We start from the raw sequence: 124,624 nt of genomic DNA on the forward strand, positions 1-124,624 counted from the left end.
TAGGCCACTAGACTGGGAGTCAGGCTGCCTCCTCCGACTAAAGCTCCTTTTAGAGAGCTTGGTTGATTTCAAAAACTTCCCATTAGGACTACTTGTTTATTTCCTCTTTCTGAGCATTAGAGTCCCTGCTCTTATGTTTTAAGCTCACTAGTAAAGAGTGAGCCCATGAAACCTTTAGATCCCCACGGTTGATCCCAACAAAAACAGAACCCCTTTGGCCTCTCTACCCACCACCTTGCTGTGTGGCCCCCCGGTATGCTGTGTAGTTTCCAGGTCTTGCAAATAATAAACCTCTATCTTTTCAAGGTTTTTGATGGTTATTGCTGAAAGGTGTCTTAAAGTCATAATAAAAACCACAAGGTATTGATAGACTGAGACCAGTACAAAATACCTAATATCTAAAAAAACAGGATTTAAAGTAAAAAAAATATCATAAGAGATAAAAGATATTATGGGACATAGAACAAAGAGTAGAGGAAGGAAATTATAAATGCCTTGTGACTTGTGTCAGAAACTATTGCCTTGTGACAGTATCAGAAACAAAAACTATAGTAGCTATACACATTTTCTTTCTTGATTACAGAATGTCATATTATGACTGGATAAGCATGAACAGTTCTCAGAGATTGATGTAATTTGTAATGAGACCTTGGATTTTTCCTTTCACAGAGAGGGTAAGAATTTTTTTCTAAAATGATAGTTGAATTATATGAGGTGGGAACATTTTGTTGCTATTGTTGTTTTTTGAAATTTAAGTATGGGAAGATTGTATGGATAACTGGTATACAAAATAATGGACTGTGGCATATCCCGTGCATTGACTCACTCAGCACACATTCCAATCTCTTTCTAGTATGCCTTCTTATACTGCATAGGCTGGAAAGCTAGAAACTACATTTTCTAGACTCCCTTGAAGCTATAGTTCAAGTAGATGGATCCACATGGGACTGGAAAGAAGGAAATGAGAAATATGTGGCAGAAGCCATGTTCATAGGTAGATCAGCTCTTTTTTGCAAGCATAGTCTGAAGGCACTGGTTCTTCTGAGGCAAATCTGGCAGAGATTTTAGTGTCTATTCCTAATGTCATAGTATCAGGAGGTGGCAACTTTGGGGGTTCTACAATAATAGCTACATGAAGAAGTAGGAGTTTCTCATGGCTGCTATGTCCTGAACTTTCAGCATCTAAACATGATTCTCTGGCCCACCTAATATTGTCTAATAAAGCCCTTTCTGTAGAATCTATTCTTTGCAAGTAACAATATTGACTATAGAAGACTGTTAGTTGTTCCTCAATATCTTCTCTCTTCCTTTGTAATAAAATGTTTAGCAGTACACATTACTAGCCTATATATAGATTATATTTCTTAGACTCCTTAGCAGCTAGATATGACCATGTGACTAAGTTCTGACCAATTGGATGTAAATAAGTGTGATGTGGCAGATTCCAGCAATCTTCCTTAAGAGACAAATACATGCCTTTTACCTTGTCTTCCTCTTTCCTCTATCCTTCTGCTTGGAATGTGGGGTTGGAGGTCCACTTTAAAATCAGAGTATGAGGGCTAGGAATGTTGCAATAGAAAGTTGGTAACAGCCTGGTTCCCTGAAGGCTTCATAAAATGGAGATACTATACTAGCCTTGAAGCATCTACCTCCAGATTTTTACATGAGAGAAAAATAAACTTCCATATTGTTTAAGCCATTTTTAGTTTGAGTCACTCTCAGCCAAATCTAATTCAAATGAATCAGTGACTTATACACCGTTACCCTGATTCAGAAAATATACACTCTTCTCTGTCCATTAACTTCCGGTTCATATTTCAGGGATAGGTTTAAGATTTCATATCATTTGTTCTCTGGCCACTTTAATTCATACCTTACAATAACTCCCAAGGGTGTAGTTCCTTAAGTATAGCTCCTTGAATACAGGTCCTCATGATCTGAAGACCCACGAAATAAAGAGCTGAGTTATATGCCTCATATATACCCAACAGGGTATATATTTGTGGCATAACAAATCTATTGTGGTACATATAGAACCACTACTATAGACATTTGTTCAAAAAGGGCAGAAATGCAGGCATGAATGAATCACTAGTCCATAACATTCTGAAATCCGCTAAGCAAATGTTGGAAATGATTAGGATTCAAGACCTGAGGATAATCATCCATGGCTCTTGGCCCTCTGAGTCATCCTTCCTTTTGCATGAAAGACATCCCATATTTGCAATTGCATAGTTTTCACAGATTGCATCCTACTAGTAGAATTTTGGGGGTCAGAGATACCTTTTCATCTTGTATTGCCTCTGACTCTTTAGTCCAAGCAGGCAGTATTCCTCTGAACATTCTCTTAAAAACAATATATATAGGTCTCTTGTGAACTTCTTGGGGTTCACTCCATTGGACAGAAGGTACCCTTACAAAGTTCTTCAAGCTGAGCCTTTCTCTATCTTGGGCTTCTGCTAGGGAACAATGCCCTTAAGAGTCTTAGAACTCATTGTTTGATTGAGAGGATCCATGAGTCACTTCCTTAACTCTTTAGAGGACTTTCAATCTAACAGTACGCTGAGGTATACCACCTTAGATCTTTCTTAGATCTGAACAGGGGATTTACAACTACTTCCTTGACTTCATCTTTAGACTATTTTTCTGGCATTGCCTTGGATTTAATCATTGCTTGGAAGCCATTTCTTAATTTTAGCATCATCTGCTACCTGGAACGGCTAGGAATTTTCAAAACTAGCAAATTCTGGCTTCCTTTGTTTAACAATCCATCCTTAAGCTTCTCTCTCTCCTTTCACATTTTACTACAAGTGGCAAGGAGACCAGGCTATCCCTTCCACACTCTACTTAGAAATCTCCCTAGCTATATCACCCAATTCATCAGGCACATTTTCTACTTTTCATCTTACTGCAGGCAATAGTGTTGCCAAATTTCTGCCAATACATAACAAGGTCCACTTTCTTCCAGTGTCCAAGAGGATTTTTCTGATTTTCCTTTAAGCCCTCTCTTGAGGCTTCCTCAAAGGCCATTGGGACTTTACTCTTTTCTGAAAGACTCAAGTTTTTACTAACACTTACCTCAAAGTCCTTTGTCCTTCCAGCTTCTGCCCATTGTCCAGTTCCAAAGTCACATGTTTAAGTTTTTGTTATGGCAGCATTTTTAGGTACCACAATCTGTATGTTATCTATTGTGGCATAACAAATTACCCACACAACACAATGGCTTAAAAACAACAAACAATGATTACTTCATAAGGTTTCTGAGGGTGAGGAATCTAGGAGCAGCTTAGCTGTTTGGTTCTGGCTTGGGGTCTCTCATGAGGTTTCAGTCAAGCTGTTAGCTGGGGCTGCAGTCAGCTGAAGGCTTGTCTGGGGATGGAAGATACGATCCAAGATGGCTTACTCATATGGCTGTTGGCAGAAAGCCTCAGTTCATCTCCACATGGCTGTCTGAGTATCTTTAGGCAGCTGGGTTTTCCTAGAACAACTGATTCAAGACATAGAAAGAACGAGCAGGAAACTGCTGTGTCTTTTATCAACAAGACTCTGAAATCACACACTATTATTTCTGCTTTATTCTATTCTCTAGAAGCTAGTCACTAAGTCCAATTCACATTCATTAGGATCAAATGCTTGAAGGAAGCAGGGTCAAAGAATATGTAGGCATTTAAAAAACCCCACAACTATCCATGGCCTTCCCTTTGTCCTCCAGTTTCAGCCGGGAGAGTGATCACTTTTCCTATCCAGGGGCTGTTCCTCTATTTGAGATTTTGATTTCTTCTTCCCTGAATTTATAGAAATTCAGCTGCTATTAATTATTCTTCCTATATTTTCAATATCTCCTTCTCACCTTTATGCTTTTCCTCAGCATTTAAACATTTTTAAGTCTTTTATACATATCCCTTTGTAGCTAAGAACCTCTCTCTTTGCCAATAGCAGTTTGAAAACACAACCCAAAATTCTCTGACATTCTTCCCATTAAGAGACGGCAGCTATGTTCCCTTCTACTTGAATCTTGATAGGCATGTGATTATCTTAAACAATGGAATACGGCAAGTGAGGCAATGCAACTTCTGTAGATGGGTATAAAAAATCATGCAGCTCCTTCCTAATTCTCTTGGAATACCCTCTCTTGGTATGTTTTCCCTTGGGGACACTCCCTCTCACAACCCAAAAACCATGCTGCAAGAAGGCCATGCCACATGGAGAAGCCATGTGTAAGTGTTCCAGGTGCCAGTCACAGCTTTTAAGTGATCCTAGCCTTGGTGTCAGACCTGTGAGTGAAGAAACCTCCAGATGATTTTAGTTACCAGCAGTCAAGTCCCCTCTAGTCACTGAGTCTTTCCAGCTGAGACTCTAGACTCTGTGGAACAGAGATAAGCCATCCCTGCTATGACTTGTCAAATTCTTGACCCATGGAATCCATAAGCATAATAAAAGTTGTTTTACGCCACTAAGTTTGGGTTGATTTGTTGCACAGCAATAGTAACTGAAACATCCCCTTTACAACCAAATCTCTGAAAAGAGTTGTCTATTTTCATGAAATCTCTATTTCTTCATCCCCCAATTATTCCTCTAACCTCAATTTTGCTCCCTTCTTTCAAGCTTAATAATGTTCTCTGAAGTCAATGATCTCCAAGTTGCCGAATCTCATGACATTTTCTTAGACTGTTAAGAGAAGTATTCAACACTATCGTCTGAATCTTCCTTCTTGAATTATTTTCTCTCTTCTCGTTGTTATAATATCGCACTATCCCAGGTCTCTTACTTCGTCTCTAGTTACTTCTCAGTCTCACTTGCAATTTCACCTTCCTCTACCCAGCCACTAGACGATGAAGTTGCTTAAGCTTGGTTATAAGCCTTCTTCTCCTCTCACTTTATGTTCTCTCTCTCCCCCCATATCCATGGCTTTAATTCCCATCTATACTGACATTGATGACAACCTTTTGTCTCAATTTTATTAAGTTCTAGGCCTTATGTCCAGATGCCTTTTTAACATTTTGTACTCGTCAGGGTTCTTTGCTGCACAGAGACAGGCCCTGGCCAATTTAAGCAGAAATGAATGTATTAAAAGTTCACAGAATCAAAGGAGGAGCAGAGCACAGGGGTCAGAGCCTACGCTGAACAGGCAGAAACAATAGCCAAATCATACACCACAGAAGTGGCATGATCAGGACACCAACACTGCTCTCAGTAAACAGGGACATGGCAACTGGTACCACCGATAGCACCAGCACTGGACAGTACATGCTGCCACTAGCAGCACTGCCACTATGGCACCTGGAGATAATATCTTGCTTGCTGCAACTGTCACCACTGCCAGAAAAGATTGAGGTTCCTGCTTTTTGGTGTCATAGCTTCCTCTTCAAAGACTCTGGTGGGTGCATCTGATTATCGTAGTGAAGGCCATGACCATGGTTCTAACTGCAGGAGATTCTAGGAAAGCAAGTCACTGGCATTTCCAGATTCTAGAGCAGTAAACAGACTCTACTTCCCAGCGATTGATCATAATGCTAGGAATTCTCTAAATGTATAAGTGAGTTTCAGAAGCTGGGACAGGAAGGCAAGGGGAAAAACTTGCATTACTTCCTCCTTGTAAGGAAGAGTTTATCACTGATCTGATGTGCTTTCTCGAGGAACAAATTTGTAGAACTCTTCCATGTTTTAATTAACAAAGGCTAAAACAAAATAATTTCCTAAAACAACGCCCAGGTCTTTTTGGGAGAATTCTCAATGGGGATACTAGCAGAGTAGCTTGAGGACATCCAACATTCCTAATACCTAGTGATTTTCAAACATGTTTCCATTTACCTGTTCAGAATGTTAGGAAATGCAAACAGCAAAACACCCCTAAAGTAATACAGAAGTGACATTAAGAGACAATTGTGAATATTTTGTATCCTTGCAGTATGATCTTCAAAAAGCATAACTAACTGCTGATGAAATCAAAGGAATAAACTTTGTCCAGTATGACCAAGTATGACACAGGAGAGGAATCTATCAAAAAACTAAATGTAAATTTTGAGTTTCCCCCCCAGTTTTACTACCTCACAGCACTTCTTGGTACCTGATCCCACCATAAGGAACTGAAAACTAAGTTAGTTTATAGCATTAATGTTTATGTAGTAACAGTAAATATCCATTGATTTAAGATTTTAGCAAATATGTAATGTTTGTACTCCAAATATTAGGGACATAAATATGTCAGAAAAAAAGCTTGCTGTATAATCAATTTTTGTATTCGAAAACACAAACACTGACTCTTTTTTTGCTAGTTCTCTATTTTCTCTGAACTTAACTAAGAATTATTTTCTCTTCTTAGTTTCTCTTGTTTTCCTCTTCGAATAAAATGCTTGTGACCTGTAGAGGTTTAGAAAAGGTTATCCCCGACTAAAACTAGTGCTTCAATAAAGGAACAAATTCTGTGGAAATCTTTTAACATTTGATGTTGCTAAACTTAAGTACAATAATGTCACATGTACTTATACAGTAATTGTGGGCACGCCTAAGTCCCTCCCTCTTTCCTAAACCAAATTCCCTAGATCCTAGAAATCCAGCCCTTCTGCCCTCCGGAGGCGCCTTTCCCAACGTAAAGTACAATTTTAAATTTCGGCTCCTGACTAAATAATGATTCCGTAGCCAACTGCTAGGGAATCGGGGCACCCCAGTACCTCTGGAGGGTGCAGCGGGGTGTAGGCAAGGGCAGGGGGAGTGGGCGAAGCTGCTGGTTGGTGCCTGAAATCTGTGCATTGCCCCTTTAATTGTGTCCCCAGCCCTCGGGCGTTTCTGTCCAACGCCCACGTCAGCAAATACCTTTTGTTTCTCTCACGTTGGGGCTACTTGTTTTAGGGCGCAAAGGAACGGCTTCGAGAGGGGGCATTTCCCCTGCGGAGGACCAGGAATCTTCCCCAAGCCCGTGCGCACGACCCGCCGGTGCGCCGCGGCCCGCGGTAAGAGGCTGCGGGCGGCGCGGGCGGAGGGCGGGCGGGGCGTCGGGGCTGCCGGGACCGGCCCGCGAGCCTCGCCACGGGCGGAGGCGCGGGCGGCGGTGCCGCCGGATCTGACCCCCGGGCAACGGCGATGGAGGGATGCAGCCCGGGGTGCGGTGCCTCAGACGTCCCCGGGCCGGGCGAGCGGTGAGAGGCGCAGAGGCGAGCGGGCGCCATTTGCAGCCCGGGGCGCAGCGGCGGCGGCGCGCCGGCTCTGAGGGGCTGGAGACCGTCACAAAGGCGGCGCGGGCAGCCGGCGGCGGAGGACGCGGCCTCGGGGCGGCGGCCCGCGGCGAGAGGCGGGCGGCGCCGGGGCGCACTGGCTCCCGGACTCCGCGCCCGCCCGGCCTTGCCGCCCCGCCCGGCCAGCCCATCCCGCGCGCCCGGGAGGGGCTGCGGGACAATGGCCGCGCCGTCGCCGTCCTCGCCCGCCTCGCCGCCCCCGCGGAGCGCCGCGCCCGCTTCGCCTCCCGGCCCTTCCCGGCCGCGGCGCGGGGAAAGGCGGGAAGGCGCGCAGAGCCTCCTGTCGGCGGCGGGAAGGCGGCGCGGGGACGGTGCCGGGCGTGTCTGGAGCCGTCGGGCGCCGCGGACTCCCGAAGGGTCGGCGACCAGCCGGGCTGTGGCTGCGCGGCGAGTGACGGGCGGCCCGCCCAATGGGGCGGTGGCGGGCCCGGGCTTCTTCCCCGCGGCCCTGGGCGCTTGCCTCCTTGGGAAGGTGGCAGGCATCCTGGGCTGTAGTCCGAGTTTCTTAGTACATCCTCCATCCTCTGGTTTTCTATCATCATGAGACAGATCAGGCTTAGATCCGAAGGCACCTAACAAATATTGAGCTATGATTATTGTTTTATGAAGAACCACACAAACGCACCTTCTACCGATGCAGACTGCCACTTTTGTAAGAGGATTGCCTCCTTCCCTTTAAAATGCGATTATTTCTTGTTGACTTTGCCAGTGGCCAGACTCCATACTTTTCAAAAAGTGGAGTTTTTAATAATGCAATATAATTGACATATAACATGGTATTAGTTTTAGCCCAGGACGTGTTTGGAAGAGGTAGATTCCTGCCTAATGACCTTTAGCTGCGCACGCCAGGGTTACTTCTAGTTTCAATAAACGTTTATATTTGCAGGACTTTAGTAAATTGAGTGCTTTCACCTATATGAATTATGTCACTTAATTTCACATAGTCAGTCCCGTGGTTATTCCACTTTTGAGACGAGGAAACATGTTAAGCGCGGAGTTTCACCTCTAACCATGAGGTGAACGATTGCAGCCTCCCAGTACCATCGCCTCCTGTTCTTGCTCTCCACTTCCTCCAGAGTCTTCTGGAAAGAGAGTCAGTCGGTGACACCACTCATCTTAAAAACCTTAACAGATGGTTATGGAAAAAAATTTCAAAATCCTCAGAAGAACTGAGTTCCAGATTTCCTCTCCAGGCTCATCCTTCCTGAGCCTCGGGTATGGGTGGGTTTGTGGGACCCCAGAAACAAGAGCCCTTCAGTGATAACCAGGGATCTCGTCTTTTTTCCTGGGAACCTTCCTGGCCACACAAGTGATGTGGGAAGTGAGAATCTAACCCTGCGACCCATGGCCAAATGGGCACTGTGTGTTAGGTTATGTCAGTAGAAGGCATCATGAGTACCTGAGCTTCTTCCAGGTCATGCAAATTTTGGATGCCAAGAAAGAGGGCACCCCATCATCAGTTCTTAGCTCGTGACCTTGAAATCACCAGCCCTTCTGTTGATAATCATTTTGGCCCAGAAAAAATGTACAATTGATTCATTCTAATCATTTAAATCATATTTTCTAGGTACAGAATTTCACTGAAAGGGTTAACCCTTTCAGTGACATATTTATATGTGTGTAATAAAGAATTTGGTGTAAGTTTTTTGATTCCCCTTGAGGGAAGCTTTTGTCTTGTCACCTCTTTGCTCAAAAGTGGTCAGTGGCTCCCCATTCTACTCAGATTAAAAATCAAAGGCCCCCAATTAGTTTACGAGGCCCAACAAGGATCTGGTCCTATCATGTCCTCCCTGCCTCACCATTTGCCCTTCCTTTTTCTGACTCCATCTCTCATTGCTCTCTCCAGTCCTCCCTGTCTGCTCCACCTCAGTCTTTGCATGTGCTGTTTCAGTGCCTGGAACACTTTTCTCCCAGATACCCACGTGATTCTCTCACTTCTTTTGGACTTCACTTAAATGCCATTTTCTCAATGAGACTTTCCAAATTATGGTTTTGATTCTCTTGAGACTATTTTTATACTTCTAAATCTTTCCAGGGTTAAAAGACATTTTATCTACCAAAGAATACAATTACCACGTCAGTTAGCTGAAGTTCCTTATGACCCATAGATTTTTGCTAAGGAGACAAATGAGATTTGTTTTAGTGACTCTGGTGAGACACACTGAATTCTAGATTAATGGTTGTATATATCTTAAAAGAGATGATCTTCTAGTGTATAACCTTAATTCAAGTTATCTGAATCTTCAGTCTACTCATAGAAATACATGTTTCCCTTTATTCCAGAGACCTTTGAACTTTATACTTTTTAAAATATGTGATTGTCTTTTCTATCTATCTTTTTAAAGACCTTTGAACTTTATGGGAATCTTGATTTCTCTAATATTCTCAGGACTATTATAGATATTTAATTGTCATAGATATTTAAAAGCTTTCCAATTGAATTTTAGATGTCCCACATGAATTAGTATAACTTGTTGTTTCAACTTCTGTCAATCTACTGAAGGAAGAAAATTTAAAACATATTACCTATTTCTATAATTTAATCACATATTTTGAAAATAAACCTTTCTTGATGAGTCAAGAGTACTATTATGAATGCAAATTGTGTTAATGCCCGATAGTTATAAATGTTATCAAGTTGTAACTGATTCCAGTTTATAGGACATTACTATTTTCTTGGAACGCTTCCTGTTCTGCTCCTTTGTCGTGGCTGCCTGTCTTACTTAGTTCAGTTCCTCACCATTTCCAGCTTTGACAATGGCATTTAGCTTTTAAATTGGTCTTCCTAGCCCTGCCTCTCCCACATATTTCTCTTCCTCAATGTTGTCTAAGATTTTCTTCTGGATATACAAATAGATCATCATCATAATACCTAATTTTTATTGAGCCCTACCTAGCTACATGCCAGGCCTTGTGCTAGGCGTTTTGCTACACTATGGTCCAAAGAAGAATGCAAGATGGGAATGTCAGTTTAAGATCAGTCAGCCTTAATTCCGTTTGATTCACTTGTTTCCTTGTGCAGTATTGGACATTTTTTTTCCAATTTCTCTGTGCCTCAGTTTCTTTATATGATATAGACCACTGCGGTACTTACCTCATAAGGCTGTTGTGAGGACTGAAATAAGATAATGAATATAGAGCATTTAGCACAGCGCCCAATAAGCCTTCAAAATGTGGACTAAAAAGAGGTTATTTGGAAAGTAATCTCACAGAGTGATCTGATCATAAATTCCTAACTGGGCAGGTCATGGGGTAGTCACGCCCCAGGCATATAATTTAGTAAAAGGCTATTTTTACCTTAAGCAAGCCCTGCCCATTGTTTCTGTGCATCTAGGTTAATGCCTCTTTGAAATGCATTTTTCCAGACTCCTCCTACAGAATGACCACCCGCGAGAGAGCAAATAATCTTAACTATCCTGTTATCCCATCCCTGCCTTGCTTTCTGTTGCCTTCTTGTAATCTTCCTTATGTCCCCCCTCTCAATTCCAAACACATAAAAGAAGCTGCAAACTGTCATTTCTTGGAAGCATTTATGTCTCAGTCTGTTGAGATCTTGCTTCCAGGTGTAACCTCTGTTAAACTCATAAATTTTTATAAACATTCTTTACTGCTTTGGATGTTCTAACGTCAACAAAAATATTAGCTATTTTTATTGAGATATAACGCAGACATAAAATGCACTCTTTTAAAAATATACAACTCAGTGTTTTTACTGTATTCACAACGTTGTGCAACCATCACCACCCTCCATTTTCACCACTGCATTAAGAACCCTGTACCCATTTAATCACCCGTCATTCCTGCATCTCCCTAGCCCATGACAACTACTAATCTGCTCTGTCTTATCATTTGCTCATTCTGGACATTTCATATAATGAAATCATAAAATATATGGTCTTTTGTGTTTAACATTTTTCATTTAGTTTCAGCTTTCAGAGTTCATCCATTGTAGCATGTATCAGTACTTTATTTCCTTTTTTATGGCTGAATAATGTTCTATTATATGGATACACTGCATTTCACTTGTCCATTCACCAGTTGATGGACATTTGTGTTGTACTATTTTTTTGGTTTTTATGAATAATACCTCTATGCATTTATGTGCAAGTTTTTATATAGATGTATATATTTTCATTTATCTTGGGTGTATATCTTGGGATGGACTCACACGATCATATAATTTTTTAACAGCTTTATTGAAATATAATTTGCATACTATATAATTGATCTATTTAAAGTGTACAATTCAGTGGTTTTTAGTGTATTCATAAATACGTACAGCTGTCACCACGATCAATTTTAGAATATTTTCATTACCTCAGAAGGAAACCCTGTACCCTTTAGCCATCTGCCGGCATCCCATCACACTTCTCTTCCTTAGTCTTTGGCAATCACTTATCTACTCTGTCTCTCTGTGGTCTTTTGTGATTAGCTTCTTTCATTTAGCTTAGTGTTTTCAAGGTTCATCTACTTTGTAACTTGTACCAGTACTTCATTCCTTTTTAAAGCTGAGTAACATTCCTTTGTATGGCTATACCACATTTTGTTTATCCATTTTCCAATTTATGGACATTTGGGTTGTTTCTACCTTTTAGCTATTATGAAAAATGCTGCTATAAACATTTGTATTTAAGTTTCTGTGGGGACATATGTTTTCATTTCACTTAGATTATATACCTAGGAGTGGAATTGGGGGGTCAGATGGTGACTCTATGTTTTATCACTTGAGGAACTGCCAGACTGTTTCCCAATACAGCTGCACCATTTTACATTCACACCAGCAGTGTATGAAGATTCTCCACATCTTGGCCAATGCTTACTGTTTTTGTGCGTACGTGTGTGTGGGGTGGGGGTGGGGGGGGGGTATTCTAGCCATCCTTGTGGGTATGAGGTGGTATCTCATTGTGAGTTTGATTTGCATTTCCCTAATGATTAATGATATTGAACATCTTCTCATGTGCTTATTGATATTTATCTTAATTTATTTCTTACAGCTGTTAATCTTATTTATTTGAGCTATTATCTTATTTAATCCTCTTAACAGACTTCCTCAGGGCCTCTTAATAGTCAATATCCTCATTTTACAAAGGGAAACTGATGCTTAGAGTTAAGTAACTTGACTAAGTCACACAAATAGTCATTGCTAGACCTATAGTCATGTCACTCAAATCCTTCAGAAGTGCCCAAACTTACAAAGTAGAGGGGCTTCAGGATCTGGTGCCTATATATCTTTTTCTTTTCATCTTCCACTATTCCTCAACAGGCATTAAGTCTCTAGCCATAACAAACTTTTTAGCATCTCCAAAGAGGTCATGCTATTTAATACCTCTCTGTGCCTTTGCCCTTGGTGCTTTGTGACTAGGATGCCCTTTGTCCTCTTTTTCATGTATGAACTACTCATCCTTCAAGGCCCAATCAACTGTTATTGCTTTTTGGAAACTTTTCTAAGTACTCCCAGGCACAGTCATCTGCTTCCTTGGTTTTACAGTTCCCTTCTACTAGGAGTATTATCTTCATTGTATTGTAACTTTATTTATAAGCATCTTTCTCTCTTCCTGCCTCTCTTTCTCCGACTCACTCCTGGTAGACATTGCTGTGTGCCAGAACATTGACCTCTGACATGTCATCTATCATCTTTGTATTCCCAGGACCAGGGATAGTCTGGCACAGAGTAGGTACTCAATATACGTATTGAATTAATACAATCTGCCTTTAAGTTTGAATATCTGCCCTTCTCATAAAAATAGAAAAAAGATTTTTGCCTTAAATAGAATAAGAAAACAAGTATAGCTGTATGAAATTTAGAACAATATCAAAGCAATTAATTATTGAATCAAAGGATAAAGTCGCTTTATTTCAGTTGTTTTTCTGACCCTTCAGAAAATCTCCACTGCTTTGAGTCCTCGGCTCTCAAAGCAGCATCTGAAGCATCCAGGTTTTAACAAACACTTTTGTGTCGGCTTCCGTTCCTTTTATCTCACTGGCACTGGTGGATAAGGGGCAACATTAGGTTCTTACAATGTCAGAATATTTGGGGGAAGCTTTATTTCAAAATCTACAACGTATTTTTCATCATTAGAAGACACTTCAGCAAACCAAACCAGGCTATAATTTTATTTAAGACATTCTAATGTGTACATTAGAATATATACGTATATACATATGCATATATCTCACATCTGAAGATTACATCTTTATCCATTCATCTGTTAATAGACACTTCATTTTGTTATTTATATTATATATGTGTATATATATACATACACACATATTTTTGTTTGTTTTTTATTTGCAGTCCTGATAGTTCTTTGTTTTCTCTAACATACTTGCTGTGGGTTGCTAATTTGTAATAGGTATTATTGCGAACACACACACATACATGTGAATAATATTTAGCCATGAGAAAGAAAGAAGTCCTGTCATTTGAGACAACCTGAATGGACTTTGAGGGCATTGTGCCAAGTGAAATAAATCAGTCAGAGAAAGACAAATACTGTATGTTATTACTTATATGTGGAAACTTAAAAAAGTCAAACTCATAGGAACAAAGTAGAAAAGTGGTTTCCAGGGGCTAGGGGACTGGACGAAATAGGGAGAGGTTGGTAAAAGGGTACACACAATTTCAGCTGTAAGATGAATAAGGTATGAGGATCAAATGTATATAACATGTTGACTATAGTTAGTAACACTATTGTCCAATTGAAATTTGCTAAGATAGTAGAACTTAAATGTTCTCACCAAAAAAAAAAAAAGATAAATATGTAAGGTGATAGACATGTTAATTAGTGAGAGAAATCCTTTCACAATGCATTTTTATTGTATACCAAATCACCAGGATATACATTTTAAATATCTTACAATATTTGTCCATTATTTCTAATGAAGATGAAAAAAATCTGAATAACAGACACTGTAGTTCATAGAGCATAATTAATGAGGTAACATATGGAATGAGAAAATGGCAAAAATTGTTTCAAAAAAATAACTTTCCCTAGGGTTAGGGCTTCGATATCCTCAGGTATACTGTACTTTTGAAATGATTACTGGGTACGCAAATATGATGGACCAATCAGGTTTTTTCTGTGTCCACCTTTGTGTAAGTTAGCATTCTGTAGGCCACAAGAAAATGAGTGGTAATAAAATTCTAAAAGGTTAACATTTTCTACTCAGTTAAAACAATATTTTCAGGTTGTTTGCATAATTAATGATAATAGAGATGAGGATGAGGGGGATGAGAAGTATAGCTATCATCTATCAAAGGCTTGTTATAGGGCAGGCACTGTTGTAAGTACTTAGATTATCTTTTCATTTACTCTGTCCCATAACGCTAGAAGGTATAAATATTATTACTATTTCCATTTTACAGATGAAGAAACAGGCACAGGGAGGTTAACTTTCCATGTTATCCTATTAGTGACTGGCAGAGTCAGAATTTTTACGTTGGCAGTGTAATTCCAGATCCTGTACCCTTAGCACACTGCCCTGTACCCCTAAAACTACTGTTCACAGACTGCCTACTCATCTGCTTAAATTTTGAGGCCATTGATGTACTAGTATGTCATCTGGGCCCAGTTTCAGGAAAGAGAAAGCACTCTAGTGTTTTAATTTGTTTACTAAAGGGAATCAAGTGCTTACAAAAATCACTGGAGGGTTGGGAAGAGGAGTCTCCAGGCTGGGCCTTCAGAAATTATTCCCAGAAGCAGGCTGCCAGACAAGTCCTCCAGGGGAGGGAACCACTGGTACTGCTGATTCCAGATGGCAGTGCTAGCTGCAATTCAAGGGTCAAGAAATTGCTACCTCGAAACTGCCCCTCAACACCCATCAACTAGTGACAACTAGTGTCTCCACCAGACTTGTTTCTTGGCAGCCATGAAGCTCTGGACACTGGAGAACTGCTGCAGAAACAGTGTTTCCACAGATGTGCTTGCCAGCATTAACAGCCAAAACAACAGAAACATGGTTCCCACCTCATTTCTGCCTTCCAGATCTCACAGAACATCTGATGGATGGACCCCATTTCACATGAGGAAAGTTAACTGTAAAGGAGTCTGGGAAATGTATTTTTTTTATTTTTCCAGAAGGAAGTTAGAAAGGAGGCTGAGATTTAATGCAAAAATCTATTCTAATGTCTGCTAGGGAAGAACTTGGAGGTTATATCCCTCAAAATGACATTTCATTAGTGTGTAAAAACTGTTAAGGGCACAGACTAGGTTCAAAAATCAGTTCTCTTAAAAAGCCACAGAATTAACTTTTGCTCATCACTGTATAGACCTATTACATCGGGCTAGTTAGTGTGCTCTTAAATAGCATTGTTGAAATAGTGAAGCTAAAGCTGTCAAATACCCTTTGCTGAGTGCCCTCCTAGCTCACTGGGGCTAGGAGATAGATGAGCTTTTAGTGTAGCAAGGCGTTGTTCTCAAAAATTATTAATTTTGTTCTCCCAATTACAAAATCCTAGTTTATCCCTCCATTTGATCCTGCTGTTTTAAGGATGGGGGTTTCTTAAAATCCTTTTCATAGCCAATTCTATTCTTTACTGTACTTTCAATGTAGCACTTAAAAAGCTTTGATAACCCACTGTCAGATGTTTGCTGCTTCCCACCTCCATCGCCTTTGCGCTCAGCTTCCTTTTGTCCCTTTATTTAGATTTCTTCTTATTTCTCTCATTCTTCTCAGCTAGAGCCCTTGAGACTTTTTAAAATAACCTTTGCCAGTCATAAGAAGGAATCGCATTATACTTTATGGAATACTCAGATCACCTTGGCTTATTTCTCTGTTGGTTGGTGCTCAAAACTTTTTTAATAAACTTCTAGGTCAGCAGTGTTTTGCATGGTTTAAGTTGCCAAAATTCAGATCTCATGAGTGGGTAGCTGATACATTTATTTTCTTCTTTGTACTTGCTTATATTTTCTAAAATTTCTGTAAGTATCATAAGACTTTTATAATCAGAAAAATGCATATCGTTTTAAAAAGTGATTCCATTAATCTAGTCAGACTTCTAGGGAACTCTTAGCTCAATTTATTAGCTTATGAAAAACATCAAATTCATTTTTATACTCCCTGTGGACATAAAGCCTTAACACTATGTAAACAAAATTTCAGTCAATGAAAACACCGGTGGAACAAATTTTGTCATCGGTGGGTAATTAAAAAGGTTTTGAATATAGTAGAAACTGAAGTTTTTTTCTAGCAAGAGTTGTTGTAGCTGTTCTTATAAGTTGTGGTATATTCTGGTACAATCTGGCAGATCAGATAAGAGTTAGACAAGATATGGGCCACTGCAGCAGGGCTTTCTTATCATATGTAGTAAGATTTTTTTCCCCCCTACATCTCTCTTAACCATAAGGTTTTAAAGAAATGTTGAATTTCTCAAGTTGAATTTTTTACAGCTATTTTGTTTGGTTTTCTTATAAATCATGTGGATGCCACTTGCAGGAAAAGGGTAATGGGACATATGTTGCAGTCTTGGTATCTCATCTGCTGGTCTGCCTTTGACTAGCCGTTGTCTTAAGAAGTTTATTTTATCATCAAAATTAAAAAGTATGTTTGCTTGCCATTTGCCGTATTTTAATATTGGCAACTCTTCTTGCAAATTTTAATATTAAGATTCATGTAATAAATACATAAATGTCTACTGTGCCAGATTATCTTTTTTTACATGCTAAAAAAAGACACCTGATAAATGCCCCCATATAATTTAAGTAAATATTTATTATGTACCTTGGCAGATATTTGTCTCTTACTACAAAAGTAGTAATACAAATAACTATTATAAATGTATTAGAAATAACTATTTTCTCTCTCTGCAGGATAATCCTTCATACACAGATTGTGTTTGACTTGGAATCTTCCCTTTTTTACTCCATTCAGTTGACGTAGCAGGGTTTCAAGAGCAGCATTTATAAATTTCCAGGTATGAAAACTTTTAATTCTTGATATTATACCTAACTTAAAGTAGAATTTTGCAGTTGTAGATTTTAAAAATCAGAATGGATTCATTGCTTGGAAATTCACTATATAAAACATTCAACATTCTAATCTTCTTAGCCAGGTCTCCCTGATTGCCTATTGCTAAATTTTTAATTCATTGCCTCTCTCGTGTCTTCCGTTCTACCTAATCGAAGACTCATATTACACAGTGGCTGGAGATTATCTAGACCAATCCCTTCAGTTAGCAGAGAAGGAAATTAAGCCTCAAAAGGTAAATATACTTGTCTTTGGACATATAGCTACTTAGTGGTAGAACTACAGTAAGAAATGACCTCCCATGACAGTGGCAAAGGAGTGTAGCTCAGCAGTTACATCCCGCAGCTTTGGAGTCACTGTCTAGGTTAATACCCTCTTCTGTAAAATAGGGATAATAATATCACTCACCTGGTAGATTGTGTGGGGGATAAAAGGAGGCAGTGTATATCTCTACTATTATTATTGCCTGTGGCCCTTTCATTTCTCACTACGTTGACCCCTTCACTGCTTCATAGATTCCCCACCCTTGGCTAACATTTTACAGTGTTCTACTGATTCTCTTAGTAATTCTCAGTTTATAACACTGGCTTCTCTTCCCCGTCCTGCTCCACAGTCACGGCCAGTCCTCCAGGTTCTCATTCCAGCTCCTGTTTCTTCTGAGCCCTTTTATCTCCAAATATGTTTGCACATACCTTGCGCGGTTTTATCTGCAAGTCTGACTTCCCCTCTAAACTGATCAGCATTTCCAGTGGCCATCTGGTGATCTTTACCCGATTTCCCATTTAAATCAAATGGAAGGTACTTAAAACCAAAGTCATTGTTTTTCCTCTTAACCACTTCTTCCTGACTTCCTGATTTCCGTTAGTGATACTACTGAACACCTAAGCTTTAAAAATCACTGAGTTCTCTTTTTGTCTCTCGAGCCTTCTTCTACAGCCAATCAACTATCAAGACTCATGGATTTATTTCCCATTCAGGTCTTTTACCTCTTTTCCTTTTCTTTCCTGCCATTATCACTACCTTCAGGCCATTAACCACACTGGCAATTTCAATACAGTCACAGATTGGTCACTTGGAAGTAGCTTGATTCATTTTTTCTCTTTCAAGAAATACAACCTTTTGACTTTTCATAATGGCATGTCAGTTTGTCACCTGTTCACGTAGCATGTGAGTCTTGAGTTAACTAAAGGCACAGAATATCATTATTCAGAGAGGTCCCGAAATATCTCAATCTTGAATTACAGCCTAGATTTGTTTAAATGTGAGACTGATAGTTCATATTTCACTCACTTGTTTGAAAAACTTTAAAATTTTTTTATTTTTAAATATATTAATATGATTTGAAACAAAAAATACTCAAAAGTATACAGTGTAAATTCCGCCTCCTGTCCTTTATCTTCTGTTCCCCAAATGCCACCTCACCTCCAACTGGCAACCATTGTTCTAGGATTCTTGTTCACCCTTCCAGAGTTTCTGCTTATTTTTTCCTTTGTTAAAAAAAAATTTATATATATATATATACACACACATAAAAAAATATAAATTATATATATGATATATATATAAATTATATATATACACAACTGTCCCCTATACATGGACACTTTTCTAATCTTTTGCTATCATGAACAGTGTTATAGTGATTAACCATGTACGTGTGTCATGTAGGGTAAATTCCCAGAAGTGAAATTGCTTGGTCAGAGAATATATGCATTCGTACTTTTGAGAGCTATTTCCAAATTGCCCTCCGTGGGGTCATACCAGTTTACAGTCCCACCAGCAACGATTGAGAGCACCTGTCTTCCCACAGTCTTCTCAATATTATCAAATTTTTGGATTTTTGCTGACTTGAAAGGGGAAAAATGATACATCAGTATAGTTTTAATTTGCATTTATATTTTTATGACCCAGGTTGAACATCCTTTCATATAATAAGGATATTTATATTTTTTCTGTGAACTGTCCTTTGTCCTATTTTGCATTTATTTTTCTTTCTCTTGCCACTTTCTTAGAAGCTTGGTGTTTTCATGGAGATTACCCTTTTCTCTGATAGAAGTTTTTGCCATTTTATCATTTGTCTTTTGCTTATATATGTGTGTGTGTGTGTTTTGCCACCAGAATTTTGGTTTATCTTTATGTAATCAAATGTATCAATCTTTATTTTATGATTTTCATATTTTGAGTTATGGTTATTAAAGCCTTTTCTACTCTCGAGTTTATAAAGCCTTTCATATTTTCTATTAGAACTTATAAAGCTTGTTTTCACATTTAACTCTTTTTTGTTCCATATGAAATTTATCCTGGTATAAGGTGGGAGGTGTAAGTCCAGCTTAATTTTTTTCTCAGAAGGCTAAAAATTATCACAATGCCATTTGTTTTATTAAATTGGTAATCTTTTCACCACAGGTTCATCATACATTAAGTTCCCACATTTATTGGGGTATATTTCTAGATTTTCACATATTCTACTGGGTCTTCCTCTTTATCATCAGTAATACAGTTTCGATTATTGGGAAAGTAGCATATAATCAAATATCTGTTGGTTCCTTCTCTTCGTTCTTTTTCAGAATTTAACTGGCTATTCTTATTTATTTTTCTATAAAACCTTAGCCACTTTTATTGATCTTAAAATAACCTGCTGATATCTTTACTGATTATGTTGTCACCTACCCTTACAGATCAGGGACCTCAAAATAAGCTCTTTGCCTATTGTTGCTCACACCAATAGAACAAGACTATTCGGTAGAGCAAAGCAGAGACTATGCTTTGATCGAAGAATGGAGAAGGACTAGCTTATGCTCTAAAGACACCTTCTTTCTGATTCGAGGAAATTAGAAGTCTGAAAGGGTTGGTGGGAGGTTTCAAGGCTGGGGATTCCTGAGAAAAGGATGGAGAGTTCTCTGAATTGTTGGGAAGTGTGTGCAGTTTCTAAACATGCTTAGACCATGCCTGGCCATCCATATACCATGTCTCATTTTAATACTAAGTCTCCATTTCAGTTGTGATATTTAGCATACTCAGGAAGAGAAATTCCTCTAAAGGTTATTTAGGAAGGGGTTTGGGGTATCATCTTGGATCCTTCTGGTATACACTGATTTCTTAGTTATGGTCCAGGGGCATCTTATCTGGTCTTTGCTGGCAGGCTTAGCTTGCTCTGGAATTTCTGCCCTTTCCTGATGAGTTCAGCCTGTTTTGCCAGGGGATGCATTGGAGAATGAGAGGAAACAAGAAAGTTAATAGAAGTTTAAGGATTAACCAATAATGTGGTAGCACAACCCCATGACAATGTTATAAAATAACTTCGGAAGAACTAACATCTGGATATGTTGAATCTTCTATTCAAAGGGTTTGGCTTTTCATAGTCTTCTTTTGCGTCCCTTAGTTTTCTTCATGAGTCTTATACAGTTCTTGTTAAATTTATTTTGAGGTATTTTATATTTTCGATGCTATTCTCACTGGGAGTCATTTAGTTTATCTCTTAAGCTAGTGTGGGTTGTTCATGTTTTGAATATATGAAAGTTATGATTTCCAATATTACATTTATAGCCCCCTTCCCCCTGTGAATACTCGTTTGCGGTAATTTTGCAGTTGATTCTCTTGCATTGCCAGGTATGCAATCATATTATCTGCAAATAATTTTATGTTCTACTTTCCAGTGATTCTGTCTCAAGTCTAATTGCATTAGTCAATGTCTTCAGAACAGTATTAAATAATAGTAGTAATAGTGGGCATCCTTTCACTGACTTTACTGGAATGCTTCTATTAAAATGCTAAATTTGGGGCTTAAATAGATAGGAGAGATTATAGACAAGACTGTGCCATAAAATGGAGATTAAAAAAAGAAAATTAATATGACTCTACCTGCCTTTGAAAAGCTTACAGGACAAGACAGGTGCAAAAATTAGTGTTACAGGTGTCACAGCAAGTTATGTACAGGATACCATAGAGACAAAAAAAAAAAAAAAAAAAAGGCGATAGCTAATCAGCTTGAATCCCATGTGAAGATAAAATCCCAAAGAACAATGTACTCAAAGCTTATCAGCTTGGTTTATCATTGAAATGTTTTCATTAAATTAACTATAGGATGACCTTGACTTTAGAGGCAACACATAGGGAAAGTAATTTAAAGAACCTTTCTTAGTTCAGTAAGGACACTGGGGAAGATACTTAAATGCCTCCGATATACCAAGCATTAAACTAAGGCTGGGCATACATCTAGACATGGTCTCTACTCATACAGATATTACTGTGTAGCAAATAAAATGCAATCCAGCAATTACCATGGAGTACATGTATATGATACAACTGGGCATGGAAGAAACAGCAGTTAATGTCAGCCCAGGGAAGTCAAGGAAAGCTTCCTAAGGGAGGCCCCGTTCGAGCTGATTCTGAAGGAGAAATAAGAGTTTCTTTGAGAAGGGTGGTTTTATTGTAGCACAGGAATAATATGTACAAAAGCTTGGTGGCATGAAAGGTATGGTATGTCCAGGAACTGGCATATAGCTTAAGAATGGCAAGTGAGGTAGGTGGTAGGAGGTGAATATGCAGAAACCGGCAGAAGCTGCGTCTTGAAGGGTATTAAATCCGCTCATAGAAATGTGAACTTTATCTAGTAGGCAGGAAGGAGCTATTAAAGGAATTTTAAACAGCAGAACCCAGAAGGATAACATATTTCGGGGTAGGTTGAAGGGAGAAAGACAAAAGGCAAGGAGAGCAATTAGGAAGTTTATTGTATTAGTCCAGATATTCTCTATGATGACATTTAATGTCCTCATATGAGAATTCGCATGACAAATTCCCCCTAGAAGTTAGTGCCAGTAAAATGCTCATTTCTACTGGGGAAATGATGGGAGCACTGTGTAAATCACTTGTGTTTCTCTTTGTGTTTTGTTTCATGTGCCTTGAATTCTGGGACAAACAGTGCTAAATGTAAATGTACAGAAAACATCTCATCTCCAGTTAAAATTTATAATTTCTATTTTAAAATATGTTGCATACATATTTTATTTAAAACTACTTTAAATCACTTTTTTAAAGATATAATAATTTGGGAAAATGTAGATAAATATAAAGAAAAATATAAATTCCTGAAATCTCACCACCAGAGGTAATCACTGTTAACATTTTGGTGTACTTCTTTCCAGTAGTCAGTTAGTTTGTCTGTTTGTCTGTCTGTCTGTCTCTTCTCTCTATCTATTTCTGTGTTTATCTCTCTCTTTATCAAAATAAATAAATCGCTGTCTCTTTATTTAAGGTTGTTTTTTTGAGATTTATCTTGTTCTTTTGTTTGGAATATTTTCCCTTGTTTCTTCATTTTCCTTGACTTTTTACGTTGCTTCCTGCACATTAGGGAAAACAGCCACCTCTCCCGGTCTTGACAGACTGGCCTTCTGTAGATGAACCTCATCAGTCAGCACAGTCTGAGGTCTTGGTTGCTTCTCAAACCTCCATGTTTGTCCAAGCTGCCATCTTTGTTCTTAGTGGCTCCCAGGATGTTAGGGTGTGCCATGACCCGTCAGTGTCCCAAAGGTATGGGAAATGCCCGCATGCCTGTTCAGGCTCAGCTCCCCATGCAGGCTAAGGGGAAGCCTGATCTTCAGGCAGCAGCTGGGATAGTCAGGACATTGGCAGACTAGCCCCTGTCAGGGAGAAACTGAGGGCTGGGTATTTCTGCTTAATCACTTTGTGCTGAGCCAGAGGGAATACCTGCTGAGAGTGCTCGTGCATCCATAGAGAACCCCTTCTTTGTTTTGTGTGGTCCCGAGGGACTCTAGAGTGCCACCCTGTCAGCTGCCAGAGCTAGGTGATTTGGGAGCCAGTCCATCAGATGGACAAGCTCCTTCCAGGGAGAAGCTGGAAACCTGGCTTTACTGTTGGAAGGAGGGGTTCTGGGGAGAAGGTAGGGAGATGGGGGGGGCGGGCGGTGGTGGGAGGCAAGGTAAGTGGGTAGGGGACGTGGGGGTGGGTGGAAGGAAGTGCCCACCAGCTCTTTCAGCTCCTGGGATGATCCCAGGCAGCACCCACATACAAGCTGTTTAGAAGCTGGGCCCTTGGGCAACAGGTGGGAACGTATGTAGTCAAATCTCTTCCAGGGAGAAACTAGGAGACAGGGGCTTTTGCTGCTAGTCTGCACTGAGCTGGGGGCGGGAGTAGAGGGTGGGGAAGAGAGGGGGAGAGGAGAGGAGCGAGGTGGTGGTGGTAGGTAGATAGCCATGGAAAGTGCTTGTGCGTCCCTTGAAAATTGCTTGTTTGATTGCTGTGGTTTGGTGGGACTCATGAATGTCTCATGAATGCTGAGTCTCATTGGCTGTCAGAGCTAGGTGATTTGGGGGCCCATCCCTCGAGTGGCAGCCTTAAAAGCTGGGGTGCTAGATGTGTGGTCCAAGCCCTTGCCTCTACAGGGAGAAGCTGAGAAATAGGGGTTCCCTTCCGATTGTAAGGCCCTGTGCCAGGAGTGGGGCTTACGGCAAGAGTGTGTCTCAGCCTTGCCTACCCATTTGGATGTATTTTCTTAGTTGTCCATTAGGTAGGAGTCATTCGACTAGTTCTGGATTTTTCTCAAGGAGTATTGATCTGTATGTAGCTGTGTATTTGGTGTGTTTATGGGAGGAGGGAAAGTCAGGAGCCCCTGATCCTGTTATCTGGTGACCTACTCTGCAGTTTACTTAGCCTAGGGCTGTAAAGAATTTTATTGCTTTAAGTAGGTTTCCACTCCCTAGAAAAGTGTGCCACCAGAATGATTCGTCCTTAAGAATTCTAGATAAATGGGATTTTACCATACTTACTCCTCACTGTGCCAGGATCTTCATTACTTTTCTAGTATGATTGATACATTAGAATTTTTATTTTATAAGCTGTGATGTAAGCATAATACTCTTTGGTTACTTTAAGGATGAGGCTCTATTAGCTCAGTGGAAATGTAACACCAGTGTTTAAGTAAATGAGGTAAAGTGCCTGTTTTCAACAGAATTATTCAGAAGCAGAATGAAATTATTTTTCTCTTTGCTCTTTTATAGATATATGGTATATCTGACAAATCCCCTACCCCAACCAGGCCTTTGGCTTATACTTCTTTAGGAGAAAGGATTTGTTTCTCTGTCTGTAATCTCTCCGCAACTAGAAAAGGCTAAATATAAGTATACATGTTTAACACCAAAATATACCCAAAGCAATTAATACATGTAGTAGAACCAATAGTTTCCATCATTTTGAGAGCGACTATAAAACAAGTTAATTAAAAAACCCTTATAATGGCATCTTATAGAATAACTTGATTTATTTCAGGATCTTATTGTAAGATACATGAACATATGTAGTATAACATTTAACTACAACAAAATAGTTTAAAAGTGTGGAAGTAGGAACAATTCTGAGAGATCATCTAGTCCCACCTCTCTCCAAGTGTAATCACCCTAAATTAATGACATTCTTCCTCTGCTACAATAGCAACATAGAACTCATTACTTTGCAAGGGGGCAAATTCAAATTCTGTTGTTGAACAGTTTAACCTAGTAGTTTTTTTTTTTTTTAAGGCGAGGCAACCCTTGGTTGATCTCACAAATTGCAAGGACCTTGTGAGTTTACAATCCCTTTTTTAAAAATTTTTTTATTTTTTACACCTACAGCACCTGGTCTTCCTACATGGTCTCTATGCTAACCAGGCCCGACCCTGCTTAGCTTCTGAAATTAGATGGGATCGAGCTTGTTCAGGGTTGCATGGCCATAGACTTTAATTTTTTTTAAACCAGAGCTCACAGTAAGAAATATATTTTACATCATGACCCAGTATACACATAGTGTTTTCTGCATATTAATCTCTTTCTAGCTGAAACAAAAAATTCATGTAAAAATTCTTACAACTTGCAATAGTTCTAGTATTTAAAATTCTATATTATTATTTAAAATCCTAGTTTTGACCCACGAAATTGATTTCAAAACCCCCTAATGGATTGAGACAAGCAGTATGATAACCATTGGCTTGAAACTTTCCAAACCTTAGTATGCTTGCATATAGACAAGAAGGCACTAGATCAGGATACTTGAGCTCAAAAAATCTCATTAAGTTCTTATTTTTAAAAAGCTGTTATTTATATTGAACTAAAATCTGTTTCCCTTTAATCCTCTTCGTTGGTTTATTTTGCTTTTCAGAACCACACTGAACATTCATTCAACAAATACTAATTGAGGACCCATGTGCCAGACATTATGCTCTTTGTCGAGGATGCTGAGGTGGCCAGTCTTTGCCCTTTTGGAGCTTATGATGTACTGATCAGTGTAGGGGACTAGTGTGTTAGCACTGCTAAAAGAATATTTCTACTTTTTCCTATAACTGCCCTGGGAACGCAACTATCTTGTTTCTTTTCAGTTCTTTCTCTTGTTTCCTAAACTACGTCTCATATGACATAGCTCCTGTGACAATAGCTGTTGCACTATAGTGATCAGCTGAAACTCCCCATACTAGGATGGGGTTGTTAAGATAACATTTGATGAGGTGGCATTGAACCGAAGGCTTGTATAAAGTTGGGGAACAAGTTAGGTGAGGATTTAGGTGAAGAGTGTTCCTGACATAGGGACCATCAGGAGTGAGTTAGCAAATTGGGAAACATCAAAAACAGTGAGGTTACAGCTGAGGGTGGGGAAATGGGAGGAAAGGAGATCTTGAAGCCCTTTTAGATGAGGGTAAAAAATTTGGATTTCTGAGATAGAAACCATTGGAGGTTTTGCGTAGAGGAACAATATGATCTGACTTACATTTAAACAGATGTTTCTTGTAAATAGTAAAAAGTCATAAGGTTATAATAGAGCTAAAAAATTCCTATCATCTAATGATGTCTTAGCTCTTGTATGGTAGCACAACATCACTCATGTGTTTGTGGTAATGCTGGTGTAAACAAACCTACTACACTGTCGTATAAAAGTATAGCACATAAAAGTATGTACGGTACATAATACTTGGTAATGATAATAAACAACTATGCTACTGGTTTACGTATTTACTATACTATACTCTTTATCATTAAAGTGTACTCTTTCTACTTACATAAAAAAAAGTTTGCTGTAAAACAGTACGCCATGTTATGCCAACAGCAGCCTCATACATCTCGTGTTTGCCATGTCTCTTGATTGCATCATTTTCTCTTATGCTTGATGTAATTTCATGTTCTGTAAGTGTAGTATAAACTAAGTGTGCAGTGTTCATAAGTCTACATCAGTGCACAGTAATGTCCTCAGCCTTCACATTTACTCACGACTCACTCACTGACTCACCCAGAAGAACTAATTCTGCAAACCAGATTCATGGTAAGAGCCCTGTACCATTTTTTAATTTTTTATACCATATTTTTATTATACCTTATCTATGTTTAGATATGTGTAGATACACAAATGCTTACCATTGTGTTATAATTGCCTACAGAATTTGGTACAATAACATGCTGTAGCCTAGGAGCAATAGACTATACCATCTAGATTTGTGTTAAGTTCACTCTGTGATGTTCCCACAATGACAAAATCACCTAATGACACATTTCTCAGAATGTATCTCCATCATTAATCCATGCGTGACTGAATCCGTTTTTGTGTATTCATTTTATAACTAGCTACCTTATTAAGTTCTTTTGTTTCTAGTTTTATTTATTTGGCTTTATTAAGGTATAATTTACATACAATAAAATGTACCCATTTTACATATACAGTTGAATGAGTTTTGACATATATTTATGTGTAACAGTCACCATAAATAAGAACATTTCCATCACCCAAAATTTCCCTCATGTCTTTTTTTCCCCTTATGCCTTTTTGCAGTAAACCCCTTGTCTCATTCCTCACCTCAGACAACTACTAATCTCCTTAATATCACTATAGATTAGTTTTGCCTGTTTTAGAATTTCATGTAACTGGAATCACACAGAATACATTCTGTACTCTTTTATGTCTGATTTCTTGTGTTGGGGTGAATGCTTTTGAGATTCATTCATGTCACTGTGTATAAGAGGTTTGTTCCTTTCCATTCAGTACCATTGTAGGGTATGGATGCACCACAATTTATCTATTATTCACCAATTGATGGACATTTTCTTTCCAGCTTGAGGCTAGGATGAATGAAACTGCTATGAAAATTCTCATACAAGTCTTTTGGTGGACATATGTTTTCATTTCTCTTGGGTAAATACTTAGGAATGGAATTGCTGGGTCATAGAATAGGTTTAACTTTATTAGGACTACTAAACAGTTTTCCAAAGTAATTGATTGTACCATTTTACATTTCTACCAGCAATGTGTGAGATCCAGTTTCTCCACATAATTGCTAATTTTGGTACTATCATTCTTTTTAGTTTTAGCTATTTTAGTGGGTGTGTAATGACATTTCATTATGGTTTTTATTTGCATTTCCCCATGACTAATGATGTTGAACATTTTTTCATGTGCTAATTTGTATATCTTCTTTTGTGAAATGTCTGTTCAAATCATTTGCTAATGAGTTGTTTGTGCTGTTATTGAGTTGAGGTCTTTATATATTGTGGATACAAGTCTTTTGTCAGATATGTGTATTATAAGTATTTTATCCTAGTTCATGGCTTGGCTTTTCATTTCCTTACTGGTATCTTAAAAAGCAGAATTTGTCAAAATTTTCTCTGTGGGCCATGCTTTTTGTGTCCTAAGAAATCTTTGCCTACCCCAAAGTCCTAAAGATTTTCTCCTATGTTTTCTTCTAGAAATTTAACTCTTACATTTAGTTCTATGATCCACTTCGAATTAAAATTTCTATGTAGTATAAAGTATGGGTCAAGGTTCATTTTTTTTTTTTCCTGTAGTGAGTATCTGGTTGTTCTGGCACCATTCGTTTGAAAATATTAATACTTCCCCATTGAATTAGTGTTACTTTTGTAAAAAAAAAATTGATAAAATGAACCTGACTGAAAAATATCAATTGATAATATATTTGTGTGTTTATTTCTGGACTCTCTTTTATTCCATTGATCTACGTGCCTATCGAAATGCCAATACTACACTGTCTTACATTAGTAATTCTTAAAATCGGGTAGATTTGCCTTCTATTCTTTTTTTTAAAAAAAATTGGTTTGGCTATTCTAGGTCCATTACCTTTCCTAGAAATTTTAGAATCGGTTTGATAATTTTTACAAAAAGAATATCTTTTGGATTTTGATTGAGATTACATTGATTCCGTAGGTTAATTTGAATAGAATTGACATAACTATTTTAGTCTTCTAATTCATATACATAGGCTATCTCTTCATTTATTTAGGTCTTTTAGATTTCTCACAGTTTTGTAGTTTTCAATACAAAGTTTGCACATATTTTGTTAAATTGATTCCATGTTTTTGATGTTCTTATGAATGCATTGTTTTTAAATTTTATCTTTCAGTTGTTCATTACTTAAATAAATAGAATCGATTTTCCTATGATGACCTTGTATCCTGTGGCCTTATTAAATTCAGGTACTAGTTCTAGAAGAATCCTTGTAGAGCTCTTGGGATTTTCAGTGTACATGATCCTGTCATCTGTAAATCATTACAGTTTTTCGTCTTCCTTTCCACTCTCTATACTGTTTATTTCTTTTTTATCTCTTATTGCACTGATCAAGACTTCGAGGCCACTATTAAATAGAATTGGTGAGAGCACAAATTTTTGCCCTGTTCCCTATCTTAGAGGGGAAAGCATTAGATCTTTTGCTTTTTGTAGATGCCCTTTATAAAGCTGAGGGAGTCCCCCTCTATTTCTATTTTACTAGAATTTTTAATCAGATTTTTCTGCATCTGTCAAGATAATCATATTTTTTCTTATTCTGTTAATATGGTGAATTACACTGATTGATTTTCAGCTGATAAACATCTTGTATATCTAGGAGAAGCCTTACTTGTTATAATCCTTTTATATAACAATGTTTTATAACATTTACTAATAACAATGTTAGGGATTTTTGTGCCTGTTTACAAGGGATATTACTTTGTCATTTTCTTTTCTTATAATGTCTTTAGTGTAGGTACCAGAGTAATACTGGCCTCATAAAATGAGTTGGGAAGTTTCCTCATTTATTATCTGAATGTTTGTACAGGATGATAATATTAAATGTCTGATAGAATTTAACACTGAAGCTATTTGGGCCCGGAGTTTTCTCTGTAGGCAGATTTTAAAACTACATTTTCAATTTTTCTAATATTATATGTTTAGTTTCTTTAATTAATGTATGGCTATTTAGACTTTATTTTTTGATTATATCGCTTAAGGAATTTGTAATTTTTTCTACACTGCTGAATTTAATGACAGAGTTGTTGATATCTGTTTTGATTCTTTTAATATTTGTAGGATCTGTAGTGATGTTTCCCTCTTGATACTGGTGATTTGTGTCTTTTTTCTTTTTTTCTTGATTGATCTAGTTACAGGTTGATAACTTATTGATACTGATATCAATTTTATTGCTATTGATCAATTTATTGATATTAATATAGAGAACCAGCTTTTGGTTTCATTGATTTTTCTCTATCATTTTCTCAGTTTCTATTTCATTCATTCCTGATCTTATCTTTATTATTTCTTTCCTTCTACTTACATTAAGTTTAATTTGATATACTTTTTGCAGCTTCTTAGGTAGAAATAACTCATTCATTTTAGAACTTTTTCCTTCTTTAATATAAACATTAAAGCTATACATGTCCCTCTAAACATTGTTTTAGCTATAAACAAATTTTGATATGTTTTCATGCAGTTCAAAACATATTCTAATATCTCTTGTGATTTCTTTTATACATAGGTTATTTAGAAGTTTAATCTTTAATTTCCCAAATTTGGGAGATTTTTGTTTGCTGTTGACTTCTAATTTAATTCCGTGTGGTCAGAGAACATAATCCATATGATTTCAATGCTTTAAATATATTAAAAACATGTTCTATCTTGGTAAACATTTAATATGCACTTAAAAAGAATGCATATTTTGCTGTTGGTGTAGTGTTCTATAAATATCAGTTTGGTCAAGTTGGTTGGTAGTGTTGGTTAAGTGTTTTATGTACTTATTGATATTTCCAGGTATTCCTTCTATCAATTACTGAGAGAGTAGTGTTGAAATATAAAATAATAATTATGAATTTTTGTATTTCTCTCTTCACTTCGGCCAGTTTTTTCTTTATGTATTTGAAGCCCGGTTTTTAGGTTCATAGGTACTTATGGTTATATTTTCTTGATGAATTAATTCTTTCATCATTATAAAATAACTTTTTAGCTTTAGTATTGCCTTGAACTTAGTCTAATATTAATATAACCCATTCTAGTTCTTACAATTAGTGTTTTCATGTTATACTTTTTAACATCTATTTGCTTTTAACATATTCGTATCTTTATATTTAAAGTGCATTTCTTGTAGACAGAATACATTTGAGTCTTTTCATCCATTCTGATAATCTTTTTAGATGGAGTTAGGTTATTTGCATTTAATAGAATTACCAATTGGATTTAAGTGTACCATCCTGCTATTTGTTTTCTATTTATGCCATCTGTTTTTTTGTGTTTCTTTTCCCCTCATTTTCTGCCTTTTCCTTATCCTGCCTCAGTAAAAGAATATTGAGTGATTTTTAGTATTCTGTTTTATCTCCACTATTGGCTTATTAGTTTAATCTCTTTGTTTTATATTTAGTGGTTGTCCTAGGGGTTTTACAATATGCATTTTCCCTCATCACAATATGCATTTCACTTACTATTCATTGTATATTATACCACTTCATATACAGCAGGGCTTGTGTATGTATAGCTTTCAGGACAAATCTGGATCACCACCTGCTTTTGTAAATCAAGTTTTATTGGAACACAACCATGGTCATTCATTTACATATTGTTTATGGCATATTGTATGCTACAATGGCAGAGTTGAGTAGTTGCAACAGAGATCATTAGTCTACAAAGTCTAAAACATTAGTTATCTGGCCTTTTGCAGAAAAAGTTTGCCAACCTCTGACATAAAATGTAAGGACCTTAAAAGAGTATATTTCTGTTTCTCCTCTTTGCTTCAAAATATTTTTTCTGCCTCTGACTCCCCTTTTCTGGAACTTCAATTACAAACATATTAAGCCATGTGATATTATTATTCCACATGTCACTAAGGCTCTGTTCATTTTATTTTTTTATTTTTTGGCAGTCTTTTTTTCACATCAGATAGTTTTCATTGCTACATCTTCATATCCATGAATTATTCTTCTGCAGTTTATAATCTGTTATTAAGCTCGTCTAATGAAGTTTTTATTTCAGATAATGTATTTTTTGTTTCTAAAAATTTTATGTCTGCTATTTCAATATGTTCATGTTTTTCTTTAAATTTTTTGAGTATAATAACTGTTTTATATTCTTGTTTTTCAAGTTGAGCATCTCTTTCATTTCCAGGTCTGTTTCTATTGACTACTTTTTCTTCTGATTTTAGGGTGACTTTATTTTGGTTTAGGTTTTTTTTTTTTTTTCCATCACTTTTTCGCATGTCTAATAATTTTTGATTAAATTATAGACACAATATATGTTTTTGAGTGTATGAATTTTTTGTCTTTCTTTGAAGAATTTTGAATTTTGGTTTACTCGTTAGTTAAGTTGGCTAGTGGATCATCTTGATGACTTTGAGACTTTTTTCAAGCTTTGGAACAGTTCTAGAGTGATCTTTCCTGTTGAGTTAGATTAATCCTACTACTGAGGTGTTATTCTTTGGGGATCTCTACTAAATGTCCTGGGTGTTCAGCAAAGAATCTTTAATCTGGCTGGCCCAATCTGAAATGTCTCCCAGCCTTATGTGAGCTCTGGGAATTTTTCTGCTTGCAGTTCCCGAATGCCCTTTACCCATACTCTTGAAGTTTCATCCTGCATATGCAGACATTAGTGTTCAGCACAGACTCCAGAGTACTCCTGTTCAGATTTATTGTGCTCTTTGCTTGTGTAATTACTTCCTTGGGTACTTTGCCTCACAACTTCTGGGTACCTCAGCCTTCCTGAACACCAGCTTTGTCTTCTCAACCGTTTGATTTCCCCTCTCTGAATCCAGAAAGCCAAAATGTTAATAGGCTTATCTAATTTTATTCCCTTCTCACAGAGATCACAGTCCCACTTTTCCTGTTTTCATTGTCTGAAAACAATTTTTTCATGTATTTTGTCCAATTTTCTAATTGTTTATAGCAGAAGGCCAAGTCTAATACCAGTTATTCTAACATGGCAAAAGTCCAACAATTTTACTTTAATAGTTTTCTAAGTTTACTTTTGCATTTTAAAGATTTATAACATCATCTGCAATAACAATAACTATTTCACCCTTTCTAATATTCATACTACATATTTAATTATCTTGCCTAATTCATTGGCTAGTACTTGCAGGACAATATTAAATAATAGCATTGATATTTTCCTGGTAGTTTTCCCTAAGGGTAGATGGAAAGCATTTTAAAGAGATAATATCCAGAGCTAATGAAAGTGTTAGAGTAAAAGGGCACTATCCCATGGTGTTGATAAAGATATAAATTGATATAATGTTTTGGGAAGGTAATCTGCTTACCTACTTAGGAACCTTACTTCTAGGAATCAAATTATTTCACAAGGGTTAAGGACCTATATGCAAAGGTACTTGTTGCAGCATTATTTATAATAGCAAAAAATTGTAAAGTCATCACTTAATACCATGTTTCAAATGAGAATAGAGGAATTGTTAGATTTTAACTGAAAGGATATGATAGTAGTAAGGGATTAGGTATTGATTTAGTGTTTCTCTAGTTATATTCCCAGATGTTTTATTTTGGCAGTTGTATGATATAATCCTGAGTATTCTATGTTGCTTAACAATAGTATACCTGGTTTGTCTGTACTCTGGAGACATGATCACATAAGGACCACTCAGGGTCTTTGGCTGCATAATGAGAATGTGAAGGCCCTAATTTCTAGCCAACTGGTTCAGTCTTTTTTATATAATTTCTAGAAGGTTTGCGATTTTGAAGCCCAATATTAGCTAGAACCTGGATTACATTAAACATGAAAGAAATTTCATTATAGACATAGTTCCTTGAGTACTAATTTATTATAGGTCTCTATACATGTTCATATTTATAAACTTGATACAGTGCCGAATTATAGTTGATGCATTTTTAAAATAAGTGTTCAGCCAGCTCAACAAAGTTAGCACTAATGAGAGCTGATTTAGAAGACTCAATGTTCTTGAGTCTGAGAGGCCTCACTACTCTATTTGTTTTCTAGGCCATTGTCTCACTTTCTGTCATTACTTCATGTTCTGCTGAATGCTCCATTTTGATTTATCACAGTTGTGTGAGTGATAGGCTAAAGTTATGAGTACAAAACAAAAATATTACTTTTGATGTTAAAATGGTTATTTTTCAGTGGTCTGAGCTAGGGAAATACTTTCGAGAAAATGATCAGCTTTTAGAGATGGGTGGAAGACTTCTGACATCATGCAAGGTATTATAAAGTTAGTGTAGCCTGAGAAGAAATGACTCACAACTTTCTGAATGAGCAAAGTTGACAGAAACTTTGTGTGGAGGCATGCCAGGACTTCATGGAATATGAAGGAAAAAAACTGCAATATAGCAATGTTAGAAACTATATTTTTGTGATATGATGGCCTTAATTGCACCGATTCCGTTAATGTTCCTATATATAAAAATATTTTCCCTGCTAAATGGAGTATCCTTGAATGAGCTGTAGTTGCAGCCTTAGAGAGTATCACGAATTAGGAATAAATGTCTCTTGGTCACACATGATAGAAATCCAACTTAAATTTAAGCAGAAAAGGAAATCTGTTGGCTCGCATTACTAAAAATCCAGAGGGAGCATTGGCTTTAGGCACAGCTGGATCTGGGAATTAAAATAATCTCATTAGGACTGCCTCTTGAACAGTTTTGTCTGGCTTTCTTTTGTATTAGTATCATATCTGAACCTTTCCGTAGTTCTAGGCTTATAGGATTCTTAAGGCCCATGTTCTCATGTAGTAAGGCCTTCATACTTAGCTTCTGTGACACACCCCAAAGAAAGACTCATACTGACCAGTCTGGGTCATGTGCTCATGGGTGGCCAAGGGTTGAACAGCATCATGAAATTGTGGAAGGCAGTTCTCAAAAGGAAATGAGGAATCCTCTACTGAGAAAGGGATTTTGTGCAGGCAAAAGACAACAGAGGTCCAACTATAATAACAGAAATAGAAGGAGGCTCATGTAAAATATACACCTGAAAGATTATGGGTGAAATGATTTGATGCCTGTGATTTTATTTTTAAATATTCTGAGGGGAAACGTGGAAACAGATAGAAGACACAAAAATGGCAAAATTGATCAATGTTCAAGCTGACTAATAAGTACATGAGCATTCCTTATATTATTTACTCTGCTTTGATGTTTAAATTTTTGCTTAAAAAATTAATGACAAAAACAAAACACCATCAATAACAGCAACAAAATAAATGCAGTTTATTAAACTACAATTGTTTATAGGAAATAAAAGGTAAGATGGATGCTGAGAGAGGAGATTATATGTCATTTGTCCAGAAGGTCAAGTCTCAGGATAGATCCTTTTCTTAAACAGCTGATTTATCTCTTTTTAATGCTAGAAATGTTACCAGTAAGGGTCTCCTCAGGAAAACGGAAACCATTCTGGTATTTCAAAAAGAGGGAATTTAATAAATGAGATTGGTTCCAAAAGTCTAAGAGGGCTGGAACAGCAAAAGAGAAAAGGATTCTAATCACAGGTCAGAAGGTTCCATACCCCTGAGCTAGAGCCCACAAGTCTGTACCAGCTGCTGTGCAGTTAGAATTGCTGTCACAGTCAGTTCTGGATCTGCCAAGCAGGTGCCACTTCTATCAGAAATGGAAAGTCCAAAGGATAGAAAGGCTATTGGTGTCCACCCTTGCTGCCACTATACCAACAGCCAGCAATTACTGCATTTCCCCTGCTCAAAGCAGGAAACCTCTTTTCCTTTTTCTTATCTCCTATCAGTGCCTTCTATTGATAGAATCTAACAGGAAGCCAGCTGCAAGGAAGGAAGCCTGGGAAATATCACTTGCAGAATTCCAATTCCATTAGTAGAGAGGAGTGCAGAGCATGGAGGGTGTTGAGCTCAGAAACAACGGGTAAATAATCAGCATAATCTACCCTTTGGCTACTTGGCATATTCACCACTCTTTCCATATTTAAAATTCTAAGCAAGTTCATGTCTGCCTTACAATATGCAACTTTACTTCATACAAACAAAGACACCCTTACCTGCTCCCCAAAATGGGGGATGTTAATTCTTCTTTTAGGTCGATCACAATCTAATTTGATGGAACCATGCAATGTTTCCCTGGTGCAAGCATTCCTGTCTTGGGAGCTAAGACCTCTGCAGGGACAGAAAGCAAAAATTCTGTAAGTGGGTGATTAGAGGTAAATGTGAAAGGAGGCATTGCCACTTTTTTTTTTTTTTCCTAGAAATGAATATTCTATCTATGGGAAAAAATAGCATCATATTATGATAGTGGTTAAAAGCATAAACCACATCCATTTGGGTAGCATCCCAGTCTCTCAGAGTATCATCTGTCAGATGGGGCCATAATGGACTATTCAGTTGGTTATTCCACCATTTTATCAGGGAAGCTGCTTCTGGGTGATGAAATACATGGCAGGCTTCCTGGTGGTTAGGGAACCAGGCCAATCGACATCCACAGAACAGGTCATCTTGTCCGTCTGATTTCTGAGAGCCTCCTCAGCAATTAGTACCCTTCATTAAGCATTCACTTGAGAGACTAACACCTCACATATATCTGCCCCTTCCCCATCTGCCTTTTGGTTACAAGTGCTTCTATTTGGTCCTTTCTAAACCTTGAGCATTTGACCGACTTGTTAGCCATTGTCCAAGAATCAGGGTAAAACCATACCTATGCCTATCTATATGTCCATGGAAAGTGGACAACCAGATGCCCACCAGGGATATTTTCCTTCCCATTGCCTTTCAGGGACACTCCTGATTAGAGTTGTGAGGTTTCAGCCATCTACTTCCGGCTGTGCCAACATATCATGCAGCACCATCTCTAAATCAGGCCTTGACTTTTTCTTCCTTAGTCAGCTAGTTTTTCTTCCTTACTCATCACGGGGCCATATGTGTGAGTTGAGGAAAGGCAGCAATGTGCTGTGCTACCTGCTCGTTTAGGACGTGTTCAGTCTAATCTTGTACATAACACTTCCTCTTGACGATGGAGTGCTGCTGCACATGCCCGAATGTATAATTTTCTGCATTAGTAACACCCATGACAGGCATCTCAGGCATGGCCACTTGGTGTCCCATGGTCAGCATCAAGCTCTAAGAGAGCTTGGTAGCATTCCAAAAGCTCTTTTTCAAAAGGAGAATAGCTATCTGTTGGAGAGGTGTGATGCTTAATTTTATGTGACGACTCAACTGGTCTGCAGTGTACAGGTGAGCCAGAATTCCACACCAAGCTACCTGGCTCCAGCGTCTATGCTTATAACTGTATGCTGGTCTATATCAACTTTTATCTCTTTGACCATTTTAAACATACTTAGTTATTAGTCTATCAGGTTTTTGTTCTATTTTCTGAAATTCTTGAGGTTCTAATTCTCCTGTTTGTATGCCTGCTCATTCTTCTATAAGGAATGATTTCTTTGTATGTTTTTTCATTTTTATTTATTCATTTAACAACACTGACTGAGCATCTACGGTATGCTCAAGTACTGTTCAAGGAGCTAGGAGTATTTAAGTAAATAAAACAGGCAAAGTTTCTGTTCTTTGGGACCTTAAATTCTAGTAGGAGAAAACTAGTAAGCAATAAACAAACAAGGGGATAGAGAGTGGGAGATGGTGCTTATGTAGAATGGTAAAGGGAAGCACCTCTGATGAGATGATATTTGACAAGAGACCTGATAGATGTGAGAATGTGAGCTACGTGTATATCGGGAGGAAGAATTTCCAAGCAAAGGGAATACTAGTGCAAAGGCTGCAAGGCAGGAACATGCCTTGAATGTTCAGGAATAAGCAGAGGTCCTTGTAGCTGGAATGCAGTGCGTGAGGGTAGAGCAGAAGTAATGGGGGCAGAGAGGTACCAGGAGTGGGGAGATGCAGATCACATAGGACCTTTTAGGTCATGAGAAGAACTTTGGAGTTGGGTGGGGAACCACTGGAAGGTTTTGCACAGAGGAGTAATATGATTTCATGTATGTTTTAGAAGGGTCACTCTGGCTGCTGTATTCAGACTAGACTGAAGTTGCAAGGAGACTAAGAGGCTGTCGATAGGTGACGGTGACTTGGATTGAGGTGGTAAGAGCAGTAGTGGATAGCAGTGGTAAGGATTTTAGATTGGGTTTGAATGTAAAGCTGCAACCTTGAGTCAAAGATGACTCTTAATGTTTTTAGTCTAAACAACTGTTTCCTAGGATGGATTATACTGTAGGAAAGACAGGTTTAAGGTGAGGGTGATTGAAGAATATGGCTGGAATGTGCTGAGTTTAAGGTGTCTGTGAAGCATCTAAGCAGACATGCAGGCAAACATATCTGAGTCAAAGGTTCAGGGAAGAAATCAGGGGCTAGGCATATAAATTTGTGAGTCATAAACTCAAAGATGGTATTTAAAACTGTGAGACTGGGTGGTTTCACCTCAGGAATGACATAGGTAGAGAAGAGGTCTGAGCCCCACAGCCTGGGACATTCCAGCTGTCAGGGAAGAAAAAATTTCCTTGATCCTCTTCCTGGCTAGGTCTAAAAGTTAAACCGATAAAGACAGATTACCAGGAGAAGTAAACAAATTTACTTAACATAAGTTTTACGTGACATGGAAACCTTTATAAGGAAATGAAGAAATAGTTAGATCCGAATATTTTTATGCTAGATTTGATAAGGAGAAGACAGTTGTAAAGGAATATGGTAGGTTAAGGACTATGAGGTAAGTTTAGTAAACTGGGTGAAACTCAGCAAAGCCTTTTGGTTTAGATTCTTGTCAGTGTTGCTTTGTCTTCTGAGATACAGAGGCGCCTTTCCTCTGGGTAGAGAATGGGCACCTCTCACATGAGGGTTTTATGACCTGTTGCAGGGGAGAAGGGAGGAGGTATCAGTGACCTTCCTGCTTCTGCTGTTTTCTCAAACTCTTTCAGTTCAAAATATTCAATATGCCAAGGTGCCATATTTTGGGGTAGCATGTTCTAAATCCCACTTAGAGATTAGGAAAATGAAGACCCAGCAAAGGAAACTGAGAAGGAGTGGCCAATAGGTAAAGAACCATGAAGAGGTTGTGTCCTGACAGTCAAGTGAAGAAAGTGTTTTAGGAGGAAGGGAGTGATGCACTATGTCAGTAAAATGAGGACAAAGACATGACCATTGGATTTACCAACATATAAGTTAGTAGTGATTTTTTTTTTAGATGGTATTGATGAATGAGGATGAAAACCTGATTAGAATGGGTTCAAGAAAGAATGAGAGAAATGAAGACAGCAAGTGAAATAAAACAAAAAACTCAATGAATTTTATGTAAAGGGAGCAGAGAGATGGAGTAGTAGCCAGAGGTAGATGTGAAATCAAGGGGAGGTTTTGTTTGCTTGTTTGTTTTAATGATAGGCGACATTAGACATCATGGTGGTAAGATATTGGAAATGATCCACTTTGTACAAAGAGCGGGGCGGGCTGGGGTGGGGAGGGGATGATTTTGAGTTCAGCTTAAGCAGAGCTTATTTCCCACCTGGCTCGGGTTCTGAGTGCTTCCTTCCAGAGCAGTTTTGCATTTGCTTCTGCAAGATGCCCTATGGGTACCACCAGTGCAGGACTAATTTGCATGTCAGTATTTTAGTTGGAAGTTTCTCATACCAAGTAGGTAATAATAAATTTGGACTCTAGAACTTCATAAGGTACAACCTTGGGTTCAATAAGTCACCTAGGGGCAGTTTTTTCCCCTAACCAAGGCTCTGCAAAGACAACCTTTCTTTAGCTTTTCCCTGGATCCAGAGGCAGAGTTTGTTAGTCCCTTTTCATTGAGGTTGTGGTCCTTCAAGGGTACCAGCTTCTGTTACTGATAGAAACCTGAGCCCACATCGCAGTTTCGGCTCTGCTCCTTCTCCACTTCTGGCATCTAGAGATTTCTTATTCTTTCTTGCAAGCCCAGGCATTCACTTTAAAAGTTTTGGTTAAAGTTTAGCCAGCATCTCTGGAGATTTGTGACAGGGAAGTTTCAGCACTTCCCAGACTACTATTTTGCTAAAATAGGAAATATTTTTCTTTCTTTCTTCACCTGGCTAATTTCTGGTCATCTTTGAGGTTTCAGCTTAAATGTTACTTCTCAGGGAGTTACTCCCTAACCCTCTCCATCCCAATCTAAGCTAGTTTACTCTTTTATACTACTCATGGCACCCTTTGTCTTAGCACTTGTCATTTATAACTTCATATGAGTATTTGTTTAATGCCTGATACTCTCTCTAAATTGAAAACTACATGAAGGCAAGAATCAAACCTGTTTAATTCAGCCTATAGCAGAAGGTCTGCTGTATAGAAATGTTCGATAAAGTTTGGTGGCCGAACAAATAACGGTGTAAAAATCTAACAACAGTACAGCATTAAATAATACTGACATCTATTATCCTCTGTGTCTCAGAGACTATATTCTCTAAGAAGAAATGTTTTTGGTTATTGTAGTTGACTCATCTGAGAAAAACAATGTTATTTTGCATTTGGTAACCACATGTGTCTTTTCTTCTTTAGAATGGAGATCTCCTCTCATCAGTCCCAACTCCTGCAACAACTGAACGAGCAGCGCCGGCAGGATGTGTTTTGTGATTGCAGTATTCTAGTTGAAGGGAAGGTCTTCAAAGCACATCGAAATGTATTATTTGCTAGTAGTGGCTACTTTAAAATGCTTCTTTCTCAGAATTCAAAGGAGACAAGTCAGCCGACCACAGCTACATTTCAGGCTTTCTCCCCTGACACTTTTACAGTTATCCTGGACTTTGTCTATTCCGGCAAACTCTCTCTTACTGGTCAGAATGTCATAGAAGTGATGTCAGCTGCTAGCTTCCTTCAGATGACCGATGTCATCAGTGTATGTAAGACTTTTATTAAATCTTCATTAGACATTAGTGAGAAAGAAAAAGATCGCTATTTCAGTCTCTCTGATAAAGATGCCAATTCTAATGGTATAGAACGTTCCTCTTTGTATAGCAGTGGCTGGCAAGAAGAAAGCAGTTCTCCACATTCTCACCTCAGCCCAGATCAAGGAACAGGTATAGTAAGTGGAAAACTTTGGAATAAATATAATTACCATCCAGCCTCCCAACGGAATACTCAACAACCCTTGGCCAAGCATGAACAAAGGAAAGATTCCACTAAAAAGTCCAAACATTTGAGGTTGTCACAGCCTTCTGAAATTTCTCATTATAAGTCAAGCAAACGAGAAGCACGCACATCTGATTCTTCCAGCCACATTCCCCAATCTGAAGAACAAGCACAAATTGATGCTGAAATGGACTCTCCTCCTGTTGGCTATCAGTACAGTCAAGGATCTGATGTCTCAACAAGAAGTTTTCCAGGTACCCAGAAAGAGAATTAGTCCCCACTCAGGTTCCAGTACTCCTATATAAATTCATTCTGTCTCAACATGCCCTTACTTTTAGGGGTTATAGGCAGTTGAACCAAGTGATTTTTTTTTTAAGTCTTACTTCTTTCATGTAATTTATTTCTTAAAACAAATTAAGAAATTTTTTTTTAATTTATAGTAATCTTGGATAAACTTAACGACAGTCAAAAGAGTAGAGTTCTGAGAGTCAAAACCTATGATTTTTCCAAACCTGTATGTGTTGTTGATTACTGTTAAATGTTAAAAGCTCTTTTCTAAGTGGTTCAATCCCTGAGACATATTTTCACTTTAATTTTTTTCCTGAGTATTCATTTGGGAGAAGTATTTTTATACAGAAAAGTTAAACAGAACAACCATGCATATTTGCAAAGGTTCATATTTCCAATGTCCAAAAGAAATTGGACTAAATCTGAATTTATTAAGATACACCTAATTTTAAAAAACTTAACACACGATCCATAACATGGATACTGTAATTCATGTGTAGTGACTTGAAACATCTCATTTCTATGATAGCCGTAAAATGCAGAATGATTATGTAGGTTGATAGTTCCAAAGTAATCTTCCCCTCACCCATTAAGACTGAAGTAGAGAACCGAGTTTGGAAATGCATATCATCCAGTTTTTTCCCCCAATTAATCAGTTAGCAAATTTTCTTAATAGTTTACATGTGAACTTAAAGGAAAATTAGGATAAAGTGAAACTTGTAGGGTATAAGATTTAGATTATTTAAATTTTTTTTTAATTTTAGAAAACTTTCAAACAAACACAAATAGTATAATTGACCTCCATGTACCCATTACTCAGTCCCAACAACTTTCAGCTCATCGTCAACCATTTCATCTGTACCTCTGCTCCTAACCCTTCCCTTAAACATTTTTAAGCAAATCTCAGACATCATGTTTTTGTCTGTAAATATTCCAGAACGCATCCCTAAAATAAAGTCTTAAAAAAAACACTCCAGTACCATTATTGTCGTTATTGCACCTAAACAAAATTAACAAGTCCTTAATATCACTAATAGCTAGTCATTATTCATGTTGTTCCATATAAATCTCAAGGAATGATTTGCTTGTAGATAACATTTTTAAATAATAGCAACCTGATTTTTACTAATCACATTTTCCTGTAGAATACTAACATGAAAATATATGAAATTATAGTATAAAGCTTACTGAAAATTCTGCTGAGCTCTAACCATTGACCAAGGCAAACAGAAATAACAGAACAAAAATGGGAAATCTGTGTTGTATTTTAAAACGACAATGAAGTTATCATTTTTCATTTGGACTCTACCTTTTTATAATTCTAGGTCATTTAAACCTGACTGCAATGATGAACAGCTGAATTAACAGCTGTTAAATTGATGAGGTTTGCCTCCTATCACACGTTGAATTCATGTTTTAAAATAAAATATTAATGATCCATGAAATTTTTCGCCTTTAAAAGTATTACAAGTGTATGAAAAATAAAGGCAAGGGGAATAAAAACATGTAAATAAAAAAGTTACTTAAAAGCTTAAATATCAAGTACTTTTACTTTTGGATTGTATCTACAGTTTTAAAATCCAGAACTACCTTTTTACATTTAATATTTATTCACTTTCTGGCATTTAATAAAAAGGCAAGCATGACTAAACTTACCTAAACAAAGTCTAAACTTACCTAGACTTTGTAAATATAAATACTTAAGTTATGATTCTGTACTTTGGATTACATTGACAATCTAGTCCTAATACCATTTTTTCTCCTTTTCTCCTACCTTTTCAAAATTGGACTCACCAACTTCTTCTGGATTCTTTTCGCTATTGGAATTGCTGTTAAGAACGTGCCAGTGATTTAATCAAACTGTCTCCTGACAGGTGACATGCCCAGGATGAGATTCAAGTGCCCATACTGCACACATGTGGTAAAGCGGAAAGCGGACCTAAAGCGCCACCTTCGTTGTCACACAGGAGAAAGACCCTATCCATGTCAAGCCTGTGGAAAAAGATTTAGCAGACTAGACCACCTCAGTAGCCATTTTCGAACAGTACGTATTTGAGTTTCCGTTTTACTTCTTAAGACATATGTGCGTTTATTTATCTGCCTTAGGATAATCTAACTTATTAGGGAAAATCTTCATAACTCTACCATATTAAAAATTTTTCCAACTTAGTGTTTTTATTTTGCACACAATGCATAATTCAATATATATGTATATATATTGATTTTTATTCTCCTTTGAAACATTGAAGTAAGAAATATTCTTTTGAATATCCATTTTAATGTACTTAAAATCTTATATAAATTTTTATATACTGGTCTTTTCACAGCCAAAGACAATGTAAACTGTAAAAATGTTTTAAATGCCTAGGTCAGAATCACCACTTCGGACACTGAGCATCTGCTAGTGATTCTTGAATCCTTATCTGGTAGGGTCACAGTCTAGTTTCTGCTGTCCGGCCTCTCTCCACAGCATCCCCTTTCCAGTGTCTCTCTAGTTCCTCTATATTCTCCTCAAGGAAGGGAGTAAAGTGGTCCCTTGAGCCACTCCCAGTTGGACGGTGGACTGTCAGCAGCCAAAAATCTCAGGGAATTTGCTACTGTTCTGGTGGTTTAATAAGGCAGTGACATGGGAACATTGTGAGAAAATAGAAGTAAAAATAAGAAAATAAAAATACCATATTTTTATTACCCAGATATTACCATTCTTAATACTTTATCATGTGGTGTTTTTTTTTTTTTTTTTACCAAGATGAGATCATAACGTACCTGCTGTTTCGTAACTTACTTTCTTTAGTGAATAATCTCTACCTTAATATCTCAAAATTTTATCTAACACCTAGTTTAGTTTCAAATTTCCCCACAGTCCTTCAAATGCCTTTTACAGTTGGTTTGTCCAAGCCAGAATCTAATCTAGAACTATATATTCCATCTCATTATTAGGTTTTTGAACTAAAATATGTTTTTAAGCTAGCATAATTTCTCTCTTCCCTCTTCTTTTTCATAACACTGATTTACTGAAGATACCAAGCCAGTTGTTTTACAAAATATCTTACCTCTGGATTTCTCTTATTGCTTCTACATTTAGCTTATTGCTCTCTCCCGCTGTGTTTTCTATAAACTAGTTTTATCTAAAGCTTTAATGGATTCAAGTTAAATACTTCGGGCTAGAACACATCAAGAGTGAAATTGTAAATTTTATGTTGTATCACATTAGGAGACAAATAATATCTGGCGGACTCATCATTCCTGTTAAGATTGATCACTGGATTAGGGTGATAATACTGTGATTCCACCATTGTACAGTTAAAAGTGCTGCCTTGTGATTAGAAAGGAATCTGTGTGGAGATGTTTTGGTATTATGCGACTATCCATTTTACTATTAACCATTCATTTAATTGTATTAACACTAATTGATAATCCGTATCCAAATTATTTTTACTTGGAGTTGTGGAATGATTTACTAATTTTATCCTCCTCTCTACATTATTAGCTGGAATTCTATAAAGTAAGGTTTTCCCTTATCACCTAAGATTATTTAGTTACTTTGAAATAGGGTTCCTACAGGAGAAGCAGGATAAATGTTCAATTCTTTTCCTTTAATTAATAGTTTTTAAAGTAAAGAGTTGATTTAATAGTAGTCTCTAAAGATTTATGAGTTTTTATCCGGCTTTGTTTTTTTTAAATAGCATATGATGTCATGAATTTTTATTGGTTCCTTGTGTTTGGATCCGTAACAATTATTATTTTTTTTAATACTCATATTTTCAGTTTTTTCCAGTGGGGACACTGTGAAGCCAGCTCTTGTGTCCTTTTATTACAACTTCATTGGATTTTCAATGTCCTTGTTCTCCAGCTTCAAAAGAGTCTTAGGCTCACCTTGTACTTTCCCTGGCACAAAATTAGGAACAGCCACTTCTTAAAGGAGCTTTGGTTCCTTTTAGTGAGGAATAAAATTAGAAACCAATATTTGGGCACCTAGGGTGCTCATTGTTATTAGGGTTTCATTCTTTTTAGACTGTTTCAATGAACAGAGCTAGAAGATATATTTTTTTAAAATAATGAGTTTATGATATTTTCAATTTTAACATTATAGTGTTTCACTTAATTTCTTTGACTGCATAATTGAATCGGAATTGGGGGTGAAGCAATGAATCTGTGTCAGAACTTTGTAACAAAAAAAGTGCCATATATGATAATCATAAGGTTTCCATGCCAGGAGAAATAAGAATACACTCAAATTGTGTACTTTCAATATTTACTGATTAATATATCAGTGGTTAAGCAGAAGGGACTAACTGTACTGAGTGATAGTTCCATACATTTTCTTAGATATTTTACCAGACTGCATTAGTTTTCTTGGGTCTTTTGATTATTTGTGTTTGGTGGCCTACTTCTGTACTGTTCTGACTTTATCTAAATGAATATACCATAAACGTTAATTTAGCATTATACAACTAATTGTGATAGTTTCTGGATTCGACCCTATAATCTACTGCTCTGATAGCTATTGAACAGTTATTACTAACTTTAATATTATTATTCATCAATTACAACTTTTCCCTAAATCATTTCACATCTGTTAACTCATTTGGCCCTTACAACCTGAGTTGTATCCCCATTAGTAGTAAGGAAGCAGGCAGGGGTAATAATAGGCTGATAGGTAGCAGAACCACCATAGTGGTTGTTTATAACCAGTGTCCATTCTGATTAGTCAGGCTCCTATTCTTTTTGGGTGGTGCCTATACCTTACCAGTTCAGTATTTTGACTGTCACCCTGGAAGCAGGTTTATAATGTTTTAAATTACTTCGTTAGTTAATGACAGGTTAGTAAATGACAAAACCAGGACTTGAACTCAAGTGTCCTGTTTCCTAGTCCAGTCCTCTTTCTACTAGATCAATCTTTCATTAGTAAAAATGGGAAGTAATCCTTCTACCCAAAGATATTTGATGAATTTAAATTTGGGACAGCATTTTTTCTTTTTCTAGCAAAATAACAAAAAATTAAGACTGATGAAAGTCTTACCCCCCTGAATTAAGGTATGTAAAGTCATTAGAATAGTACATGGCATATATTAAGTATTTGCAATTATTATTCTCAAAAGGTATCCCTTTTTACCTCAAATACTCTTGGATTAAGGGATATGTGAAATTATTAAGTATTTAATATTAATCATAAAAACATTATAGCCATTATTTAGAGATAGCTAGTGTTTAATACTTCTGTGACATGAATTTATCACCAAAACCTTTTACCTTTTTCTAATAAATAGATGTTAATTTAATATTAATGTGTGACTTTGAACATCTTAAATTTATGAACTGGTATCTAGAATATCAACCTGTCCTGCCTTTGAAAAATCTCTTTTTGTCCCTATTTCAATCTCTACACAGATTCACCAAGCATGCAAACTAATCTGCAGGAAATGCAAACGCCATGTGACTGATCTAACAGGTCAAGTGGTACAAGAAGGAACCAGGCGCTACAGACTCTGTAATGAGTGCCTTGCTGAAGTTGGCATAGACAGCCTCCCTATTGATTTGGAAGCTGAACAGCACCTTATGTCCCCATCAGATGGAGATAAGGATTCCAGGTGGCACTTGAGTGAAGATGAAAATAGATCCTATGTGGAGATTGTAGAGGATGGGTCTGCTGATCTGGTCATACAACAGGTTGATGACAGTGAAGAAGAAGAAGAAAAGGAAATAAAGCCCAACATTAGGTAGCTGTCATGTGAACAAACAGGCTGGCATGTCTGCAACTTACATTGACTTCCTTCATCTCTTTCTTTCCATGGTCAGAGTCTGGTTAATAATTATCAGACTAACTTAAAAGTAATGACCTGATATAACTTGCATGCTTTCTGAACAGGCCATTGTATCCATCCTGAACTTTGTTGCCCTAAAATATGTTGCTGCACTGGGAAGAAAGCCTAGCTTGAGTTGGCATGATGAACGATTAATCCTCTTTTATGACAAAGATACCTTTTTCTTTTAATATTGGAAGATCTACTTAGCAAAGCTTTTTCAAAAAAAGTATTTTAAATAAATTTACCACAACCAGGATTTATATAGGATAATTTCAAGATGTTTCAAAAACACAAACTACTAATATTGAATTTTCACAGGGAATCAGAGCACATTGAAGAATCAGGCACCCAACCTGACTGAACTAAATCTTTCTGTTAACTTAAGATTCACAACAACTTATCGTTATTCCAGTATCCTAAATGTTTTAGAATTATGGCAGAAGACAAATCTAAAATGTTTGAAATCTTTCATATTTGGACTTTTTGTCATTAAGTTAAAAAATCACTCTTATCAGTATTGTTAAGAAAAACCAAAACAATACCTAAAGTAGAGGCTGACCAGAGATTATATACAGATATCATTTTCTTAAAGCAGGAAACTAATATTGCCTAAAAGTCAAAGTAGTTTGTGAAGATTTGTCAATATAGTTGTCTTCCTCTCTAAAGAAAACCTAAAATAAGAAAACTAGAGGATCTTAGCAGTTCTTAAGAGCAATTTCTAAGATTTATGTACTGCTCTCTCAGATATTTTCTCAGTCAGCAAGGTAAATATTATTGCCTCTCATTTACAAATGAGGAAATTAAGGTCAGAAAGTTTTAGTGGTGGGACTGGAGATTGGACAGGTAAACAGCCTTCTTTCAACTGTTTTTTCCCTGTAATGATGAAGAATTGAAGTCAGACCTCACTAATCTGAAGTAATTATAAAAAGACTATCAGAATTAGTATAAAAGAGGAATTTAATCATCTTCAACAACATATAGTATCTTGAACTAGAATTATTCAAATAGTGCTAAGTAATGTCCCTACAGTTATCTATTGATAAGTTGTATGTTATTTATATGTAAATTTTATATACAAAACTATTTGAACAAATTATTCTCTTAAATGCTTAAGCATTTTGCTTTATATAATTTTCAGAACAAACATTTCTTCTAGATGAAGTTAAATTTAAACTCTTCCCCATGTGAATTATGAAACATTCCGAAATTAGTTAAATTGGAGGTGTTATTTTAATTCAAAGATAAAATCTAAATATAAGAAGTAAAGAACTGACCTTCATAAAGGTGTCTGCAAGTTATCATGAACTTGTATAATTTAATTTTGATAGAAAGAGGTTCCATGTATTATATTTTTAAATGCCGTGACATACCTCAAGATAATACTTTTTGTTATTATTTTCTCTTATTCTTTAATTAATGATTGTCCTTGATACCAGTTTGTGGGCTAAAATGGTTATATAAAAAATTTTTATAAATAGATGAATAACCACTTTGTTTTATGGTACTTAATTCTGAGACTTTTTCTGGATTTCTCTGATGGTAAATTTCCAGTTGTTTTAAGACTGAATGGTGTGCAGTTGAGTTCATGGTTTTCCAACATGTTCTCCTGAATCAGTAGTCTTCACAATTAAGTTGTATCCCAATGAGGGAGGGAACACCTGTCATTCTCTAGTCTCACCAAATGATGGTATCATCCTTCAAAATTATAATCTGATTTTTAGGCATCAGAACCAATAGGAAAAATGACTGATTTGAGCTTTATTTATAGAAATGAAGTAGTGCTTGCACGTGTATGCTCTAATGCACTTTATGATCTAAATGTTCTTTTATGCTATTATCTTCTGCATGCAAACTTGACATACATCTGCATGAATATCAGCAAAGTCCACTGAACACAGTGCCACCAGCACTTGCAGAGCCTTATCAGAAATAAAGCTTTCTCATAATTGTTTATAACAAGCATAAACAGTGTCCACAAAGGAGCTATCAGGTTCACCAAACAAGACAACACATCTGTTCTATCTTCTTAATATCATAAAAGAACATTCATGACATGTTTGTAAGTTGTAAATAATAACTCATTATCATATGTATGTATCTAAGACATTAGAGACCAATTCTTTTCTAGAATGAAACTTTATTAATGGTCTCTGAGAAAACTGAACTCTGGCTTTTAAATACGGAAAAATGTTACACAGGGGTATAATCTGTTAATATAAGCTTTATTTATGCCAAGGATTTTTTTTAATATTTGGAAAATAATGGAAATTGGTTAGACCAATTTTGCTCTTGCAGAAATGCTGTTTATCAGCTTCTGAACACCTTTCTAACTCTATGATCCTCAAGAGTGTGTTGTTGACAGGATGAAGTTTTGTAAAAATAAAGCACCACTGATGTTGTGCCTAGTGTCTGGAGGAAGCAAAATAAACTAGATCAGTGGTTTAAAAGATTTTTTTTTTTACCCAAAAAACCCTTTCTTCAAATGAATTGTTTCATAGAGAAGCTCAACATTTAAGGGAGAAACTCCAAACAAAGCTGCTCTGGTTAAAGACCCCTAAGCACTTTTCCCCAGGCACCCTGGCAGAGCTCAGGAGTACAGCATTGAAAACCTCAGAACTAGATTATTTTTTGAATTCTCTTTGAGCATTACAGTCTCACTTCATTACTCCTATTATTCACTGTACTTAGAAGCTGGTGGTATCCATAGAGTCTCTTACAGCAGCAAACCACATCTTTATTTATGGTGTTCCTTCTGTAGTTATCTTAAGACTTTAAGAACACATTTTTCAATGTATATTTGAGTGATGAAGTAAAAAACATAGTTATTGTTTTTTTGTGGCCAAGTTACTACTTAATGGATGAAAAAAGTGTTTTACTTATGAACTCAGAGCTCAATTCATTAGTTATTTTGCCAAGGCATGCTAAGATATATTAAAATTTCTACTCATATTGTTTATATATTCATATTTTTTTGTGTCCTAAATTAATACCATGGAAAATCACTAAGAACAGGCCAGCATAAGAAGATGTGTTTAACTGGGAAGGATGATAGGTACTGGAAGACCAAACATTAGATTATAAATGGAAAGTTCTATGTTATTTTATATCAGAGTGGATCAGTATTCCTATTTATCATTTATATAGCATTTTATATTTACAAAGTATTTAATAATTTTTGTTATTCTTTACATATCTATGAAATAGGACAGTTATACCAAATCAAAGATAATTGAGGCATAGAATAGTAAAGCAGCTTACTTAAGACAACCCAGTGAAGTGCAGGCAAAAATAGCAATTAAAATGATCTAATTTTCTGAATCCTGGAATATCAGCTTAATTCACTGAGGTATGTTGTGTATTACTCTATTTTACAAGGTGGCTTTATACAAATTACAATCAGTTGTTTAAAGCTGATGTCATTGCATGTGGATAAATCCTATACAGAATAAATATTATGTAAAGGATGTGACTTTAGTTATAAGAGTTTCAATGATAAATTTGGGTTATCACAGAAATGGCACTGTTTAGCCAGCTGTTTTATACATTGTGAAGTATAATTAATATTTTATTTTGATACAGAAGTTTCTTAATTATTCATGCTAGTTGGAACCATGAATATACCAGAAAAATGGAATCTACAAAGGATCTATAAACTTCATTTTCTAATATGTCAGCCTTCTCTGTACAGAATTTGTATTAATGCCAACAGAAAGTCAAGTAATTTAATACATAATAAACCACACAAAAGAGAAGCCAAGGGACTCAACTTTTAAAGGCAATATATTTTGAAATGTACTTACTTTCCTCATCCCTTTACCTTTGGGCTTGATGAGATCATTTGCAAACATTATTACATTGAATATAGCTTATAAAGTAAATCTAGAATTTATTATACTTCATTTTGCAGATTTCTAAATACACAAATACATTATATCATTTCTTGATTTTCCCATTCGGAAAATTTTTAATTCATGTTGATATTATTTACAACTACTTAATTCCTATGTTAAAGAGTAATTTATTTTTATTCAGCCCATAAAGAGAAAAAATGGAACATTTTTGCATAGACCATAGTTCTCAACTTTGGCTGCACATTAGAATCACTTGTGGAATTTTAAACAATACAGATGCTTAGGGAAATTCAGACTCTCCAGCAGATGGATTCTGGGTGTGAGTATTTTCGACATTCAGCATTTTTTATGTCCAAAATAGGTGCCTTCTTTAAGATCTCCCTTTGTCTTCCCTGTTCAGATGCTGAGGATGGGTAGTTGGGCCATTTGACCTTCTAGGCCACTGGTTCTCAATCCTATTAGTAAGGACAATTTTAAAAAATAAAGATACCCAATCAAAGAAAATATTAATTTTGTGGAATTTCAAGATACTATGTATGTTCCTTTAACTACAGTTTTTGGTAGGGACAAATAATTTGAAAAATAAATTAGTAGGTACTCTTAAAATAGTTTTACTTTTAGATGGATCTGTATTTTATTTGATTATGGGTATTGCATTCTGGGAATTCACATAGTACTTCAAACTAATAAAAGAATTATATTAGGAATATGTGACTGAAATACTATATCCTGAAATTTTGCAAGCTTTAATGTTTTCTTTGCTTGGAACCAGAAATCTCTCCAAGCACCGTGAAGCTTAATTGCTACATACTAGAGTTCCATCAATGAATTAAATTATTTTTTATTCGAGTTAAACGTTGTACTACAGAAATAGTACTCAACTAAGATGTATTACCTAAGGGAGACTTCAGACAAATTTGGAAACAAAAATTTCTTAGTTTCACGTATTGCCATTAAAATTTTTAAAAAAACTTGAAACGACTTTTCAGTAGAGTACCATCCTCATGCCAACGTTTAAGGTTATGTTTGCAATTCCAACACAAGTATATCCCTTCAGCAGTATTGTATATACAGATATTCTCTTGCTTAGACTCTTACAAATAAACAAAAACCCATCCAATGATGAAGTGGCACTTTACGCATCATTCAAAATGGTTAAATGCTGAAATAAAATATAAACTGTGTAGTTTGTATTTGAGTTGACAAAATTTTCTCCTGCAGGAAAAAAATCTACAAGGAACACAGCAGTGGAAAATGGTGCCTATAAATTGGCACCAGACGGTCCAGTATTTGGGGGCCACAGCAAAACATGAAAGTCCTGTTGTTTTCTCCCCTAATCAACAACACATTTATTCTGCTCAGGCGGGTGATCGCGTATCTTTATGTCTTATTTTCAGGAAAGACTAGACCTGTAGCTAGGCCTATGTAGTGGCCCCGACCTGCTAGGCATCAATGCTAGGGTCTGGGTGGCAGGGGGTGGGGAGTAGGGATTTGAATAGAAATATTCTGTAGCGCAATAGTGGGCGCCCATATGGAGTCGACATTTGCCGAAGACCTACTAGATCCCAGGACTCCGAGGTAGGCACTGACACCATCCCTATTTAATACCAGAGGAAACACGAGAATACACCCAAAGCCGCCCGCGACTCCAAGGCCCACAGGGATTCGAGTTCATGCAGGGAATGCCTACGGGTGCCTAAAACCATCACCTTACTGCCGGAAGACCTAGTCTCGGTTATGATATTGTGGTCTTGTGCAAGAAACTGACCCACTGCCCTGGGTGTCCACCAAGTCGCCTGTGGACCCCCGCCCCCCACCCCAACACACCACGGAGTCTGTAGCTGAGCCAATAGGAGCCAGGGGAAGGCACGCGGGCGAAGCCTGGGCCAGCTGGCGGAGCCGACTCCCGCTCGCGAAACACATTCCGATTACGTTTGGGGCACCTCAGTGATGTTCTCGTTTACCCAGAATGCCTTTCCCCCTCTTCTTTCCTCTTTCTTTTTGAGGGAGTCATAACTTCCCCCCCCCCATAACTCTAAGAAAAACACCGAATAACAAATTTTAATCCTGACAGCCACGTGAGGTTGGTACTATTACAGCAGATGAAACTGAGGCAAGCTTCCACTGGTTAAAAAAAAAAAAAGGTCAAGATCAGAGAGGGCATTTCAAGAAGGAAACGGGGCGGAGGCTTTGGCTCCTATCTTTACCTTATACATGTATTTTAAGATGAGGCATTTAAATTGACTTGAGGAAATCCTATCACATGTGAGGCAGAGGAATGAAGTCTAGAGGAACTTTACATTCCAACTGTGGTGACATACATATCGCCAATAATGACGGGAGGTAGAAAGTACCAGTGCCAGCAGTATCTCCATTTCTCTCTTCAATAAATATCTTGGTATCTACCATTTGCACCCTCTTCTAACCATCTAGTTTTCTAGATGGAAATTAGACAGTTTGGATGGAAAGTACCATATTTTGTTTTTGCACAAAAATGAATATAGAAACAAAAGTGGTCATTAACCCTAACATGCAAATAAACTGCTATTTTTTAAAGGATGATTTTGAGCCACGCCTTTATAACGGAAAGGACATCCAATTAGGAGACACGATGTAAAGAATGGAGTTTTTCAATATAATTAAGAAAAACTGGCAAGTAGTTGAGTGCAGGGAATGGAGGTGTAAGAGGAGTTCAAGACGACTGCAGCCCAGGTGTGGGAGGATGGAGTGCTATTTATATAAATAAGGAACCTGAAATTTGGATATGAAAACATGACATTAAAGATTTCTCCCTAAGAAGCATGCCACCAGGGACCTTGGAATCAGGAAGACCTGTGTTAACTGTCACTAAACAGACCACTAAAAGACAGAAAGTTCAAAGAAAGTACATAAAATTACCAGAGAAGCCAGTTACTTTACTCCTTAAGGTGCTTGCAACTTAAAAGGGGTGTTTGTGACTACTACATATGTTGACTTAAGAAACTTTATGCAGCAATGTGTCTGTAAATAAAAAATGCTAAGTAGTTCACTGGAACAGAGGACCCAGTAAAGCAGGGATCAAGCAGCTGGAATAAGTCCAAACGGCTTCTAAGAGGTGAGTTTCCTGTTATATTGAAAAAGGACAAGATTGGCAGGTAAGAATCTGGGCAACAGAACAGACACTTCTACAGCATAGAAAGTTGATTAGTGGTTGGCTAGCACCTGGAAAGATGGGAGAGACGACGCTTAATAGTGGGTTTTAGGGGGAAAATGTCTAAAATTGATTGTGGTGATGATTACATAGCTGTGAAAATACTAAAACCACCCACTGAATTGTACATTTTAAATGGGAGAATTGTGTGGTATGTGAATAAAGTTGTTACAAAGAGTATTACAAAATAGTCACAGAGATGTAAAGTACAGCACAGGGAATATAGTCGATAATATTGTAATAACTATGTATAGTGCCAGGTGGGTACTAGGCTAGTCTAGGGGATCACTGTGTAAATTACATAAATGTCTAATCACTATTCTGTATGCCTGAAACTAATATAAAATATTGGATGTCAACTGTAATTCAAAAAATACGTTTTTTTTAAAAAAAAAAGAGGAAAAGAACCTGGGCAAAAATTCAAAGGCGGAAACTAGTGAGTTATATAGTGTGATCTTTGATGATGTGTGACAGTGGGTAGGCCGCATTTTTACTGAAAGAAGACTCTAGAGAGGTTATGGAGACAATGATAAAGGCAAAAAAAAAGTTGCTTAATAATTTGTTCATCTTTCTTCCCAATGTTATAATACAATGAGCTGCAAGGGAATCGGTTAGGGACAATAAATGGAAGGGAGCCTCACACAAGGGCAATTAGTTTGGCATAAGTGGATGGGCACAGCGTTTTAAAATAGATGCTCAACTCAGATATGTCAGAAAGAGAACTCAACACAAGAAGGACCTGGAGTAGAGAAGCACGAGAGGAAGAAGCAGAAAGGAGTGGCTTTGTTTACTCTTCTTAATGAACAGAGACTAGCAGAATGGCACCGGCTATCAAGGTTGTCTCTAGGCTGGGGCCACACTCCCTAACCAACCACTGAGGACTTTTTAAAAATTAAGGAGAGAAGTAAGGGGGCTGTTAGCATATATGCTTGCCCCAATAATACTAGCCCTCATTTACTGAGCATTTACTATGTGTCAGAACTGTCCTAACAGCTTTATGTGTATACATTTATTTAATCCTCTCAACAACCCTGCAAGTACAGCCATCATAACTTAAAATGAGGAAATTAAGGCACAATGAGGTTAAGCAAGGAGCCCAAAGTGGGCAGTTAGTAAGTGGTAGAACCAGGACTTGAACCCTAGTGATCTGGCTCGTTTGTGCTATTAATTACTGCCCCCCCAAAATAAAAATGTTAGCACAGTAGTGTTTAAATTCCACAGCTCCAAGTATAATTCCAAGATGACTCCCTTTCCTTTCATTTACAAATAAATTCTTAACTATCCTGGGAAAGCTGGGGAAACGTGTATGCCAACCATATTTTATAAAGGGTAACATACTCATTTTCCTTTTACTCGATATCTTCATTTTGGCTTATTTTAAAACAAACTGACTTTTTAAATTTACAAGAAACAATTTGTATTGCATAATTATATCTGACTTGTTTTTACTGAACCCCATTATACGGCACTGGTGCTAAGAGATGTGGTCATGCTTTTTCTCCAAGTTTATACCTACTGGGTTTAATGCACCCCAAGAGCTCTTCTTATTCTAGACTTGGCTCTTCCATTGCCTTCATGGTATCCCCTTGTTCATTTTTTCAACCACCCCACCGCCATGATGTGCAAAGGGGTCCATGAAGAAAAAAGAGTCCATCTCAGCCTAGAAATTCATCCTAATGAAAGGTAAATCAGTTTTTCTAGACATTTTTTTTTTTTGCTCAGAGGTCCACAATTCAAATTTAAAAATGTGCCTGAGATTAAAGAAGGGTAAAAAGCATTACCCCAGTGATCCTGCTATGTATTCATTCACTTGAAGAGCTACTATTCAAACCACATGCTCTTGGCCTAGTCTTCTTTACCTCTACTTTCTGTTAAATACCCAAAGAAAAATAATGTAGTGCTCAGAGAGAACACTGAGAAAGCTCACTATCTCCTTCTTTTAAGTCAAGTTTGGCCTATTATAATGATATTTGGCACCACCCAGTGGCAATCTAGTATTTGTAAATAAATAGCAACCTTGCACTCTTGCATCACAAGAATACCTCAATTAAAAGAATAAAATAATGATTCAAGTCAACTAAAGCAGTTTCATTTCTTAAAAGTTACCTACTTTAAAAAGTTCATATCATTTTAAAGTTGTTTTCCTGGCCTCTTCTATATCCTTAGTAATGAGGAGCTTAGGCAATTTTTAAAAACCAAAGAAATTTTAAGAATTCCCCTTTTCTTCTCTAACTGTATAAATATACTGGTTTTAATATAAAATTACATGTTAGAAGGAAGGGCCCATTAGTAAGGGCATCAAATTTTTCTTACAGGAAAACAGGAAAGTTGTCAATATATCAGTGCTTGAAAGAAAGTGAGATAGAAAATGAGAGCTCTTTGTAGAGACGTCTTCAAATTATTTAACTATAATTATTTCTTCTAAGAAAACCAACTGGAAAGCAGGATGGCTGTGTTCCACAGCAATCTAAAATACAATCTCTTTTAAGAGACATGTACAAACACAGGTCTTACTTTGGAGGAAAAACAAAATCCTGATTGTAGGATTTCTCAAATTATAATTATTTTTCCAAACTGTATTCGAGAGCACAGAGTCTTCAGAGTCTCAGACTGCTGCTAACACCAACGATCCCTTTTGGGACCAGGCTGGAGGGCTGGCATTCCATTGGCAGGCTGTGAGGTACCTGCTGTTACAGCAGGAATTAACAAATGAAGAACCGTACTTGTCACCTGAAGAATTCTTTAACGTTTGAATATTTGGTTAACACAGACCAAGGATGTGCCTTGATCTTCCATTTCTGAAAGTTGTACTTTAAAAATTTCTGTTCTGCATATCTCCATATGTCATCAGATATTGTAGAATTTATATCATGGTATCTTCTCAAAAGGAAGAGAAAAATGGGGGGAGTATCTTAAATGTCGATAATCACAAAAACTTCTGGCTTCTCCTCATTATAGACCTGCATTGCTGAGTATGTTATTGCCTTGACTTCAGTTCCCTAAAGTTGGGGTTAGAGAAAAAAACAAATAGGAGAAAAAGGACATTGAAATCAGAATCATTAACTCTAGCAATAACTGGTAGAAAGTCAAATTTTTAATATTATTATGAAAAACTAAAAGTTCACGTAAAAAAAATTACTTATCATATCAGTATAGTATTATACACTGATCTAGTAAAAATAACATGTGCACAATAGAAAGAGAACTTGAGCTGGAGTTAAGAGATGGAACTCGAATCCTGGCTTTGTTTCTACATGGATATGGAAGCTCTCTGACCTCTCCAGGCATCGGCTTTTTCATTTATTAAATGGGTCGAATCAAAGAACACAAAGTTTTCCTACTGTTTGCTGGAGGCTCCTTCCAGACTTCCTCCCTGCAGTCTAACCTGGGCCCTAGGAACTCAGCCTACTCTCTAGTCAGCTGCCAATATTCACTTTACCTCATGGGGTTCTTCTCTCTCCATATGTTTCTGATACATGACACTCTCCCCTACCCTGCCTCAGTTTAGAGTGGTAGAACCAGGACTTGATTTGATGTTCTCTTAGTTCCTTCTAGTTCTAGAAAAGAATCTAGTAGAAAAAAATAATCTAGAAAAGAATCCACAAAATGTGTCAGAGAATAGGTGACTGGCATTTGCCAGCTCTAGAAGCATGAAAGAAAGTTGAAGATCCCACAGACGGATTTGAGTGGCAGCTGCCTTTGTTTTTTTCCCTTCTGCTAAAAAGCATAAAACTAAGAAAAATCAGTTGGGGAGATGAGTGTTGGATTGAAAACAAGTTATTTTTATAGTATACATGACACAGTGAAACTCTTGTGAATATACTGTGTTTGAGATGCTTATGAGACATCCAAATGGAGATGTCAGATAATAGGCATTTGTCTATAGGATGACTTGTTCAGGCAACAGATGTGTCTAGAAATACAAATTTGGGAGTTATCACTGAATAGATATTTATAGCCATAGTACTAGATAAGATTACCAAGGAAGGAGGGTAGATAAAGGGTGGGAGAGAGGACTGAGCCCCAGGGCACTAAGTTTGAAAGAGAAGGAGCCGAAAAGGAAGAGAGAGAGGAGAGCCTAGTGAGAGGGAGCAAGAGAAGAGGGATGGATGCCCTAGAAGCCAGATAGCTAATGCTCTTAAGGCTGCTCAGAGGTTGAGTAAGGTAAGGATTGAGAATTGACCTCAGATTTACTAATCAGTGGAATAATGTATATAATATTTCGGGTGTGTCAAAGGAAATAAGAGGTGAGAAAGTAGAGCCAGTATATTGAGAGAATTTTTTTAAAGAGTTTGTAGAAAAGGAGAACATATGGATAGAATAATAATAACTAGAGAGCGGATGTGGCTAGTAAGGAGGTTTTTGTTTTGTCTTGTTTTACCTAGCAGGTTTTGTGGCACCATTGTATACTAAGTGGAAATGATCTAAGAAATCGGGAACAATTAATCATGCTGGAGAGGGAGAGAATTTCAGAGCAAAGACCTTAAATTGGTAAGGGCTGTGTGTGGGATAGAGTACTGAAGGAGAGAAGTCTGCCTTCTGACAGGATCAGGAACTGGCCTATCATTAATACAGGAGGAAAGGCTAATGTGAGTATATAGATACGATAAGATGGTAGATTGGATGTGAGGGAAGAAGAGTCAGTTCTTATGGATTGCTTTTGTCTTCTCTAAAAAGCAAGGTTGATTAAGAGTGAGAATGAGGGAGGAAGGCTTAGAGGTAAGGGTGAAATAAGTGCCTCAGAGTATGAGAAAGTAAATTCAGTGTTAAATGCAGAATTACTCATCAGTGCTGGGTACTCTTTTGAGATTTATGGATAGACATTTAAGGTGATACCTGTTAGCAGGTGGAAACATCTCCATTTGGATGTCTGACAGGCATCTCAAACACAGTATATTCAAAAGGAAATTCCACTGTGTCACGTGTACTATAAAAATAACTTGTTTTCAATCCACGCACCCTTCCCCTCAACTGATTTTTGTTTTATGCTTCTTTCTTCTGAGTCTCCCTTACCAGGCTTGATTCCATTATATCATGGTTGAAGAAATTATACTGCAATTATTGGAAGTAACCAGAATTTCCTGGTTACCTCCAACTAAGTTAGGTGTCCTTGACTTTTCACAGGGGTCAGCAAACTACAAATCACAGACCAAATCCAGCCTGCCCCCTGTTTTTTGTTCAGCCCCACCAACTAAGAATGGTTTTTACATTTCTAAATGTTTGAAAAAAAAAAATCAAAAGAATAATATTTCATGACATTGATATGAAATTCAAATTCCAGTGCCCATAAAGCTTTACTGGAACACAGCCACCTTCATTCATTCATGTCATGTCTGTTGCAGCTGTAGTGTCACAAGAGAAGAATCGAGCAGTGGCTCTTCCATTACTTTCTACCCATAAAGCTTACATTACCTGGCCCTTTACAGGAAAAATCTGCCTCCTCCTATTCCAATAAACTTGACTAATCAAGAGTGAGGCCATATAGGTTGGAAAATACAGAATCTAGAGAAGCACAGAAAGTAGAAGGTTCTTTAGAGAATGGCTAGTCCAAAACCTTCATTACAGAGGAAGAAATCAAAACTCGAAAAGGTAAAGCGACTTTTAAGTCCTACAACCATCCGTAAGAAACCCGACCCTAGAATACAAGTGCTGAATCTAATCCACCAAATCAGATGTGTGAAATTAGTGTTTTAACATAATACGTCTAAATAGGTCAGAGATGTCTGAGAAAAATTTACCACTTTACACCAACTGATCAGAACTCATTGATATGTTTACTGTCACATATACTGACTTTATGGTAAGGAAGTATAACATGTTCTTAATGGCTAGATTAAAAACATACCTGAGGGTGCTTGGATAATGAGAATTCCTCTCCCCACCTTGAGAAGGAAAATGAAAACAAGTTTAAGATGTGTAGTATTTAATGTGTTCTCGCTTTACATATTTTAAAATAAGCCTTACAAATGTAGTTAAGGAAGCCAAGAGATAAGAGGAGTAAGAAGCTATCGATCTCAGTTTGGTTGCCAGCAGATATAGCTATTGAGGGACTTAATGTGCAATAGCCATTTCAACAAAGTTGATACTTGCTCTTAAAAAAGTGCCCTAGTATAACGTATATGAGCAAATTGTCAATAAATACTGTTTAATGAATACTGTTTCATAAATAGAGTTCAAAATTTTCACTGTATTCAAGGTTATAGCACTAATTAAATAATATCCCCCACTGGAGAAAGCTTGTCAGAGTATACCACGTAAAGGCAAAATACTAGATTCTGTAATATGGTCTGAACTTGGTTTGCATTTTATACCTTTTGGAAAAGTGTCCATGGTCTGTATATAGAAGGCTCTAGAAAGGAACTCTCCTAGAACCTAACCTAAGTATCCTCTCTCCCTTCAACACTACTGAAGATCACAGTAGAAGTAATAGCAGTGGTAGAAAGAGCAAAGTTTAAAATTCAGTTGAACCATTTATTAACTAAGTATCCTTGAACAAGCCTCTTTACCTTTTTTTTTTTAAGAAGGGGAAATAATAAAAGACTTCACCAAAAAAATGAAAAATAAATAAAACCTAACAAAATTCAACATAAAATGGAAAAGATAAAGTTTATACAGCAAGAACCTAAAAGATATTGAGTGACCAAATTTGGGAAACACCAAGTTCAATCAAAGTGACCTAATCAAGTGTTTGTAAACTCTGGAAGAAGAGTATAATTTATTAATAGAAGGAACTGGTTTGAATGGAGTCCAGGTGTGAGGATCCAAAACAAGGATGAATCCGTGTTTCTTACCACTAAGCTAGGCTTTATGCAAATTCCTGTGTCATCTAGCAATTACATATTTTCTGTGCTAAAAAAAATATCAACAGGTTGGGAATCAAGTGTAACAACTCAAAACAACTTTGTTCTGACAAGTTTCCGGTCCTCCAAAGCTGAGGTGAGCTCTCCCTTTGAAGTGTCTCACAAAGCAACCTGCAAAGCCCTACTGGGATGTAACTGGTCTTACTTTTCTGTCTTTCTGCCTGCCAAGTCCAGTGAAGAGAATAACTTAACATCTTTCATGACTTGCTACTTAAAATTTCAAAACTTACCCAATTGACCGTAATTTGAAAGTTCTCTGATCAATATTAAGTACTTTCACTTCCTAAAGAGGAAAAAATATTTTAATTAAAAAAAATGTTCATTATAGTCCATCTACTAAAAACACATCTAGGTTATCACCTTTTTTAGATAATACCATACAACTTCAATGATGGAAAGAAAATTAAAATGTTAACTAAAATAGAACAAATTAAATATATTTCAGGAAATATTTTTTTTCCTTACACATTTAAGGGAAGTATACTTGAAAATGTATAATCTAAAAATATGAGCCAAAAGAATTTTTCTGTAAGATGGAGGAGGATGATACATAATTTCATTGACTCTCAGCCTTCCCCCCCCTCCTTAGCTTTATGAAGGTATAATTGACAGAACATCAGCCTATTTTTACATAATACTGTAGTTACTGGAACTCTGTAATATGAATGACCCAGTTAGAAAATCTGTAGTGGAGCTGGTAAGGGAGAGAATGGAGGAATTAGGGAAGCAAGGAGTGCCATGTGTACCAGATAACAACTATGTTAGAGAGATGTTCCCTTCTAGAGGTTGGTGGCAACAAGCAAACTTCATTTGGCTTTTCCATTTTCACATTAAGGAAAACTAAAAGCACTAATTTTTTAACTTAGGCCAACATGAAAGCTGCTGAATTCAAAAGGACAAAAGAAACATATACATGGACATAAACATAGCTCAAACTCGGGAGACAAAAAGTGTGGATGAAGACAGTAGGTGCATTCTTATCACACAATCCTGATTGGTGAAAAGTATATAACAAAAGATCTAAAAACAAATGGCATGTACATAGGCAAACCCAGGTTAACCAAGAGGAATGGTTATTATAATCTCTGCAAATCAATACTATCTTATATATCTATATGGCTTTATTTCGTATCACAAGTTCTACTTTAAATCACTGGTTCTATTTTAAATTGTGAACTAAGAATCCATTTGCTCAGTAAAAAAGAAAAACCCTTGCTTACCCGGGGTATGAAGAATTCATCAGCACTGAACTTATAAAGCCACTCATCCAAAAAGTGAAACAGAAGAGATTGTAAGTCATCTCCTACATAGCATCAAAAAGAACCATAATAGTATGATATTGAATAATCTTGTCTCTAAAAACTTATTTGAATTTAAAAGTGCAATAAATTTCTTAGGCAAGTTCAAAGAGGAAGAACAGGCTGATAATTAATTTTGTTGTTCTTATGAAAATATACTGAAATTATGCAGAATATTGTACATTTGTATAACAATTTCTTCCTTGTGAATAAACTGATTACCTTGGGTTTCTACTTCTATTGTGTGGAGGGGCTCCACAGTCCCAGTATCTGTCATGTAACCAAACATGGCCATTGCACACTGTTCGAATGCTTCTTCCAGAGTATCTCCCCATGCGTGTAACCTAAAGAAATACATTAATGCCCTGCGTAACATAATCAGCTGCAAGAGACAAACCTGACAGCAAAGTCAAAATCAAGTCAATGTAATAAATACAACAAAACCAAAAAAAACTCAAATCAATTTCATGGCACTAAAACTGGGTGCTTTTAAACCATCATTTGCATGTTCTAAAGGAATCAAAATGGAGAAAAAATAAAACTAGGGACATCAAGATTAAACCATCATCAGCCTTCCCATTCAAAGCACATGGTTTCAAAGGCATAAACTCCAGGTATACTCACTGGACATCCGCTGTATGATCCAAATCTGAGGAAGAGAGCGAAAAACACTTTTAAGTAACTAAACCTGACTTACTAATTGCCAAGAACTCTATTCATTGTTAAGAACATCAGCCTTGAAGAAAGAGAAAATGTGGTTTACACAATATTAAATAAATGACTAAAGAACTAACAGTAACACAATATTACCATAGTAATGCTAAAGAATATTTTTTAAAGCCAAGATTTATATTTAAAGAATGACTGGAAGGCAGCAGAGCGAAGGTCTTCTAGGTGACCTAAGAAGTATCTAATAAATCAGTTTCTCAATAAATGTCATTTCTAGACATTACTTTCCTCATCCAAACAAATCAACATTTTCTGCATATCTGTGTGAATGATGAAAATTCCAGGAACTATATCATCATCAAAGATATAAAATTCCAGATTTTTCTGTCTTGTTTTCTCATGAATAGCTAGACAAATCCTAGAAAAAAAAATTTTTTTTTTTTAACAAGACCCAAGTTTTTTATATGTTGATTTCTTATAGTTGAAGTACTCCTCAATGAAATCTGTGGCCGATAAAATAGTTTTAGCAAGTAAACTACTGCATGTATTATGAGCATTTCCCTGATATTTTCACAGGACACCGGTAAGTAACAACTGCTACTATATAGCAAGCTCCCATTGGATCCGTCATCTCAACATTTCAGAGTCTATTCTTCACTCGTATTATGACTTTCATCTTCCCACTTAGGATCAAAGAATATTTGGACTAGAAAGAAGTCTTGGAGATCATTTAATATAATTCTTTCACTTACAAGAAAACACCTGAAATCCAGAGAGATTATGTGACTAGAATTGAGATATTCTGATTCCCAATTTAGTGTACTTGGCACCATAACAGATAATTTTCTGGTGGCGCTCAAGGTTCAAACTTATCAATAATTCACTCGAAAACATTACTGAGGACTTAATACGCTTCAGGCACTAAGGGGCTCAATGACTAGCAGAAATGACGAACCTGTGAAAAGGAAATGACTAATATCAACCCTAGAGAAATGAAAGCATGTGTCATATAAAAACATATATAAGAACATATAAAGAACGTTCACTTTTCCTGACACCGCAGAGTAGCGTGGAGGCGGAGGCTGGGTGCATTCAAGATTCAGCTCCCTCTGTAAGCCACTGCCATGGCTGAGGAAGGCACTGCTGCTGTCGGTGTAACGGATGTTAATACTGCTTTAGGAGAGATACTGATGACCTCTCTCATCCACCAGGGACACGTGAAGCTGCCAAAGCCTCAAACACCAAGCCCTTCTGTGTATACTTGCATCCAACTGTGATGAGCCTATATATGTCAAGTTGGTGGAGTCCCTTTGTGCTGAACATTGAATCAACTTGATTAAGGTTGATGACAGCAGGAAACTTGGGGAATGGGTACGCTTCTGTAAAACTGACAGACAGGAAGAACCCTGGAAAGAGGTTGGTTGCAGTTGTGTGGTGGTTAAGGACTATGGCAAAGAGTCTCAGGACAAGGATATCATCGAGGAGTACTACAAATGCAAGAAATGAACAAATAAATGTGGCTTTTGTTTAAAAAAAAAAAAAAGGAAAAGAAAAAAAGAATGTTTGCAACAATTGTATTCCCCTAAATTAAAAACCCAATGTCTGTCAAGAGAAGAGATAAACAAACTGAGGAATATAATGCAATACTTCTCAGCAATAAAAAAAAAGCATTAACTACTGATACTGTATTAACATAAATCTCAAAAATGTTAAATGAAAACTACAGAACTCTCAGCACACAACTCCACCCAGACCCTTCTGCACTAAAGGAGCTGACCAAACCCGAGCATGGCTTCTAGCAGCATAAGGTGGTTGGTGTTCCTAGGACCACACACCACACACTCTATTCCCATCCCCCACTACAGTGCCTGCCTGAGAAAGCTCTACACAGCCAGAACTGACTGTTTGTTCTGGCCAACACCTGGCCATAGGGCCTTGACCTCTCTTTCTTAGACCATTTACTAAAAAGGGCTTACACTGTGAATATTTATCTCTTACAGCTCAGAAGTATCTTTCTCAAGGACTGGAGCCATTCCTTTGAAATGTAATCATCAGGAAGGACTCTCAGTTTCTGTGGGAGGATAGAATCCTAACTTTGATAACTGCCAGCTAGCAAACACTGCTGACCTAATCGAATTTACACTGATCAACTTTTTGTAATTTTTTACTTCTAAGTTTCTACTGAGCACCCCCCACTGTCCCCTGATCCCTCATTCTCACTTTCAAAGGTTCAAACACGTCCTCTTTCCCCTGTCAGTAGTTACTGAATAAAATCCATTCGCCACGTTAATGTCAGGCTGTGTTTGTCTTTGATATTGAGTGAAGGAGCCAGACAAAAGAATCTATGTTGTGATTCTACCTACATGAGACTCTAAACAGGCAAAAGTAAGCTATGGTGACAGAAATCAGAACAGTGTTTGCCTCAAGGTAAGAGCATAGAGGACTCACTGGAAAGGAGCAAAAGGAACTTTCTAGGGTGATAGAAATATTATAGAGCTCGACTGGAGCACTGGTTACACAGATGTATCTTTATCAAAACTCATCTAACTTTACAAATCTGATCTGAGCGCTTTCACTATATCTAAATTATGTGTCAATTTTAAAAAAAAGTTTAAAAAGACAATGACAGATTGTTATGGGCAGTGGTTTTCAAATTTTTTGGTCCCAGTAACCCTATACTCTCTTAAAAATTATTGAGGATCCCGAAAAGCTTTTGTTTATATGAACTGTATCTGACAATATTAACCACACTAGAAATTTTAACTGAAAAAAATTTAAAGTACTTATTAATTCATTTAAAAATAACAATGAGCCTATTTTAACATAAATTGCATATTTTATCAAAAATAACTATATTTTAAAAAAATTTTGTGAGAAAAGTGGCACTGTTTAGCATTTTTGTGAATATTTTTAACATCTGACTTTCAATGTGTTGCAATATGTTGAAGTACACATAAAATCCAACCTCACAGATATGCAGGAGTAAAAGAGTATTTTAATAGCTTTTCAAAAAACTGCATATAGTCTTACTTGATGCTACACCCAAACCAGAAACATGGTTTTTCACACTGTGAAATCTGAAGTTAACAACGAACTTCATACTCTGTAATATTAAAATCCATTGCTCTATCTTGTGCTTGGGATGAATTTTACCCATGCCTGATTGTGTAACCTCAAGCACTGTTTTTTGGGGAGGAAAATATTAATTTATCCAGTTATACAGATGACGTTGATACATTTAATTATATAGAATTTTTTAAAAACCGTAGTTGTTTATATCGCCACCAATTCCATCAGAAAAAGTCTATAAGTACTGCAAGCTCCTGATAGCAGATACAAGTTTTCCAAATTCCAATTTCACTTGAAAGCTTGAATTTTACCATTGCCAATAAATATTGTTGTTTTCCTTGATGTGAAAGACCACTTTGTTATTTTCAGGAAAATATCTGCCAAATACGCAAGCCTGAATAATAATGGTATGTCTTTCAGTCATTCTTTTGAGAAAAAAATGTTCTGTGGGAAAAAAAAGCAGCTCACAACTCAATTACATAAGTTCTTTTCCTCAAGGTAATCAATCATCAATATGTTGTTGACAAGCAGCACAATCACTTTGAACACACTTCCCATTTTGTTACACAGGGCTTTGTAGTAAAAAGCCCTGTACTCAATGGTCAAGATTTAATTAATTAATATTTTGTTTATTATTAATAATTAATAATTAAGATTTCTTCCCGATTCAAGAACATTTCTAAGTAAAAATGACTCTTTTTCTAATTCTAAGTACACTGTGGTAAAAAAATATATCATGGCTACCAGTAAGTTTGGTGCTGCCACAACTTGTGCTAAGGAGCCAGGTGTTTCACCTACCATTGCTTTTGCACCAGCAGTGTAAATATCATCACAGTGAAAAGAGTAAATAACATCTCAGTATGATTATGAAAGTGTTTTTACAATATAGGTCCCCTGAAAGGGTCAGGGGAGCCCCGGGTGTCTTCAGACCACACTTTGCTATTAGAGATAAAGGTAAATTAGACGAAGGGGTTCAGGTAAGAATTCCCAAAGGAAACAAACTTTAAGTGCCAAAAGACTAAGGGTGATCTAGATCTGCTTGCCCCTTATCTTTTATTCCTAATTTCTGCTCAGTGCCTGACACACAACCGGTTCTCAAAAATATTGAACGAATAAATGAGATGATAACTGAGCTGAGTAGTAAAGAAAACGACAGGCCTGCGGGGTGTTAAAAAAAAAAAAAGAAAAGAAACAGGCCAAGGTGAGGCCCCTTGCCTCCAGGACAGCAAGGACAGGAAACCAAGACTAATTTCAGCCCTATGCAGGAATGTGACCTTAAACCAATCAGTGTAGAATTTCCTAATATACCCTAGCCAGGTAACTGCCTGACAAGACACAGCCACCTTTTCCACAAAGAAAAGTGCCCTTGCCTGAAACAATCCTTTATTTTGCTAATAACATTCTTGTCAAACCAGTTTTTGCCTATAAAAACCTTCTATTTTGTACTTCTTAGAGTTCCCTTCAATTTGCTAGATGGGATACTGCCCAATGCAAGAATTGTTTAATAAAGTCAAGTAGATCTTCAAATTTACTCAGCTAAATTTTATTTTGTTTTGTTTTTTAACAAGAGAAAGCTTGGGTTAGATTTGGGGCTGGTCATTGGCAAGAAATGAAGCTGGAAAAAAATACTGATTGATCTAACATTACATTAACATAAAGATACTGTACAAAATGTTGGCAAGTAGAATCCAGCATGACCAAGTAGGATTTATTCCTGGAAACCAAAGATTCAATTATTAGGAAATAGATTAATGTAATTTATATAACTATATGGTCATCTCCATAGATATAATCATGAAGCATAACATAAAAATATTAACAGAATTTTTGAACAAAAGTTTTTTTCTGCACAATAAGTATAGTTAAATTTTTTTTCTCTCATTCTTAATTGCTGCTTTTTGCTAAATGTTTGTGCGGTATAATAAATATATGTATTTGGTCTTTGTCCCTGGTTCCTAGCGCAGAGCTCCTAGAACTCTGGGAATTTCTTGAGTGACAGGAGTGTCTTTTATTACTCATAATGACCCTTTATGAAGACATCTGAGTCTATGATAATAGGTGACTTAGCGTGGGACTCCTTGATATCCTCAGAATGGGGACAGTCACCTTGTAGAGTAGATAAATGATTAAAGCATAATCATTGGGGGAAATTTTCAGCCCCCCACCCAAACCTGGTAATGGAAAAAGTGATTGGGTTATGTAACTCTTGAATAAAAAGAACATCCAGGTGGATGAACACATCAAGGTGTTGAGAAGGTGATGTGCCTGCCTAGAGATGGCACGGAAACTCCAAACCCCTCCCCTCATGCCTTTCCCTATGCATCTGCTCCATTTGGCTGTTCCTGAGTTGTATTCCCTATAATAAACTAGCTAACATGAAGTGTTCACCCGAGTTCTGTGAGTTCTTCTAGCAAATTATTCAACCTGAGTCTGAGGGGGCTCGTGAGGACACCAGAATCTGCAGTTGGCTACGCAGAAGTGTGGGTAGCCAGGGTTCCTCATTTGGGGTTGTCATCTAAAGTGGGACTAAGGCCTTAACCTGTGGGGTCTGTACTAACTGGGGAGTTAATGTCAGAATTGAATTGAATTGCTGGACATCCAATTAGTGTCAGAGAACGGGAGAATTGCTTAGTGTGGAAAAAACCACACATTTGGTGTCAGATGTAGTGTCAGAGGAAAGAAAACAGCTTGATAATGCATGTATTATAATACAGTAGGACATATAAAATTCGGTGTGTAATGAAAAAAGTTTGGAGGTGACTGAACAAGAGGATCAACTATAATTATACTAACTAAAAGAGAATTCATAAAGAGGCAGTGTAAAAACTAATTATGTAATTCAATAGCTTTCATAAGTATAATCAATAACCACAGAAATATTATGAAAGATCATTTACATCAGAAACAAAAAAGATAAAATGCCTAGAAATAACCTCAGGTTATACAAAGTAAGATTTTCAAAATGGAAAGGCAAACTTTATTCTTGGAGAAAAAGACAATAAATACTAAACCTTTAATTCTAAGTTTATAATTAATATGACTGAAAAAAAAACAATAGCAATTTTTGTCTTTAGTTTACTTTAAAATAATAGAAAAAGAAGTGAAAGGTAGTATATACCCCTCAAAATATGCCATTTTGGCATAAAGATTATTTTGAGCTGAAGACAACTGAAAGAAGCAGATACAAGAAAAAATCTATGCCCTCCCACTACTTATCTAAAAGTAGGACATAATTTGTAAAGTTATTCCCGTTTGCCTCTATCAGCAAGGACAGAGAAAACTCTAGACCCTTACCTATCCAGAGTTAGCACCCGAAGAATCTACATAATAAACTTTATTAAACTAGCCCTTATCTTCTTAGTTCCCCAACATAGTCACCTCCCACAATTTGCAGTCCCAGAAAGGGCAAAGTGCTTTTCTTTTGTCTTGTCACCTCTCTATAAAATTATTGTTTCTGTTAAAGCTCTGCTGTGAGTTATTTATCACCAAACATGAGCAATACACATGTTAATAAACAAGTTTGTTTTCCTCTAATTTGTCTTTTGTCAGTCTTATTTGCAGGGCCCCAGCCCATATGAACCTAAGATGGGTACCAGAGAGATTTTTGTCCTCTCCTACAGGGTAATATGGGTGGTAGTGCAGATGAAAAAACACAGTTGATAACTGCTGACGCTGGATGGTGCATATATGAAAATTATCATATTATTGCCTTAGTTTTGTATACATTTGGAACTTTTTAAATAAAAATTTTTAAAAAGCAAGAATAGCAAGAAAGAGGCAAATACTGAGGCGGAGATTGTCCTACAAAATATTAAAAGACAGAATAAATCCCCAATAATTAAAACTGTGGAACTGGCATATAAAAAGACAAAGAACAACGGAATAGACTAGTAAGTTCAACTATAGACCTAAATATAGGTAGGGGAATTTTGTATATGATCGAGTTGTCGTGTTTCAATCGCAGCATGAAACACAGACTGTTGAATAAATGATGTGAAAACATCTGGTAGGTCATCTGGAAAATAATGAAACTGGATACTTAATTTCCACCTTACCCTAATTCTGATGTATTCAAGTTTTAAATGCTAAAAACAAACAAACCCATAAATACCTGAAACAAGAACAATCTATAACTATCAGTAAAAATATGGTCCTCACAACTATGAGCCAAAAGAGCCAAATGCTAAGGGATGCATATTGATTCCATCTACGTAATGTACAAAAACTGGCAAAGCTAAATTATGATGTTAGAAGTCAGGCTAATGGAGAAGCAGAGAAAGTGGTGGTGACTGGAAAGGAGCATGAGAGGGGCTTCAAGGATGCTGTAATATCCATCTTGTTACTAGTTCACAGGTGTATTCAGTTTGTGAAAATTCACTTATGTAAAATTTTCTATGCATATTAAACTTCGATAAGTATAATAGAGAGTTATTTTACAGTCTCAGAGTAAGACCTCCCTATGTATGACATCTAGAAGCCATAAAAAGGGTTAATAGATTTTACTACATAAAAGTAAATTCTGCAGAGTAAAAAAGACTAACCCAATAGAAAAATGGGTTAAGAATATGAAATACATCCCAGAAAGGGAAATACAAATAGCTCCAAACATACTAATATATGTTCAACCTCACTTATAATAATAATAATAATAAAATGCAATTAGTATGAAAAGACACTTAACAAATTGGAAAAGACCAAAAAGTATGGTAAAATAGTTGATTGGTACAAGTGTGAGGAGGCACACTCACACAGTGCTAGTGAGTGTATATAAATTGGCACAACCTCAATGGAGAGCAATCTGGCAATAACTTCCATGTTAAAAACGCACATACTTCTATACCCGAAACTAATACAATGCTGGATGTTTGCTACATTTTCATGAAAATCTTATTTAAAAATGCACATATCCTTTGACAAAACAATATTACTTTTAGAAATTTATTCTACAAATACACTTGCACACGTGCAAAACTAGGGGTCCCCAAGCCCCAGGGCTGCAGGCCGGTATCCGACCTGTTAGGAACCAGGAACTAGGCCACACAGCAGGAGGTGAGTGCTGGGCCAGCAAGCCAAGTTTTACCTGTATTTGCAGCCATTCCCCAACACTAGCGTCACCGCCTCAGCTCCACCTGAGATCATCATCAGGCATTAGAGTCTCATAGGAGCACTGGTCCTTGCTGCCAAAAAAACTGGGAATTGCTACAAAACAATGGATGTACCAGTATATCCACTGGTGCATTGTATCTAATATCATAAATGTCCATCAACTGCAAATTGGTTATATAAAATAAACGCTAGAACATCTTTGCATGCACACATAAGAAAATGAAAAAGATGATTGATCTTGTGAGGAAGACTAGGTGGCTTGGGATCAGAGCTAAAAGAAAAACTTATTTTCCCCTGCATACCTACTGTACTTTTTGAATTTTGAATCATATATATGACCTATTAAAAATAATTTTAAAAAATTATTTCATGTGTTTGCTTTGGCAGTACATTACATATACTAAAAAAAAATAGTTTTTTAAGTGAGAGAAAATTGAGCTGGGGAGACATGCAGGATCCAAAAACTACTGAGCCTATCATGCTATAGTAAATAGCTGGCCTCTACACAGAGGACAATGGGAAACTTTAAGGACGAACGCTTAGCTTAACGTTTATATAGAGCTTAAGAGTATGAACTATACTTTCATATTATCTCGTTCCTTTCTCAGATGAAGGAACTGAGATGGAAAGAGATGTTATATAATTAGCCTAGACACTAAGCTAACAAATGGCAAAACCAGGTTTTGTTTACTAACAGGATCCAGGTAAAATACGAAGTTAGAAGTCCCCTACTTAGCTTTCCGAGTCTTCTAAACTAGCCACACTCTTCACTATTGTTGGAGATACATGCAGCGACGACCACGCAAACGCTTGAAAATACGGTTATGTTTAGACTACACTAGGAAAATTCCACAAGATAAATGTGATTAGGCACATGTGAAAAAAGTTCAAGAGACTTTAAAACTGGGAGCCCAGGTTTATCGAATCTCAGACCAGGTGGCTTTTTCCTGCAGCATTCTCCGACAAGCACAAATGAAACCACAATACAGGGAGAAATGGGATCTTGCCTGCAGCATCTTATGGGGAAAAGTGGAAAACGAGGCCAGAAACCCAGGCCAAGGAGAGGAGATGAGAGAAGTGAGCAACCTACTCACACTCGTACTTCCGATTGACTGGAGGATACTTGGCCTTGATCGCCTTCTGCTCCTCAGTCAAATTGTAATCTCTAACATCCTCTTCTTCTTGCGCCATGATTGCAGCATTGGATACTCTTCTTCCGCCCTTCATCAGCTGGACTTCAGTATGTTTTACAACTTCCGCTCTAGACCCCGCCCCTTGGCACGCATCTTTAAAGGGCTAGGACTCTGTTCTCGCGAACGTACTTTATCCCTTAAGATTTCCATTGTAAGCCACGCCGCTTGGAGCACATCTTTAAAAAACCAAGGCCCTATTTTTCTGGGCTTGCTTCATCAATAGTTCTAAAGATTAGGAAAACAAACTGGAAGACTTGGGAATAAGGGACACTTGAATTAGACACCTTTAGGTCTGAGTGGTAAAGGCACTGCTTTGCAACCTCAGTTGATAACTAGACCCGAAAACATCTTAGGTTTCTCATTTGAGTACTTTGAAGCGCTCGTTAGCTTAACAGCCTTTAAGAAAATGGCTGCCCCCAGGAGTGCAGACTAAACCTCTCACGTGACCCCAGCGGGGCGCACTCCCACCAACCCCGCGCGCGCGCAATCAAAGGAAGTCGGCTCCCGGCCGTGAGGGGGCAGGCGCGAAGCGCGAGCCTCGGCCCTGCGAAGAGCGACTCCGAGCGTCTGGATAGGCTGACATCGCAAATTCCCCGCCCACCTCGCCTTTTGGTGTGCTCCGATTGGCCAGTGTTGGCGCGAAGGTGCGCGAGTTGGACCTCACGCAGGGGTAGCAGGAAACAATAGAGGCCGCGCGCGCAGAGCGAGCGCCAGCAGCCTCTCCGCCCCTCCCGCAACGCTCGATCCCGGGATCCCTCTGGCTTGCCTGCCCGCCATGGCCGACAAGGAAGGTGAGGGTCCCAGGGCTGTCCCAAGAAGGCGGTCGGTGTCGAGCTTGTGTTGCGGCCTCGACACGGCCTAACAGTGAAGGCAGGCCCGACCCTGCTGAGTAGTGCCGTCCCCACCATCAAAGGCAGGAGGCGAAATCGCCCCGCGGGGCCGGCTAACGGTGCGCCAGCTTCTCTGGAGCGGAGACCCTGCGCAGCGGCATGAAGCTGGTGGTGGGGGCCCCGTAGGGTGTTTGGTCCCTCACCGCTCTCGCTGTCGGTTTACCCGCCTGTCTCCAGGGCCTCCTTGTACCTCTCCCGACCCCCAACGATTGGTGCTCGGCCTCCTCACCGGTTCCGTAGACTTAACACGTACGGGACCGTGCTCCTGAGGCCCAGCGCCTTCGCCCGAAAAGCTAACGGAGTGTCTGGCGGGGATGACCTGAAGAGTAGTTCCGACCCGCGAAGGTGGAAAGGGGGTATTGGTGCCTCCGCCTAGGGGAGTTTTAGACATATCCGCTCCATAGTGTGCCGTTAGCTTTGGAAGTGTTGACTCGGTTTCCATTGTGTTCGCTAACTTAATTTGTTTTTAATTTTTTAGCAGCCTTTGATGACGCAGTAGAAGAACGTGTGATCAACGAAGAGTACAAAATATGGAAAAAGAACACCCCTTTTCTTTACGATTTGGTGATGACCCATGCTCTGGAGTGGCCCAGCCTAACTGCACAGTGGCTTCCCGATGTGACCAGGTGATACGAATTTCTTGAACGTTATTTTGTTTTGTCCCAGTGTAGATTTCTCACATTGATTTTCCTCTCTCCAGTCACCCGTAGGGGGCACATGATCTAATCCTATTGGTGACATTTTTTTTCTAGGACAAAAAGTAGGCAGTATGTAAAATTACTTTGTAATTTTCCTGATAAAAGAGAACATGCTGTTTTCTTTTTGTGATACTGAATTGAATGGCCACATAACTAGTAGACCAAATAATAATGGTCAACTTTCAAAAAGTGTTATGATGAGTCCAGTTCTTTAAGTCTCACAGCTGGTTAATAGAAAGATGAATATGACATGATGCCTGCCTGCCTTCAAGGAGCAGTCTAGTTGAAGCAGGTATAAACTAAGAATTACAGTTGCAGGTGCTCATAGCAGTTTTAGAAAGATACTTAAAATGCTTAGAACACTTGAGGGTGGAAAGATTTTCATATGAAGGAATTTGTGTGTGAAAGAATAATCACATTTTTTTGGCAGGGTTAGCTACTAATAGAAAAGATAAAATAATTTAGCTTACATTTATTAAGGATATACTAAGTGCTACATTCAGGGCATACAAATTTAGATAAGACACCTTCCCTGCCTCATAACAGTAAAAAATTATCGTAAGTGTGGCAAATATAAAATAATTAGAGGAAGGAAAAATTACCTCAACTTGGGGTATCAGGAAAGGCTTCCATAGGGAAGTGATAATGCAGAATTCAAAGTGAATTTAGATATTAATATAAAATTTTAGCAAAACCACCACGCTTGTTGGAATAATGGATTTATTATAAAACTGTTGCTAGTCAGAATGACATTTGTAAATTATATTTTATATGTACTAAATAAATTCCTTCAAAACTCAGGTCTTTAGAAGTCATGTGCAAAACTTGATTACTAGGCTATGCTTCAGCTCAAAAAGTAATAGAAATTTATTGTAAATTTTATTAATAACAAGAATGAGGCTGCTACCTTCACAATGGCATTAAAAAAAAATGGGGAAATCTGTCCTAATGATGTTAAACAAAGCCATAATAAATGCCTAGAAATTTAGAGTTGGAATCTTCTGACCATCAGAATTACTTGAGTTCAGGATTAGTGGAGTCATTTCTGTCAGGAGTTCTCAGTGGTAGTTCAAACCATTTAGGAACTTGTGGCAGAGTACTTGATGAGAAATAACTGATGATTCCAGATTTACCAGTCATAGGCTAAATTATATTGGACCAGTGGGTTCCAAATATTTGCCATCCCATACCTACTAAATTATTCTGATACTTGTAAGTTTAAAAAGCTTTCCACGTAATGTGATTAGCTGAGTTTCGTAAGCTTTGAATACAATTGTAGTTTTATAAATAATACTCTTTTTCTGCCTTCCTTTGATTCCTTAACTTTCTAAGTGCAAGAATTCCCAATTTTATGTTGACATTCCTCTTTTATTTTTTCTATTTAAGATATAAGCACTTATCACCTCTGTGTAGAGAAATTTCTATTGGTTATCTCTTAGACCTTGATTCTGGGCTTCTTCCTAAATTTTCAGCTGCCTACTGGTGTCTCTCTGGAGTGTCTTCTTGGCTTCCCAAATATGACATATTCCAAAATGAGTATATTCTTTGCGTGGAAGTCCCACCTCTCTTTCTCCTAGAGTCTGATTTTAATCTGCTTCTAGCCTTTTCTCCCACCGTCTTTTCCCATATCCAAAGTCAGATTTGGACTTCAGTCCCTAGCTCTGTTACTTAGTGTGATCTGGGTAAGTTTCTTAATTTTTCTAACCTCAAGTGTCTTCTTTAATTGGAATAATACCTCATAGTGTTTAAATCAGGGGTCCCCAAAACACACACACCCCACCCCGCCCCCACCCACCCACCGAGCAGCACAGGCCAGCAAGCGAAGCTTCATCTGTATTTGCAGCCGCTCCCCAGTGCTAGCATCATCGCCTTAGCTCCACCTCAGATCATCAGTCTCTCATAGGCACTTTGTAGATCTTTGTCTTTGCTTAGTTCCTTTTCTTTGGAATACTGACTATCTTCCAAAGCCCATGTCTCTCCCGTGTTTTATCTCATTTTGAGGTATCTGCTCGGATGTCATCTTTTCCATGAACACTTTCTTCATTCTAGGAGTAATCTTTATTTAAATGCCCATATTCATGTATACCTTTCATGTGACATATATTGACTTGTATCTCAATCCTTTGTGTACATGACTGTCTGATTGCCCTTGGCATTTTGAGAACAGGAATCACATCTTTATCATTGTACTTCCACAGTATTTGAAGCAATGTGTCCATTGATTAGACACTTAGTGAATATTTGAACAATTAATTTATCTAATGTTATTTCCTTTCCTTTTTAATGGAGTTAACTTGATGAATTGACCTAAAGTATTAGTGTACCCAACAGTTATTTTCTTTTCATCCAACCCATTGTAAAGGATGAGTAGTTAATTCACATTTTACTCCACTAAACTTTTTCCCCAAAGTAATGGTAAATTTTTAGCCAAGATAAGAAATAGAACAGGTCCTCAAATAACATTTTTTGTATTATAAAGTTAATGAGATGCCATAAGGACTTAACTCTTGTTTATATCAGCCTGTGGCAAAATTGGTTTTGTTATACGTTGTTTTGCTTAAGGTCAGAAGATCTAGCAATGATACTAAGTGAAGACTTACTTTACTTACAAAGTTAATTGCTGTGTAGTTCACCTTATACTTGGCTCTATGGAAGTTACATTAAAAGTAGGAAAATATGGCTCTTAATGACTTTCTCATCAAAATCTGGTTATGATACCGTTTTCATACATATGTATCACTGACTTTGTAGTCTTAGTGTTACTAATTTGCATAGTGCTCATATATTCCTATTACAGACCAGAAGGGAAAGATTTCAGCATTCATCGACTTGTCCTGGGGACACACACATCGGATGAACAAAACCACCTTGTGATAGCCAGTGTGCAGCTCCCTAATGACGATGCTCAGTTTGATGCTTCACACTACGACAGTGAGAAAGGAGGTAGGAATCTTAAAGGTGAAAGAATGAATGTATGTGTTATGTTTTTTGTATCTTTGAATTATCATAAAAAGGATGTATAGTTTAATAAAGTAGACTTAAGGTAAAAACAAGATTTTAAACTTTGGAAAGCCTGAATTTGCAGTATAGATAATAGATGGCACAATACATACCATAACACATACTTGGTTCTGTAGCTTTTCTATAAACTTTCCTCTACTAAATTCGATTGGGTGCGGGGATTTCTAGAATTGAAAGAAGCCAGAATCCATTGTATATTTTGCTGTGCATACATGCATTCTCAGCATGGGAGATACTGCCACTGAAGGGTTGAAAATTGATGTTTGAAAGAATGTGTGTGTGAAAACAATCTTATTTGTATAAAGCATGCATAAACATCACATATGTAAGTAGATATATACAGGATATTTGTGGTATTAAAATTTCATTGTGAATGTCAGGAAAATCTCTTACAGGGTTTCTTACAGCGGCAATAATGAAAAAGATAGAGAAATACTGGCTTAAATTAACTTTTCCAGACTTGAAGTGGTAGAAATGACTTAACTATGGCACTAACTGCATAAAAATTAAATGAACCGTTGAATTCTGTTTTTAGGATATAACCTAAGGGTTTGACTATTCATAATAATGAGTGAGTTTCCTTTACTGTTGTCCTTGGACACAAATTATTACTGAGAGGAAGAAGATAGGCTCTTGTTATTGAGATTTGTGCTATAAAAACATAGATGTTTAGCATAGATTTCTCCAGTGTAGCAGAATCCATCCTTTTATCTAAGTTATTGTGAGCTTCAGTTATTTGCCAGGATTGTAATGTACAGTTGATCTTTTGAACATTCCATATTTAGCTTAGGGTGATGCGAAATAAATTCTTAGGATAAAGGTCAGCAGACATTTTGTGTCACTGACACAAGTGTGTAACTATAGGATATGATTACTGGAACGTTATTTTCTGGATAAGACATCAGTGATGGAGGGGGCAGTAAACACTGAACTTATACTCAGGCTTGAGACCTGGCCATGCCAGTCACTAGCCATGTGGTTTTAGGTAACTCATTTAGTCGCTCCGAGCCTGTTTCCTTTTTATTAGATGAACATAAATTGTCTTTAAAGAGGAATTTTGGTTATTTAGGCACAAAACAAATACTCTGATAATGTAATCATTTTTAAATATCAAAGCAAATCAAAACAGTGTAGAACACCCCAGCGTAAACCTATCTCATATAGATCACTATTAAATTGACATATAGTTTTCTGAATGATTTATCTCATTATTGAATTACTCATTCAAAAAATACATTGAGTACTTACTGTGTACTACAGCTGTTTCCAGCCTTTTTGGCACCAGGGACCAGTGCTCCTACGAGAATCTAATGCCTGAGATGATCTGAGGTGGAGCTGAGGCAGTGATGCTAGCTCTGGGGAATGGCTGCAAATACAGATGAAGTCTGCTGGGTGGCCTGGGGGTTGGGGACCCCTGGTATACTAGACATCTTTCTTGGTACTGGTGATACAACGTGGAAAATGCTTTTCCAGCCTAGTGTACGCTGGACAAATTTATGTATAAGTGTATGGAGGAAACCTACCTCCTTTTGATGGCCATATACTATGCCATAGGTCCATAGGTAACCATCCATTATTTACAGACATGGTGATTTCTAACATTTGCTTTGAAAACAGTTCTTGTACATACAACTTAAATAGTTTTGCTGTAGAATAATTTTCTAAGTGGAATGCTGATCATAGGGCTAGAATATTTTCAAGTATAATTGCTACCGCTAAATTGTCTTCCAAAAAAAGATTCACAAACCCACCAATAGTGGATGTGTTTACATGTTTCTCCATGTGCTCACCGACACTGAACTTGATACTACAATCTTATTTTACTTTGCTTTTTAATTTATTTGTGATATTAAACATTTTAAAATGTTTTGTCTCTTAAGCTGCCTATTTATGTCCTTTTTTTCTTTTGGGTTATCTCTATGAATAAGGTTGGCTATCCCCAGTAAATAGGTCGCAGATAATTTTTCCATGTTTATAATCTTAAGTCTTATTTAGAAACTTATATTTTTAATTGTCCAACTTTCCTCTCATATCCTTTAGATTTTGAAAGGTCTTCCATCATTCTAAGATTTCTAAATAATTAGCTGTTTTCTGGCCCTTTTATGTTTTGATGATTAAAACTTTATTTTTTCTGGTATTTGATTTGTTAGGTATGGAATTGGAATCTAAGCTTTGTTTCAAGGTGGTTAGCAATTTTTTTTTTTTTAATGCTACTTGCTGACTAACCCATTTTCTTTGCTGGTTTTTGAAATGACATCTTTTAACATACATACTCAAGTCTTTTTGTGGTAGCTGATTTTTTTGAGTGACTTCAAATTATGTTCCAGTGATAACATTTATATCTCTTTCTAATGCTGAATAATAAAAGAATAATTAAAAATACCAGTAATATGTATATTTTTATAAATATATCAATCACCTTATTTAATCCTGGTAAGGCAACTGATACTTGTAGATGTTTTGTAACTTGCCCTAAGGTTACACAGCATGTCATCTCCCATACCTTCCTCTTCTCTTCCTTTTACTACTTCCCCCACCCCCTTAAGTCATCTTTAGATTGTTAAATAGGCTTGGCGCTTAAAAGTTGGGGGTGCTCTCTCCATACGTTCTCAACAGTGGTGGAAATAAATATAGCTCAACGTTTCTTTGGTGGTTGTTAGGTAGATAGCTTCCTAGTCTCCTTCCTCTCAGATGAAATGTCTTAGACTTTCAGATTGAACTGTTATAATTATCATCTACTTGACCCTATTCGATTTGAGGTAATTGATGGCAAATAACTTCAAAAGATCATTGAACTTTCAAACTGAAAGAACCAAAAACTGGCTCAAGCTTGTCTTGACTTTAGAAAGAATTCGTGTGTTTACATTAGATTCAGCCTGGCTATAGTTACATTTTAAGCCCTGAAAATAGATTAGATGTAAAGTATTACCTCATGTTACCAAGATCTTCAAATATCAACAAGTTTATTTTTAGCAACTTATTTGAGGAATTGGCTTTGTGCTTTTAAAAAAAGATGTTTTTAGTCTTTGGTCTCAATTATGTATAAGAAACTATTATTAAATCATGATGTTAGAACTTACTCGTCTTAGTTTCAAAATGTTTATGGGCTCAAAAAGTGGCTCAGAATGCCAGTTACCTAGTTTGTTGAGGGCGTTGGTTGGAAGGGACATGATAGTGCTCTTTGAGGGGCTGGAATGTTCTGTGTTTGGTGGGTGTTGGTTCCCCTGGTGTATGCATATATAAAGATTCATCAAGCTAGACACTTTTACTGTTTTATGTTATGCCTCAATTTTTTAAATGGTGTTTTATAGAGAAGCAAATAAAATAGGCAAAAGTTAAACCTCGGTACAGTCATGCATCACATAATGACGTACCACATATACAACAGTGGTCCCATAAGATTATAATGGAGCTGAATTTCCTGTAAGAAATGGAAGGATATGTGTTTCAAGAGGAATTATTTCTCTCTCTGACAGGAGCAATATCTGTGAGGCTTGGCAACAGATTTCCCTCTCACACACCTCAATTTTGAGTACTCAGATTATGTCCCAGTCAGTCAGCCACTGACCTATTTCAGCACAGAGGAGCCAGTCCCCCCAGCGCTGCGTATTTGGAGGGTGCTACAGCCCTCCCAGATCTAGCTTAGTAGTCTTCAGAGTACATTGCTGTACATTCTTTGTGAGGACCTAAGCTCCCGTACAAGGACACAGGTCCACAGAGTCTACCTTAACAAATATTAAGTGCCACTGCCACTTCACTGAAAACTTCCTGTAGTATGGAGCCAGCTGTCCCTGTATTTCGGAAATATTTTTCAGGTCTTAATGATATAAAGCGTAAATAAGTTTGGTTTCTTCCACCAATTCAATACCAGTGAGAGCCCTTTGTGCCAGATAGGGTCAAGAAACAAAAACATTTCCAAAGGTGGATATTGAATCCTCAGTTCTGTACCCTCTTCATCTTAAACTCTTTTAGTAATACCACAAAATTCCTTAATCTGACCACTGCTCCAACATGCAGTAGCCCATACCACGTTGCCGTAACAATCCCCCATGTTCTTTATCTCTCTTTCTCGATTTCTTATTCCTACTAATCTTTAGGCCAGCTTTCACAGCCTCCTGACAGTCACCGTTAATGGTGATCTACTCTTTACCCAGCCAGTTCTTGTTATTTACAGTCAACCCAAGCCCACATCCCTGTTCATGGAGCAGCATTGACAGCTTAGATGTTCTGTTTCTGACCCTCTTAGAAGGAAGCAGGGAGAGAGGTCTTGTGAGAAAATGTTTATAAGTCTACAGCAGTGTGCAGTAATATCCTAGGCCTTCACATTAACACACCACTCACTGACTCACCCAGAGCAACTTCCAATCCTGCAAACTCCATTTATGGTAAATGCCTCATAGAGGTGCACCATTTTTAACCTTTTATATTATATTTTTACGTATGTACCTTTTCTATGTTTAGATACACAAATACCATTATGTTATGGGTGCCTATAGTATTTAGTACAGTAACATGCTATACAGGTTGATAGCCTAGGAGCCATAAGCTACATACCATACAGCCTAGGTGTTAGTGGGCTATAGCATCTAGGTCTATGTAAGTGTACGCTATGATGTTTGTACAGTGACAAAATTGCATAACGACACATTTCTCAGAATGTATCCTGGTCATTAAGCAGCCCATGGCTACATTGATACCTCAATCTTTCATACTTCAAATTTAGCCTTTGACATATTAGCTTCTAATTATTTTTTAATAGATAAAATCTCATCTTCATAAAATCTCAATTGTGAATCCTCTACATTGATTTCTTATTGTCATACTTTACAGTTGGGGAGGCCCTTTGTTTGATATATACCCAATAGTGAAATAACTCACATTATGTAATGATTATTTCTTGCTCTGTGTGTTCCATGCCAGCTATTGCTCTTCCTTTGTTACTGGTATCTCTTCTGGCAGTTACGCTTTTCTGTCACAGTCATTTATAGCTGTATAGCTTATCTCCCTGTGTTTGGGACAAAGGATCCTTAAGATCATATATTATGCTTTTTTTTTTACATTGCAGATTTTTTTTGCGATCTAGCATTCTTGAAAAAAAATTGTTTAATGTGGGTGTTCCTCTTTTGTATTCTATTTTGAACTTTAGTTTTTTTGCTTCTTTGAAACACTTGGTTTTCAACTTAGAAAAGTTATTTTGAAATTGAAAGTTATCTAATCTGCCAACTGTATTACCTATCTATGTCCTCATTTTTTCAAGACTTGTCCTTCACAGTATAACACGTGTATAATAAAATAATGGTAGTAATGCCATTTTCATTTACTCTCAAAACTTTACTTTATGGACGAGGTATTTGGAGCTCAAAGAAATTGAAGGGCTTTCCCAAATCACCAAGCTAGTAAGTGGCAGAGTCATTTAGGCCAGGGTCTCTTACTTGGGTACCTTATCATGCTGCCTTACATAATTCTTTGACTAATCATTAGCTACTTTTGTTAATATATTGTTTGCCGAGATTTACATAATCACAAATTATGTTGTTATACATTTTATAATGGTACTTGGGAGAACTCTCTAAGGACGTACAATAGTCAAATATGAATTTAAAAAATGTTTTTGTTTAGTCCTTGTTTATTTCAACCAAGGACTGTGGTTGACAGGTATAAGTGGGGGTTAGGAAAACGGAACTAACTGCTGTGGCTCTGTTTTTCCTCATTGGAGTAAGAGAAACTGTGGGGAGAAGATACGATGTGATACTATTTCAGAAAGGTTACCCCATACTAGAGCTTCAAATTAATAGTGCGAGAGAGACTCTTCAGTACTTAGCACACTGTTCTTAATATTTATTACAACAGTAACTTAGGTCTTATTTATTCAACACACTTTCTTGGTATTTTAAATGAGATTTGAAACTGCTTATTGAGAATCTATTTTTGAAGCTGTGTCAGTAGTTGTTCCTTTTAGATAGTAATACAATACTTATTCAGTATTTAACTACGTAAAGTCATTGTAGGAATAACTGAAAGAGTACTAGGCTAAGAATCAGAAAAATGGGGATTCAGTTTAGGTTCTGCCATAGTCATGTCACCTATGAACAAATTAATGTAGGTACTCTGAGCTCTTTTCCCATGTGTAAATTTTTTTGGCAATAATAACTACTTTCCCTACTATGTACACTAGTAATCAAATAACATAAGACGTGTCAAAGCATTTTATGGTGCTAACACATGTTTAGATTACTTGTAGAATTATGCTATTTTGCTGATGAAAAGGCTTACCTGTGTGATACTTTGAATGACATATATGGAGTAGCTCTTTGTCCTCATTTGCAATTAATTTATTTACAGAATTTGGAGGTTTTGGCTCTGTTAGTGGAAAGATTGAGATAGAAATCAAGATCAACCATGAAGGAGAAGTAAACAGGGCACGTTACATGCCCCAGAACCCTTGCATCATTGCAACAAAGACTCCATCCAGTGATGTTCTTGTTTTTGACTATACAAAACATCCTTCTAAACCAGGTACCAGTCTTCTTGAATTCAAATACAAATAATGAGTTACTATGAAAATACATTGCTTCTCTCAGTTTGACTTTAGTTGCTTATTATTCTTAATATAATTTAACATCTTCTGATTTTATCAGTGTGTGCGGATATTCATTTTTTCTTTAGGGGAAAAATTGCTTCTTTACACAGAATTGATGGTGCAGCTTAAGCATTATATATTTGTTGATAATAGGTCTGTATTGCTTGTAAATACTAAGAACTTTAGACCTCTTGGTCAAAATTCCCTTATGCTTAGTAGACCCAGTGAGGCAGTAAACGGGATAGTCTTTATGTGTCTGTTACTTTGCAGATCCTTCTGGAGAGTGCAACCCAGACTTGCGTCTCCGTGGACATCAGAAGGAAGGCTATGGGCTTTCTTGGAACCCAAATCTGAGTGGACACTTACTTAGTGCTTCAGATGACCACGTGTGTACCCTTCTCATTTTGATGCAAATCCGGGCTAGTTATCAGTTGTTTTTTTTTTTCCTGGGGTATATGGGGAAGTGAGACTCTTCTATAATAGTTAATTTTACATTTAAGACCATCTGCCTATGGGACATCAGTGCTGTTCCAAAGGAAGGAAAAGTTGTGGATGCGAAGACCATCTTTACAGGACATACAGCAGTAGTAGAAGATGTTTCCTGGCATCTGCTCCATGAGTCTCTGTTTGGGTCAGTGGCTGATGATCAGAAACTTATGATGTGAGTAGGATCCATTTTTAATTTTTTTTTATAAGTTATCTAAGTTTTATGCTTAGTTACCCATTTCAAGCTTTTTTCCTGTTTCTCCTTTTTTTACTAAAGCTGGGATACTCGTTCAAACAATACATCCAAACCAAGCCACTCAGTTGATGCTCACACTGCTGAAGTGAACTGCCTTTCTTTCAATCCTTATAGTGAGTTCATTCTTGCCACAGGATCAGCTGATAAGGTGAGTTTGATTTATTTTAAAAAATAACAATAAATTTCTCTGGCTTGCTCTGAATGCACAGAGATCTTTTAGTTATGAATTTTGTTTTCCAAAATGCTTGCTTTTTTTCCCCTTTCTGTACATAGACTGTTGCCTTGTGGGATCTGAGAAATCTGAAACTTAAGTTGCATTCCTTCGAATCACATAAGGATGAAATATTCCAGGTAAGAGAAACTAATGCTGATATTTTTAAAAAGGAAGACCTTGATATGCAAGAGGGTATGCTTATGCTTTATCCTACTGTTTTAATAGAAATGTTCTGTGTGCCTATGCTAATCTCTGTAGGAATAGGGGTTGTTTATCAGGCTTGTTCCTAACACTTGTCTCCTCCCATATTTCCCTTGCTTTACTCTTTATAATTTGCGATGTCTATTGATTTCACAGTTCAAGGTTAAATTACTGGCTCTGATTTTTTCTGCCTCATCATCTTAAACTCCTTTCTTAACATATAAAGCTCTCTAGCCTAATTTAAGAAATTGTTATACTAAATTCAAAGCTTATTTCAAGGGCACCATGAGAAATACGTTTCAGTCTTTGTTGTCAAAGAGCTTAACATTTTATAGTGAGGAAAGGCCCAGTTAGTTTCACTATAAATAAAAGATTGTTTTGTCAAGTATTAAGAACCTAAGGATGGTCAAAATTAATTTTGGTGTATCAATGAGGCATCTGAACTGGGCTCCAAGTTAGCCATATTCTTACACACTTAGTCTCTTAGCCTTGTTTTCTACTCTTCAGCCTTCTCCAAAGAACATTTTGTTTTCACCCTATCTCTGTCATTGCTTGTAATGGTGTTGTCTGGAGTGTATCCAAATTCTTCTCTAAATACTGGTTGCTAATATCCTCTTATCTGTACTATGAAGCTAGGATTTTGTTACCAAACATTGTAACAGTTATGTGATTGCGCATGTGTCATAGCCAGCTTTAATAAAATCACTGTTATAAGGAATCACTTGTAATCAGTCTTATGTGTAATACTCAATTCATAATAACTACTTGGGAAAGTAATTGTGTGTGTGTGAGCTCTACTGTATTTCTTAGGTCACAATTTGATTACATTTGGCTAGAAGCCAGAATTAGACAATAAGAATAGATAAGATGAGGTCTTCAAAAATGTAATATAAAATAGGACAAACTGCTGTCTTAGGTCTAATTATGGATTATTTTCATACAAGAAATGATCTTATCTAGCTCATTGTCAGTTTTAACTGTAGTGTCTAAAATACTTTAACTTCTCTTATTTACAAAATTTTGGATTGTTAAATGTAATTTTAGGTCTTTTCCCCTCAATTTTATAATTGAAAGCTTTTCTGTTTCCTTCATTATGTGTAGGTTCAGTGGTCACCTCACAATGAGACTATTTTGGCTTCCAGTGGTACTGATCGCAGACTGAATGTCTGGGATTTAAGGTAAGTCTTTTATTAGCTACTCTTTTCTTTATTTATACTTTTCAAAACTACTCAGGATAAATCTGTTTTAACTTCTAAAATTATTTTCGTACTAGTAAAATTGGAGAGGAACAGTCCCCAGAAGATGCAGAAGATGGGCCACCAGAATTGTTGGTATGTTACAGACATTGAGCAGTTGAAATAGTCTGTAATTTAGTATTCTCTCTGCTTTTTATATCTTCGTTTTTCTCTCTCCTTCAGTTTATTCATGGGGGTCACACTGCCAAGATATCTGATTTCTCCTGGAATCCTAATGAACCTTGGGTGATCTGTTCTGTATCAGAAGACAATATCATGCAAGTTTGGCAAATGGTAAGTATTTAGTCATTTTGGGGAGGTTCAATAAATGAAGTTTATCACTTCATATTTATATACTTCATGAATATGGCTGGTGTCTGTTCAGTTTACTCCTGGTATAACTTTTGCACTTGTCTGTACATTATCATTTTCAAATGACTGTTCTTTACCTTTATTTGGTTTTCCCATGGTATCTCAAACTCAACAAAACTGAACTTTTCTTTCCCCCCTTCATTTCTTTCCTCCTGGCTTTGCTGTTTTCTCTATGGCTGTAGCATTTCCCCAGCTCACCAGACATAAAGATTTCTTCACTGTCTCTCTCTAGGTCTAGTTATGAGAGTTTATATTGTCTACTCTACAATGTTTCTTGTGTGTGTGTGTGTGTGTAATTTTTTTTTTTTCCATGACTTAGAAATACAGCATACATACCCATCTTTCCTATCTCTATTCCACGCCCTAATTTTTTGGTCAGGTTCTTATTACCACTGTCTGGACTATTGCATAGCCTTCTAATTTTTCTCCCTCTTTGCTAGCCATTGAATCTCTAGAAATGGTCATTGCTTTGAAATGATCTGTGAACATTCTGGAGCTGTGTGGTATTGATAGTTCCGTGCATTTAATGGATATTGCCACTGAACTGTATAGTTAAATGGTTAAGCAATTTAAAAAGCAATTTAAAAAGCAATTACATAACTTTTGATTGATGGTAGCCTGATAAGTGAAAAGAATTCAGAAGAAACTTCTGGTGTCTCGAGGTAGATCTACCACCAGAAATAAACTTTAGGAGAGAGTTTTTTGCCTCAACATGAGGAAAAACGTATTTATGGCCTATGAGATTAACAAATTATATACAGTATCCATACTTTGGAATAGTATTTATCAAAAAAAATTGTGCTTAGTTTTATAAGATATTCATGACATCTATATTAAGTAGGGAAAAACCAGATTGGAGAACAGCATGGTGGAATCTCTCATATTAAAAGTAGTCCCTTTGCTTTTTATATCTTTGTTTAATTATATGTAGTATCTAGTCTTAGGTTTAATTATATGTAAGTATTTAGAAGTCTGTTGCCAAAATATGGTTGCTACAATTAGAGAGTTCTTGTTTTCCTCTGTATGCTCTTCAAGGATATGTTATATATGTAAACAAAATCCACCTCACCCTTTTCCTTGTAATATACCCACAAAAAATTAATAGAAAAAATCAAGAGTCCTAACAAGATGAAATAGGCTGCCTTTGATAACCTCTCAACTAAAGGTATTATAGTAGTTGCCATGGAAATCTGGGAGATTGAACTACATCACCTTCCAGGCATTAACCCCCAGGCCAGGTTTTACTTAGTGGTGTTTGTTTATTAAGAATTGTTGTAGTATAAGAAATAAATATGTGGTCTTTGTTCAGGTTCCTGTCACAGAGTTCTTGATCTCTTAGGATTTGAGTGGTGGGAGTCTCTTGTTATTTTTTTTCTTCAGATAACTTTTTAAATTACAGTTAACATGCAATATTATATTAGTGATTAGACATTTATATAATTTATGAGTGAAATGATCATTCCAATAAGTCTAGTACTCATCTGACACCATACATAGTTATTATAAGAAGTCTCTTGCTATTTATAAGGAGTCCCTTTTGGCCACATTTGAGCTTAGGCTAAGGAGGTGTTTAAGGGGTCCCCTAGGTACAGCATCAGGATGAGTCTGGTCTTGAGAGAGACTAAACACTCATTTAGAGAGTTGGAACTTTTATTTCCACTTATCCACAGACAGCAGAGATTGAGCTCTAAGAAAAGCTCTATAAAAAGCTCTTGATTTGATGAACTTTCAGGTTGGTGAATATATTGATGCCACCAAGAAAGGACATGGAAGTTTTGTTGTGCTCCCTCTGAACCTTGCCCTATGTATCTCTTCTATTTGGCTGTTTCTGAGTTCTAGCCTTTGTAATCAACCTGTAATAGTAAAACATTTTCCTGAGTTCGGTGAGTCATTCCGTCAGATTATCAAACTTGAGTAGGGGGGTTGTGGGAACCCTTCCAGATTTATAGATGACAAGTTGAACAGAAGTACCCAGGTAGCCTGGGCACTCAGGGCTCATCACTAGCCTCTGAAGTGAGGGTAGTCTGTGGGACTGAGCCTTTAATCACATCCCTTAGTGACCTGTAGAATTTTATGCTACCCTTTAGGGTAGTGTCGGGATCGAATTGAATTTTTGGACATACATTTAGTGTCGGGGAAAAAGACACTACACATTCCTTGTCAGAAAACACACAATAGTGTACATTTCCTTGAAGTCAGATCACAAGCTCTTTGAAGATAAGCTTATCCCATCCTCCGTAGTGCCTAGCCTAGTAATTTGTGCATAGTAGATTCTAAGAAAAGTAAATTTTGCCCAAATGAAGACGGTTTCTGTATTTAACATTATGCCTTTGGAAACATGTATTTCATCAAGAAATAGAATGGTATGCAAGAGCATTTTTCTTTTTAAAATATAAATCGATATGTGGAACGTGGTTTTGGTGGGGGGTGGGGTTTCTCTTAATGCACAATGTAGTGATTTTTAGTACAGTCACAGAATTGTGCAACCATCACCACAATCAATTATGCCAAAAGAAATCCCATCCCATAATAACCCGTACCTGTTAACCATCACTCCCCATTTTCCTCCAGACTACCTAGTATTAGGCAAGCATCAGTCTGCTTTCTCTATGAATTTGCCTATTCTAGAAATTTAATATAAGAAAAATCATACAGCAGCTGACTGGCTTTTTTATTGCCTAATAATATTCCATTGTATGACTATTCAGTCATCTTTCAGTGGACATTTGTGGTGTTTTTAACCTTTTGACTTATGAATGTCTGGCTCAAGGTCTCAAGAAGGTTGGTTATCAAGACAAACAGTAAGCATATTTCAGTTTTGTGGAGATGTCCTAATCCAGACGTGCTGGCCTGTTTTTATTGGAACACAACCGTTCCCATTCACTTGTAGATTGTCTTGCAGTTTTCATCCAGCAGCTGCAGAGTTGAATAATTGCAGCAGAGCCCATAAATTGTCTCCCTGGCTAATCTATTTTTGAAAATTTAACTTCAAGAACTTGCTTTTTTTGTTCACTAAATACCCTTTTCTCTTTTTCTTGTTTTTCGGCAGGCAGAGAACATTTACAATGATGAAGACCCTGAAGGAAGCGTGGATCCTGAAGGACAGGGGTCTTAGATGTGTCTGCATTTCTTGTAATTGTAGACTCCCCTTTTTTTCCTCTCATCCCTGAGATTGATTTAACACTGGTTTTGAGACACAGACTTTGTTCAGTTATCCCTCTATAATAGATACCATCAGCAATGCTATTAGTCCAAACCAAGGGTGTTTTCTAAATATTAACTGGGGGACTTGATTCAGCAAAGCTACAGACTTATATTTAAATTTTCTTCAGGAATTTTCTAGTAACAAATATCTAAAGTAGCCACCAAAAGGGGAATATTGTGTGTGGTTATTTTATTTTTCTTCTTATGCTATATCCCCAAGTTTTTCAGACTCATTTAATTAAAGACTAGAAGTAACTAAGGAATAGAGCCAAGTAAGGTAGGTGTCTGAGCCATGAAGTAAATGCAAGATGTCATTTTTATTCAGGAAATAGGGGAGAATCAAGTCATATAAATTCCTACTCTAAAATCTTCACACCTGACTTTCCAGGATGCACATTTTCCTATATAGACCAGTCTCCTCTCAGTTTCTTAAGTCAAAACTACGTGTTCCTCTTTCCCCATATATTTTTGCTTGTTAGTGTATTTCTTGAGCTGTTTTCATATTATTTCTTTCCTTTCTGTGAAATGGTTTTTTAAAAGAACTTGGGACCACCAAGTTGTAAAGGTGTATGTTTTTACCTGACAGTCATACCACAGGTAGACTGTCCAGTTAAGTTGAGAAAGAGTGAATTGATAGCTTGTATTTGTTTTTAATATTAAATTAATCCTGGATAAGAGTTCCTTTTTTTTAGGAGTTAGTCCTTGACCACTAGTTTGATACCATCTCTGTTTTTGGGTGACCTGTTTCACCAGCAGGCCTATTACTTTCTGACTAACTGTGTAAGTGCTTATAATGGAATAAATTGCTTTTCTACATAACCCCATGCTGATGAGTCTTATTTAGTATATAATATTTATTAAATACCAGTCTCTGGCTTCTAGAAGAATTCTTCAGATGACAGTTATTGTTTATGGTCTTTGACTATCAAGAGCAGAATTAAATATAATAGAATCAGAGCCATAGAAAAGAGCTTTGCTCCTTTTCAGGGAAAATGAAAGACAAAACACTGAATCAGAGTTGTGCAGATTACTCTTTGATAAAATAATTTCTTTTTGAAGTCTATCCCTAGAGAGCTACGTAAGAATGTCAAAGGCAGTGTGGCAGAGAAATTTTAAGGCAAAATTTAAATTCGTAAAAGCTATTTGAACCTTTTCTCAGGTCGAATCTCCCAAGTATGTTTTTCACTGGGGCTTATACTTAGAGGTTAGATATAGTCTCTGGAAAGCCTTTATCACCAAGTACCATTACCAAATAAAATGCCTGGTTCTTTGCCAATCACTCAGTTTAACAGTACAGATCACTGATCCAAAATCATTTTCATGGGGTATGATCTTTAGGGAAATCAATATTCTTAACTTTTAGGTTCAAATCTGGATTGGTTCCTTTTAGAGAATAGTGAAAGTTATCTTGACACAAGAGTAAACTATGAGTCAGAATAGACTTAAATTTTGTAAGAAGATTCATTTAAACTCCAATGCTTGTTGCACAAAAGAATTCAAATTGTAAACCCATATTATGAATATTGCCTGCCTTTTTGACCCCCACCTGTGCTCCAACAAAATGTCTTAGGTGTAGGTCAATGCAAGGCAAGATACATTCTTCAGATCACTGCAAGGTGTGTCCATACATTCATTCATCCTTTACTCGGTGTGCATGTGAGGGTTATTTTTTCGTTCCTCCGTGCATTGAAATCAGTACCAGCAGCCTATGAAACAGAATCCAGCTAAGGGGTTGATGGTGTTCTGCCTCCAGCCAGCCTTAAAATCTTTTTAAACAGGTCAGCCAGTATTTGTAACTTTCCCAGGGCAAATTGCTTGCCAAGCCGCTGGCACTCCTTTCTCTGTTTGGAAAAAAAGTATGTCCAAAGGGCACTTAGTGATCCTTGCTAAAGAGTTTTTTTGGTTGGTTCTGGGTTATAGATTCGACAGTACATTTCTAGACAGCCCCTGTAAGGTTGAAAGAAAAAATAAGTTTATAGTTTGACAATAATACAGTATACCGTTTATAATAACTTATGAAGTTTAGTGCAGGCTATGTTGGGGAGAGGGTGCTAGACTGATTCACATATGATCAGGCTGACTCCTTTAGAAAGTATTTGGGTGCCTTCCATTTGCAAAACAATGAATGGTAACCTATGTGATGATGGGAGGGGTTAGCTAAAATTTTTCTCTGTCCAGGTTAAGTTTTCACAGGTATTACAGAGCCTGAAACTGCAGTTTGGTTTCTTTGAACTAATCGTTGCCTTTTCTCTATTGTACTTTTAATCTGATACGTACAAAGGTATTTACCAGATCATTTCCCTCAATTATAAGAGTCTAGATCTCCCAAACAATAAGCATAATCAGTTATTCCTGGATAAAACAGTAAAAAAAATCCTAGTACGTTGGGGAAAGTGTCAGTAACAATAGATGTAAGATGAGGAAATTAAGAAAAATTTATGGGCACCTATCTAGTATACAACTTGACAGAGACCTTTTTTAACCTTAGTTGCTTTATCCAAGAGAATCTAGAACTTGAATATGAGAATATATTAGCATATAAAGAAAATAAATAGGTGAGTTGCTTGTTTCCCATATTAAGCAGTAATCCTGTTCCTCAGCCTGTAAGCAACACCCTCTTGGGCTTTTTTTAAAATTGCTATTAACATCAAATTAGCCTTTGCCTCTTTAGGTCATAGTCTGATTTAGACAGCATAACTTGCCTTCTCGGCTATTCTAAGGAAACTATGAATAGCAGCAGATGGGGTAAGGTAGTGGGAGGAAAGTAAGAATGCACAGAGCTTAGATATTTTATCCTGTTACACAATTCCTGGAGATAACTGGGGCATGTTTTGAATCCTACCAGAAACTGCACCATTCCAGATGAACCCTGAATGCTTGAACCAGGCAATTCGGAGATAATGTGTTATCCCTAAATGACTTCTTTGTCATTAGACACACTTAATTCGTTTAAGGGAATAGTATTAGGAAAGCAATAATGCAAACACCACTCTTGTACCCACAAGGATCACCTTGAGACTGTGTCTCGATTCCACCTGCCTGAGAAGTGGGAGCCTGTTCCAAGCTCTTGGGTAGCATAGCCCTTAAAAAAAAAAAGAAAAGAAAAAAAGAAAGGCTTTTTTCACTGTTAAGTGAAATTTCCCCAGAGCAACATCTGCCCTCCCCACCATCCCCTCAGCCAGTGTTAGTTGGGATTTGGGTAGCAGCAATAACTGACTTATAAGTTGAGAGCTCTTCAGCAAGGCTGATACGTAGCTGCTCCATCTCTTTGTTTTTCTGTTGCTGGAGTTGCACCCCACTTCTTAACTGCCTCTTCCGTTCTTCCATTTCCTCTAGCTGTTCCTGCAAGAGAGAGCCAGGAACATTTCTAATGAGCCAAACAATAAAAATATTACATTGTCCATTATAGTTTACAAAGCACTTTCTTGAGGAACAAGTTCTAGAGGTGGTGTTTTGTCAAAGTGTCACTTCTTTCTAAAATGGTGACCTAAAAGGAGTTTTATCTGTTACTTCTTGATAGAGTACTGCAAGGGGTGGACGGGTATTCACAGGGACTTTTTGGTTTTACAATTTTAAGTGTTGGGGAGGATAGTGATCCTCTCATTGGTATGGTGAGAACTTTATAGACCTCTGTGCAAACTTGTTTACATTAAGACTGAATTTGTTCAAAAATGTTGTTAGAAGCTATGCCCTGGAGGCCCTCAGAAGCTTTCAGATAATTGTCCATTTCCTGTTCTGCCAAAACCAGGTAGGATGCATTCTGTAAACTCTACCTAGGTTTAATGCCTGAGGAATGAGGTAAGGACGATGTCAGCAAATCAGTCTCTGGCTTAGTTGCTAGCTGGCTGGATCCTTAGGAAGCAGGAGGGAGTTGGGAAGGAGAATGGAAGTTGGAAAGCATATTTTAAAGGAGCAATGACTTTACCTCAAATTTTGAAGAATAGTAAGAGGAATCCAGTTTGGGTACATGCTATTATTAGAAGTATCTAAATAATTTCTTCTCTGAGTCATCCTTGATATACCTGTGGCACATCAATCTGCAATGTTTGATATTTTGGCTGAATCTCAGCTTACATAAACATTGTCAAAAAGCCTTTTTTTAGCTCTGCTTTGGCACCACACAGAGATGCAGCCTTGCTATCATAAGAGCATGTCATCTGAAGGGAAGTACCTGCACACCTCTGTGCTCCAGTTTCCCAAACCCCACTATCTAGCAAACCTGTTATTTCGGTGAAGCGTAAAAGACGTGCTCGGGAAGGCAGTCTTCATCAGTCCTCTTACAGGAGCAGTGTCACAGAATGAAGGTTGTATTGCTACAATGGTTGGCATTAAGGACAATCTCCAGTCTTAATCTTAATCCTATGTAGCACCACTAGACTTAACTTTCAAAAACCTTTATCTCAATCTTTCAAGACTCCACTTTAGCATTCACAGCCTCTTTAATTTGACCCCTACCTCTATCGAGAACCTCCTAACTTTCCTATGGACATTTTCCTCTAGCCTCCACTGTTTGGTATGAAAGTCGCTAGCCACATGCATCTATTGAGTACTTGAAATATGGCTAGTTAAAACTGAGATACACTTTAAGTGTAAAAACACAGCAGATTTCTAAGACTTGGCACAGAAAAACTCATTTTTATGTTGATAACATATTGAAGTGGTAATATTTTTTATATGTTAGCTTAAATAAAATACTAATTTCACCTGTTTCTTTACTTTTTTAGTGTGGCTACTAGAAATTTTAAATGACATCTGGGGCTTGCATGATACTTCTATTGGACAGGGCTGTTCTAGCCTGACCACCTCAATAGATCTCTGTGCCTTTGCTTCTGTCACTTCTGTCACCTTGATATTACCTGCTGTGTTCTATTGCTACTTGCCTTTTTAATGCACGCCTAACTTCCAATCAAATTGTAGGTTCCTGGTTAATAGTATTTCTAGACCCCACACAAAATGCTTGTTGATGTGCAATATGTAGATTGTAAACATATTCCATATTTCAGTATTAGCAATCTACCAATTCCAAGTTAAAAACATTCTCAGAAAATTCCCATTTTACCTTACATATCTCATACTCTCTCACTCTCATAAGGTCTAAGTGGTCTTTCTGGCTTTTTCAATCCACCTGCCACACTGTCACTTTCAAGAGTACATACCTATGTGCTGGGCACCATCACAAGTGCTTTATAAATATTAACTTGTTCATTCCTTGCAATGGCCCTAGGATTGTATTACATGTGAGGGAGCAGAGCTATAGAGGTTCAGTAATTTGTTCAAAGTTTCCCAGTTAGGAAGTGGTTGAGTCAGGATTAGAGCTCATACTTTTAACTGCTGTTTTGCTTATGTATATATGTGTAGACTCTTCAGAGATCTTTAAACTTTCCTGTGAAACTCCAGGAGAAGGCCAAAATGGAGTGCCGCTGCCGCTCTGACAACGGTTCCACTTTTACCTGTTATATATCAGCATTACATATAAAATTCTGTTTTGGGAAAAGGGTCTTTGGCTCTGGAAAAAACCTATTTTTGAAAACCATAAAGCCCTTTACAATCTGGTCCTCATCTACCTCTCCAGCCTTATCGCTCTATTTACTTACCATGTCTTTGTGTTTTCATGCTTTTGTATAAGCTGTTCCCTCTGCTTGTAATGCCTTTCCCTTGTCTGCCCAGTGAATTAATTCAAGGCTCAGTTCAAACACTTGTAATGGTTGAATGTGGACTCAAGCTAGATTGTGCAGGGTTATATCACTTCCATCACTCCCTAGCTGTGTAATCCTGGACAAAGGACACTGTCTCACCTCTTTTCTCATTTTTCAAATGGTGACAGTAGTTTGTACCTACCTTAGAGAGGGAAGGATTATGAGTTATTACATGTACAGAACTTAAAGAACATGCTGGCTATTAATTCTCTTATGAAATTTCCCCCTTATTTCCCAGTCAGGTGTAATTACACCTGTGTCATCGGTACAATGCCTTATTCCTACAACTGTTAACAGTGTTTCTCACACTGAAATATATTTCATCGATTTGAAGCCTTTCACATTCTAACAGATCAGGATGCATCTTGAAATCAAGCATCTTAAATTTTATGAAGTATGTTCATTTTATCTGGCATCCTTCCTGGACTAAAAACTGTTCGAGGGCAGGAACTCCTCTCTCTCCCTCTCACCCTTCCCATTTCGTATCTCTTTTGCTAGCACATAGCTTACTACCTGGAATATAGTTAGTAGGTGCTTAGAGAATATTGGTTGAATGAATAGATGACAGTGATGAAAGAGGCAAAGTTTACAATTTTAAGAGTGAATATAGTAAGTAGGTGCTTAGAGAATATTGGTTGAATGAATAGATGACAGTGATGAAAGAGGCAAAGTTTACAATTTTAAGAGTGAATATAGTAAGTAGGTGCTTAGAGAATATTGGTTGAATGAATAGATGACAGTGATGAAAGAGGCAAAGTTTACAATTTTAAGAGTGAAGTGTACCCTTGAAAAGTAATCAGGCGCCATTAGTGACCTTTGGCAAATACAGTTTAGGAAGACGTTTTAGAAAAAAGAATTAATCCCTCAGATCTTGATTCCTACTTTAATTATGGTGTAGCAATAGGAAATACTCGTCAAGAGTTTTTCACAGAATGATTTTGGAAAGCTGTAGAATCATCGAGTCTGAAAAAAATCCAGTAGAGGTACGAAAATCACAGGAGGAAAAATCACTTCAGTACTGTGTCAGAAAGCAAATCTAGAGAATTGCCTATTCATGGCACCACCATCCTAGTTATGAAATCTCAAGATCCTCTTTAATTCCTCACCTCTCTGCCCCATTCACTGAATGGCCAAATGTATTCTGCATTTGTTCTTCCTCTTATTCCCTTTACCATTGTTTCCTCTTACCTGTAGTAGCTTCCTAATTAGTCTACCTCACCTCTAGGTCTATAGCCAATTTTACACATTGCCACCAGTACTTTTTCTAAATGTAGAGGGACAATCATGTTACTCCCTTGATTAAATACCTTTAATGAAGCAACTGATTACTGAATAAAGTCAAACTCCCCAGTTTGGATTTCAAAGTCCAATGTGATCTTCCCCAACCTACCTTTACAGTTCAACTTACCTTTCAGTTCTTCACCTTTCACATGCAGCCAAGCTACTAATTATATTTTGTCTATGTTGGACTAAATATTAAAATTACCTTCATCTGTTTACTTTTTTAATGTGGCTATTAGAAAATTTTAAATTATACATGTGGCTTGCATTATATTCCTTTTGGACATCATTGGTCTAGATCTTACCTGTATTTCAATACCTAGGCTCAGATAACCTCTTCTTTCATGAAGGGTTCTCTTGGTTTAACCCATGGCTAAAAATAATCTCATTACCCCATAGTACTCTTATCTGCACCTCTCTTTAATCACATGCTACTTTCTACCCTGGGTTACAATTATTAATGTAATGTCTGTTTGAGTGTAAGCTATTAAGGATAGTATTTATGAAGAAAAAAAAATAGTGTCCTTTCACCAGACTGTGAACCAATAAAAAAAGCAATTGGGAATGTGGGTAAAGATAGTACGCATATGTATAGTTTGAAAACATTCAATATCATCACCAAAAAAGAAAACCCTACTGTTTTTATAATACAAGCTACAGAAAGCTTGACAAATTTTTGAGTAAAGTGAAGCCATTTTCAATATAGGGCATGTTCCCTTAAGGATGTATCCATCTCTGGGAGGGCATATAATTTTTAAGTTTACTCAAAGGAACATGTGATTCAAAAGACAAAAATACAGCTCTGAAAGGCATTACACACTAATCTTCTCATAGTGGCCAGCAACACTTAAATCAGCATTTAACTGATGTGTACTCTGAGCCAGAGTGGTGGAGAGAAGTAAAACATACTCCCTACCTTCTGAAAGCTCACAGCCTGTGGGAGAGACAGACATTGTTTATTCACTTAATATTTATATCCCACTGTTCTACAAAGGATTAAAACTGGCTCACATTTCATTAGAAGTAAGTAACTTGCATACAAGTTAGATGGTGACAAATGCACAAAAAAGGAAAATGAGGAATAGAGATTTATAGATTTGATCCCAGTTTTAAGACTGGAAAACTTCAAAGCAGACATCAGATAGGTGAGACTTGAGGATAAATGTAGGGGGAGGGGGGAGGATGAATGAATTCTGCCCAGACTCATTCTCATCTACTCTCTATAAGCCCAGGTGTGACTCAGAATTTGAAAATTGTGACATGGACAGAGCACTGACATACTTGAGGTTGGTCACGCCAGGTTCAAATTACTCTGGCTCACTGAGCTTCGGTTTCCTCCTCTATAAAAAAAAATCAAATAAAAGGGTAATACTTGACTTGGAGGATTAATGAGAGGATCAAATAAGATAATTGGTGTAAAAGTATAAATTAAGAGTGCAGATAATTTTCAGCTCCTAGCACAGGCCTGGATGAATGAAATGTAGAACGGAATAAAGGAGCGAATGGCCTCAAAGAATAACTTGTTCTTCCTGTATATGACAGTATCCTTCAGCCCAAAAGACATTTGACCGTGGTGACCTCTACCTTCCCCAGGCTAAAAGACCACACTTCCTTTCATGCCCAGTGGGCCTACCCTGTACTGCTGCACCTCCTCATCTCGTTTTTGCCTCACAAGTGTGATCTGGTCCTCCAGGTTCCTGTTTTGCAGGTGGAGCTGCCCGGCCTCTGTTTGCAGGGGTCTCAGAGCCTCCTTCATCTCCTGGATCTCAGCCTGGGTTTTCTGTAGACCTTTGGCAGCGGCTTCTTTCCTCTCTAGGAGCCGCAGCAGCTGAGGCTCATACTCCTCCTCCAGGCCCTGGCGGCTCTCTGCCATGAGGTTCTCAAATTGGGCAGAGAGCCGCCGGCTCTCCTGCAGAAAATGTCCATCCCCCTGGCTTGGAGGTGCTTCTAGTTGTTGCCGTAACTGTTCCTTCTGCTTCTGATAGGCATCCCGGAGCTGGGCCAGTTCCTCGGAGAGCTGGGCTGCCCGTGTAGTCAGCACTTCCCGGAAATCGGCAAACTGGGCCACGTCCTGCCGGCGGCACTCCAGCTGGTATTGGTACGCCACACATTCCTTTGTCACCTTGAACAGCTTCTGCTTGACCAGCCGGATCTCCTCCCTTAGCCCATCCCTCTCCAGCTCTGCTTGGGCATGTAGTTTGTAGGCAGCCAGGATGTCCTGATGGACTTGTTGTACCTCCTGTAGGGCTGGTTCCCGAAGCAACACAAGCTCATGGATGAGCTGATCCCTCTCCTCTTCCAGCTGGGCCACAGCTTGGATACATTGCTGGAAACGCCCCTCAAGCAATTCCAGGTCCTCTATGCTCAGGCTCTCTGTGCTGGGACTAGGCTCGGCTCTGAGGCTCTCCTCAGGGTTAGGTTTCTCCTCGGTCGTGACCATCTCACCCCCACAGACCAACTGATCTGGGTTTGTGGTCTGTTCTGGCTTCATAGGCTCTTGCACATACAGTGTCTCTGGCTTCACAGGCTCTTGCACACACAGTGTCTCCTCTGGTTTCACAGGCTCTTGCACACACAGTGTCTCCTCTGGCTTCACAGGCTCTTGCACACACAGTGTCTCCTCTGGCTTCACAGGTTCTTCTACATACAGGGCCTCATCTGGCTGCCCGGTTTCCTCAATAAATAGTATCTCCTCAGGCTTCTCAGTCTCTTCCATATACAGTGTGTCATCAAAGTCCCCTGTGTCCCCCAGGTAGAGAATGTCTTCTAAGTCCAAGGTCCCCTCCAAAGATAGAGTAACTTCAGGGTTCAAGGTCCCCGCCTCATCCAGGAATCCAGAATGCTCCTTCTCTTGAAAAGGAGAATTGGCCTCTGCTCTTGTTTCTCTGCAAGAGAAATGACAAAGTGAGAGAGCAGACACAATCCCAGGATGGTTTGTGAATGGAGCCATCAGTCACAGGCCTAGGTTATAGCAGGTTCTCACATCTCAGAGCGCACTTGTCTGCTCCCTTTCCTCCGCTGATCTCTCCCCACACAGCCTAGTGCTTCGATCCCCTGACAACATCCCCAGGATGTCAATGTTTGGTCTCTGCTTACATACCGTCAAGGACAGGAAACTCATGCCTGAACCACTGCTATTTGTTCCACTATCATAAGAAAATTCTAATGTTGAGGTAAAACCTTCTTTCCTGCAATATTTACCTGGACTCGATTTTTCTTTCTAGAATCAGACAAATCTAACTTCCATATAAGTTCTTTAAACACTTACGGAAAGCTAAGTTATCTTTCAATTATTCCATGTATGTCACAGTTTCCAGTGCCGTTCTCGTTTGGGTCACTTCTTTCTGACTAGGCTCCAAATTGTCACTGTCCCTTGGAGATGGGTATTGGAAGCAAAACCCAGGTGTGCTCTAAGTAGTGACTCTCTGTACATTATATTCCTATCGATGCAGCCAAGATTCCCTTAGCATATTCTTGACAAATACTGAGTTTGACTAAAATCCTTAAGGCTTTTTCACACCAAGTGCTTTTAAACCACACCTCTTGTTCCTGTAAAACTTTATTTATCTTGTTAGAATTGACCTATCCTTCTAGCCTGTAAAGGCTCTTGAATTCAGATTCTGTGATTCTGACAGATCAGTCCCTTAACCCAGCTGCCCATTACCTGCTGACTTAAATCAGTTCCTGTTAAGGAATATGCCCCTGCTTTCTTGGCGCTCAAGAGGCTTTGGTCTTTCCTGTTTCAAATACATCTTATCTACCTTATGAACAATGCTTTGATAATACAAAATACCATGGAAATAATAACTATTATACTTATAAAGGTCCTATATGTGCAAGGCCCTGTTCTAAATGCATTACACATATCAACTCATAACAACCCCAAGAGGGAGTTTCATTTATTATCCCCATTTTACAGAACAGGAAACTGAGTTTAAAAGAGATTAAGTGATTTGTTCAAGGAAATTCAGATATTCAGAGTGTACCAGTTATAAAACAGACTAAATTTGAGTACAGCTTTCAAGAAACTTTTTTTAGATATAAAGTATAAATGAAAAGTCCCACATATCAAAGAAGTTGATTGATCTGTCTTGAAAAGGGCTGCTTGTACCCAGGTTTTAAGCTCTATATCTTAACTCCAAGTTCCCAACAAAGGTTATTTTTACCCTAAATCATCATGTACTCTGTCCTTCTCTCTAACACTCCGGGACTTTCTGGCTCCCCTTTCTGTTTTCTCATGTTGGCTTTCTGGAGACTACAAAAGTATGGCTTCGCCAGGCCCCAGCCACCGCTGGCTTCAATTAACCCAGCGCCCACACCAAAACCTAGAGTCTGAAGACAACCTCAACAGTCACCTATTCCATTCACATCACTTTATCAGAGAGGAAGTGTTTCTTAAATATCTTCACCAGATGGTACCTGGCACCTCAAACTCAACCGCCCCCAAATTATTCTTCTCCCTGAGCTTGCTGCACCTGTATCCTCCAGCTCAGAGGCAAGAAATCTTTAAATAGCTTTTTCCCTCCCTTATAAAGCCGACTCACTGAGAACTCACCCTTCTATATCCATAAGTCTCCCGTCCCCACTCCCTTCTTCCTCCACTGCCAGGGCCCTAGTCCAAGTCGCTGGCTCTCGCCTGCACTTTTGTACCAACCTACCAACCAGGTCTTCTTCCTTCTCCTCATCCCAGTCTTTGCTCTACAATGCCACATCTTGCTATAACATAAAGCAAACCATGTCACTCCTCTTCACCCACAGACAGCCAACCGCTTAACAGAGATTCAAGGCCCTTAAAGATGTGGCCCCGACATACTTTTTCAGCCTCATCTCACATTACTCCCCCGCAGCCAACCGGATGCTGGCCACGCAGAACATGCATTAACTTTCTATACCTCCTACTCCTAGCCCAGAATGACTAAAGAAGCCAGCTGAAAAGATATATTGTATATTACCTGACTAGAGAATAGTTCTGGAAAGGTAGAGCTCCTAGTGCCAGGAAGGATGCACCTGCTCAGCCAGCCAGACCCACCTTAATTCTCAACAGAGTCCTTGCTTTCCCAGCAGACAGCCCTCCCATCACACCCCTGCTGTGTGTTCTCCGCCCTGGAATGACATAACTGTTCAAGACAGTATTCTAAGCATTTTACATGAATACTCATTTATATGATGCTCATCTATTATCCCTATTTTATAGACAGGGAAACAAAAGCACAGAGTAAATTCACTCAAGGTTCTGCTCCTGAGCCAGAGCTCCTTTTGACCTCTCTCGGAATAGGCATGAGGTCTAAAAGGTAAAACAACAAGGGCAGGTATACTAGAGCTTGGCACATAGCATTCAAAATGTATTTATATCCATTCACCTAAGAAATGTCTGCCCATCCTTTAAGCCCTGCAAAAGTCTATCTCCTCTGTGAAGTATTTCCCAGACAACTCCCATTCTTGCATTCTCAGGGCACTCTGTACGCAGTTCAGCTTTGCACGCAGTGCTTTATATTATAACAGTGCATGTGTCTGTCTCCCCTGACAGTCAGTTTCCTAAGGACAAGTATAGTGCTCATTCTCTCTGTATCCCAGGGTAGGGCTCTGTAGAAGGCAGACAGACAGGCAGGCAGGCAGGCAGGCAGAAACCAACTAAGATCCAAGGAGGAAACTTGCCCAGGGTCAAATGGCAAAACTGGAAGTAGAACCCAGGCCTCCTGACTTCCAGGTGGTGCTGTTACCACACACCATGTTGCCTTAGTCAGCTCACCCGCAGTGCCAGGCCTCCGCTAGATGCTGCCTTCACACGGCTGCCTCTCTCCAAGGAGCTGGGGAAAAAGTAGGGAGGCCCAGGGACAAGGCAGCCAGCTCAGCTGGGGGGCCCTGACATCAGGCTTCCTTGGGACTCAAGCAGCTTGCCTCTGCCAGTAGTCCCTAGAGAACTCCAGAAGCTACCAGCTCTGTCCATTAGGGCTGTGGCTGGGAGTGTCTGTGACACTGCACAGGCATGAATTAGTGTGTGTGTCTGTCTCTGTACCTACCTGTATGTGTGTTTGACAGTACAGGTGAGTGTATGTGTAAGACTGCTCAGCTGTGTGCCATGTGTGACAGTGAAGGGGTGTCAGGTGTGTGTATTTGCACCTCCACCTCATGGTACACTGGGAAAGTCCAGGGTCAGAGTCTAACCTGGGGCAGAAATACTCCCTCTTTGCCCCAGATCTCTCAGCCACAGGTTCCTTCCCCCTAACCAGTGCTAGCTGACAGTGTGGATGGATGTGGGAAGGCCTCCCCTCCAGGGCTGCTGGCCATCAAGGCCCTCCTGCTGGTCTGGGATAGTAGACCCTGCCCCCCTAGCCCCCTTCCAAGGCTCCAGACAGCAGAGAAAAAGCTGCCTGAACATACTCTTAACTCCGAGATGGCAGATGCCCAACCCTGCACCAAGCATCTGCTACACAGCAGATACAGCAACTGGAGGCCTCCATCTCCAGTTGCGTTTGGGGTGAGGATTGAAAGAAACAAGTAACGTCTTTGGGCACTATGGGCCAAATGGCATTTGGTGACTGATGTCCACTAGTCTGAAAGGGTTATTTCTCACAGGGCCCATGACAGGGGAGGGGGTATTATAAAAAGCCACAGACAAACGGAGGCGCCAGGACCCCGGCTGGGACTCCCCCATCGCCCTACACCAGGAGGCTCCGCCCCGTGCCGCTCCCCTAGCCGGACCACTGTCCCCCGCCAGGCCAAAGGTGCTGGCGGGTGGGGCAAGGGAATCCATCCAGCACCCCCTCCCCACAGGGGGGGCCATGCGGGCCCTGGACGGTCCTACCTCGCGGCCTGGGCGGTGCCATTCCCGCCGCGCCGGGGCTCCGGGCTGGCCATGGTTGCGCGACCCCAGGCTGGGTGGCCGTGTTATTAATAGTCGGCACCGCCGGCCGCCAGCTCCGCGCCCGCCGCACTGCCAGCTGCAGCCGACACCGGATCCCGGCCCCGGGCGGGCGCGCCCACTTGGCCCGGGCTCCTGCCCACGGGAGGAGGGAGCAGGCCGTGCGGCCCGGGGGCGGGGAGAGGCCGCCCCTCCCGAGATCAGCCTAGATGGGGGTGGGGGTGGAGGTGGGGGTGGAGGTGGGGGTGGAGGTGGGGGTGGGGGTGGGGTGGGCTGCAGGATGGTAATCGGCATGTCTGAAACTAGCCAGCCCGGAGATCTTCCCGAACCTTCTTTCTCTACACCCTTCCCTTACGAAGACCTCGGTTGCGGGGAGCAGGAGAGGAGAGTGTCTCTACAGCCCCAGGGGAGCACTTTCCCTACCTGGCCAGCTGGGGAGAGGGGACAGAGTTTGTGTGTGGGGGGAGAACTAGGAGAGACCCAGCACCCCTGCCCATTTGGGAACGTCGGCGGCAGTTGGGAACCTTGCGGTCCTCACCCGTGCAAGGCGGAGGAGCGCGGCCCCACAGCTGTTGTGAAGGGCTGGGGGCGGAAGGCTAACGGCCACACCCCGTGCGTTTGGGGACAGTGGGGATCCTGTGGCCGGGGTTAGGAAAGGACTGCCTGGGAGGGGTTTAAGCCTCTAAGGTTGAGTCCATATTTAACACCACTTCCCGCCCCCACGCTGCGCGCTTTCCTGGAGTCTCTCCATTTGCCCCACCGGTTACCCCCACCCAGCCCTGCTTCTGTCCAGTCCAAGGCATGCCCCCTCCCCCAAATCCTTAGCCCGCCGGTGACAGGGTCACACTTCAACACTGAAGTCTTTCTTCCCAAGCCAGAAGCCGCCGGGCCCCTTCCCAGACCTGGACTTCAAGCATTCTCCCTTCTGATGCCTTTTTTCCACTCAGCCCTTCTGTCTGGGGAGGTCTTTGGCACAATTGCAGAAGAATGCTATGCACTGTAGCAGGCCGAGGGGCTGATTGTGTGTTTAGTCAGAGAGGCCTTAAGCTGGGGGTGGGGGTGGGCTGTGTGCCCACTGCTGACTGTATGAACACCACCTGGGTGTGTGTGTGTGTGTGTGTGTGTGTGTGTAGGGGAAAATGGTGAGATTGCGTGTTTATGTGTGACTCTGTGATGATTGTGGGGTACGTGCCTGTGTGCAGGCATATGGATGTGTGATTGTATAATCCTGGGGGAGTGATTATGTTTGTGGTGATCATGCCGGTTGTGGAGTACCTGTGTGTGTAGCTGACTGTTGTGACTGTGTTTATGGGGCATGTGTATGGCCCTGTGTGTGATTGTGTGCCCGAGTGACTAGGGGCTGATGTGTGTGAGTGTGAGTGGGTGCTCACAAGCAGATGTGAGGAGTATCCTCTGTGCGTGAGTGGATCCATGCTCATTAGTCCATGTATCTCAGTGTGCTGCCTGCCCATGGCTGTATTTTTATCTCTCTGTCTAATGCAAGGGGGTGGGGGATTAACACCCAGAGCAGCCGAATACACCCTTGTAAGGTATGCATGAGAAAAAGTTGGGTTTTGGAGGCTGCTGGTCATTTTCTGACTTACCCCTGAAATATTCCAGGGAGGAGGTTGGCAAAGCCTCAGCTGCTGGTCACTTGACAGCTGCTGCCAGTCAGAAGGGGGCTGAAGGAGCAAGGGTAAGGCCTGCCAGCAGTACTATTTGCTGCTGGTGCTAGGCAACAGGCACAAGGGTGGCATTAAGAAGGGTCATCCCTTCCCCTCCAAACCCCTACTCTAGGAGCTGGCCCTGGGCAGTCCCCAAGACTGAATTCCTTAACCCCTTCTAGCTTTCCCCAAAGCCCTTCTCTAGGCTGAAACACTGAATCTCCCAGGGTCTCAGAAACTCCTCTACCTCCAGGCCTTTCATTTTGCTGTTCCCTCTGCCTAGAACACCCTTTCCAGCTCTTCACATCTCGGTTTCACTCTTATTCAGGTCTCAGCTTACATGTCATCTGCTCAGAAGGGCCTTCCCTGATGTGGCCTCTCCCTCAGGAATGTCCATCCATTTACTGTTTATCACATCGCCTTGTTTATTTTCTGTACAGCACTTATTATAATCTGAAATAATGTTTCTTTTCAATTCCTTCTTTTCCCGCTTCTCCCACTAGAATAGAAGCTCCATGAAAGCAGGGACTTTGTGTGTCTTGTTTACTGCTATGTCCCCAGGGCCCAGCACAGACTTGGCATATAGTAGGATCTCAAAAAATTGTTGGATGAATGAAGGAAAGCAGGATAGTCCCACGTAGGCCAATTTAGGCAATATTTGCTGCCTGTTGTGTGTCAGGCCTGGGCCACTCACCATCAAGGAGTACTCACAGAAACAGACATACACATGTGCCCAGATTATATACTAAGTCAGAGTGAGGTAGTGAGGCTATAGGACTCAGTTCACTGGCAAACATTGGCACTTGGTCTGGGCCCGGCCCTGTGTCAGAGCAAATGGCTTTATTTGGCCCAGACCCCAGCCTGCAAAGAGCTCACAGGGTAGAGGATGCTAGATCTGTCTCCTGGGGAGATAAACCCTTGCAGAGAATAATGCCAAACCACTGAGCTGAGTGATGTGATAGGCATTGAGAACCAGTGAAGCCAGGGATAGGAGAGACACCAGAGCTGTGGACAGCTTCTTGGATCAAAGTAACTTGGGCCTAGAAGGATGAGAAAGGGTATTCAGACATCAGGGACTGGCTTGAAAGATAAACGCAGCCATTGTCTCTAAGTCCCTCTGCAAAGCAGAGTCCACAGAGAACAGAAGATCTGGGCAACTACTCTTGGCCTAACCTCCATTCTCCAAGTTTATCTGCTCTGTTGTGTGTTCTGGAGCTGCCTTCTTCTGACAGTTTCACCTGGGCCCCCTTGCCTTATGGTTTCAGGTGGAGATTGGCCATAGGAGATACAGGAGACCCTGGCAGGAGATCAGAGGGAAGGAGAGTGAGATCAGGATATTTATAATACTTCCTCCCCCGTGCTTTTGGCATCTCCACTGAAAGCCACAGTTCCTGTTGGTTGGCCTGCACCTATGGGTACAGCTCTCTCCAGGTTCATCAACAAGGCTCCCTCCCTTTGCTTCTTCAGGCCTGGAGGTAGTGACTCCATCTCACTCTTGTGAGCCCCAGGGTGCTTCACCTTTCCTGCCCGCACCTCTGAATAGTCCCTTCATTAAACTCTCTTCTAGCAAACACTTTGAGTGGTCCCCTGTTTCCTGCTGAGACACTTCCCCGTTCCCTTAAGAACTACACTGAGGGGAGTTGAGCCCTTGGCAGAGAATGTGGGGGAGACCCTCTTTCTAAATCACCACCCAAAACCAGAAGTGAAAATAGTTGTGAACAGATCAAAATTCCATCCTATGTGAACTGTGACCTCCTGGCCACCACTCTGGGCAGGGTCCCAACCCAAGAGGTTCTTCTTAGTTCATGGTACTCAGGCTTAGACTTATAGTTACCATTGGCAGGAGAAGAGGGCAGGGAGAGGGCTGGGCAACTGGGGAGGAATGGGAGGATGACTGACAGAGGGCGAGCTTGGAAGTAAAGAAGTAACAGAGGGCAGCCCTGGGGGGCGGGGTGAGGAGGGGTTGGAGCCTGTGTAGTAGTCTCCATCATACCCTAGAACATGCCCTATGTGATCTTGGGAAGTCAACTTCTCTGAACATGAGTTCCCAGTCTGTTAAGTGGGCAATACTCTCTTCACAGAATTATTGTGAAAAGCAATCAAATGTGAGGCTTAGCACATGAGCTAGTGGAAGTGAACTTGCTCTGAAAGCTGAGTGTAGCACATTCCCCATTATTACTGGTGCAGATGGAAGCCACTCTGCTGATTTTCTGTATGCCAAGAGCTCCAGCCAGCCAGAGGAAGGAGGAGGCTGGTGAGAGATGCTCCACCAGGCTCTTCAGCCCATGCTTCAAGGGAGCAAGGGTTCAAATTCAAGCTTTGGAGGCAGCAGGCCCAAGCCTAAAACCTGCCTCTGCACTCGTTGTGTGACTTTAGGAAAGTCACTCTACCTCACAGATACTGCTTTCTTCTCTGTAAAATCAGGTAACACTTTTTACCTCACAGGTTTGCTGTAAGGATAAACAGAACACAAAAAGCATTTAATTGAGTACCTGATACATTGTGAGTGCCCAAGAAATAATAACTATTATTTTAAAAACTCCCCTTTCTCCTCCTTATTCTCCCCGAAACTGCAACTAGGGACTGACTGACTATAGTATGTCCATCGATCCATCCAGCCCATTCCTTTAATTGTTCATTCATTCATTTCAACATTTATTAAGCCAGACAATGTGCTAGATCCTAGGAACACAGAGACTAGGAAGTCATTAAAGCAAGAACAATATCTGTTATGACATTAGCTATTCTCTTAAGCACCTGCTACGCGCCAGGTGCCAAGCTAAGCATTTTGTCTTCATTATTGCAATGAATTCTCAGAACATCCTTATAACATAAGAACTATGATGAAGCTCATTTACTGATGGTAAAACTGAGGCCCAAAGAAGTTAAGTAAGTTAGTTGACCAAAGTCACACAAGCAGGAAACGGTGACACTAAGATTCAGTATGCTGCCTCCACTAGTGACTGAATTGGGTTTTTTTTTTATCATCATCATCGTCGTTTTGCCTGACTTCCAGAGGCTTATAGTCAAGTGAGAGTCCAGTGGCCTCTCCCCACTTGGACTTACTTGGCAGGAGCCCCAGGCATGGCGGCAGACTGGGTAGAGTTGGTTTCAAATTCACTTCTTCATCTCTAGGCAAGTTACTTAACCTCCCTGAACCTAAGCTTCCACTTCTAGGAAATGAGGTTGAGTGGACATTAAATGAGAAAATATTGAGGAAATGCCCAGCTCCTTGCCCAATATACAAGAGTCGCTTAATAAGTGTTATTCTCTTTATTTCCTCCTTTATCCCCGCCCGTTGGAACCCCTGTATGGGGGTCATGGGTCTGCACCCTTGCTGACCGACCATGGGTGCAGAAGTCACCATGCTCTCCAGGGGGCGTCATCGCACCGACTCCCGCCCCGCCCCCCGCCCCCACTCCCGAGCTCCGGGGGTGGCTGTTCCCACCGCTGCCGCGCGGGGTCGCCTGGGCCCAGAGTTTTATGTGCGGAGGCAGGGAGGTCCGAGCCGGAGCTGAATCAGGATATTTTAGGATCACAATGATAATTAATAATAACAATAATAATACCGAGTACTAGATCCACCGGTTACCAATTTAAAAGGTGCAATCGCGTGCCGGGAGGCTGGGGGACTCAAGGAAAGGAGCCAGGCATAATTTCAGACCGGGTTCCAATCCAGACCGCTCACTCTCACGCTCCGCTCCATAACCTCGGGCCTCTCTGAACCTGATTCCTCAGCTCAAAAATGGGAAACAATAATATAATTCTTGAGAGGAATAAATGAGCTCCTGGAGGGCTCATTGGAGAGCAACCTGGGAAAGGGCATATAATGTAATTCTCACCTCTACCCTGTGAGGGAGCTATTTTAAATTCCCTTTACGACTGAGGATCTACCGGGCGACCTTTTCCCAGGCCTCCCTAGCACAGCCCAGGGGCCAGTCCGGGAGCTCTCACCTTCTAAACCCACCACCCAGCAGAGTCACCTCTCTGGAGCTGTCCTTTCACCTTCAGTCCCTCAGGCTCCTCTGGACACTGTCCTTCCATCCCCAGGGACAGGTTCAAGCCAGCCAACTCGAGCTATTCCCCCTCAAACTGAAGGTATTCCCTTTCTTCTTACCTACTTACCTCTTTCAAAACCCCATCAATCACCTCCTCCAGAAAACCTTTCCGTGGCTCTCTCTCTCTCTCTCTGGGTCCACGGCCTTTGCACATGCTGTTCCTTCTACCTGGAACACCCTTCCCCCCACCCCTATAGACTGTTACTTAGGGTACAGCTTAAATATCACTTCTTCCAGGAAGTCCTTTTGCCTTGTGCCTCCCCGTTAAGTTCTACTTGTTAAGTTCTTCATCTACCTCCGTTACATAGGGACATCCCTGAGAGCGGAAATCACACCTACTGAGGGTTCCATGGTGCCACAGTGCCCAGTGACTGGAACAAATTGAACGCTGACTAGACGCATGTTCGATGGATGAGTGATCTGACCCATCCGGATTCACCCACTGAGGTTTCACAACGGCCTCGGCTCAGAATCATAGAAACAGAGGCGCACACTCAGAGGCACAGTCATACACAGTCACACACTTGCACAGAGTCAGAAAACAGTCACACGCAAGAGCCATGCACAAAGCTGAACGCATCTGTGCCCGTTTCTGCTTCCCTGTGTCTGGATACCTCTGTGACCTAGGTATGCATTCACTCTCATCTTTTGTGACTGGAGGTCCCTGATATCAAGTGTCACATCTCCTTTACTAGCCTGGAAGACTATAGAAGAGGAGAAATTGCCCCCATCAGACCGGCAATCCCAGGGGTAGTGTTATGTCTCCCCAACTAGTCTGGGGAACTGGGCCAGGGAGTGTCTCCTAGCCTGGGAGTTCTTGGGTTCGGCTGTCTCTAACCAAACTTGGAGCCCTTGGGGCAGGACTGCATCTCCCCACTAACTATCTTGGGGCCCAAGGACAGAATGGGTCTGAACGAACTGGATACTCCAAGAGCAGAGCTGAGCTCGATTTCCCCCATCAGACTGGGCGTCCCCATGGGCATGCCGTGTCCTCCTGAGTTCTCTCCACCCCTGCCACCTGCCCTCTTCCCACCATGGTACAGTGATTAGGGCTGGGCTAGGCTGCTGGGGCATTGGAAACAGCAGCAAGCCGAAAAGCAAACCGCACTGCAAGAGGCTGCTCTCGTGGGATCCCCTAGGAGGGTATGACCTGGCCCAACTCAGTCCGTCCTGGCAACTCATTTGTCTTCTTGTCTTCGATTCACTCACCAGACCTGTCCAGAGCCCCCGGGCCTGGGCTTGCAGCACTCTACCTCTATTATGTTGTTTAATTCTCTCGCCAATCAAATCTTGGGAAGTGGATGTGATCATCACCCCATTTATAGACAAGGAAACTGAGGTTTGGAGAAAAGCAGTGACTTGCTCTAAGTCACATGGCTGGGAAGTAGTGGAGCTGGGTTGGCCACTGTACAGGCTGCCTCCTACCAAGGTTTCAAAAATATTGGGGCAATAAATATGGCAGGTTGCAGTGACTCCTCATGGGGTGTGTGTGTGTGTGTGTGTGTGTGTGTGTGTGTGTGTGTGTGTGTCTCACACCCAGGTCTCTGGCTTGAGCCCTACAGCGGTGCTGGTTATGTAGGCAAAGAGGACAGGAGTGCTTATTGGGGAGACTGGGAACAGTGAAAGGAGCAGGTTGCACAGGCAGCCATGCTGGGCAGAAGGCGAGCCTGGAAACCAGTCTGCCCAGTTCACAGCATGAGCATCCCCTTTCCACTCTGCCCCTGGCACTGGAGTCCTGCATTTGAGTCCCATTCACCACCTGACCCTTTCTGAGCTTCACTTTCCCCACCTGAGAAACAGAGACCTGGTGAGATCTCATTTGGGATTCCTACTCCTTTAAGCCTTTTCCCGTTGAGGGTGAGGCCAGGCTGCAGGTGAGTGAGTTGCCACATCAGTAGGGTGAGCCCCGCCCCGTCCCTCCCCCAGTTCCGGAGGGAGGTCCCAGAGGCCCCAGAGAGTGGTGGGAAGTGGGTGGGGAGAAAGAGCTGAGCCTAGTTGGCTGGAGAACTGGGGATGCCTGCAGGGGTGGGTGAGGAAGACTGTGTGGGTGAGTGTACCTGACCTGCAGTCTCCGATTGTTTCAGAATATACAAGAGTGTGTACAAAATAAGGGTGTGCCTTTGACTGTGAAGATCTACTCGAGTGTGCAAGCTTGTTGCAAAAATGTGTGAATGTCTCTGAGCACATCTTTATGTGTGCCTGTGCCTGTGCTGTTGTCCTGGGTGTGCGGGAGTGAGTATAGTTGTGTTGCTGGTCTGTGTGAATGTAATTCTGTGTACAGGTGTATGTCTTTGTGTTTGCCCTTCTGTCTGTGTGGATGTTGTATACTGTAGCATGTGTTAATATGTGCATTTGTGTGACTACACCTGAGTGTAAAAATGTGTATAGATGAGTTTTTTAATGCCTCTGAGTGTGTCTTTGTGTCTGTGGATGACTATGTGGATGTCACTGAGTGTAAGAAGTGTGTAAATGTGTATGTCCAGAGTGCCTTGTGTGACCACATGGACAAGTGTGCACGTGACTGTGTGTATTGCTAGCAGAGTCCTCTCAGAATAGGTCTGAGCCTTTGCAAGTCCACATCCATTGAGCAGCAATTCCAACTGATCTCTGACTGATGGAGGTATAAAGCCCACGCCACCCTTCAGAAAAGCCCAGCCCTGTGTTCCCCACGTCCTGGTGACTCACTTCCTACCATCTCTCCCCAACACCCCAGCCTCTTGCCTTAAAGGGCAGTCCCTTTCTTGACCAGTTTGCCCTCTTCCCACCCAAACGGAGTCTCAGTCCCTTCTTCCAAGCAGCTTTCTATGACCAGAGATGGGGGACTTAACATTAGCCAAGCATGTTTCATTGTACCCCAACTTGACAAATGAAAACACAAGGCTCAAAGCCCTGCAGTGACCTGCTGCCGGTCACATGGTGGGCATGTGTGTTTGATCTCATGATTCCTCCAGCTCAGGACAGGACCGCTAGCATCCTCCGGCCCCTTCGATGGCCCCAGATCAGGGCTCTGGACCTGGAATGGGGATAGAGAACTGATATTTGAGGACCCCCCCCCCCCCAGCCATTTGCTTGGCCCTTCCCATGTTGTCATTTAATTCACTCCAGTCTTGCTCAGAGAGGTGAGGCAGCTTGTCTAGTGTCACAGAGGTGAAAGTATGTGAGGATTTGAATCCAGGTCTCTCTAGCTCCAGATCTCATGGTCCTAGGGGCAAGGGAAGGTTGGGGGAGGTGGTGAGCCCAGGCCTGAGTAGCCGCTAGTCCCCTAGAGAAAAGTGGAAAGATAATGAGACATGGGTAGAAATGAGAAAAAGTGACTCGAGACAGTTCTCTTGTGGCAGTTACCCAGAACCAAGGTGACACAGTTTCACATGCACCCCAATAGCCTGACAGGACTTCCTGTTTTAACTAGAGTCTGGCTCCCTGCACTGGGGCCCCCTCCCTTCCACTGAAGGGCTGGGGACAACGTGACTAAATGGGCCCAGGCTTGAGCAACCTCCCCACTGCCTGGGCACAAATATTTGAAATTCCACCATCCACTGACTTCGGTCCCCTCCAGGCTTGTCTCACCCACTGTCTCATCTCATTATCTCAACAACCTCTGATACAACAAGCTTTCTTCTCATACTTCTGATGAGGAAACTAAGGCTCTGAGATGCAGATACCTGGCAAAAGCAGGACTTCAATCTCATCTTCGGACTTCAAGTCCAGGGCTCCTGCTGCCATCTGTGGCTCCCTCTGGATCCCACTGTGGGCTTCTGCTGGAAGGAGGCCAGACAGGCAGGGTTCGTTTGGCTATTTGGGTGACAAGGACTGGAAAAACATGCACCCAAGTGCTTCAGAAGACAGAGCTTGTCATGAGGTTCCATGGGGAGGTAAGAAAGAGAGGGCGCCCCTCAACTCCAAGCCTCACAGCATCCCCGCATATGTTCGGGAAGCAGAAAAGCTCCATTCAACTGGATGTCTCACCTTGGCCACGGCTGCGGGCGCCTGATGCTTCCAAGTCTGATGCTTAGTGGTCGCAGAGGCTAGGTCAGTCCGGGCCTTCACTTCTGTTCTTCCTGCATGGTCTGCCTGCCTAGCATCCTTGCTGTGCTTGGCTCTTGTAGACTCCTGTCCCTGCTCACAGCTTTCTCTGTGTCGCGCCCTAACTCCTCGAAAGAGGATCTACTTGGTTCAGTGAATCTGATTCCTGGAGGGCAGTTTCTAGCCAGACCATGTCACGGGCCGCTGGCCTACTGAGTGAGGGCCAGGCCCACCTCTGGTCCAGTTGGAGGCAGGGCAGTTTGGTCACCCGGTTCAGAGTATGGTAACCTAAGAAACCGTTAGAATGAATTGTGGGTAAGGTAAGCACTTAGAGCATAAACAGCTCCATGGAACCCGGACTCTGATTTCAGCCACCTCTATGAAGTTGGGGACAGTGTCTTTTCATTTCCTTGCCCTTGTGCCCAACACAGGGCTGGCAGAGTTAAGTTGCAGTGACTATGTTAGTGGACAAGTGAGTGATGTCAGCACAGGAGTTGTGGGGCTCTGAGGAAGGCAATGGGGCCTGCGATTCAAGGCTCCAGGATTACTGTCACCTTGAACCTCCCTGCTTCTGCACCTGTGGGCTTGGGTCTCCCTCACATGGGTCTGCTTTTCTGTGTCCTAGAGATGCCTGGAACAGCTGGTGGCTACCTCTGCTATTCTAGATTCAGGGGCGTGTGCACACGCCCTCTTTCTGCTTGCAGGTCTGACTATACATCTCTGACCCTGGAACTCATGGCTTCTTTCCTTTGCTCCCTTGCTGCCTGGGTGTCCTGTTTCTGGCCTCCATGGGTGGCCCTGCCTGACCCTGTCCTGGCCTGAGGGGCTGGGTGGGGGGGTGGAAGGGGTGTGCACAGTGCAGCTCTTGTTCCAGGGATCAGGGTGGGACCAATGCCTGCTCTTGTGTTCCAGCCCCTGGCTTGAGTCTTGGCAGGCCAAAGGGGGGAGCTGCCTCTCTGCCTGCGGCGTCATCTCAACATCCGTTCCGCTGGCAGAGCAGGCCCAGAGCCACTGTGGAAGCTGCCCAAGAAGGGCCTTAGCTGGACTCTCCTTCCAGGCTACTATTGATCCCTTTGCCTCTGGCTCCTCCACCTCATGACCTGTACTCTGGACCATGATGAAGACAAGCCTGTGGCTGATACAGCTATGGCTAGAGACTGGGTGACACAACACTGGTCTCAGGGCTGCAGGTTTAAGTGCCTCATCTGAGAACTGGAGGTTTCCCAACAAGGCTTGATTAGGAAGACAGAAAATCAGTGAAGGAGACAAGGGCTCAGTGAGGGACATGGGGCTCAGCGAAGGGATGAGGGCTGTGAATGTGCCCCTGGAAGCCAGTGAGCGGGAGGTCTGGCCTGGGGTCATGAGGGTAAGGGAGCCTTTCCCAGGTTTTATTTCCCAGGAGTTTCCTCCCACCTCCAGGGTCGGGCAGGCTGGGGTCAGCTTCCAGAAAGGCATTGGGAATCTTGGAATGGCTCTATCCAGGCATCTTGGGGATGTCCCATTTGTCCCTCAGGTCATAACCCTTGGCAAGCCTCCAGGACTGGGATGGGGAGAAAGGGTTGGGCAGTGGAGCCACACCTCAGATTCTTCCTCCTCTGTGAACTCCCTCCTCTGGCCCCCTCCTCAGCACCCTCATCACTGAACTACCACCTCTTTCACAGAGAATCTCCTCCTTGACTGAGCCCACTCCCATCCCTACAGAGTACCTAACTCTGTCTGAGTGTCTGTCCCCTTAATGAGCCCAGGTACCCCTCACAGAACTCTCATGCTCCTTTCTCGCCTGCAGGGAGGGCTGTCTCAACCCTGGACCCATCCACTCAGGCTAAGCCAAGGACCTATTGCCCAAAGAACTGCAGGGGATGCTAATGAGAGAGGAGGTACTCATTCGTATTCATTTGCATGGGACCATTTAATATCCAAATGTTCTAGCTTGGGCTGGCTAGTGTGCACACTATTTGTATATTTCCTTTTAGTGAGGAAAACACTCAAACTCTTCCCCCTCCCCAGCTCTCCTGTTTGGATCCTGACTCCAGGAGAACCTGAGTTGGGCTCTGTAGAGAAGGTACAACAATCAGAATGTTAAATCGGAGCTAGTTTGGGTATTAGACCCCAGAAGAATGCTGAGGACAGGCCTGAGGTGGGAGAGGAGGCGAGGAGTCCCTCCCCATTCCCCAGAGGAAGCCAAGATCTGGAACAGGGAGTTGAATGAGAAAGTGAAAAGGTTCTTTGAATGTTAAAATCTGAAGTAGTTCTTAGGGATTTCTTAGACTCTACCCGATGACTATACACAGGATAAACATACTACCGACACTCCTTTTCTGCATCCATGACAGACATGATTAATTGATCATGGCACTCTGAGCCCAGAGCCGCTTCATCCGAGGCAGCAATTGGCATGTGAAATTAAATCTATTTGTCTTCCCTGATTAGTTCAACCCTTTCCTTTCCAGACAGGGAACTGAGGACCAGAAAGGATGAAGAAAATGCAGATTACATCCATCCCCAGCACAGCCTGCTCCGCCTGGAAGCACAATGGGTTTTTCCTCTGGAGGATGAGGGAGGGCAGTTCTACTCTGTGCAAGAAAATCATTACAAAAAGGTCCTTCTGGGTGGAATAACAGGTAATTTTTATTTTTGACTTGGTGCTTTTCTGCATTTTCCAGGTTCTCTTCAAACATGAATTCATTTTGTAATCAGAAATCCCTCAATAATAATACCAGCTGTCTTATTTTATTTTATTTTATTCTATTTTATTTTATTCTATTCTATTCTATTTTATTTTATTTTATTTTATTTTAACACTACCTGGTATCTGCTTTAGGCGTTATCTAAATCAACTCTGACAACCACTCTTGGAGGGAAGTGGTATTATTGTTATTCCCATTTTAAAGAAGAAAAAACCAAGACTTAGGGGAGTCCAGAAATTTGCCCCAAGGTCATACAGCAACTGGCACAGTTGTGACTCTAGCCACATTGAAGACAGTTAAATCAATCAAAATTTAACATGAATGGTCTGGGTCTATGGTAGAATGTTGATTTGTATGATCTTCTGTATAATATACATGAGGAGCCCCATTTGGGAATTGACTCGTCCACTGTCACACTGGATGTTGTGGGGAAAAAACAGCCTGGGCCCCACAGAAGGCTGCTGCACTGCCTGGGGAGAGAGCAGAGGCCTGGCATGATCTCCCCACCTCTCCCCAGGACCTGGACACCTCCCTCTGCTCAGGACAATAGGAACATTGTGCCCCACAGCGTGCAGGATGGCAGGCCACCTCCTGCCAAGGCCCCTGATATCCCTCTTAGCATGGAGGGGAGAGGAGAGAATGAAAGATGCTGAGGAAGGCTGTAGGGGTGGTTCAGAGCTGAGCCAACAAAGATAGGGCAGTTGGTGGGAGAGGAGAGTCCTCACACGACTGGGACTTTGGGAAGGGACCATTATGGCAGCAGCATGGGTGAGTGCTTCCCCTCACCCCGCTTTTGCAGTCATCACTCACTGTATGCCTGAACCCCTCAGCCCCTTTGTCCACTGTCTCCAAATACCACCCCCTCCTATGTGCCCAGAGCATGGGATGGGGACACCTATGCACTAGTCCCCAACTCTGTGTGACCTTGCCCAAGCCACTTGTCTCTCAGAGTTTCTTCACCTGTGAAATGTAGGTAACAAACCCTACCTACATTTAGGGCTGTTCCGAGCATTAAAGGCAATCGTAGAAGTAAAGGACCCCAGCTGGAGTAGGTGAAGCAGCCCAGCATATTCTGGTTGTTAATATGACAGGGCCTCTCCTCTCCCAGCCTGCCCCACACAGCTGGTAACAGGAGGACTGGCCAGGAGAGCTTGTGGGGGAGGAGCCCTCTTCCTTCCTGCCCCTTCCAGCTGGGTATCAAGATCTGAGACCAGATGTGTGGCTGAGTGACTCAGCCCTTTCCTGCCTGGAAACTCCTCCCTGCCTGCCTCACCAGGCTGGGCCAAGGAGGGTGAGACAGCAGATTGGAGATGGGGGGTGCTGGTCCTGAATAAGCCCTAGGGAGCTGCAGGGGGTAGGTGGGGGAGGAAGAGGAAAGGGGGAACGAAGGTAGCCGGCTTGACTTGTAAGATGGGGATGGGAGAGAGGAAGGGCTGTCAAAGAAAAGATTGAGGGTGTCCTTGAGTCAAGTCATAGTCAGTGACTCAACCTAAAATGCTCAACTGCTCACCCCTCCTCCTCCCACCTGCTTTCATTCCTTCCTCAATATTTCCAGGCCAGCCCAAGCCCACTTGCCCCGCCTTCCTAGGCCCGCATTCCCACTGGGTACTCCCTTCCTTCCCTGTTTTCTCCTCTTCCCAGCCAGCCACTTCCACTTCCTCATCTCTCACTTAGCAGGTCCTGTTACTGACTCTTCAAAGGCGTGGAAGCAGCCCTCTAGGAGTTTACCTCTTAGTTGCCAAGTCCCCCACCCAATCTAGCTTGAACTCTCAGGGATAGGAGGCGCTGCTGCCCAGGCCCTTTTTGGAGCTCTTTTCTTGGGCTCAAACACCACCCTGCTGGTTCCCCTTCTAGCTCTTGGCAGTTGATTGCCCCTCTGATTTCAGCTTCCTCTCTTCTCCTTAAAGGTACATGTTCTATAATCTCAGTTCTTTCTAGTCCACAGTATGGAGGAGAGATTATTGTGCATGGACTTTGATCTCACAGAGACCTGGGTTCAAATCCTGACTCTGCCATTTATTAGCTGTGGCACTTTGGATAGTTTAATTTACTTCTGTGAGCCTCAACTTCTTCCTCCATCAAATGGGTTGATATTATGCACCTTCTAGGAATCGGATGGGATAATGCACATAAAGCACTCACCATTGGGTCTGGCACACAGTAAGTTGCTATTTAATACCCTTTCTCACTGGTCCGTTTTCCTGCCCGCCCCACCCCTAACTCCTACTTATTGGGCATGTCCAATTGGCTGTCCCATTGGCACGTCAGACTGGGAATGGCCAAAAGCAAAATTCCATTCCTTTTCTTTCCTCCCCAGACGCTGCCTTCTCTTCTTGATGCCCTATTTCTGTTATCGCCCCCCCCCCGCCCCCCCCCCCGCATTCTTCCATCAGGCCCAGCACCCACAGATGTCATTTATTTGTTCAACAAGTACTTACTGAGAATGCAAAGCTATGTGCAGGGAAGACAGAGTTAAAAAATAATCGTTTTTGCCCGTAAGGAGCTCATAGTCTGGTGTGGCAGACAAACAATGAAATATAATAAGATAATTGCTCTAATAGAGGTTTGTATGGAGGAAGTCAACACAAGAAGCCTTCCTAGAGAAGGTAGCATTTGGATTGGCACTTGTAGGCCGAGTAGGAGCTTGAAAGGTGAACAAGTCAGGGAGAGCCCAGGAATCAGCCATGGGCAAAGGTACAGCAGTGTGAGGTATGAGAGGCCAGAGACTGGCCCAGTCCTCAGAGCTAGAAGCTCACATTTGTGTTTTAGAGAGCTCCTTGCTGGGGTGAGGGTGGGGGAAGGAGCGGGGGTAGCAAGGTGACCCAGAAGGAGGATTGGAGTCCAAATGTTTACTCCTGCTTTGCCATGTGTACAGGCTGTGCAACCTGGGGAAAGTCACTTGACCTCACTGAGCTACCATCCCTCATCTGTCAAACAGAGATAATAATAGGCACCCGAGAGGATGTTGGGGAGGGCTGAATGAGCTAATGGACGGGAAAGTGCTGGACAAATGTGAGCTGTTGTTATTGTAGACAATCGGGCAGGGCAGGCTGTGGTCTAGCCACAACCCCACCTCAAAAATGGCCTCCTCTAGTCTCCTCTGAGCCAGGCCCACATCCTCACTGCTGGGGGGTGGGGTGCAGGATGCAGGGGAAGGATGCCTTACTCTGGATCCTGGCTCACTGACTGACTGTGTAACCTGGAACTAGTGTCTTCCCCTCTCTGAGCCTCATTTCTCCAACTGCAAAACTGAGGCTGAAAATCCAACCAGTAAGGCTTCTGAGAGGATTCCTGTGTCACCTGGTAGGTTATCATTAACTGCAAACAGTTCCCTGTCCCATGCTCCTTGGTCTCCTCCTCCAGGACCTGGCACCAAGCTGAGCAGAGTGGGAAATGGTAAATATTTAATAACGGATTGGCTGAGAGCTCGTGACTGAAGGGACATGTGGAGGAGCCAGAGGACACCTGCTCCTCCAGCAGGGTCTGCTGGGCTCCAGGGTCACCACAGCCAGATCTGGAAGGAACTTTTGCCTTTAGTGACTTCCTGGGGAATCCCAGCTAAACAGGGGCCCTCCCAGTATACTCCATTCCCCCAACATATCTCTCCTATCCTCTTTTATTCTGTCACTCGGGGGGGGGGGGTGGGCAGCAAATGGATGGGTACCCCATTTAACAATCATTTGCTGAGTTCCTCTTCACTATGCCAAGCCTGTGCCAGCACCAGAGTCAGAGCTGGAGGTGGCCAGTCTCCGTTCTCTAGGGCGGCTAACTTTAGCTTCAGGGAGAGCAATGGAAACATGTATGCTATAATGTGATTGTATGTGGCTTGGCCAAAGACTGATCTGTGAAAAAAAATCAGACCTTGAGGAAGGGCTTAACCTCTCTGGGCCTCCATTTAACCATCTATAAAATGGGGACACTCTCTTTAGGGCTGTTGTAAGAATAAGAGAGGAGATTATGTGAGGTACTTAGGGCAGGACTTTGTCAGTCTACCAGTGGAGATGCCATGATGGTGTTGATTATAAGCCCTGTGGTGGATGTCTCCTGGACAAATTCTGTAGGATTGGGGTGGGGAGTGGAGGCAGGGAGGGATTCTGCATGGGGAAGTAAGGGAAGGCTCAGGAACACTGGAGCTGGTTCTAAAGGAGAAGTGCTTCGCCAAATGGAAAAATGGGGAGAGACAGGTCGGGTCAGAGAGTGAAGGGCTCTATGTGTCCAAGAGGCTGGGATTTATCCTGGAGATAACAGAAAGGAATTTAAGCAGTGGAGGGATGAGGTTCCCTCCAGGGAATGTAGAGAAGGGATTGGAGGGGTTAGGAGACTGCAGGACGCTGATACAATAGGCCTGGGGGTTGGAGCTCTGCACTTAGTCACCTGCTAGGTACTCACTTGAGGTCAAAGATTCAAAAGTTTTCATCCCAGGAATACCCTGCTCCTTAACAGGGATTTACAGAAAAATATCTTTAGCCAGTGGAGCCACCCAAGGGACCCAGAGCAGTCAGGCAGAGGGCTTGCTGAGCCTCCCTTCCTCTCTAGCCCAGAGGTGCCGCCCCTCCCCCTGCCCCTGCCCCTGCGCCTCCCCTTTGTGAATTTGTGTCTGTGGTTGGCTATGGGCTGAGACAGCATAGTGTTTCGGAGTGAGCCAGGGCAAAATCCAAATCCTGATTCTTCTACTAACTAGCTGCATGACCTTGAGCAAATTTCTTAACCTCTCTGAGTTGGTTTTGCAGAAAATGTGCATCTGGGAATGTGTGCATTTGCGTATCTCTGTGTGTCTGTGTATCAGCTTGTCTGTGTATAATTGTGTGTGTATGTGTGTGTGTGTGGAGCATCTGTGCATAAGTTTGTGTTTCAGTATATTTCTGTATTTGTGTGTTCATGTGTTTAGATGTCAGTCTGTCTTAGTGTACCTGTTTACAGTTATCTAGATGTGTCAGTGTGTATCTGGGTTTGTATTTTGCTGTGTGTAGCTTTGTATCCACATGTGCCAGTGTGAACTGCTGTGCATGTAATTGTGTCAACCTGTGTGTATCTCAGTGTGTTTGTGTAGGCGGGGTGGGGTTGTCTCTGAGAATCCACATCCAGCTGTTTCCCTCTGATCATGAGCGGGGAGCTCTGCCCACACATCTTCCTTCAGCTTCCCCAAGGCCTTGAATGTGGATATTTCCCTCCTAGCCCTGCCCTTGGGCACAGGGCCAGCCTTGCTGCCCAGGACTAGCAGACTGGGTATCAGCAAACACCTTGAGGGCTCCACCCAGCAGCTCCCTACACAAAGCCTTATTAGCTGGTCATCCCCCTATTTGGGGGGTGAGGACTGAGCACTGAACCCCTCTCCTTGGAGAGCAGTGGACCCTGTGGATCTTGGGGTCAGGAAATCCCTGCTTTCTCGGCCTAGGTCAGTGTCCATCTGGCTCAGCTATTTGAGCTTGTCAGATACAGCCAGACAGTTGGGAAACAAAGCATGTCTCCATGGTAACCCACCTCCGCCTCAGAACTTGGGCAGTGGTTTTGTGGCCCCTTCTTCAGGCCCAGGGCTGGAAAGGGTGTGGATGGTGAGAATGAGTAATGAAGCTCTGCATATATCCACTGTAGCTCATCCCCAACACCCAACACACTCAAATACCTCCACGCACACACTCCTTTCTTAGGTGAAATCATCAGATGTTCAGATGGAGAAACCAGTGCCCAGAGAGGGCAAGTGTTTTACCCAAGGACACCCAGCAAGTTAGCGGCAGGACTGAGATGAGAACTGGGTTAGGCTAACTTGACGAGCCATTTAGCTGGGCTGGCTGGATAACTTGTTTCCGTGCAGACCTCAGAACAAAGCTTCTCCCGACATTTCTACCAAGTCGTTAAAACTCTTACCATTTGCCCCTACATGCCGATGAAATGCAGTATTTTCTAATTACTAACTAAAACAAACTGCCACAGAAGTAAATTAAATGCTGGCTCTCGGTTAAAACCATAACCATCACCTATACCTTAGGGTTTCAAATTTTTCATCCATCAAAATGTCATCATTGTTCTCACCAAGATTTTCTTTGTAAAGGTTACAAGTTTTGAGTTACAAAATAATTTTGTACTTATAAAAGCATTCCTTTTGTTCATTTTATCTCTCAGATAAAATTTGGGTAGCTTATGTTTGAGGGGGAAAACATAAGTTCCAATGCTGAATGAAAGTTTGAAAACCCCCTTTCTATACTGGGAACGGCTAGGAAAGTGACAACCTGATCACATAACAGCTGGTCAGTCTGAGAGCCTGGAGCACAGAGCTGGTGCTCAGGAGATAGTTGCTGAACAGATGAAGGGAATCAGGATTCCTTCCGTTCTGGAAGCCAGGCCGTGGCCGTGGCGACAGCTACTTTTCCTTTCTCTCTTGTTTCTTTCCCTGCTCTCACCTCTTCCCCCTCCTCTCCTATCTTTCCTCTCTCAGCCTCCGAAGAGCTGGGATGACTCTGAACTGGGAGCCCACAAGACTCCAGCCCCACACCCCTAACATCTTGGGGTTATCTTAACCCAGCAGGGAAAACGGGTGGAATTAGGCATGGGGCCTGGTTCTAAGAGGTGCTGGGAGGATCAAAGAAGATCTTAGCAGGGAGGTTGTTTGAAATACTAACACGCTGCTGTAGAAGTTAGGAGCCACACAGTAGGGGATACAGAAATGTCCACTGTGGGAATGGGACCTGCAGGATTCTCCCCTTAACCCCACCCCTAGGCTAGGAAGGAGAGACAGGGAGGACATCTTATGCAAGCAGCCCCTTTCAATCTTCTCTTCCCACTAAAAAAGGATCAAAGGGTAGATTATTAGATTTCATTCTAAAACAAGAATCCATTTAAGAATCTGGTTAAAGCTGTTCGGACCCTTTCCCCAGATCAACATATGTACGTACATTTAAAGTTAAGCAGAACATTTTGAGAGGTTTCTGGAGGCCCAACTGTGACCTCAAGATAAATACTCCCCTTCTCCAGGGTCTTAACTGCCAACTCTTGAAAGCAGCTTGGGTGAAGTGGGGTGGGGAAGGGTGCCTGGCACAAAGCAGGTGCTCGATTAGGAAACACACACATCTACACACACACATGAACACAAGTCAGTTTTAAGTTCCACTTCTGTCCAGAGATATCTGTGTGACTGTTGGCAAGTCACTCCACCTCTCTCAGGCTTTCTTATCCATGGAATAGGAATACTATTATCAATCTCTCACCTTCGACTTTGCAGAATTGCCCCACCCTCCACTACACTTCCGGCTCCTCCTATTGGTCTTAAGCACTGAGGGAAGCCGCAGGAGCTCCCACCCCTGGCTGTGTGATTTGCAGGCTCTTTTTCTTCCTGGTGTCTCTGTATAATGAGGGAGGCTCAGCCTAACCTTGGCCTGGATGCCCAGGCTGGAGTCTGTGGAGAGGAGGCCAGGTTCAGCAGGGACAAAGCTGGAGCCTGTGAGAGGCAGGTCTCCCAAGGTGGAGGGTCGGAGAGGGTCAGATGGGTGTGAGGGCAATATGGGGTGGTCCTGGGTTTTCCAAAATCATAAGGCCTGGGGGCTGCTGTCCCAAGTCTGGTTATTGCTGGTTCCTCCCTGGGGACAGGTTGGCACTTCCTGCCTGGTCAGGTGATGGCCTGGTTCCAGGATGGACTTTGGGCCCTGGTGACAGGAGCTGCTGGGAAGTCAGTTTCCTTAGCTGTCCATAGGGCCTGCAAAGAAATGTAGCTGAGCTGAGCAATCATGAATCCAGAGAGCAGGGTTGCAGGCTAGCCTATCCCAGGTTAGCCCTCTTTTGATGTCTTAGAAGCATGTCTGTCCATTAAGCCAGGGGACAAGAGGGAAAGCTGGGGTCTGAGGGTGGTCTAGGTTGGAGATGGGAGGTGAGAATGTCTGGGTGTTGGAGTTAGGAATGGCGAAGGGAATATAACACTGACCTCTTCCCACTCCCCACCTTCTTCTCTTCTCCAAATCAAGGGACCTAATTCTCTAGGTTGATTCATGCAGATTGAGGGGAGCCTTTGCTGAAGAATTATATGAGCCATTGGTAGGACCAACTTCATGGTCATAGTCACACATTGTCTTGCTCTCAGAAGGGCTCTATCTTTGGTTGAATGCTTTGCTGTTGTCCTCTTGAAATTTTTAATACTTTGAACAAAAGGCCCTGCATTTTCATTTTGCATTGGGCCCTGCAAACTAGGTGGCCATCCTGGCCAGTAGGAAGAAGGTTGGTGGGGGCCAAGACTAACCAATATTCCTCTCCTGGTTGCCCCTTCCACAAGCCAGAGTATATTTGCCTTCCTTTCTCCTTCCTACCTAATGCATCCAGACTATGTGAAAGGCCAGAGCCCTGCCCACTGCTCTCTTCAAATCTCAGCATTACCTATGACACTTTTCTTTTGATACACACCGATTGAGAGAGAAGCAAGGTCCTTAGGGCTAGTGCTGGGCTGGGCAGAGAGCACCATGAGGACAGGGTCCAGTGCGATTCCTGTGCATGACAGTGCTTGATCCAGAATGGGTGTTCTGGGATTGTGGACTGGATCTGAATGAATGGCAGTTAGAAGGGAAACCGAGGCCCAGCAAGGACAGCGATATACCCCGGGACCCTCAGATGAGGTAAATGTCTGGAATGGCCCAGGTTTGCCATAACTGAGCCCCTGGGGACACTCAGGGGCAAAGGAAGGTTAGGGAGGTCACATTTTGCACTCTAATCATCTTTCAGTATTATAAGGAATGTTGTCTACACTGTGCAAGGGCTGACTAAACTGGCTGCCTCAGACGAATGGGTCCTTATAGAGACCAAGACCAGGGAGGAAGCTATGTAACAAGGATCAGGTTGGTTGACAAAGACAAACTCTAACGGGTATGGTGATCATAATGCCTTTCAGGGGACCCAGGGAGAGAGTTCAAGACTGCTGAACCCACACATGGCCCCTAGGGAAATTTCTAGCCTCTGCGGACCAGGACAAGACAAGACCCAGACTGTGGGTCTTGGCTTCCCCACTGCTTACCACTTCTGGGCTTTTGGGCAATCCCTGTCCCCTCCTGGCTTCAGTTTTCCTTCTGTACTATGGAGGTAATACTCCCTTCCCTGTTTCCCTCCTAGCTTATTGTGGGATCAGATGATATAAAAGTGCTTGGTCAGCTATAATAAAGAGCCAGAGGCCTGAAGGAAATGAGCACAGCACTTTTATGATTGTTAAAGGCTTTCTTCCCTAGCAGCTTCCCCAGTCACTTCTCATCTACGGAGGATCTCAGAGCACCTTGTAAGCTGTGAGTTCATCAAGCCCCAATGAGCCCTAATCAGTGTCGAGCACCTCAGAGGGAAATCTAGACCCAGACAGGGGTGCCTTGGGGCCTCACAGCCTAGGCCAAGGGTAAACTGAGGCAGGGCAGGTGGGAGGAGGG

The 124,624-nt window shown here is 40.1% G+C and overlaps 4 protein-coding genes, 1 long non-coding RNA gene and 1 pseudogene across 14 annotated transcripts; 3 read left to right on the forward strand and 3 right to left on the reverse strand.

The window, feature by feature from the left end:
• The first annotated feature begins 6,631 nt into the window (after nt 1-6,631).
• Nucleotides 6,632-50,326, forward strand: ZBTB8A (zinc finger and BTB domain containing 8A). Of its 4 annotated transcripts, none has more exons than XM_016150469.2 (6): nt 6,632-6,950; nt 17,042-17,145; nt 35,480-35,582; nt 39,910-40,733; nt 42,642-42,811; nt 46,159-50,326. In XM_016150469.2, exons 3-6 carry the CDS (start codon nt 35,500-35,502, stop codon nt 46,489-46,491), a joined length of 1,410 nt encoding a protein of 469 aa, XP_016005955.1. In that variant the 5' UTR covers nt 6,632-6,950; nt 17,042-17,145; nt 35,480-35,499; the 3' UTR covers nt 46,492-50,326. The 4 variants fall into 4 exon arrangements, with proteins under 4 accessions (XP_016005955.1, XP_016005959.1, XP_016005957.1 ...); XM_016150471.2 differs by lacking the exon at nt 6,632-6,950 and adding an exon at nt 7,012-7,136; XM_016150473.2 differs by lacking the exon at nt 35,480-35,582 and having other exon boundaries at nt 6,633-6,950.
• On the reverse strand, nt 31,661-35,554 carry LOC107513601. Its single transcript, XR_001597581.2, has 2 exons — nt 35,442-35,554; nt 31,661-32,219 (listed from the first exon to the last, which is right to left on the reverse strand). It is a non-coding gene; the product is annotated as an uncharacterized LOC107513601 (long non-coding RNA).
• A 10-nt stretch (nt 50,327-50,336) lies between the features above and the next one.
• Nucleotides 50,337-72,194, reverse strand: ZBTB8OS (zinc finger and BTB domain containing 8 opposite strand). Of its 3 annotated transcripts, XR_001597580.2 has the most exons (8): nt 71,712-72,194; nt 62,398-62,422; nt 61,996-62,117; nt 61,696-61,778; nt 60,706-60,758; nt 59,461-59,497; nt 56,130-56,614; nt 50,337-50,880 (listed from the first exon to the last, which is right to left on the reverse strand). XR_001597580.2 is itself a non-coding variant. In XM_016150474.2 (7 exons), the coding sequence occupies exons 1-7, from the start codon at nt 71,842-71,844 to the stop codon at nt 56,528-56,530; spliced, it is 540 nt and encodes a 179-aa protein (XP_016005960.1). In that variant the 5' UTR covers nt 71,845-72,194; the 3' UTR covers nt 54,163-56,527. The 3 variants fall into 3 exon arrangements, 2 of the variants coding, with proteins under 2 accessions (XP_016005960.1, XP_016005961.1); XM_016150474.2 differs by lacking the exon at nt 50,337-50,880 and having other exon boundaries at nt 54,163-56,614; XM_016150475.2 differs by lacking the exons at nt 50,337-50,880; nt 62,398-62,422 and having other exon boundaries at nt 54,163-56,614; nt 71,712-71,829.
• On the forward strand, nt 63,544-64,008 carry LOC107513600 (annotated as a pseudogene).
• Nucleotides 72,195-72,437: 243 nt separating the features above from the next.
• Nucleotides 72,438-89,786, forward strand: RBBP4 (RB binding protein 4, chromatin remodeling factor). 2 transcript variants are annotated; one of them, XM_016150480.2, is made up of 12 exons: nt 72,438-72,601; nt 73,179-73,326; nt 76,196-76,341; nt 82,762-82,935; nt 83,270-83,385; nt 83,500-83,660; nt 83,763-83,889; nt 84,015-84,092; nt 85,258-85,334; nt 85,430-85,487; nt 85,575-85,685; nt 88,813-89,786. In XM_016150480.2, exons 1-12 carry the CDS (start codon nt 72,586-72,588, stop codon nt 88,876-88,878), a joined length of 1,278 nt encoding a protein of 425 aa, XP_016005966.1. In that variant the 5' UTR covers nt 72,438-72,585; the 3' UTR covers nt 88,879-89,786. The 2 variants fall into 2 exon arrangements, with proteins under 2 accessions (XP_016005966.1, XP_016005967.1); XM_016150481.2 differs by having other exon boundaries at nt 72,481-72,601; nt 73,182-73,326.
• Nucleotides 89,267-103,808, reverse strand: SYNC (syncoilin, intermediate filament protein). 4 transcript variants are annotated; one of them, XM_036219446.1, is made up of 5 exons: nt 102,750-102,975; nt 97,578-98,829; nt 92,185-92,309; nt 91,970-92,049; nt 89,267-90,914 (listed from the first exon to the last, which is right to left on the reverse strand). In XM_036219446.1, exons 1-5 carry the CDS (start codon nt 102,800-102,802, stop codon nt 90,904-90,906), a joined length of 1,521 nt encoding a protein of 506 aa, XP_036075339.1. In that variant the 5' UTR covers nt 102,803-102,975; the 3' UTR covers nt 89,267-90,903. The 4 variants fall into 4 exon arrangements, with proteins under 4 accessions (XP_036075339.1, XP_016005963.1, XP_036075918.1 ...); XM_016150477.2 differs by having other exon boundaries at nt 91,979-92,049; nt 102,750-102,974; XM_036220025.1 differs by lacking the exon at nt 102,750-102,975 and adding an exon at nt 103,709-103,808 and having other exon boundaries at nt 89,267-92,049.
• Nucleotides 103,809-124,624: the final 20,816 nt, after the last annotated feature.

Source organism: Rousettus aegyptiacus, unplaced genomic scaffold (assembly GCF_014176215.1).
Source record: "Rousettus aegyptiacus isolate mRouAeg1 unplaced genomic scaffold, mRouAeg1.p scaffold_m13_p_1, whole genome shotgun sequence".
NCBI lineage: Eukaryota > Metazoa > Chordata > Mammalia > Chiroptera > Pteropodidae > Rousettus > Rousettus aegyptiacus.

Excerpts from the sequence above, each read along its gene's own strand:
- ZBTB8A (XM_016150469.2), top strand. The coding sequence starts at position 35,500 with ATGGAACCATGCAATGTTTCCCTGGTGCAAGCATTCCTGTCTTGGGAG. Across the intron at positions 40,734-42,641 it reads CTCAACAAGAAGTTTTCCAG|GTGACATGCCCAGGATGAGA; the intron begins GTACCCAGAAAG and ends GTCTCCTGACAG. Across the intron at positions 42,812-46,158 it reads TCAGTAGCCATTTTCGAACA|ATTCACCAAGCATGCAAACT; the intron begins GTACGTATTTGA and ends ATCTCTACACAG.
- ZBTB8OS (XM_016150474.2), bottom strand. The coding sequence starts at position 71,844 with ATGAAGGGCGGAAGAAGAGTATCCAATGCTGCAATCATGGCGCAAGAA. Across the intron at positions 62,118-62,397 it reads GATCATACAGCGGATGTCCA|GTTACACGCATGGGGAGATA; the intron begins GTGAGTATACCT and ends GTATTTCTTTAG. Across the intron at positions 61,779-61,995 it reads AATAGAAGTAGAAACCCAAG|GAGATGACTTACAATCTCTT; the intron begins GTAATCAGTTTA and ends GATGCTATGTAG.
- RBBP4 (XM_016150480.2), top strand. Across the intron at positions 73,327-76,195 it reads TGGCTTCCCGATGTGACCAG|ACCAGAAGGGAAAGATTTCA; the intron begins GTGATACGAATT and ends TTCCTATTACAG. Across the intron at positions 85,335-85,429 it reads CTGAATGTCTGGGATTTAAG|TAAAATTGGAGAGGAACAGT; the intron begins GTAAGTCTTTTA and ends TTTTCGTACTAG.
- SYNC (XM_016150476.2), bottom strand. The coding sequence starts at position 102,802 with ATGGCCAGCCCGGAGCCCCGGCGCGGCGGGAATGGCACCGCCCAGGCC. Across the intron at positions 92,310-97,577 it reads AGGAGGTGCAGCAGTACAGG|GAACAGCTAGAGGAAATGGA; the intron begins GTAGGCCCACTG and ends TCTCTCTTGCAG. Across the intron at positions 92,050-92,184 it reads GAAGAGCTCTCAACTTATAA|GGCTATGCTACCCAAGAGCT; the intron begins GTCAGTTATTGC and ends TTTTTTTTTAAG.